Source organism: Rhinopithecus roxellana, chromosome 10 (assembly GCF_007565055.1).
Source record: "Rhinopithecus roxellana isolate Shanxi Qingling chromosome 10, ASM756505v1, whole genome shotgun sequence".
In the NCBI taxonomy this organism is placed as follows: Eukaryota; Metazoa; Chordata; class Mammalia; order Primates; family Cercopithecidae; genus Rhinopithecus; species Rhinopithecus roxellana.
This window is the reverse complement of record NC_044558.1, coordinates 56913744-57023034: the sequence shown is the minus strand read 5'-3', so window position 1 is coordinate 57023034 and position 109291 is coordinate 56913744. Positions and strand designations below refer to the sequence as shown.

At 49.9% G+C, this 109291-nt stretch overlaps 2 protein-coding genes and 1 long non-coding RNA gene across 5 annotated transcripts; 2 read left to right on the top strand and 1 right to left on the bottom strand.

Annotated features, from left to right (window-relative positions):
- Positions 1 to 35804: 35804 nt before the first annotated feature.
- On the bottom strand, positions 35805 to 108017 carry SMUG1 (single-strand-selective monofunctional uracil-DNA glycosylase 1). Of its 3 annotated transcripts, XM_030938730.1 has the most exons (11): positions 107940 to 107971; positions 105799 to 106051; positions 103397 to 103470; positions 102286 to 102589; positions 101131 to 101250; positions 78458 to 78546; positions 48121 to 48200; positions 44179 to 44232; positions 39723 to 39869; positions 38050 to 38170; positions 35805 to 35825 (listed from the first exon to the last, which is right to left on the bottom strand). In XM_030938730.1, exons 4-10 carry the CDS (start codon positions 102517 to 102519, stop codon positions 38103 to 38105), a joined length of 792 nt encoding a protein of 263 aa, XP_030794590.1. In that variant the 5' UTR covers positions 102520 to 102589; positions 103397 to 103470; positions 105799 to 106051; positions 107940 to 107971; the 3' UTR covers positions 35805 to 35825; positions 38050 to 38102. The 3 variants fall into 3 exon arrangements, with proteins under 3 accessions (XP_030794590.1, XP_030794591.1, XP_010372173.1); XM_030938731.1 differs by lacking the exons at positions 35805 to 35825; positions 38050 to 38170; positions 39723 to 39869; ... (2 more) ...; positions 78458 to 78546; positions 103397 to 103470 and having other exon boundaries at positions 100083 to 101250; XM_010373871.2 differs by lacking the exons at positions 35805 to 35825; positions 38050 to 38170; positions 39723 to 39869; ... (3 more) ...; positions 103397 to 103470; positions 105799 to 106051 and having other exon boundaries at positions 100083 to 101250; positions 107940 to 108017.
- Positions 39068 to 39642, top strand: LOC115899930 (cytochrome c oxidase subunit 7C, mitochondrial). The gene has a single exon (XM_030938732.1). The coding sequence runs from the start codon at positions 39122 to 39124 to the stop codon at positions 39311 to 39313; it is 192 nt and encodes a 63-aa protein (XP_030794592.1). The 5' UTR covers positions 39068 to 39121; the 3' UTR covers positions 39314 to 39642.
- LOC104670570 lies at positions 44454 to 51237 on the top strand. Its single transcript, XR_004059549.1, has 2 exons — positions 44454 to 45032; positions 50330 to 51237. It is a non-coding gene; the product is annotated as an uncharacterized LOC104670570 (long non-coding RNA).
- Positions 108018 to 109291: the final 1274 nt, after the last annotated feature.

Genomic DNA, 109291 nt, shown 5'->3' with positions numbered 1-109291 from the left:
GGGTCCAGTTCTGTTGCCCAGGCCGGAGTGTCGTGGCACTATCATAGTTCACTGAAGCCTCCAACTCCTGGGCTCAAGTAGTCCTCGCACCTTAACCTCCTAAGTATGTGAGACTGCAGGCATGTGCCACACCGCCAGGCTGGGTAACTGCTTTTCAATGTGCTCCTGCACCCACAGATTTGGATTAGGGTATTTTTAGGCCCCAGTCTTTCAACTCTTTTCATTCTGTAGGTTTAGCCTGCCATTTACATTTGATGCACATGAAGAGGCTAACGGGAAGGAAATCTGTAGAATTGGAAGTCCTTTCTAATCCCAAATCCCTTGGTCTAGGAGCCAGTCTCTCTTCTTTCTAGCATTTTGAAAAAGGTCATGCCACAGCAGACATGGTGGTCAAAGATCTCCTAAAGACCAGGATATAAGGCCCCTTTGTGGTCTAAGGCTCTGAATACTTGGAGAAACAAAACTCACTCCTTCTTTGTAGAGAGAGAGAGAGAGAGAGAGAGAGAGAGAGAGAGAGAGAGAGAGGAGATACCTTGAAGCTGAGGGTCTGCTTGGCTCTTTGAGTTTTTTTTTTTTTTAAGATACGTGTTTTAAACATTTTCTGGAGTGGGAATTTGGGATTGTGTGCACTGGGAAGGGGAACAGCAGAGAGCTGGGTCTGGAGTTGGGTGTGCCTCCCTTGCCCTAAATAGGCCCCATCTCCATTATCGATGCTAGGTAAATATTTTCCAAAGAGATAGAGCCAGCCCCTCAAATCCAGATCTGAGAACCAAAGGCATCCACGCTAGAAGGGGCACTCCATGCTTCTCTTTCCACATAGAGTTAGGGAGGTGTTTTCCCACAATGTGAGGACTTAGATAAGAGAGGGAGAAGAGCCAGAAAGATGTCCACATCTTGCTGGGACACCTAGCACCAGGCCCTCCTACAGGGGACCTCATATGTAAATAGCAGAATGGGGAGCAGAGAACAGAGAGACCCCAGAAATCCAGAGTCCAGGCTCTGAGGTCACTTTGGCAGGGATGGTCCTCTGGCCTTAGGAAGAACAGAGGGGCAATATGGCACAGTTTAGAAGCTCAGGGAGTGGTAACTGTTAGGAGGAATTAGCCAAGGAAGCTAATGAATCTCTTCCAGGTTCTGGTTGGGAAGCAGAGGAATGAACTTAACAGCCTCTGGAAGTAATGTCTGTACTGAAGTCACCTTCCTACCCTTTCTGTGTTCCTCCCTGGGAAATAATTTCAGTGGGCTTGTGCTTATCTGCAAGTCTGGAGTAATTATGAATTATTAATTCATCATTAAGACTTGATTGTGACCGTTGCTTTCCAGTGGACCCATTTATCTACTTTGTAAGGCAGAGGGCAGCCTCTGTTAGCCCTTGGCTTCTGTAACAGGCAAACTGAGGCCAGCCCCTCTTGAAGGCAGTCCTTGAACTCTGCCCTATGTGGGATGGTTGCCTCATTACCAGTCAAGTCATGTTGCACCTCAGAGTGTTTGTGCAATACAGCCACCTCCCACTAACTTCAGATTTAAAAGTGCTTTGTAGGCTCCTGGAGAGATAGAGTAGGGGATTAGGAGTGAGACTCCAGTAGGGGAAGAAACTTGGCTAAGCTGTGTGTGGAGACAGGAATTAAGGCCAGGTGGGAGGACTCCCAGGCACAGTAGCTAAGCAATCTGGGATCAGGAATGGGCATTTTACCTTTCTTACCCTAAGGAGATGCTAGCCTCCCTCAACTCTCTGGGGACCCTGGAACACTCATCTGGCCCCTTTTCCTGACCTCTCTTTCTCCCACCAGCCTCTCAATTGAGAGGCACAGGTTTCAAGACACATCATCCCCTCGGATGGTTAGGGGTGGGAAAGTGGGATCCACCAGTTGTTTCACATCTGTGAGAGGCCTGGAGAGGGAGAAAATTGCTCCTTTCCCATGAGGTAATTCCCATCTAAATCCCTGCTATAAGCTCACCTCCCCCAGCACTGAAACAATTCTCTTCATCCTTTTTTCCCTCTTATTCCCTCTGAAACTACAGGCAGGGAGTTTGAGGGCAGGAAAGGCAGCTCCCAACAGCTGTACCTAGAGAAAGAGACAGAAGTAGGAAATGAGGGGAGAGTGGCTTAAACCTGTTACTTCCCACAAGTTTTATCTCCATTCTTCAAACCCAGGTCAACACCTTGAAACCAGGGCCACAGGAAGCCCTCTCTCCTTGTTCCCCTAACTCTCTCTCACAGAAAAGGAGCCCTGCGCCCCTCCCTGAGGCCAGGGCTGTTTTAAAAACTGCTCTAAGAACACTACCACTTTCTACAGGTCACCTGAAGTCCCAACCCCCATGTATCTCTCAGTGCCTGTCTGGTCCAGAGGGAGCCAGTGACTCTGCCAGCACATCACCATTTTGTGCCCCACCAGGGGGTGGTCCATGGAGTCATCTCAGCTTTCAGCCCAGACCTCGCTCACTCTTTCCCCAAGCCACGCCAACATTCCTTGGTCTCTCCCAAGCCAGGAGGCAGGTAAGAAGTCCATCCAGGGGGTTCCCTGGAACTGGCTAATATAGTTTACTCTACTGTTTGATGGTAAATAAAGAGAACTTGGGAGAAAAGGGAAGGAGCAACTGCGCCTGGTGTCCTCCTCAGCCACCCCTCCCCTGGACATTGGCTTTCTCCATGAAACAGTGCACTGTTGTTCTTGGACAACCATTCCCCGCCATCTTCGTTGAAGGGTTTGAGTTTCACCCTCCGTTCACCCCCATTAATCACCCCAGCAGCTAAACATCAGCCAGCCCCCTCTGGCCCTTTCTCTTCTTCTTGCCCTTAGTATTCATGTGGGAGCATTCCTCACTGCTGCACGCTCACAAAGACCCCCTCCTCTGACACGAGGTCCCTCCCACTCCCCAACCACCCAGTCCATGATGGGTACTACTCACTGTTCTGGATGTTCCAACTGCTGGCACCCACTCCTGGACCCTGTTCCCCCACTCCCCAGCTGTCTCCATAGCCACTGCCCCCTTCCCATGCACGTGTCAGCTTACCACACCCTCTTTCAGGTAACTCCTTTTAGCCCCACAGACTCTCTTCAGTCTTTCACAGCCACCATTCTGCCCTCCATGGCCTATGCATGTGTAACCCCTGCCTGCTTCCCAATACTTCTCCTCGCTTCTCTCTTCTTTCCCTCCCCAAGACATTCAGTAGGCATTTCAGATGGTGGACCTGAAGCCCTTCCCTTCTGGCCTTGAGAAACTGAGAGGTGGTGTACCACAGTGGTCAAAAGCATGGGCTTGTGATTCAAGTCCCTGATCTGACACTTGCTAGTTGTACAAACTTGGGCAAATTACTTAACCTCTCTGAGCCATCCATAAAATAGACATACCCACTGACCTTATAGAGTTGTTCTGTAGATCAGATTAAATTTTATTTGCATAGATCCAAGCATTCAGCAGGGGCTTGATAAATGGTAGTTATTGTGTTACAAGCTTCTTGTGAAGAAAGAAAGAGATGTTCTTCAGATTCCAATATAAGTGAAGGAATTGCCTCCTCCAGCACCGGAGAGGGAGGGATAAAAATTACACGGTCTTGCAGATAAGCAGGGCCCATTTACCGGGCAGTGATACTCTTCTATTAGCTCTAGAGGGTACCAACTTTCGCTGCACATTGGAACCCCCTGGCGAGTTTTTTTGATTGTTTGATTTTGTTTTTGAGATGGCATCTTGCTCTGTTGCCCAGGCTGGAGTACAGTGGCACATCTTGGCTCACTGCAACCTCTGCCTCCTGGGTTCAAGCAATTATCCCTGCCTCAGCCTCCCAAGTAGCTGGGATTACAGGTGCCTGCTGCCATGCCTGGCTCATTTTTGTATTTTAAATAGAGACAGGGTTTCACCATGTTGGCCAGGCTGGTTTCGAACTCCTGACTTCAGGTGATCTGCCCCCCTCGGCCTCCCAACGTGCTGGGATTACAGGTGTGAGCCACCATGCCCAGCCACAAGTTTTTAAAAATACTGATGCCTGGGTCCCACCTCCAGAGATTCCAATTTGGTTGACCTGTAGTAGGGCCTGGGCATCTGGATTTTTTAAACTCCGCAGGTTGCTAATGTGTAGCCAGAGGTTGAGATGCAGACCCTAGGAAATGATACAAGAGATAAGGGGAGGGCTGACACTTCTGCCAGAGCAAGGGAGGGGAGGAATACTCAGCTGAGAGCTGCTTCTCAACCTGGGACATCCCCTCACCAGTTGCACTGCTTCAGTCAGGGAGGTTTTCACTTAGAATTAGCTTCTTTTGAGATCCCAGAATTTCAGAGACTCTCACTCTTTTCATTTCCTATAGCTATTAGAATTTAGAAAGGGGCCACCCCAAGAAGAGACAGAGGAATCGACAAATTGACCTCTAAGAGGCTCATCTCTTATCAGAAAAGCATATGGTCCCCAGACCACCAGTGATAGAAGCAGAGGCAGATACCTCCAGTAGTGGGAAAATTTGTAGTTACATAGTAAATGGAGTTTCTACCTGGTTGCTACAATAATAGGCCAAGCAATTAGGATACAAGTTTCCAGGATCTTTTCCTATATTTCCAAAAAGATAAATCACCCCTAGGAACAGAATCTGCATATTGTAATTAACTGATAAATATTTCATGCCTGGTTCAAACTTTCTCCTCTTCTATTTAATGGCCACAAACTTGAGCACAGAGGAAACAGGAGTGAGGAGAATGGGGGTTGGCTGTGTGTGTGTGTGGGGGGGGGGTCTACCTTGGCTTCAGGGAGGGAGAAACTGTTTTAGTTAATTATTTACTGTCTTCCTGTTCTTTTAAGAAAACATTGCTCACCTGGAGAAAATCAGGTCCCAGGTGGTAAAGGGTGTGACTCGGGCTTGTTGGCCTCAGCCCTGACCTCCCCCAGGAGAGGCCAGTTTTTGGTGACCCTGGGGGTGCTGGGAGCCACAGGCTTTGGAGTCAGGGACCCAGTGTTTGAACACAAGCTCTGTTCTGTCACTTATTAACTGGATGGCTTTAGGTAATTTACCTAATTTATGTGAAACTCAGTTTCTTCATCTGTAAAACAGACATATTTTTTACCTTGTAGGGTGGCCTATGCTCAGTTGGTTCTCAATGCATGATAACTATTATTATCAACAGTAACAATGAATAATTAATAGCCCATTGTATTGTACCCCTTCCCTTCCTCAACCCCTGTCCCAGTGTGTAGGGTGCCTAAACTAGTGAATGCTTACTGTGAGTATGGTGAATGCTTTAGCTTAATTAATCAACATAATTCTTTGAAGGGAATATCTTATTATCCCTACTTATCTGTGCTTTGTAAATGAGGGAACAGGGTGTGTAGAAGTTAAATACCTTGCCAGGAGTTGCACAACTAAGTGGTTAAGGGCACAGGCTCTGCAGTCTGACTGTGTAGTTTCAAATTTGGGCTCTGCCATTTAATAATAGACTCTCCTTGACTTACGATGAGGCTGTGTCCCGACAAAGCGGTAGTAAGTTGAAAATATTGTAAGGTGGATATGCATTTCATACACCTAACCCACCAAATATCATAGCTCAGCCTTGCCTACCTTAAAGTGCTCAGAACACTTTCATCAGCCTACAGTTGGGCAAGATCATCTAGCACAAAGCCTATTTTATAATAAAGTGTTGAATATCTTATGTATTCAACATGAGATATTTATTCATCTCACGTATTCAACATGAGATTCAACATGTTATAATATACTGTACTGAAAGTGAAAAACAGAATGGTTGTATGAGTATTAGAAGTACAGTATCTAATGAACGCATATCACTTTGGCACCATCATAAAGCTGAGAAATTGTAAGTCAAACTGTCATAAGTCGAAGACTGTCTGTAATCACTGCAAGATGGAACATAAACGACTTAACCTTGCTAAGCCTCAGTTTCTTCATCTGTAAATTGGGGATATGAATGGTACCTACCGGAAAGGTAGTTGTGAGAATTAAGTGAGAAATGCGTGCATAGCACCTGTCTCAGTCCCGGCATGTGGTAAGTGCCTAGTAAATGTGAGTTGTCAGTACCATCACCATACTCCCCAGCAACTCAGGGCCATGGCGTCTCCTGCCCTTTGGTGGTGTTTGGGAGGTTAGTGAGTGTGAGGGTTCTCCAAAGGTCACAGAGCTGCTCTTTTAACTCCCCCTGACAGACACACACACTTTAGTATCTAGGACTTGGGAAAAAGGACACTAAGCAGATTATGACTCCATTTCGGGAATTAAATCAAAACTCAAGACTAACTCAATTTGGCTTCTGACGAGAGAGAAAGGTTAGAAGGGAGTGAGAGGCGGCTGGGTGTGCGTTCGGAATTGCAATTGGTTCTGGATCCCACCTCCCAGCCCCTCCACAGGTCCAGGCCCAAGGAGTATCCCGTGGGGGTGGAGAAGTGAAGGAGCCTTAGAACCCTGTGTTATCTGAATGTGGGTGAGGTGGGGAGAACATAGGCAAGGAGTTTGGAAATTATCCAGAAACATTTCCCAAAGGGAGGTCTTCCTGCATACCACCTCAGCCTGGCCCTGGATTGCAGGGGAACCCCAGAACAGATGGGGTCTGGGGGCTTAGACAGGCGGGTGACCTCAGTAGAGGGGAGAAAAAGTCCTGCTGGAGACAGTCGCCTCCTTGGAGAAGTACCTGGGCTGGTGTTCTGTTTAAAGATGTCTAAGCAGTACTGGAATGCTAAAAACATTATGTATATGTGTATAAATATATATTCTGTGTGTGAGTAGCCACTCAGCTCTTACTCGGCTTCGCACATTTAGCCCAGATTATTCCAAGCATTGTAAACTAAAAGTGAAATTCGATTTCTACTTAAGAGAGAGCGTCATTTTCCTCAGTAGTATCTCCCATGCCCCCAACACTCCACCTGGCTTTAAAGGCCATTATACAGAAGGGAGAACTGAGCCTCCAGGAGATGGGTGGCTTGTTCAGAATCACAGAAGCAGCGTGGATCCAAGGAGGGTTCTGTTCCCAAACAGAAACCAGTGTCTTGGGAGAGAGAGAGCAGAGGAAGCCCCCATCTCTGCCCTAACCTGAGGCTTTGAGCCTCCCGCAAAGCCGAGTGAGTTGAGAGCGCCCGGCCCGGAAGGCAGATGCTGCGGAGGGAGGGACTCCCAGGCTCGCCAAACAGCGGGGCCTCCGGCGAGAGCGTCGCCAGCGCGTCCTCATTCTGTGATTACTGTCAGGGGACCATCCATCAGTGCCGCCCGGGACGCTGGGCCAGACTGCCCGCCGCCCGCCCGGGTCTCTCCAGATCGCATTAGCGTGGGGCTAGGGCGCAGTGCGGCACCGGCTGCTGAGGGAGAGGCGTGGCGGGGAGGGGGGCAGCGGTGGGGACGAGGACATCGCGGTGGGGCCACTCTAGGGGCAGGGGAGAGGCTGCTTTAGGACCGTCCTCCTTTTCTTCCAGTCTCCCGCATCTGGGATCTAAGGTGGATGAAAGGGGCACTAGAACGGACGGCTTTTGGGGGCCAGGGAGTGCAGAACACAGAAGGCATCAGGGAAGGGTAGTGATGTGGGGAGTTACCAGAAGCAGAGGAAGAAATACCTGTAAAAGGGAAAGCCAGAGAAATTGGGGAGGGGAGAGACTGAAAACAGGGGTGCAGAGATTGGGGGTTAGTGGAAGAAAAGGACTTAAAGGGAAAGGAAAAGAGAAGCTGTAAAGGGAAAGAGAATTGGAAAGGAATTGATGAGAGAGCAGGGAAATAGGAAACCGCAGATAGTCAGGGGCGACAAAACCTTAGAGACAATCTACTGCAGCCCCTCATTCTACAAATGAAGAAATGGAGGCCCAGAGAGGGGAATCCCTTATCCAAAGACCCACTCCAGCTGCTGGCTGGGCCGGCTCTTGACGCCAGGCTCATTCATTCAACCCATGTGTTTTGAGCATCTGCTGTGTCCTGGGCACTGGGCTGCCCAGATGACTCAGGATCAGCTCCTGCCCTCCGGAAGCTAATCTTTCCTCAGGGGGTTGGAGGGGCTGAGCCTCCAGGAAGCTCCCTCACCCCCAGCCAGAAGGAACTCCCTGAGCCCCACCTCTCCTGGCCACTGAACCCTCCTTGCCCTCTGCTGTTCCGCTTATCTCCTCATGCAGGGTGGCAGTTCCCTGGAAGATCGTCCCTCTCCACTTTCCAGGGGACTCCCCAGGCGTGGAGACAGGTATTTGACAGTTTGGCCAACTTACGCTATCTCCCACAGCCAACAGGGTAGGTCTAGAAGCAAAGCCCATATTCCTTGCTGGGTTTCTCCTCTGGGCATGGACAAATCCCACAGGTTGCACTGAGATCCAGTCGAGCTGTGGTAAGTAGGACTGAGGTTGGACATGAAGAAGTACTTCCAGGTCCCACAGTCTGGGACCATTTTCTTGCTGGGGCTTTAAAGTAACTGTCCTTCTTGGAGCACAGTGTTGGCACCATCTTCCAGGGAAGGACTTGTCCTTCTCAGTCTCCAGTTGGCCTTGCTGGGAATGTTCAGGTTCCAGATACCTGGCCTCTGTCCATGGGGTTTCTGCTCTAGACATGGGTGAACTGATATCTCCCTGGCGTCCTCCCAGTCATTGCCAGCTCTGCAACATCATGGAATCCCTGAGTCCTTCACAACTCCCAGATCACCTCATCCTTCCTCCCTGCTCTGGGAAGACCATGTCTGAGTAGTTCCAACTAACCTCTCACCTTAAACCCAGTCCCTGACAACCAGAAGTACCTCCTTAGTCTAGACTTGACCTTCCTTGCTGCCATGCTCCATCAGCAATGACCAGGGCTGAAGCAGCACATTTTTTCTACAAACACCCTTCTCTCCCAGTGGTGCTCACCCAATCCTCGGTGGTCAGGCAGGGAGTGGGGACAGCCTCCTGCCAAGAGCTCTGGAAGGCAGCTCTGCCTCCTCTGTCTGAAGTAAGCTCCTGTATACCCTGAGATGGTGGTGTTCATTTTAAAGAAGGGACCATCTTTCCTACACAACCCAGCTTACATTTGGAGGGAAACAAATGTGAGTTTCCAATCCCAGAATCTTAGCCACTGTACCAATCTCCATGGATGCATGGGATTCAGGAAAGGAGAGAAATGAGCAGAGTGAGGACATGAATAGATTCCATTTCCTACCCCTTGTTCCAGCCCAATTCCCAGGAAAAGGCCCACAGAGGGCAAGAGAGGTGGACACTCCTAAAATTCCAGACTAAAGACCAACAGACAGATTTCGGCATTATTCCTTCTTGTAGGCAAAGTGGTGCCTAAGGATCTAACCAAATGAAAAAGCCTGGGAAATAGGCTATTTCTGCACCCCCTGACCCTTCATGCAGAGCAAGATATCGGCTTCAGCCCAGGAGCAATGCTAGAAGTTGAGAGGTTTGGAGTAGACTGTGAAGCAGTTCCTCCAAGGGCATGCCAGATAAGGGGGTTGGAGCACCCAGCCCAGAACAGCATCCAAGGAAGGAGGCCTTGGCAGTAACTCTCTGTGTCTCTGTATTAACTTCACATGCATTGTCTTGTGTGATCCTCAGTGCCAAGTTCAGCACCAGGCACAGAATACATGCTTGCTGTACAAATGGATAAGTGAAGAGCCATGGGAGGAAGGTCAGGATCCTCAATTATAGATGAAGAAACAGACTCACAGGAAGGTTAAATGACTTGCTCAAGGTCACATATCTCATCAGAGACAGGGCCAAGTTTCATTGGAGAGCCACTTTAGTGGTAGAGCGTGGTAGGGAGGAGGGAGGCAGGAAGGAAGGGAATGAACCATCAGACACCACACCAGTGGGGAGGAGAGCTGTCATCTCTTTCCCTTTAAGAAAAGAGATTACTTCCCGGGAAAGATGGCATTTAAGACCATATGGTTTTAAAAATAACCCATTGGAGGTTGATTTGTAGCATATGCGCAGTTCTGCCAAAAACACGGAGAGGTCAATGAGTACATGGGGCCATTGAGGATCAGAAAAGAAAGACAACACTGAGAGTCTGGACACCTAAGCCCCAGAATTTTGCTAGTCTTAGATGCTGGGTGACATCTAAGACACAGCCACACCCCTCTCTGAGCCTCCAGAGAATGGAGATGCCAGATGAGGAGGAGGGTACACATGGGCAAGAAGAGGCAGGTCATTGCCTCCAGGGTAGCAATTGGAGGCATCAAGTTCCCGCTTCCCTAGACCTATTCTCTGTTGTTATTATTGTTGTTGCTTTCATCTGATTTTAATTGTTTTATGTTTTTTAAATAGGAAATACATGTACATGGTTCAAAACTCAAAAGGCACCAAAAGTTATACAGTGACAAGTGAGTCTCCCTGGAACCTCAGAACTCCCAGTACACCCATGTCCTCACTCAACTGCAGTAACCCCTGAATTGTATAACCTCCAAAGGTTTTTCTGCTTCTCCTGGCTTGTACCCTGAGGCCACCACAAAACCGAGTTGAGCACTAATATTCTGAGGAGAGGTGGTACACATGTTTTGGCCCCTGCCCCTGGACTGGTGGAGCCTTGGAATACTAAGTACTCTCAGTTTCCACTCTGAGCAGATGCAGAAACTTGAGGTCAGGAAAGGGGACATATCTGCATGCTTACAAGCTCAGAAGCCTTGCAGGTGAGAGGATGGAGTTGGGAGCCAGGCAGAGGCAGGAAACCTCTCCGGGACTCTGGTACCACACTCCCACCCCAGAGCCTCACAGTGCCCCCTGGGTTAGCCTGGCTCAGGTGTGCACCCAGTTAGGTCCTGCTCAAGTTTTCCAGAGAACAAGGCCTGGTGCCTCCCCTCCACCACCTGTCACATCGTTGAGAGGCCTTTCTTGATGTCTCACGCTAGTTCCTTCGACTTTAGGTGCAGCCCATGGCTTTTGATTCTGCCCTCAGTGGAGATGGAACCTGCTCTTGGAGATGACAGCTTCTGGTGACCCAGGCTCTTCCTCCTACTTGCACACACTATTGTCCTTCAGGCCCTCTAATTCCACATCAATCTTTTTTCCAGACTTAGAAGACACATGCCTGTTCTTTCAGCTACCCTCCTCCACCTGAATTCCCAGCCTGCCTCCAGTCCCAACCACCTCATTCTTGCCCTGCACATCCCTTTGGTATTATTATCCCCAAGTATACTTTGGTCGTGAAGATGGTACGATCCCAACCTAAAGCCAAGTCATCCACCATATTCTGGAGGTAAATCCAGCCTAGTCTCTTTGTTAACTGAATCTCTCCATTTTGGGTGATGCCCTAGCCTGACTCTTGAACTTGTGCCCAACACTCTGACTCTCAGATCCTCACACATGGCCTGCTGTGAGATAAGGCACAAGTTCACCCCAAGCCTGGGATGGCCTCCCCTCTGTTCTCTTCTCCAAACCCTCCCCTGGTGAACCTCATCCTTTGCATTTACTCACTAAGCAATTATTATTGAGCACTATTCCAAGTTCTTAGAATACATTGGTGATCAAAACAGAGAAAGACCCCCGCCTGTGTGGAGTTTACATTCTAGGAGAGAGAGACAGATAATGAACAATATTCTTACTAAATGAGTAAATTATATCATATATTAGAAAATGATAATTGTTACAGAAAAGGAATAGATCAAGTACAGAGGGATTAGCATGGAGGGGAAGTTTCAATATGGTAGTCAAGGAGATCTAACTGAGAATATGGTATTTGAACAAAGACTTAGAGGTGAGAGAGGAAGTAAGCCCCATAGACATCTTGGCAAGAGTATCCCAAGTAGAGGGAATGGCTGGTGCTAAGGCCCTGAGGCAGGAACATGCCTGGCAAGTCTGTGGGAGTGAGCAAGAGAGGGAGGAGATGGCATAAGAGAGGTGAGGAGGGAACATACAATGTTCGGCCTCATAAGTCAATTTAAGGACTTTGCTTTTTACTCTGAGTGAAGTAGAGAGGAAAGATATGATTGGACTTCAGGGTTTTTGTTTTGTTTTGTTTTGAGACAGAGTCTCACTCTGTCACCCAGGCTGGAATGCAGTGGCACAATTTCAACTCAATGCAACTTCTGCCACCCAAGTTCAAGTGATTCTTCTGCCTCAGCCTCCCAAGTAGCTGAGATTACAGGCACCTGCCACCATGCCCAGCTAATTTTTGTAGTTTTAGTAGAGAGATGGGGTTTTACCATCTTGGCCAGGCTGGTCTTGAACTCCTGACCTCGTGATTCACCCACCTTGGCCTCCCAAATTGCTGGGATTAGTCGTGAGCCACCACACCCGGCCTGGACTTCAGTTTTTAAATAGTCCTTCTGTTTTTTATTTTGAGAATAGATTACAGGGGGCCAAGGGAAGATGCAGGGAGACTTGTTGAAAGGTCATTGCACTAATCCAAGTGAGAAATGAGTGGCTTGGACCAGGATGGCAGCAGTGCATGTGGTGAGAAAGGCCCAAATTCTGGATTTGGTGACAGTTTTCCCTTCCTTGGCTCCATCCTTTTGCTCTCATTACTTCCTCTCTTCTTTTCTAGGTTGTATGTTTTCTCTTTTCTTGAAGGCTGAGAGCTCTCGGAAGGTGGGGCTCAATCTCTGTTCTTGGGATCTGAGGCAGGACCCCAGGCAAAGGGCAGACAGGCCCCGTGCTGCCTGGGAACAGGCTGACAAGCCACGCAGCTTCACAGCCCTCCCCAGTTACAGGGTCCCTGAGCCAAGGGGAAGAGGCTGCTATTTCTAAAGAGGATGTGATGGACAGTTATTGAAGGTGCTCAGCTGGGGGCTGCACTCTAGTCTTCATCTGAGTCGCCCTCAAGGAAATCATAACCAGCTCTTAAAAACATGTTAAGACCAAAGCGGGTGTGTGTGTTTGAGTGGAGCTTCAGACAGCTACTTAACACTGGGGGCCTCTGGGCTTTTGATTCCTCCACTCCTAGCCTGCCGTCTCCCCGCAGCTGGCTGGTGCTCATCGGCCAAGACGTTTAAATCACACGCGTTTCCTATAAACATTTCACTTGAAATGCCATCCTCTGCTCCAGAAATTCATCTATAATCAGCCTAGGGGTGTAGTTGAGGAGCCTTAGGGTGATCGCTCCCCATCTCTACCCCTGTCCCCAGTCACTCCTCCTCCCATGACGCTTCCTCAGGTTTCAGGCTGTAAGAACTACTTCCCCTCGGTGTAACAGGGCACTTAGTGCCAGAATTATTTATAACATTGAGATGGCAACGGGGCAATGGGGAGCAGCCCAGCCCATGGACACTTTCTCTTTGAAAGCTCGATCAATGGACCTAGATCACTGTTTACTACTTGGTGTCTCGGCCTCTGCCGTGTTTCCTGCTGGCTTTGGGGGATGGGGGAACAGGGATCTGGACCAGGTCAAGGCTGTCCTCAGAGTTTAAGATGCTTATAAACCAGGCCCCCAATAAAGTTATGCCTTCACTGTACCTCTATTCCTTGGCCAGGCACTTCCCTGCCTCAGGTGAGCTCTCTTCTTGGAAATGAACCATTCTTGGGGATTTTCTCAAACAGGAGCCCTCTGCCTCCCCCAGGAAACCTGGCATTATGCCCCTACCACAGTGGCAGAGCTAGGACTTGAGCTGAGGAAGTCATCTGATATGGATCAGAATGGGGATGTGGAATATTCTGGGAGTTCGTCTGAGGAAGGGCTCGAATTGGCCCCACCCAGTCTGGAGTGGAGGTAGAGGGATGGATGAATTTACTTCCTAAGGACCGAAAACCTTTTTACCATCCTCTTCCTCCCCAGCCACAGCCAGTTACTCATTGTCCTAATTTGAAGGCTCTGTAGTCCGGACTGGAGGATTTTTACCCATTTTCCAGCCCCTCTCCCGGTCTCATTTATTTGGGCGGTGTCACATTAAAGGCATTGCAGACTTCCTAGTCCTTCCCAAAGGCCTGACCCAATCCTTCCCAGATGATGAAGCACCTCTGCCTCCTTCCCTCTACACCTGTGGGCCCACCATACTGGGGAACTCCTAGGTGAGTTCCAGAGAAAGCCCAGGTGAGAGACTATGAGCCAGTCAGAAGGGATCAGTGTAGAACCCAAGTTGGGGCAGGCAGGGGAGGCAGCCCCAGTCTTTAGGGGGGTCAAGTAATTCCCCTTTACAAGCCAAATGAAGAAAAAAAGTTCTAAGGGGAGCATATGACTCCATAAAATAAAGGGACATAATTGGGAGCGATATCTAATTTATCTATTGAATGCCTCCTACGTACTCTTTTATCACTTAGATGGACAGAATATAATTGGTGTGCTGAACGCCATCAATCTCAGGGCCTGGGCTTCCTGTGCTGGCTACACCTATTACTGTCAGATTATGACACTGTAATACCAAGATCAATGACATTTTAAATGTGCTCCAGTTATGGGCAATTGCTGACAATAAAAACAGTGACAAATTGATGAAACTTGGGCAGCGATGATCTGGTGTCAAAAATAAACCATAAATAATCTGATTTCCAAACTGAGAGAGGTGCCTGGCACACCAGCTTAGAGGGGAAAGGCCCAGTGAGAATAGAACCTATCCTGCCCACATTATCTTGGCCACTCAGGAAGCCACCTGCTCTGGAAAACTCCCTCTAGGCTGACCTGCAAGTCCTCAGCAGGAAGATGGAGAGGTGGTCTTTGGTTAAGGCTTGGGTTCCCATTAGAGAAAATCGTCATCACTGAGACTCTGGGAAGTGCCTGTGTGTGGCTGCCAAGGTGGGGTCCACATAAGTTCACTGAGATCCTGGTGGGTGGTCTTTCATGTCCTGCCCACACCGAGGAATTAGAACAGACTGGTTGAGTCATAGAATCACACTTAGCCAATGTTAAAGCTAAAAGAGACCTTGAGAGTCTCTCTTCATGGAGGGTCAGGCTCTGTCCTTCAAACTGGCTCAGCAGAGGGACCTGCATCTTCCCAAACTCTGCTTCAACTTGCCCCAGGCATTATTTCCCCAGGCTAATCCCCTTCCCCACTCATTGCAGGGAACTCCAGGCCTTCAACCAGCAGAACTATTTTGGTGTACATTAAGGTGGGCCGTCTCCAGCTCCTTTTTTTTTTTTTTAGACTGAGTCTTGTCTGTTGCCCAGGCTGGAGTGCAGTGACACAATCTCGGAGCCTCCCAGGTTCGCGCCATTCTCTTGCCTCAGCCTCCCGAGTAGCTGGGACTACAGGCGCCTGCCACCACACCCAGCTAATTTTTTGTGTTTTTAGTAGAGATGGGGTTTCTCCATGTTGGTCAGGCTGGTCTCGAACTCCTGACCTTAGCTGATCCACCCACCTTAGCCTCCCAAAGTGCTGGGATTGCAGGCGTAGGCCACCGCGCCCAGCCTCTAGCTCCTTATTTTTAAGGGATTACCTTCATTTGTAGTATTTCTTTCATACATTTCTCTCACTTCAATAATCACAATTTTAAAATATGAATACTTTAGTAGCATTGCTAATACTACTTTATATAATAATACTTTAGTATTGCTAATACTGCTGTTACAAGGATAACTACTATTGGGAAGCATTTATTGAGCAACTACTACATGTAAACTCTGTTCCAGGTGTTTCATGTGTATTATTCTTCATCCACGGTAGCCCTGTGAGGTGGGTATTGTTCTTCACATTTTAGAAGTGAGGAAACAGACTTAGAATTGTAGTGATGTGCCTAAGATGACACAGGTGATAAGCAGTGGAGCAAGAAAGGAGCCTGGGATGTGGCCCAACATTCATCTTGTTTCCATTGTCCCCTTCACAGACCTTTTTAGTCCCATTTATAGATGGGGCTGAGGGCCTTCCTAGAGAACCTATAGCTAGTCTAGTCAAAGGCAGAGCTAGACCTAAGCCTAGGTTTTCTGACATTTCTCATATTAGACCTGCATTGTATGTATTTTTTTTTAAAGACTAGTCAAGTGCAGTAGTGAGAAGGGGCAAAGAGCAAAACAAGGAGTCTGATCTGTAACTGACTGTGAACTATCAATTGAGATAAGGCACTACCTTCAGACCGCCCCCCCCACGCTCTTTCCAGATGCACCACAGCAGTCCTTTCCCCAGGTCCTACCACTCACTCAGCCAGGGGCTTCAGCCTTGGCCTCTAAGAGTCAGCAGGGGGCCACAGTTGGCTTTGGAACCAAGCAGACAGGTGTTTCAATCCTCACTCTGCCACCTTACAACTGTGTGGCCTTAGGCAGGTGGTTGTGAGAATGTAAATGGTATATGCATATAAAAGCATTTGGCATAGAGTCTGGTACATAGTAGTACTCAGTAAATGGTAGTCATTAGAGATATAACCTGGGACAGTGGCAGCTAGTTTAACAAACCAGCACACTCTGTAGCACCTCTCACCTGGGTGCAAGTATCCCCAGCCACGCTGCAGTCACTGCACGCTGATGATGTCCCAGGATGTATAAAAAGCCTCTCCAAGGGTCACAGAGGTTTTTGATGGCAAATGATTTAAAACATCATTTTTATATTAAGATGTATAAAATATACTATATAAAATGCACTTTGCATCATTTTAGAGCTGAAACTTAAGGCCACAAAAGAATCGGCTTTTATTTTCTTATTAATAAAAAAATCCTATATTTATATAATGCAAATAATGAATATGAAGTAACCTATTCTTTAATTTAAAATGTCTTTTTTTGAAAAAAGAAATAATTGCCCTTCAGGGCAAGCCCCCAGACTGCTGGGGTTCAAGTTTACCTTCCTGCCTCTAATATCAAAGGGACTTGGGCAGAAAAGTTTGAGAAACCCTGTCAGGGACAGGGTTACAGGGACAGGGTTACAGGGACAGGGTTACAGGGACAGGGTTACACAAGGACCAGGATGTCTGACTTCTTCATTCTTTAAAAGAACAAAACAAATAGCAACACTGTTTTTTCTTCCTTCCTACTGTTTTACCTTCAAGGTTAGCATTAAGAACATGAAATATTTTGTTTAAATTTATGATTCTTATTTCTGATTCCTTTCTGTTTAATAATTACTAGCTGAATCATTAATCATCAACCAAGTGAATGATCAGACTTTATAGAAGGCTACGAGGCGGAACACCAGATTAGTTGGATTCTTAAGAAAGAACCTAAAGGCTGCTTGTGACTTAGATGTTCTTAAGTTTTATGACTGTGGTGGGAATTTGAGCATCCAGGCCTTGCTTCTGATGGTCCTCTCATTCCAGTGCCCCAGTTCTAATCCTCTGTGGGTGCCCTCGGTAGGCACAGCCTTGAGGCTGCCCAGGGCTCAAGGTGTCCATGTTTTAAAAGTGACCACCAATGGCCTTTGATTCATCAGAAACTCCACAGGACACCCACCTAACTGGGGCTCTGATACCTAATGCAGCAGCACCCACCACCAAGTCTTTCTAAGTTTTATTTTATTTTTATTTTTATTTATTTATTTATTTATTTATTTATTTATTTATTTATTTATTTTTGAGACGGAGTCTTGCTCTGTCGCCCAGGCTGGAGTGAAGTGGCCGGATCTCAGCTCACTGCAAGCTCCGCCTCCCGGGTTCACGCCATTCTCCTGCCCCAGCCTCCGGAGTAGCTGGGACTACAGGCGCCGCTACCTCGCCCGGCTAGTTTTTTTGTATTTTTAGTAGAGACGGGGTTTCACCGTGTTAGCCAGGATGGTCTCGATCTCCTGACCTCGTGATCCGCCTGTCTCGGCCTCCCAAAGTGCTGGGATTACAGCCTTGAGCCACCGCGCCCGGCCTATTTTCTTTTTAGCAGTACATGCAATATATGGGTTTTTTTTTTTTTTTTTTTTTTTTTGAGACGGAGTCTTGCTCTGTCGCCCAGGCTGGAGTGCAGTGGCCAGATCTCAGCTCACTGCAAGCTCCGCCTCCCGGGTTTATGCCATTCTCCTGCCTCAGCCTCCCAAGTAGCTGGGACTACAGGCGCCCGCCACCTCGCCCGGCTAGTTTTTTGTATTTTTTAGTAGAGACGGGGTTTCACCGTGTTAGCCAGGATGGTCTCGATCTCCTGACCTTGTGATCCGCCCGTCTCGGCCTCCCAAAGTGCTGGGATTACAGGCTTGAGCCACCGCTCCGGGTCTATATGTTAATTATAAATAAATGGAATAGTTCAGGTAGGTGAAAAGGAGAAGGAAAAAAGGCCCCAGTAGTTTCCCCACTGAGGAAGAATGCTGGTTAGCTGGGCAAGTCATGTGACTTTGGGAATGGTGTTGAATCTACAGTCATTTAAGGTGGAAGTCTATACAGCCTGATTCTTTGATGGTTTAGAGCTCTGCTCAGTGCAGAGTTCAGGGAGGTGGCATCTAAAGGGTGTATTGCTCTGATAAAAATTAGCAGCCTGCCCAAGTTCAAGGTTATGAGGGGACTGATCACAGATTGGTTTGAGAATCATTATGTTGGCCCTTTGGTGACTCTAGGGATTGGATCAAGAGGACAAGGGGCCCACACTTCCAAGGGATCCCACCACACCTTCAAATAGCAGGTTTATGGAAAAGGGATTCCAAGATTCTCCCCCTCCCGCTACGGCATTGCTTTACAATATTTAAAATTCCTTGACTAAAGAGCAAGTCTGAATTGCAAGTACTCCTAGGACAGGGACTGGCTTAGATCCATGACAGCTCCCTCTCTGAGAGAAGGGCATGCCTTACTCTACCAGATCAAACAAAACTAAAGTGACCTCTCTGCTCCCCCCAGAGACGGGCACTGGGGATGGTAAAAGTGTTTCTGCCCCTGAACCAGGGGATGAAGTAGAGAAATGCCACTTAACCATAGCCAGGACCCAAAGAATTGTGAGACCAAGCTACCAAAGGCTCAGGTGAGGGGCTGGAAAGAGTGACAAAGAGAAGGACAACTGTGAGCCACCAGACACCTTCATTTAGGAAGTCAGTGCTAGGGTGACAGGAAGGATCAGGTGGGTTTTCAAGGAAGTGGAACGTGTTAGAGAAAGAACAAAACTGAGTGGAGACGCAAGGCAGGAGACTGTTTATAGGTGAATTAGCAGCAGAGGGTGGCTGGTGGCTGTGCCTGGGGCAGGGGTGGTGGGGTGAGGAGTTGGGGGTGGCAGTGCCTTTGAGGGAGCTCTTACAGAGGGCAGCCTTTTGAGGTGAGGAGCCAGAGCGCTGGGTCTTAAGGGTTGGAAAGCAGTTTATATTTCACATCTTTCCCTGAATAGAGAAATTGAATTTGGTCAAGAATAAGTCCTAAGAAGCAATTGTGAGCACTCCACCTGTCCATCCTGTTGATGAATATGGAGTGGGAACAAAATTGAGTGTGGGCATCTGACAAGGTCTTTATGATGCTAGATGCACTTACTACGCCCTTTTCCTCCTCCTCTGCCATGGCTAATGGGCTGTGGGTACCCACCGCACAGAGGGCTACAAGACACTCATTGTGGCTGATGCAGAAACTGAGCCCTGCCCTCCTGGCCTTCCGAGGAAAGTGATTACTGTTTTTGGCTTGTTTTTCACCTATCCCTTTGCCCCCAGCAGGACTGAACCTTTCCCCTCTTACCATCTCTGGGTCCCTTTCAGATCTTTTATAGCCTTCAACACCTACCTGCAACAAGATTTTTTTCTGTCCTAAGAATGGAAGTCCCGTCTGCTTCCTAACATCTATCCCTTCCACACGGCACAGCCTCGTTTCCTCTAGATCGGAGAGATGACTTCTGGATTCATCTTTCCCCGCAATCCAACTTCTCCTCCTGGGTCCCTCATACTGGAGACTGGGACCATCATCCAGGCTGTTGCACTGGGCCAGGAATTTGGGAGCCATCCTGGATCTCTCTGCCCCTGTCAACCTTTCTCTGTCGACAGATATTTATTGGGCATCTTCAACAACCAGGCTCTGTTCATGGTGCTAAAGAACAGCATGTATGAACAACCCTGCCCTCACATGGCGGCCACCGGTGACCTGTGGTGTGGATTCTCCTGTTACCTCTGTCTCCTCCTTCCTGCTGTCATCATCCTTGGTCCTCCTCTGTCACCTGGAATCCTCCACTTGGTAACCAGCAGGATCTTATAACCCTAGTTCTACCCTTGTCAGCACTTTGCCAAAAACCTCAAATAAAGACTTTTTTTTAAATGTGGGATGGAAAATTAAAGTTATAAATGATATCATAACCATTGGACCTCTTTTTAAAGTGCACTGAAGCCTTATGTTATTCATGAATATATATCTATGGTAAAAATAGAAAAAATAAATGATGGTGGTGCCTCTGAAAGGGAGGGGAATGGTACTGGGGAAGGGACAAAGGGAACTTCAACTTTATCTGTAATGACCTGTTTATTTTGAAAACCCAAGAGCAAAATTGACAAAATTTTAACAGTAACTTAACAAAACCTCAAGTCTGGATAGTGAGTTCAAGAGTGTTACGTTATACGGACAGGCAGTGACTCATGCCTACAATCCCGGCACTTTGAGAAGCCAAGGCAGGAGGATCTCTTGAGCCCAGCCATCCTCCCGCCTTGGTCTCTTGAAGTTTGAGACTAACTTGGGCAACATAGTGAGACCTTGTCTCTACAAAACAGAAAAAAAATTAACAGCAACTCAGGAGGCTGAGGCAGGAGGATCACTTGAGTTCGGGAGGGCAAGGCTGCAGTGAGCTATGATTGAGCCACTTCACTCCAACCTGGATGATAAAGTGAGACTCTGTCTCAAAAAAGAAAAAATTTTTTTTTTAAAAAAGTGTCACCTGTAATCCCAGCACTTTGGGAGGCTAAGGCAGGCGGATCACTTGAGCTCAGGAGTTCGAGACCAGCCTGGCCAACATGGCGAAACTCTGTCTCTATCAAAAATACAAAAAGTTAGCAAGGTGTGGTGGGATCAGTCTGTAGTCCCAGCTACTTGGGAGGCTGAGGCAGGAGAATCGCTTGAACCCAGGAAGCGCAGGTTGCAGTGAGCCCAGATCTTTTTTTTTTTTTTTTTTTTTTTTTTTTTTGAGGCGGAGTCTCGCTCTGTCGCCCGGACTGGAGTGCAGTGGCCGGATCTCAGCTCACTGCAAGCTCTGCCTCCTGGGTTTACGCCATTCTCCTGCCTCAGCCTCCCGAGTAGCTGGGACTACAGGCGCCTGTCACCTCGCCCGGCTAGTTTTTATATTTTTAGTAGAGACGGGGTTTCACCGTGTTAGCCAGGATGGTCTCGATCTCCTGACCTCGTGATCCGCCCGTCTCGGCCTCCCAAAGTGCTGGGATTACAGGCTTGAGCCACCGCGCCCGGCGAGCCCAGATCTTACCACTGCACTCTAGCCTAGGTGACAGAGTGAGACTCCATCTCAAAAAAAAAAAAAAAGTCTATATTGTAGATACACTTGTCAAAATTTAAGCCATAAAACCCTCTGTGTCCCTCACTGTTCCCACCCCCTTAGCCTGGTGTACTGGGTCTTTCACAAGCTTGTGCCAGCCTCCTCTACAGACTCATCTCTACGCTGAGGGACTTGCAGTTTCCAAGTGCTCTGGCCTTGGGGCCTTTGCCCATGCTGTTCTCTTCTGAATGCCCTTTCCTGCTTTGCTACTTTGTTCTTGACTTTCTGGATTCAGCTCCTGGGAGGCCCTGTGGATGGAAGTCAGATGGCTCAAGAAGGCAACTGGTTAGGACCCAGGAGAGAGAAACATGTCTGGGGAGGACAATACTTTCTTGTCCTGGTTTCTATTCAGCTGCAACTAGAGAAACAGATCACCTGTTTCTTGTTCAAAACTAGTGAGAGGAGGGTGGAAAGAGTAAGACCCTCCACAGTGCCCTCCCACCTCCCAGCCTCCCCACATAGCCTAGCTCTGAGGCAGAAACTTCCTAGCAGAAAAAGGAAAACTGATAACCTCATTCCTTGGTCTGGCTCTGTTAGGATTATCATCTGATTTCCCCTGTTGGTGCTGGAAGAGCTGTGTTGGTGCAGGCCAGTGCTATCCTGTGACTAGAGGAAAGAGCTCTGCCTGGGCCTGATTTGGCCACAAGCTCTTAGTAAGATGCTGAAAAGGAACACAAACTCTAGGCCCAGAACACTCTCCCCAGGCCATCCCACACCTGACTTCTGTGCACCTTGTGAGCAGATCAGTTTCGGTGTTGCTTCTTCCACATCATCCTCGCATCCCCTTTCACAGACTCGGATAGATCCCCTCATGGGAACTTGTGGATCTATGACATATCTATGGATACGCCACCCCATGGCAACTGTCCTTTCCCCTTCATAGCATACATCACCCTGAATTATAGCTGCCTGTTTATGTATGTGTCTTCTGCACCAGGCAGTACTCTCTGATGGGGCAGGTATTGGGTCTGTCTTGTTCACAGTTGCATCTCCAGCACCTGCAAATCTGCCTGGCTCAGAGTAAGTGCTCAATACTTTTTGTTTTTGATTAAATGATAGAATGATGAGTGAACTCTATTTCCTACTGGACTGTGAGCACCATGTTGACAGGGACCATGCCCTGATCATCTCCGGATCCTTAGGGCCTGTAGAGTGCTTGCCACATAGGAGGTGCTCAGTAGACATTTATCGATTTGAGTGAATGGACCTGTTTCTCCACTTACAATCCGAGTAAGAGGAAGATATTCTTCGCCCTCTCTCCCCACTTCTGCAACCACATTGGGGCTTGGTGGTTGATGCTGTGAGGTCCTTCCTGCCTTATTCAACTTCATGTCCAAATCTTCTAATGGCAAAACACAACATGGTGGCCAAGTCTCAGAGTCCAGGCATCCCCCCATAGCCCATAGCCAAGTATGGGAGAAGGGTGCTTCAGGGTCTCTCACCATTCACTTTAGTCTCTAGCATTAGCCAAGATCTCACTGTCTACCCTGAATTCTTCCTACTATTGCACAAGTCTTCTTTCACCTTACTGTATTGTCAGGGAAAATATAGCCAAGATTGTCTGCTCCTCAACCTGAAGTAAAATATAGATTCTGCCTAATTTTAGAACCGGTGTTAGCCAGGGGTGGTGGCTCATGCCTATAATCCAAGCACTTTAGGAGGCCAAGGCTGCAGGGGGTTCACCCGAGTCCAGGAGTTCAAGACCAGCTGGAGCAACATGGCAAAACCCCATCTCTACAAGAAATGCAAAAAATTAGCTGGGCATGGTGGCTCACGTCTGTAGTCCCAGCTACTCAGGAGGCTGAGGCAGAGGATCATTTGAACCTGGGAAGTGGAGGTTGCAGTGAGCCAAGATCGTGCCACTGCACTCCAACCTGGGTGACAGAGTAAGATCCTGTCTCAAAACAAAAATAAAAAATAAAACTAGTGTTTCCACATCTGGAACTTTCTTTTCAAGTTTATATCACCTCTCCTTCCAAATCAGGTCTCCCCTCCTCCAGGAAGTACTCCTTGATTAAGCCAAAAATGTTTTAATTTTCACCATTTGTCCTATTACTCTGCATCCCCACAGCACTTGTAGTTTGTACTTATTACCTATCCTGTTTAAGTGTGTGTTCATCATCCTCACCATACTGCATAAGCAGGCACTATTTTAAGTAGGCTTGATAGATTATCAGAAATTGACAAGAAAAAATACACACCAAGAAGAAAGTAGAAGAGGATTTTTTTCTTTTCTTTTCTTTTTGCTTTATCATAGAATTTCTTGTCTTGGTGCTTACAAGCTGTGTAGCACAATGAGAAGAGAATTTGATTTCTGCAAAACGTTTCAGGAAGCACAAAGTATCTGTAAATACCCAGGAATAATGACCATGTATTTTATTTGTATTATTTTTCTAATTCCTCCACTCTATAGGGTTTGCCCAAAGTCCTGGATTTAAGCCCTTCAGTGTTGGTAGGCTGACTTAGTTTTGGATTGTGGTCCACTGAGATCGCCGGATCTTTTTATGCTTTAGCGTTATGCCCTGCCATGTGGATACAGGTGGAGGAAGGACTTCTCAGTGTGACCCATGAGAGGAGTGACTCTCCTGGGCCCCAGGCCCCAGGCTGCATATGTATGGGAGGGAGGAGGAGAAGCAAGGAAAAGAGGAGAGACAGAAGTATATACTGAGCTGGTAGTTGGGGGAAGGGTTGGCGGGTGGGAAGAAGGGAAGAGAGCAGTCTGGGCCAAGGCCAGAGGTGTCTCCCTGGGGAGTCCTCAGAACGGGCAGCCGGACGTCGCTCCATCCTTCCCGCCTGACGGATGGGTCTGCTGCGCAGGCACAAGCTGTCGGGCCAGGCCCTGCCAAGGCAGAACAGTGGCGCTTCTGTGCGCGCTGCTCCGCTCGGCTCCAGAGGATGGGGCCCGCCTGGGAAGCCAGGGAGTGATGGAGAAAGCAGACATCCCAGAACAGGAGCCGCGGGGTCACAGAAGCACGCCTGCCTCCCGAAACAAGGGGCCACAGGATGAGGTGGGAGGGACCGGGAATCAACGCGGGGGAGCTTCTGGGGTCGAAAAGAAGAGAGGCAGAAGGACGGGCGCTGAAGGACCCTGGGGATGAAGAGATCGGTGATTTGACCACAAGCCCCCTCACCCTTAAGAACAAAGCTGTCTACATTCAGTTGCACGAGTTTTGTTTCCTTGTCAGATGCTCAGAGACCTTCCAACCTGTCACCCACCCCTTAGCCTCACCCATCTCCACAGGCATCTTCCGCGCCCTCGCCCGGGACTCGGAGCTCACCACCCTCCGCCTCCGCCTGGCCCGGCCCGCGAGATCCCTGCCGCTCCAACTCGGAATCTGCGACCGCAGGCTCCTAGATCCGCCCCTGGCCCAGCTCCGACCAGCCCGTCAGCCGCCTCCCCCTCAGCGTTAATTAAAACTTGCGAGATGGAGAGGCTGGCGCGGGCGGCTCCGTTTTATTTGCAGCATCTTTCATGCTGCTGACGATCATAAAGGGCTTTAATATTGAAATATGGGCCATTTTCCCAGCTCCAGCCCTCGCCGCGCGCTCCCCACACCCCCACACCCAGCCACCCCGCGCTTGATGAAAAAGCCCCTGCAAATCCATTAAGGTGAGATAATTGAAAACTCCGGGGTAATATTTAAGACCGCGTGCCGGCGCGGGGGCGGAGGGCTCGACTGCGCCCGCTTTGCCCGTCAGTGCCGGTGCGTGCCAGTCCCTAGCGCTCTAGGCCCACCAAGGCCCCGCCGACGCCCAGCCAAGGCCCGCCGTCTTAGTGGTGCCTCCTCGCTCCCTGCACTCAAAGGGCTGGCTCTGCGCTAACCTGGCTCTGCCAAAGACTTGCCTGGAGACCCGAGCTCCAAAAGGAGCCACAGGGCACGCTGTGTGACAGATGGATTAGGGCCAGCCTGCACAGGGGCCGAAGCATCTTGTCCCACTCCTTCAGCTTCAGTTTGGTGCACCAGCATCAGGCACTGCTCAAGCTTCTGAGCATGGCATCCCCTCTGCCTGCAAGCTTTTCCCTCCAGCACTTTCTACTTGGGGAATTGCTGTTCCTCCCTCAAAACCAACCCAGTTCCACCCCAAGTAATGGTGCAGTGGGGTATGGAGCGTGGGTGGGAGTATAGACACACACAAACTGACCCTGGTGTGACCATTGCTGCAGCTGCATTATAAGGACACTATACTGCTCTGTTTTCGTATGTTTTTAATGTTCCACAACAAACATGTTTAGAAAGCAGCTGAAGCATCTTTTATGCCTCCCTCTCCCATCAATACAGACTACCTGTTATCTTGTACATTGATGTTCCTTAGCACATCGTGTTGCCATTATCTGTTTAAAGTCTTTCTGCCTACTCAGCTGTGACATCTTCAGGATAGGGATCAGGTCTAATTTCACTCCTTAGCCCTTGCTCCAGGCCCAGTGCCAGGCACATAACATGCGCTTAGCAAACGTCACTGAATAGACTGCTCTCTGAGTACCTAGAGGTCTCTAGGGCTTAAGGTTAGGATACAAGCACAGGGAAGGAGGGTAGGGCAAAGCGTGGAAGAGGGGTGGGGTCTGTGAGGCTGGGTTGGGGGCCATGTCCGTCTCTCCCAGTGATTGGCTTCAGGATGTTCCCAGAATGGGAAAAGGGTGGAGGACCCTGTTCTGCACTGTGATTTAGGAATCCTTAGGTCTCTACCTGGGTCTTTTGGGGATGTTTCTCCACTCCACTCCATTTGGCTTACTCTCCCAATCAGGTCAGACACACACACACACCACCACCACCACCACTACTACCACACACCTTAAACAGGGAAAGAGTGGGAAAGAGGGAAGCAGAAAAGATTATTTGAAGACCTACTTGTGCAAAAGGCATGAGTAGTTCAGGCGTTTCCATGGATACCCAGCTAACTCCCTACCACAGGGCCTTTCCTACTTGCCCCTGTTGCCCCAGTCTTCCCCAACACTGTGTCCAACACCCATACAGGGGTTGTATTCACAGGATGGCACTATCAAGGAAGAGGGGCTGTTCTGACTCAGCCCTGCTAACCACACATCAGCCCTGAAGCCACAGTTGCAATGATGCCCTGTCTATGGCCAAAATGAGATACAAACCATTCCAAAGTTCCATTTCCAAACAAGGACTCCTCGTTAGAACCACAAAACATCAGAGCTGGAGGCAACCAAAAAAGCATTGTGTCCCCTCTTGGTAGCTACGGGGCAACTGAGACCCAGAAAGGGTCTCTGATGTGCCCCAGGTCACAATGCCATTAGTAACTGGCCGGGCGGGGTGGCTTATGCTTGAAATCCCAGCACTTTGGGAGGCCAAGGTGAGTGGATCATTTGAGGTCGGGAGTTCAAGACCAGCCTGGCCAACATGGCGAAACCCTGTCTCTACTAAAAATACAAAAATTAGTAGGCAGTAGTGGAGCGTGCCTGTAACCCCAGCTACTCAGAAGGCTGAGGCAGGGGAATTGCTTGAGCCTGGGAGGCAGAGGTTGCAGCCAGCCAAGATCATGCCACTGCACTCCAGTCTGGGCGACAGAGTGCGACCCTGTCTCAGGAAAAAAAAAACAAAAAAAAGCCACTGGTAACAAAACCAGTGCTAGAATCCCAGCAAGTTAGTGGTGGAGCTGGAATTAGAATCCCAATCTCTTGACCCACTTAAATATATACAATTGATATTCTAAGTGCTTTTCACAAATATTATCTCATTTAATTCTCTCTCCCTCTCGATAGGATCTCACTCTGTCACCCAGGCTGGAGTGCAGTGACGTGATCATGGCTCACTGCAGTCTCAAGCTCCTGGGCTCAAGCAATGCTCCCACATCAGCCTCTTGAATAGCTGGGACTGCAGGTACATGCCACCATACCTGGCTAATTTTTGTGGTTTTTTGTAGAGACAGGGTTTCACCATGTTGCTCAGGCTGGTCTTGAACTCCTGGGCTCAAGAAATCCTCCTACCTTGGCCTCTCAGAGTGCTGGGATTACGTGCATGAGCCACTGCCTCATTTAATTCTCACAAACCTATGAGATAGTGTCACGATTCCCATCTACAGATGAGAAAAATGAGGCTCAGGGAGAGCCATGATTTGTCCAGTGTCATACATACGTAGAAAACAGATCCAGGATTTGAACCCCAGTTTGACCGGCTCCAATTCCAACGCCCTTTCCACTCACTTATCCAGTATCTCTCCCTACACCACACCCAGCCAAGTCAGGCCAGTTCCCCAGACACTCACCCTTCATCCCTGGACATCTCCAGCCAGAGGTCTTTTTTCTCCTCAGCCCACCTTCCCCCACCCGAGGCAATGTTCTTTGCCCCAGATTTGGAGGTGGGGGTGTGGTAGTCTCCCCCGTGGTTCTGGGTACAGGCCTCCATGAACTGAAGCCACGCATAGCCTGGCCTCCTGTGCACAGCCCTACTCCTGTCCTCAGTCATAAATCCCCAGGTCTCAGCTCATAACCATTAGCAAGCGATTGGGCTCATCAGGACGCCTTTATGAGACTCAGGTCAAATAAATGGATTGCCGGAGGTCAGGAACAAGGGATCTCCTTGCCTTGCCTTGCTTCCGAGATGCTGCCACCACCCAGAGGTTGGCAGATTCTGTTTGACTCACAGCTGTAGGTGGAAGTGGGGGCATTGTCACAGTGGGATAAAGATGTACAGTATCCACACCCATAGAAGGAAAAGCGCTTGGAGATGCACATCCTCAGAGAGCCCACAGTCATTAGGGCTGGAGGAACACATACACAGAGGCACATATACACACTCAGACCCCCATCTCTGATTCAAATCCACTCTTCAGCAACCAACCCCCCAACCCCACCCACCTCATATCCTCTGATGTCCTCACACTCCATTCCCCCTTTGAGGTGTTTCCTGAAACACTGCTTCTCAAACACCACTGTGCATACAAATGACCTGGGACCTGGTTAAAATACAGTTTCTGACTCAGCAGATCTGGGGTGGAACCTGAGCTCTGTTTTCTAACCAGCTCCCAGGTAAGGCCAGGGCTGCTTCCCCAAAGATTTTAAGCAATGGTCCTCCCACATTGGAAGGGGAGGGGTTTTCAGTGTAAAAGAGATGGGAGCGTGCAGTTTGGGAAAGCTCCTCTCCCAACACCATACCCCAAATACTGCAGTGCAAACCCAGGTAACTGAACTGTTTCTAGAATGCTGTTACCTCACTCTTTACACGGCTCCCTCTCAATCTTCAAACCTCAGCCCAGTGTCACTTCCTCAGAGAAACTTTCTCTGACCACCCAATTTATTTTATTTTATTGAGACAGAGTTTCTCTCTTGTTGCCCAGGCTGGAGTGCAATGGCACGATCTCGGCTCACAACAACCTCTGCCTCCTGGGTTCAAGCGATTCTCCTGCCTCAGCCTCCCAAGTAGCTGGGATTATAGACATGCGTCACCATGTCTGGCTAATTTTTCATTTTTAGTAGAAACAGAGTTTCTCCATGTTGGTCAGGCTGGTCTTGAACTCCTGACCTCAGGTGATCCGCCCTCCCCAGCCTCCCAAAGTGCTGGGATTACAGGCATGAGCCACCATGCCTAGCTGACCACCCAATTTAAAGGGTCCCTGCTCCACCCTGTCTGTGATTACCTTCTTCACAACAGGTCTCCCAATGGCATGTATGTATTTGCTAACTTGCTTACTCATTTTTTTGTCTGTTTCACTCTCTGAAATGTATGGGCCTTGAGTTCAGGGATTATGCCTGTCCTGTTTATTCATGAATTCTTAGCAACCAGTGCCTAGCACATAGTAGATACGCAGTAAATATTGCTGGATAGGCCAGTCACAGTGGCTCATGCCTGTAATCCCAGCACTTTGGGAGGCTGAGGCGGTCAGATCATTTGAGGTCAGGAGTTCGAGACCAGCCTGGCCAACGTGGTGAAACATCTCTACTAAAAATACAAAAATTAGCTGAGCTGGGCATGGTGGCACACGCCTGTAATCCCAGCTACTCTGAGGCTGAGGCAGGAGAATCACTTGAACCTGGGAGACAGAGGTTGCAGTGAGCCAAGACTGTGCCACTGCACCCCTACCTGGGTGACAGAGGGAGCCTTTGTCTCAAGAAAAACAAAAACAAAAAAAGATTATCTGAAAGAGTATCTGAATCAGGGACAGAGGCAGTAGGTAATCTGAGAAAGTATCTTGAAGGAAGGAAAATGAGAGGAAAAGAACATTGTGTGAAGGGCTTAAGAGAGGCGACTCAAGGAAAGTGGGGAGGCAAGGGTATCCAGATAAGATTGGCCCCACTTGTCCTGGGTTGGTATGACAGGGGTGAGGAAGGGTCCTGGAGGGAGAGATCCTGGGGGTAGCAGCAGATGCTGTGGGGTCTTGGAAACCATGGCAGGCACTAAGAAGACACATGGGCTTCCCTCCACCTCATGGACAAGGACCTTCATTTATTCATTCTTTCCTACACTTGACAAATTCTTACTGAGATCTTATTAGGTGCCAGGCACTGTGGTGGGTGCTGAGTATTCAGGAATGAGCACAATGGATCTGATTCTTGCCCTCCTAGAGATTACAGTCCAGTGGGAGAGACTGACAGTAAACATATTAATATGTCACAGTTGGGCCAAGTCTACAAAGGATAGTGTATAACAGGCATGACGGGTGGTTCCCTAGGGAGAAGTTTCCTTAGGGAGTGGCAGTCACCCAGAGTGCTGATGGGTGGAGGTCAGCCTTGTCAACACCCTGCCAAGCTTTCATCCTGGACATTCCTGCATTTCTCTGCACTGTCCCTTTAAGAGGAGCATCTCTTCCCTGAGCAAAGGCGGATCGGGCACACAGCCTGAGCCTGCCAAGGTTGTGGGCTATAAATCAACGCTGGCACTCCCTTGGCAGTGGGCTCTCCTCTGAGTTGCCCAGATGGCGGGCAAGCCTGGGGCTCCAGGGACAGCCAGGCACTCAGGAGTGGGGAGGCAGGCAAGGTGGGGACACAGCTGGGCCCCAGGCCCCTGATGGCAGCTCCCCACCTCTGTCTAAGGGCCCTAGGCCAGGGAAAATGCCAAAGTCCTTCTATTCTAGTCCCAGGGACCTTCTGACTCCCAAGTCAGTCTGGCCTGGGCTGTTGGGATTATTGTCCCCACCCCAGCCAGGGACCAGGGCCTCATAGGCATCCTCTGAAACCAAGGGTCTTGGATGACTTCTTGGGATCACAGTCTGGTCTAACACCCAACCTGAAAGTTCTGCCTGTGGTTTGACCTTCTTTCCTCTTGCTGTAGCCAAGGTGTCTTCTTTTACCCTGCAGGGAAGATGAAAGACAACAGCTCCCCATTTAGTGGGGGCTTTGGGGATGTGGTGATATCTCCCTCCGCCTTCGCTTTAAGCCTCCCAGAAAAGCAGGATAAAAGGATTCTTCAAGGTCAGCTGGAGAGAGGGAACTCTGCCCTCTTGGGGGGTGCCATCCCTCTGCCACCCTCACAGGTGCTGTGACAGAGGGAACATATGTTGCTCCTACCCCAGAGGACAGAGACAACATCTTAGCAGCCACAGCCCCACAGAGCTGGGCTCAGCAGGCCTTAGCAGAACTGGAAAGGCAGCCTCTCTCCTGGGCCTGGGCCTGGGCCTGGGCCTGGGCCTGGCCTGCGCCTGGGTTGTGGGTGGAGGGCTGGAAGCAAAGCCTGTAGACCCCTCCCCAGAAAGGAATCGACAGGCTTGACTGCTCTCCCCACCCTCACTCCCAAACAGTACAACAGTGGAAAATTCATGGGTTCCAGAACAAAAGAGATTTCCTGGGATGTACTTGTCCCCAGATTTTCTGTGGGAAGTCAAAGCTTACAAGTCCTTAGAGAGTCTTATCTCACACACTCATCATACAGATGAGGAAACTGAGATGCAGAGAAGTTCACCCAGGTCATTTTCAGGTTGTTTTTACTACACCACGTTTGCCACCTGAACAGAAACACCCAGAGCTACCACTAAGCAGGACGTATTAGACTCTAAACGTAGTAGCATAGATGGAGGTTAGATAACAAGTAGAACTCTCAGAATAGTAGATCACAGAAGAAGATGAGAAGCAAAGTAAAGAAAGTGCATTCTCTAAAACAGTGGGGTGGGAGTGGGGAGGGATGGAGCCAAAGAATCAGGTTAGAATTTTGCAAAAAGATAGAAATAGAGAGAACACAGTAGAAGGAGGTGGCATAGAGCCCAGAGCAAGGGCAACTGGGGTGTAGAGCTTCTGGGGTTCTTCATTCAGGACCCCTACATTTCATCTGTCCCAGGCTTCTGGGTATCACCAGCAGTTTAAATTCAGGCCTTATCTGGGCTGATTCTCTTGGCTTTCTCCTTGTTCTCCCGGGATGGCTTATCTGGCTGCCAGAGTCATTTGCCGTCTCTAATTTGTGTTTAAATTAAAGTTCCCACAAACAGAGGTTTAATGTGCTGTTACCAAGAACTCCCGGGCCCCCTGCAGCTCTGGGAAGTTGAGGGGGCTGGGGAGAAGAGGCTAGTCTGCACGCATCCCATTGAAGCTGATCCCACTGGAGTGGATAGCCCAACTAAGCGTCTCTGTCCTGCCTGCTCTGTCCAGAATGGTGATGACAGGGGGCAGGGCAAAGCATGCTCACAAAGGGCCTGGGACAAACATGCCTGTTCAGGGGCTCCTGTGTGGCTGTTCACCCTTTTTCAGGATGGTGAGGAGAAGGCAGGGGAGGTGGGCAATGAGAAGAGGGCAGGGGGTGGAAAATAAGGAGAGAGTAGGAGGCTCCATTCTTTAACACTTGTGTATGGCTCTCACTGTGTGCCAGCACTGTTCCTGGGCACCTCATAACTACAAATTCAACCTTCTCCACAACCTATAAGGCAGGTGCTATTATCATTAGCCCCATTTTTATAGATGGGGAAACAGAGACACACCCAGTATCACACAACTACTAAAGAGGCAGATCCAAGGAGTCAAGCCAGTGCTGTCTAACTCCAGATTCCCAGTGCTATGCTGACACTTAAGCCAAGATTTATCTGTCACCCTCCCAATCCCTTGATCACAAGGTTTCTCTTTGCCAGAGGCTTCTCTTTGCCAGAGAAACTGAGACAGAGTGAAGCTTCCATCCTCCTCCCTAGATCTTTACCTCTCTGGGCCACAGACTTCTCATCTGTAAAATGAGGATTAGATACTAGGAGGGGTTGAGGGTCTGGGAAGGTTTGACGAGACAGCTTGTCAGTGACCAGCACAGGGTAGGTCTCCAGCAGTGGCTGCTTCCTTCCCTGTGGTCTAACCATGAGCCTTGCTGCTGTGCCTTCCTGCACAGGCTCTTAACTCTGCTTTCAAAGGAGCTAGCGGCAGTGATCCTCGCCCCTTAATGAAAACCCTCAGGAGAGCGTTGTCCCTTATTCATTTGTCCAAATTCTCTCTCTTGCTCTGGGAAACCCTGAAAAAGAGGGATAATAAAGCTGAACTGGAGCCCTGACCTGCTCTGTCCCCACCTCCTCTGCACCCAGGTAAGCCAGTCAGGGCGGCAACAGAAAATAAATGACACATTCGAAAGGGTTTCACTGAAGGGTTTAGTGATGTGACAATTTCTTTCTTTTTTTTTTTTTTTTTTTTTTGAGACGGAGTCTTGCTCTGCCGCCCAGGCTGGAGTGCAGTGGCCGGATCTCAGCTCACTGCAAGCTCCACCTCCCGGGTTCACGCCATTCTCCCGTCTCAGCCTCCCGAGTAGCTGGGACTACAGGCGCCCGCCTCATCGCCCGGCTGGTTTTTTGTATTTTTTTTTATTAGAGACGGGGTGAAATACGGTGAAAGTATTAGCCAGGATGGTCTCGATCTCCTGACCTCGTGATCCGCCCGTATCGGCCTCCCAAAGTGCTGGGATTACAGGCTTGAGCCACCGCGCCCGGCCGATGTGACAATTTCTAAAGGCACAGACTGGATGAAGAAAACTAACAAGGGCTAGTGTGGCACCAGGATAGAACTAGCTCTACCAAAGCCCGATGCCAACTGGTGTCACGGGACACAGGAGAGAGGCCACTCAGCAAAGCTGTGACCATGGAGGAACCACAACCACCACCAGAGCTTCAGACAGGCAAAAAGGGAGGCTGGCAGGGAATGGGGAAAACAAATACCCTAACTCCTCTCTCCCTCTTCCCAGCCAGGACCTCTACTGGTGGAGAGATCAGGGGGCCCAGGTGACACAGTCTGCAGAGGTCAGCCTCCCCGGGCAGAGCAGCACAGAGAACACAGTGGGGCAAACAGAAAACCATCCCTATCCCATCCCACCCATGAGTCCCTGCTCCGATACCAAAGCCTTCTCTCTGCTGCTTTATTGCCACTTCTGTCACCGCCTGCAGCCAGTGACTGACAGGGAAGGAGAGTCAAGACTCCTTCTTCAACACAAATACTCCAGCTCACAAGGAAGGTGGGATCCAGGCAGAGGGCAGCTTGAGGGAAGAGGGTTGTGTCTGAAGAGCAGCTGGGCAGGGGCTGCTCACTCCCAGCATGGAGAGACAAAGAGAAGAACTGCACTGGGGTGAGGATGTCAAACGGTGATAGCAAATGACTCTCTTGCCTCAGCATATGATACAAATCACTGTGGATCTTCCTTCCTCCTCCCCTCTCTAGATCGGGAGCCCCTGTGGGGCAGGGATTTTGTCTTGTTCATCCTCGACATCTAGCATAGTGCCTCTTAGGGGCATAATCAGAATTTATTGAATAAATAAGCAAATAGATATGTAAACGAATGAACAAACCCATTTGCAGCTCATACGCACAGCCCTGGGCCCTGGTCAGGGAGCATCGTTGAATGAATGACACGCAGCACTCCTACAGAAGTTTTATTTCAATCAATTCAATCATCTACCACCTCAGATTTCCCTTCAGCCCCTCAGTCATGGGCCACACACCCCACGTTTGTCTCCAGGCTGGCCAGAGGCTGTGCTTTGATGGCACCCACTCAAATGTGCAGTGACCTCATCTGGCTCCTCCTGATGGAGGAATAAGGGGAGTAGCAAGTGACTTCCTTTCTCACAGCAGCCTTCCTGTGAGCTCTTTCTTGGGAGAAATCTTGATCCATGGCAAACCGCCTGTGGTATTCCCGGCTGTAGCCCTTGGCAGGAGATGGGAGGAGAGAATGACAGTGCCAAGGAGGCAGCTGAAGGATCGTCACCCTGGGAGCCACAGCTCTGGCTTGCTTTTTCCAATGGGCCATAAAGACTGAGGGAGGCAGGCAGAAGGGGGCACCAGACTAACAAACTAGAGTTTCAAGTGTAGTCCCCATGCGAAGCCTACCTGGCAAAGCGGTTAGACAGAGACGCTGGGGCTGGGTTCAAGATCCCTGTTCTACCACCTGCTGGCTGTACAACCTTGGGCAAGATACTTGATTACCATGCCTCAGTTTCCTCATCTTAAAAAAAAATGTGAATAACAGTAACGCCTACTTCGTATGGTGGGAAAAAAGAGTAGATGAGTTAACAGTTATGAGATACAGCCAGGCCTGGTGGCATGGGTCCATAGTCCTAGCTACTCAGAAGGCTGAGGTGGAAGGATTGCTTGAACCCAAAAGTTCAAGACCAGCCTGGGTAACATAGCAAGACCGTCCCCTCTTTTTTTTTTGAAACAGAGTTTCAATCTTGTTGCCCAGGCTGGAGTGCAATGGCATGACCTCAGCTCACTGCAACCTCCGCCTCCTGGGTTCAAGTGATTCTCTTGCCTCAGCCTCCAGATTCCAGGGATACACCACCACACCTGGCTAATTTTTGTATTTTGTATTTTTAGTAGAGACGGGATTTCACCATGTTGGTCAGGCTGGTCTTGAACTCCTGACCTCAGGTGATCTGTCCGCCTCGGCCTCCCAAAGTGCTGGGATTACAGGTGTGAGCCACCGCACCTGGCTGCAAGACCCCCATCTCTCTAAAAATGAAAGTTTTGAACTATTTAGGAGAGTACATGATCCACGGTAAGCTCTACATAAATTTTGTTACATAAAATTAAGGTTCTAGTCCCAAAAACTTTTTTTCTGTAATAACCTCAGCCTTGGATACCTCTCATATTTGCTGTAAGAAGCGAACAAATGCATGTGAAAATTGTCATGTGTTTATAATTTTTATTATTTGTCATCAAGATCATGTAAGAGACCTGATTTAGCAGAGGGTGAAGGGATGCCAAAGGGGCTGTCAGTCATCAACTTTGATTATCTGCCTTATTAAGGTCCCCTTCTTGTCAATATCATCAGCTCTTCGGCTTGTTCAAGTCTTTTGTTGACAATATCCAGGCCTCTCATGGTCTCTCCCACACACAAAGGGCCACACAGCAAGGACTGGAAGGAAAAAACCTTTGAAAACAAAACAGGTCCTTCCCTTCCTTAGCCTTGAAGCAGAAATAACCACTAGACAGCAGGCTGTGAGGGAGGACCCCGGCACCTCCACTGTGGCTGCTTTGCCTTTGGGCAGGAGGGGAAACTGATGAGCTTCCTCTGTGGTAGGGCCGCAGGAAGAGATGTTGGCATTTGTTATGAAGTGCTAGGAATAAAAACACACACATGGCCAGGCGCGGTGGCTCACGCCTGTGGTCCCAGTACTTTGGGAGGCCGGGGCGGGTGGGTCACAAGGTCAAGAGTTTGGGACCAGCCTGGCCAACATGGCGAAACCCCGTCTCTACTAAAAATACAAAAATTACCTGGGCATGCTGGCAGGCGCCTGTAATTCCAGCTACTCAGGAGGCTGAGGCAGGAGAATCACATGAACCTGAGAGGCGAACGTTGCAGTGAGCTGAGATCATGCCATTGCACTCCAGCCTGGGCAACAAGAGCAAAACTCCATCCCGAAAACAAACAAACAAACAAAAAACACACACACACACAGACTTATCCCAGTGTCCAGAGCAAATGTTCTGCCACTTACTGCTATGGATGTGATTTCAGATAGCTACTCAAACCCTGAGTCTCGGTTTTTCTCACCTTCAAAATGGAAATATTGATGCCTAATTCAAAGGGTGAAAATCAATGAGCTATAAAAACCCCTTGGTGTATGTCTGGTCCAATAAATGGTAGCTCTTATTAGCTAACATTTTGTAATATTTGCCCACTATCTCCCCCAAGGGATGGAGAAGTAATGCTAACTTCCAGACTAGGAAAGGTAGTGGTAGCAGAAAGTGATTTACAGCTTTGACTTTTTTCACGTTTTCTTTCCAGAGCACATAGTAAGTACTTGTTTGTTCATTCATTCATTGAACAGTGTTTACAAGCTTGAACAACTTGCCATCATTTTGTTCACTTGTATTCACCTTACTCTCACCACTAGAACTGCACAATCCGTGAGGGCAGAGGCAATGTCTGTTGCTAGGTGAGTAACTGGATTGAGCTCAAAGCATGTCTGCAGACTGAAATGGGTCAGGCAAGGAGATGGAAACTGGAGGCCTGGATTCTGGGTTCAGTCATACCTTCAAGAACATAACTTTCCCTTGACCCTGGAGTCTTCACAGACCTTCCTTCCACTGTGAGGCACCAGAGAATCACTTGAGACCAGACTCAGGGAACTCTTCCCTGATGGGAAGACATTCATTCATCCACTCCATGTCTCTGAAGCCCCAAGAGAAGGGTCTGAATCCCCTAGTCTGAAGAATCAGCAAGTGTCCAACATAGCAATCATAATAAAAAGTGAGAATTGATAAAGAAGGGAGCAGCCCCACCTCAGTAACAATAGAAGAAGGAAAATTCCAGCTAGTACATGTACTTAATATTAAAGAAGACATGTGCCAAGACCCTGCTTTCATGGATATTAGGTGTTCCCAAATATAAGAAACACCTATTCTTGCCCACAGGCCTCACTGGATACTATCCAAGATGTCTAGAGAGTAAGAGGAAAGGGAGAATCATAATATCCAAAAGGTGGAAACAACCCAAATGTTCATCAATAGATGAATGGATAAACAAAATGTGGTATATCCATACAATGGAGTATTACTCAGCCATGAAAAGGAATGAAGTACTGATAAATGCTACAACGTGGATGAACCTTGAAAACACTATGCTCAATCAAAGATGCTAGTCACAGAAGGCCTCTTATTATGTGATGCCATTTATATGGAAGTCCAGAATAGGGAAATCTACAGAGACAGAAAGTACATTAGTGTTGTTAAGGGCAAGAAGGAATATGGGTGGATAGGGAGGTGATAGCTAAAGGTTACAAGATTTCTTTCTGAGGTGATGAAAATGTTCTAAAATTAACTATGGTGATGGTTTGACATACCTGTGAATATACTAAAATCATTGAATTGTACATTTTAAATGGTGAATTGTATGATACATGAATTATACCTCAAGAAAGTTGTTTTTTAAAAAGACACAGTAAGGGGTAGGGGGAGGTTGAGATGAAGCAGGAAAACTGTGATCAGAAACAAAGCTCACGGGCTGTCTGTCCTGGCTGCCCTCAAGTCAAAGCCTACATTTCATAGAGGCAATGTTAGGGTGACCCCCCAAGCCACGACTCGGAAAGATAAATTGACCCCAGAAGGTATAGGGCTGGGTCCTTTCTCCCCTGACAGATCCCTTTCTGTGTTTTTTCTGGCACAAGAAACTCTGTCTTCTTATATAAATAGGAGAAATTTATGGCAGTTTTCCCTCTTCTTCTCCCTGGTGGGCTACTAGGAAAGGTCTAGGGGAGGAGGGAGCCTGAAATTCCAAAAATAAAAATGTGGGAAGCCTGGAGGGGGTCGAGAAGCCTCTTTGCCTGCCTTGGCTCTGGCCCCAGCTCTCCTTTCCGTTTGCATGTTTGACCATCTGGGTGATGAGGACGGTAGAGAACTGGTGCAGCCCATTCTCTCTTCAAGCCCAAAAGAGATGGGTCCCAAGGCAGATATCCGACAGGAGGGGCACAAGGGAAATCAAGGAAATGGGCTCAGCTGTCCCATGGAATCATTAGAAGAGACACAGACCACTGCCCTCCTTCCCAGATTTAGTTATTTTTGTACCTCCCTGTTTGTTGAGGCAGCCTGATACAGTGGGAAGAGAACTCGTCCTGGATTTAGAAAGACTGACAGAGAAACCAAGTGTGTGACCTTAAGCAAGTCATATCTTCTCTCTGGGCCTCACCTGTAAAAAGAGGGAGGGGACTGAATTTAATCAGGGGTTTTCAAATCGATTTTGACTCTGGGGTCCTTCCTTCAAATAAAACCGTATGTAGTGACCCAACATAAACACGAGTAGCCTGCTGAGCTTCTTGAAGGTAGGAATGGGAGTCTCGGGACCCTGTGGTGACTGGCGAGAGGCTTGTCCAAGCACAAGATGATCTCCATGGCTTTTCCAGCCCTGTCCTCCGTAGGGATTTGCCCCCATGGTGAAGAGGCTCAGCTCTGCACACCCAGTGCGCTTTAAATCCAGCTCCAGCCCCTCCTGCATGTCCCTCAGCACATAACTTACCTTCCTTAAACCCCAGTTTCCTCATGTGTAAATTGGAATAATAGTAACACATATCTCAGAGGATTGTCATGTAGATTATATTAAATAATGTGCATAGGGTCCTTCGCATACTATCTGGCTCAATCAATATTATTACAGTTATTCCGTGATCTGATGTAATCCTTTTCTTTTCTTTCTTTCTTTTTTTTTCTTTCTTTTTTTTCTTTTTTTTTTTTTTGGAGACAGAATCTCATTTTGTAGCCTAGACTGGTGTACAGTGGCATGATCTCGGCTCACTGCAACCTCTGCCTCCTGGGTTCAAGTAATTCTCCTGTCTCGGTCTCCCAAGTAGCTGGGATTACAGGAGTGTGCCACCGTGTCCAGCTATTTTTTGTATTTTTTAGTAGAGATGGGGTTTCACCATGTTAGCCAGACTGGTCTCGAACTCCTGGCCTCAAGGGATCCGCCTGCCTCAGCACCCCCACAGTGCTGGGATTACAGGTGCGAGCCATTGCATCTGACCTGATATAATCTTTTTAATTTGAAATGTCTGGTGTGAGAAGGTGAATTAGAAAGGATGACGGCGAGGTCTTGGTGAGGTGCCGCCATATCATCCGTACTCGGTGCGGAGCTTCCAGCAGCGCTATGTTGGGCCACAGCATCCGGAGGTTCACAACCTCTGTGGTCCGTAGGAGCCACTATGAGGAGGGCCCTGGGAAGAATTTGCCATTTTCAGTGGAAAACAAGTGGGCATTACTAGTTAAGATGTGTTTGTACTTTGGATCTGCATTTGCTGCACCCTTCCTTATAGTAAGACACCAACTGCTTAAATCATAAGGATGTTTCAGTTCGTCCATTTAACAGATATGAAGAGCATTTTAAGAGATACAGCCTCTGGAAATGGATCAAACTCTAACTCATGGCATACTAGATATGTTTGTCAATAAACTTATGACATGAATTCTTAATGCCTCTTTTTTGAAATAGGGAATGTAATACTTGGCCATTTGCCTACTTTATTAATTTGGGTAACATTCCAGTATTACTCTGTGATTTAGCTTATTTAATAGTGTTAAACTAAGGTTATATTAAATTTTTGATTCCCAGGTCAGGATTTTGTTGGTAATTTATGCAATAAAAGGGAAATACAAATCAAAAAAAAAAAAGAAAGGATGACAGCAAAACTGCTATAACATAAAGGCCCCAAAACACAGTAGCATATAGAACACAGAAGTTTATTTCTCACTTAGTCTGGGAGGAAGCAGTTCCAGACAGCAGGCAGCTGGACAGTTCCACCTGGTCAGTCGGGGACGTGTGTTCCTTTCACACCTTTGCTGTGTCTTCACGTAGGGATGTCTTTTCAGTTGCCTGGTCAAACCTGTCTCAGGCACATCTGCCCAGCTCATGAAAGAGAGAATACAAAGGAGAATTGACCCAATGTCGTCAGGCTTTGAGGACATGCTCACCTCACATTCCCCTATGTCTACACCTGGCAACAAGAGCAGCTGGGAAATGTGGTGTCCAGCTGGGTGTCTCTCTACCCTCGTGCAGCAAGAAAAGAAGAGATTTTAGTGGACATGGGCAGTCTTAATCCAGGGCTCAAACCCACATCTGAGCTGTCCTCTTCCTCTTTTCTTCCCAAAGGAAGGGAAATAAAGTCTACAGCCCAGAAAACAATGTGACCACCCATCCCCTATCCAATCAGGTCCCTGCCGTTCATACCAAGATCAGCAGTCTCGGGAAAGTGGCTTGGAAGCCCCCCTCCAGAAAGACCACCCTTCTGTCCATCTTCTTCACATGGATGGATGTGAGAAAAGTTTCTGTCCCCACTGCCTGCCTGCCACTCCCTCTCTCAGTTTCAGCTCATGCTCTAACCCTTTGTTCCCAGTCACCAAGAGTGACTACAAATGCGGGGAAACAGGAGGACCTGAACCAGTCATGGAAGTTGAGACTGGGACACAGAAGCCATGCTCAGGGCAGCCTAGGCATGGGTTCTGATGCCAGGAAACCCAGCTACTACTGTGTAACCTAAAGCAGGGATTAAGCTCTCAGAACTTCAATGAACTCTTTTGGAAATAGGGATAAGAAACCCACTTGTCAGGGCTGTTGTGAGCATCAAATGTGATCACGTATGTACCTAGTACCTAGTATGCCCTCAATAAACGGTACCAGCAAGGCAAACCCAAGGCAAATTGAATTCATATCCATTACTCTGACCCAACCTTTGCATAAACCCTTTTTTTCTCCTTCCTTGCCAATGCATGGCTCCCTCCCTCTTCTTTACTTCCTATTCTCATTCCCCTACCATCTGAACCCTGGTCTGGAATCTCTTTTCTCAGGAAGTCTTCCATGACTGAAAAATTCCTGCTCGGCCACTTCCCATTCCAACACTCTGTCTTCGCCCATCTTCCATCTACCCCATGGTCCTGGCCCAAGTTTACATGTGTCCCATCCCTCCCTTCAGAAAGCATGCAGCAATGGAAGGGCTTTAAGTTTGACATCAGGCAGATCAGAGTTCAGATGCCAACTCTGCCAAGTTCTAGCTTTAGGACTTTGTCAGATCACTTCCTCTCTTCAAATCTCTGTCTTCCCAAACCTCTGGTGAGGTCAAGTGTGTGTGGGCTGGTACATAGAGGATATTTAGTCTCCTTTGCTCTACCCAACCTCCCCCAACTCACATTCCCAGGACTAACTCTCTACCAATAGGAGTTATTACACCAAGAAAGTAATTCTACCATTACCAGCCCCACCCCAACCCCACCCAGGGAAAAAGAAGTGACTTCGAGTCTATGGGTCTTGGAGGGACCACCAACCCAAGAGCTAGAGCAGAGGAAGAATTTGGATATCCCAGCTTCCAGGGTTATAGGATCTCTCCCCAAGCCCTCATATGCAGCCCCAGTTGTAGAACTAGCTTCAGGAATAGGAGTGAAAGAGTTCAACTGATTCCAATATTAGCCTGTAAGTAGTAACTCACCTGTGCATCTATTTCTGACCTTTCTAGATCAGAAGAGCAACAATACCAATGGCAACTAATGCTTACATAGTGTTTCCTATGGGAAGGCATTGTTCCAGGCTCTTCGTACATATAACTCATTTAATCCTGACAGCAGCCTTTGAGCTAGGTACTATTAACCCCATTTTACAGACAAGGAAACTAAAGCACAAGGGGTTAAGTAACTTGCCTAGGTCATACAACTCACATAAGGCATGACCGAGATTCAAAACCAGGCCATCTAGCTCCAGAATCCATCCTGTTAACCACTCTGCCATAAAAAGAGTTAACATTTACTGGCAGTTTCTATGTGCCAAGCACTGTGGAAAACACATGACATGTATTTCTTCTAATTCAGAATAACCCCCTGAGATAAGTTCTATTATTATTATCCCTGTTTTACAGGTCAAGAAACTAAGGCAGAGAGAAAAGTTAAGCAATTTGCCCTGAGTCACACAGCTAGATATTAATAGTTTCAGAACTCCTAGCTGTTTTGCCTCAAATCCCACCTCCCCACCCCTGCCCGAAGCCCCTCCCCTTCTAGGTGGGTTGTTTAGTTCCTAGCACCAGTTCTTCACAAATCTACTTTATCCCCACAGCCTACAACTCTTGTTCTCCAAAACTCCTGTTGACCTCCATTCCTTTCCCTTCCCACTTTCTCCCTAGTCCCTCCGCTCCCCACAAAGTCCCCCAAACCATTCTGTCCCTCTCCCTCTGCTCCCCTCCCACCCTCCCCCACGACTCCTGCTGAAACAGATGAATTTCACCAAAAAAGACCATCAGACTTTCCCCAATCAAGCCCCCACTGAGCCTGATCGCACACCCCTAGGGAAGGCACCACAGTTGCTAAGCTGGAGAGCCAGAAATAAAATCCTCATTCTACTTCCCTGCCCCCTCTTCCCATCACTCATCTGGGAATCCAGGGCGAAGAAGGAAGCTAAAGTGCAGAGCATTCATTTAATATTAACAAATTGAAATGAATTCTTTTAATGCCAATTAACTTGGAGCGGCCCCTTATTAATAGTAATTTAGATTCATACTTGGGAGAAGCAGGGACGGGGGTTGGGCCAAATGTGCCCAGAATGTCAATGTGACTGGGGAACTGAGAGGGAGGGGCGGCAGTTTTACTTCTGCCCAGTTGGGTTCTGTTTCCCTGAGAGAAATGGACAGTCACTGGAGGTGGATCTTTGGGAAACACAATACTCTTGTAATTTTATTTTTGTTACTTCAAGAAATCTGAATAGTTTGAAACCATGTCACACCATTTTAATAGTTTATTTTCATGGTAATGCTAAAAAGAAGAATTTCCTCAGAGTTGGGATTTACTCCAAACTCTCTCCTAAGCCAAACCTTACTAACCAAAGGGACAAGTCCCCAAGTCAGCTCTCTATCCTTCTTTGTTCAGAGCTAGAGCCAGAGATGAATATTGGCTTCCCCAATCCCTACCCCTTCTACCTTAACCAAAACTAAAAGGAAGAATCAACACTGTGTGGTCTCTCTGAGAAGTCTCCCCCAGGAGGTAAAAGACCCAAAGGGCTGACCCCTAAGCTAACAGCTTACATTTAAGGAAGAAAAACAATCTGCTTGCACTTTTCTTAGAATTTAGGGAAAAAATGAGAAGTTAAAATTCGATTTCATGTATCAGAGAGTTCTCCAGAACACAGCCAACTGGAAAGAACTTAGTCCCAAATGAAAAAGTTGAACAGAAATTCTGCTCTCACTCGTTTTGCTGGCTTGGAGGTCAGACTGGAGGTGTACTGAACTAGAACCAGAGCATAGGCTCTGAGCCAAGAAGGACACTGTCTACTTCTCAGGCATCCCTCCTTGGCTGGGAGGAGAGGGGAGGATGAGGCCGTTAGAAGCTGAGAATTGTGGAAGCTGGGGATGGAAGTTCTGAGATGGAGGAGGCAGGCGTACGAAGGAGGTCAGGGAAAGGCAAGTAAATCTACTAACCATTGAAGTTTATAACATAAAAACCTTAAAAATGGTTTAACATGCAAAATATTAATTTTTAAAAAGAGGTCAAGTTTTAAAGAAGGGAAAATACCTCAAATTTAAACATAATAAAAAGGAGGAAAATACACAAAACATTTCAAGCAAATTGTTCTTCAGAAGAGGAGAGGTTGGAATTAATCAAAAGACTTTTTTACACACATGCACACTCCCAGAGTTTCCCAAACAATAAATTCATTTACAAAACAAAAAGAGGAATCAACACAAAACCTCATCCACACACAGAGAAAAATAAATTGTGGTGATTCTGTAACAGCCGAAAAACTAGTGAGGGAGGAGAAAAATGAATAAACTCTAAATCTATTAGGTGATATTTATAAATAGTAAAATTGGAGGATGGAATGGAGAAAAGAGTTGAACTTATCATTAAAGAAATAACACATGTGAAAACATAAGGTATAACTCATCCCCAAAGAAAAGTAAACTCTCCATAAAGTAGCAAGTATACAAATTTATTGAAAAAGAGGAAAGTACTACTCACCCCCGCCAATAAAAGTGTATTAATTTGAATTAAAATTTTCTCCAAATCCGAGATAGGTTACACAAAAGAATACAAAAATGTTTTTCTTTCAACTAAGAGGAAAAATAAAATCCGATTTAAGTTGACTAATAGGACAGGAAGGGAGGCTGTGGTTTGCAGGTGCCAGTAAACGGGATGGGGGTAGTGAAGAGTTTGAGGGGTAGAGGACAAGCTTACCTCGTTTTGGAGCCGCAGCGGCCAACAGGAGTGGGCAAAGAACCCTGCCAGTGCCTGCGTGATAGGGGAAATAAGGAGTGGGGTATTCGGGTGCCCCTAGAAGAATGAGGAGGATGGAAAGACTGGGGGTGCCCATCTCCCCTCCTCTGCCCGCCTCCCTCCCTCCGGTACTCAGGCCTAGAGAGCTACTGAAAGTTACAAATTGCTTCCATTATTAGCTCATCCCGGGCGGCCTGGTCATTGGCCAGCCCCCGGCCACGTGGTCCCTCGTACCAATCGATCGAATTTCTAGTGGCAATTCTCTGTCTGTCCCTCGGCTCTGGGGAGAAAGGGGGGGCTGTGGCGTGGGGGCTGAGGAGGGGCTAAGGCGGGAGGGGCTCCTCATCACTTCACCCTCCCTTTTCGCCATGTGGGGGCCCTCAGCGCCGCCCCAGAAGAGGTCGAGGGAATGTTGTGGGCTGGGGCACACCGGCAGGGCAGAAACTGGAGGAAGCGAGAGACGTCGCCAGGGACCCAGGGACCTCTCCCTCCAGTTCCCCGGGCCCGCCCGGCCCTGCTCGCCACTCCTGCTATAGCGCCCACTCTGTCCCGGGCCGTCCCGCGCCAGCAGTGTAGCCCCCAGCCCGGGCGCCTGAACGCTCTCCCTCCGGATCACTGCTCGGGTCCCCACTTTGGCGACCGTGCCCCCGAGTCCCGCTTCCCCGAGGCCTGCTCTGGATCAGGCGCCTGCGCCTTCAAGGGTACCCGGCCCGCCTGCCCTCCCCAAGGGCCGAGTTTGCGCTCCTCCTGGAATCGTTTGAGAGAAGGACAAACTTTTGAGAGGATGGAAATCTAGAGGAGCCGGTCTGCAGTAGGTAAGCTGGGCCCGGGAAGTAGGTAAGCTGGGCCCGGGACGGGTGCGATTCGGCCCGAGAACAATCTGTCTCTCCCCGTCCCGGTCTCTCCCTCCCCTTACCCCTGTTTCCCCCGCAGGCTGACACTAATCTGCCTTCCCCCGGAGAAATTCGGGCTGGGGTTGGGCTTCTGTCAGATGCATGGGATCAGACCAGCTTTCCTCCCCGAGCTTAGGGACTAAGGTGGCAGCTGGCAGAGGAGGGGGAGGGTTGCTTCCGAAACTGGGGATTGAGGGGAGGGTTAGGGGCTGAGAAACCCAGAGTCTGAGGGAGACGACTTCTTTCCTCAAATGCAACTTGGGGGAACTTCGGAAAAGTTTTTTGAGGGGAGATGGAGAAGGGAGCGGAGTTGGGGTTTCCAGGGCTAAAGTGGGAGAGAGGGTGCTCCGCTTCCCGTACTGAAGGATGTGCGTGCTTGTTCCCCAGTCGGCATCCATTACCAGCCTAGAAAAACCCAGCCGCGTCCCAAACCCGCTCACCCCAGCAGGCCCTTAGAGACTCTTGGAGATCCCCAGACACGCCCCGCGGAAAGGGAAGGAAGCGCCAGCCGGAGTTTTCGACTCTGCCGGGACAGGGCGGGGGATCCGCCCAGCGCCTTAGTCCAGGACTGCCCAGGTCTCTGCTGTCCTGGGACCTTACGTTGATTCTAAGTTAGGAGTGATCCGAGAGAAGGAACAACTCCCCAAAGTCTTCTTTTTTTTTTTTTTTTCTGAAGCCAGTTTGAGTCAGAGACCCATCTCCCTAAGATGGAGCCAAGCGCGTGCCCCCTCCCGCCTCCAGCACAACCTCCCGCTCTTCCAGTTCCCAAAGCAGGGCAAGGAAAAGGCCCCTACTCCCCTCCCAGGACTGAGATTTCCTCCTCCACCCAAGAGATGCCCCAGGAGGAACGGCTGGGGAGGCTCTTCCAAGGGCAGTTTAAGGCCGAGAGTGGGTTCAGAGGGCACAGCTGAACTTGGGGCCCAGGACAAGGGGGGAGGGCAGACCCAGGCGGGTGTAGAAGCTGCCGGGTGGCCTGGGGAAGTGGACTAGGACAGAGGCCGCTGCAGGTGTTGGGGGATACCCTGGAGCCCCGGGGTGTTCCCGGGCGGGGAGGTCTGGCCAGGCGGCAAGGGTCTATGTTGTGCCTTTAATGTTTAAGTTGGGCCCCTCCTGGGGAGCCCCCGGCTGGAGGAGCCAGGCAGGTGGCAGAGGCCACTTTCAGACTCCTTGGAAAAGGCCAGGAAGGGATGTGGATCCCAGGAGAGAAAATTCCCACGTGGAACACGTGGTGCTCTGGCCCTTCCTGGGTAGACACCTCCAGAGGCCACTTGGCCCTGCTGGGTCAGAAGCGGCAAATCTGCCCAGGCCTTTGTTTTCGCTATTCCTGAAGTTTTTCTGCTGTGGCCCAGCAGCTGCCCTGGCACCTGCTGGGCATCTGCTCATTGGCAAGCCCCGGACAGAGTTGGACTGGCCTAGCTGAGAGGTTTAGGAAGGCTTCCGCTGGCACTGCCTACAGGGAGTTTGGCTTGGTCCCCTAAGGAAGGGGCCTTTGAGAGGGATGTGTCCAGGGACAGACACAAAACCCACTGATATTCAAAATGAATGTAAACCCTTTTCTTTCCTTATATACCGGGGCCCTTCACATCTCTGCAGTCCAGAGGATTTGGATGGAAGGCCTCATCCATCCCCAGTCCCAAAGCAAAGGCGGGAGGGGGCACGCGCTTGACTTGGGCGTCTTCTTGCAGGCTGCTGGGGCTTTGTGCGCTCTGAGAGAAGGTGTCTGGTCCTCTGCCTACCCCACTCCCCCTTTGATGAATGTGGTCCTTTTTGCTCCTGCCTCTCCAATACTACCCCCCGCCCCAACCCCCAACACAATCCCACAGATCTATGGGACTCTCTCTCTTTTTCTCTTTCCTTGCTCCTCTTCCCTTTTCTTCTTAGGATTGATGGAGTGACAGCAGTTTGGCAAGGCTTCCCTAAGCCTGTAATGGGGAGCTGTGGACCCAACCCTGACTTCTCAAGTTGGGCTAAACAGCTCTATTCCTGGGCCCTTGAGATTGAGTCTCAAGTTGAGAGGAGTTGAGAAAGAAATGCATGAAGGATGGCTGGGCTGACACAGGACAAAAACCTCGACTGGGGAGGGGCCAGTTTTATGCCTTGTGCCTACTGCGAATGAGAGGGAATTTAGAAACAAAGGAAGATAAGAGGGCGGCCTAGGGAAACAGCATAAAGGACTGGAAAAATTCAGAACAACAAAGAGAAAAGACTGGGAGAGAGGAAAAGATATGAAAAAGCCCTAATGCTGGAGACAGAAAGGTATTCTGGAAGGGTGGCTGGGATAGAGATAATATGAAAGGAATATTGATAAAAGGCAGAAGGAAGAAGCAAGACTAGGTTTGTTTGGGTTTTTAAGATTAGAGATAGTCTGGGGCCTGTTAAAATAGAAAAAAGAAGAAAAAAGATTAGAGATAAAGGCAGAAAGGAAGAGAAAAGAGAAAAATAGGGAAAGAAACAGAAAGCAAAAGAAAGGAGAGAGCTAGAGTATAAGAAAAAGGAAGGGAAAGAAAGGGAGGTAAAAGTGAGAAAAAAGAAAGGGAAGGGAGACAGAAAGGTAGAAAAGGAGGAAATACAGGGACAAGGAAAAGAAGCAAGGATGGGAAGGAATGGAAGAAAAAGAGAAAGTGAAGGTAGGGCAGAAATGAAGCAAAAGAAGGAAGGAAAAAATGAGAAATGAAGATGCAGTGAGATAAAGAAGGAAGAAGGGGAGTGAGGGGAAGGGGGGTAGAGAGAGAGAAAGAGAAACATGAACTCAGCTAGGGTTAACAGTTAACAGAAAGGGGATCCCGGTTCCTGAGGAGCACAGGGAGGGAAGAGGAGATGGAGGGTGAGCAGAAAGCCCAGTTGGAGCCCCTCCCTGCTTCACCTTGGGCTGCGGAGGCCCTGACCACCACCACTCTGCCTCTCCAGGACCCAGCCCTATGAACCGGGGGACGTACAGGCAGGGGCCAGCTGCCTGCATACGGGCTTCTCCAAGAAGCTGAGCGAGCTGGAGTTCTTCCTGCAGCCCTACCTGCCCCCGGCACAGCCTGCCAAGCTGGATGTGTGGCCTTGAGGCTGTATGACATGCAGGTCCAGATCTGGTTCCAAAAGCTGCACATGAAGTAGAAGAGGCCAGTGAGGCAGGGACTGGTCATGGATTCCCACCCTGGCGGCCCCTTCTCCTGGGCTCAATTCTCACCCGCAGCCCCAAGCGCCTCCATTCCCACCCTGCTGCAAGAGGCTGTCTGAAGACTGGGCAGCTTTGTTCTGGGCTTGGAGGTACTCTGGTTCTGTGACCTTGGGCCTGTTTGATCATTTGTTGTTGTTTTGTTTTTTGTTTTTTTAGACGGAGTCTCACTCTGTTGCCCAGGCTGGAATGCAGTGGCACAATCTCAGCTCACTGCAACCTTCGCCTCGCGGTTCAAGTGATTCTCCTGCCTCAGCCTCCTGAGTAGCTGGGATTATAGGCATGCGCCACCACGCCCAGCTAATTTTTGTATTTTAAGTAGAGATGGGGTTTTGCCATACTGGCCAGGCTGGTCTCGAACTCCTGACCTCAAGTGATCCGCCCACCTCAGCCTCCCAAAGTGCTGGGATTACAGGTTAAGCCACTGTGCCCAGTGATAATTTGTTAAATGAGCCCTTTGCACTGGAGGGTTTTTCTGTAGTTTTGGTTAGCCTGCCTGAGTATGTGCAAATGAGACAGGGATGAAGATAAGACCTAGTTCACTTTTCGAGGGTGGAAGGCGGGTGTGGGGGTGTAGGGGGTGGGAGGATGGGGGGCTGGGAGTGAGATCTTCATTTTCTTCCATTGGTGAGAAGAAAAATCTTCCTCCTTTGCTATCCTTATCTCCACCCCTGCCCCAGAAAACCACCTTTCAGGTCAAGGAGTTTCTCCATGCCAGGAGGGGTTGGATTCATCTGCAAAGAGCTTGGGGGACGTTTGCAAATCCTGGAAGAGCCAGAGAAAGGATCTCATACATGAAAGGGAAGGAAGACATTCCCTACCAGGGCAAGTGGACCTTAGGTCTGCAGTAGATTTCACTGAATTCACACACACAAAGAGATGAATTGGTAAGGTGACTTTCGATTCAGCTATAGAGAGAATCAGCTTGAGGTTTCTGGGTATCTTCAGCCTGTTGGGCTGCACTCCCCATGCCCTGCTCACGTGCTCTGGTTGATTCACAAGGTTTCTTAGAGCCAATTCCTTTGTCTCCCAAAAGTGGGATGGGGCAGGTCACTGAGGTCAGCCAGTTCCTCCAAGGGCAGTGTATGCCTTGAGGATGGGCTGGGGCACCCCCAAACCACTGGCTGGCTAGAAAGGCATGTTCACAGTAAACCTTGCCGTGCTCTCAGGGAGGCCTCTGACCAGCACTGTCTAGCATTGCTCTTTAAGCTTTTCCTCCCCTCTTTTGTCTAGCTTCTCCCTTCCTTTATTTCTCTTTCTCTCTCTCTTCCTTCCAACCTTTCTGATTTCTCTTTTTTTCCCTTTTCATCCAGTCCAAGTTGGGGATCTTGTACTATCTTTATACTCCAGATCGCTCAGCTCTAAGCCCTTTAGGCTGGTTAACATGCACCCTGCCCTCAAGAGTTCATTATGTGGATGCAAATAGCAGGATTAGAAGATGGGGAGGGAGCAGCTGGGCTCGGTGGCTCACTCCTGTAATCCCAGCACTTTGGGAGGCCAGGGGAGAAGGAATGCTTGAGCCCGGGAGTTCAAGACCAGCCTGGGCAACATGGCAAAACCGTCTCTATGAAAAATACAAAAATTAGCCAGGCATGGTAGTGTGCACCTGTAGTACCAGCTACTCGGGAGGCTGAGGCGGGAGGATGGCTTGAGCCCAGGAGACGTAGGTTGTAATGAGCTGAGATCATGCCGTTGCACTCCAGCCTGGGTGACAGAGCAAAACCCTGTTTCAAAAAAAGAAAAAAAAAAAAAAGATGAGGCGGGAAATGGGGAGTAAGCTTTGCTAACCAGATGTGGGATGAATAAATTAGTTTTATGTATTAATCATGATTATGACCTTCACATCCCCTTGGCTCACCCCTAGACAATTCTTCCCCACTCCCAGCCATCTGCAAGCCACAGTCAGCCTGTCCCTGTTCCCGAAAATGGAATTGCTGATGCCCCCAAGGCTGTTACTCTCCCAGGGTGAGTGAGAGTGAGGTCAATGACGCCAGGTCGGAGCCTCAAACTCTTAAATAAGCAAAGCATATTTCCCTATTCCTGATGCATTTAGGGGTCATCTATCCCTTGGAATGGAGAGGCTGGCGATTCTGGCTGGTGGCTATCTTTCCACAGAACACCGCTGATTAGCCAGGCCCACCGCCATCCACATCTGCTCGGCAAAGAAGGAAGGTAGCTTGTTCCAGACCTTGGTGAGCGGCTGCAGACTGCCTGCCTAGAACAGCCTCCTTACTCCAGCCTGGCAGGGAAGGAAGGAACCTGACTTGCTTTGCAGGATCTGGAATCTCAGCGCGCAGAGCTGAGAGCCGCAGTTGCATCCTGGAGCCTGATGTTAGAAGCAGCTTCTGTCTCTGGGTTCTTGCTGCCATGGCCTCTGCTCTGTTCAGTTTGCTGTTTTTTCTCCCCCATGTTGGGGTGGGGGGGTACAGGGAAATAAAATGTTTTCTCCCAGGCCCTTAATCCTTCCCCATGCCTCCATCAGCCTCAGAGCTGCTGACAGTCATGAACTGCAGCTTCCAGCTCTGCCCATAAGCTACCCAAGCAAATTCAAATTCTCTTCTGACCAGGAGGAAGGGCAGATGCTCCCTCCTTCCTCAAGCCTCCCTGGCTCGTTGATCCATTTTGAGGGCATTTGGGGGTCAAAATTGAGACCAGATTGCTTCGGTTTGTATAAAATTAGCATTTCTTATCACACCAAAGGCCACACCTGTTCTCTGCCCTCACAAACCAGTGAGGATGTAAAGGTTTGTTGAGGTGGAGGAACAGAAGTGAAATGAACAATCTGCTCCATTTAGAAGTCAGTCGCTTCAGCTGTTCATTCCACTAATATTATATAGTACCTACTCTGTGCCAAGCATTGCCTCTACCTCAGTTTGCCACAAATATGAAAAAAAAAGTTTTGCACCTGTGAGACTTCAGTGTGTTGTGGACCAATATACAAATAAAACAATGGAAAAGAAAGTGTGGTTCGGAGTCAGCTGATTCTTATTGCAGCTTTCCATGTGCTGGGTCTCAGAGCTCCTGACTTCCCAGCTCCAGCTACCCAGCCCCAGCTGGTTGACAAGCAGGACTTCCCTGGGGCCCATGTGTTTTCCCCACTGGAAAAATGTTAGAATGGGAGCAAGAGGCCTGTGCTGGGATCAGCCACCACGGAAGTCCCAAAATAAAGGGTTTGGGATGGGCGGCGGTGGGGCCCTCCAAAACATTGCTTCGTCAGAGGTGAGAAGGGTAGGGGTGATGTGATATGTTTCTCCAGGTTGCAGAGCAGGTCTGTGAGTTTGCCTTGGTGTAATCACGTGCCTCAAGGTGATAACAAGGGTGTGCATGTGTGAACGAGCTGAATGGGGGCAGATAAGTGTGCCTGTGCCAGGCCCAGACGCCTGCACAGTTGCCGGTGTGTGTGTGTGTGTGAAGGGGGATAGAGGTGCCTGCAAATCTGAACATATCTCTCCATACATGACCCTCGGTGTATGTGAGAGTGTGTGTACCCGCTGAATTATTATAAAATTACACCGACCCTTACAGAAAATCCATACCAGCCTCGGCCTTTCTCCCCTGACCTCTCGACCTCTGGGGTGCCTGAGGAAAGAGTTGACCCGGTCACTGCCTCCCCCTAGTCAATGAGTCCCCCTCTATTAGCATAAAACATGAATCTGCTGGCAGCTTGACAAATTATAACTAGCAGCCAGAGTTTTGCCAACTGGCTGGCTTGGGCGCTGTCTATTTATCATTGAAAATGGTAAATCATAAGAATCCAGATGACTTAATTATTCAAATCCACCCAGGACCCAGAGAAGCTGCAGGCCTGTCAATCTCAGCCCTGGGCTCACAGAGAAGAGCGGGGGAATTGCTGTGAGCTTGTGAGCTGGAAGAAGCAGGTTCAATTGCCGCCTCTCCCCTGCCCAGAGAGCAGGGTTTTGCTCTGCAGTCCCTTCCCCTCCCTGCCATCCTGCCCACCTTTCCAGCCATAAGCCTGGCCAATTGTTTTGGTTGCTGGCCTCCGGAGGCTGTCCCTCGCCTGCCTCCCGCTGCCCACTACCCGCTCCTCAAGCTCAGCCGGTGTTTCCCGGCCTCTCTTTGTGTGGATGTTAGCTCTTTCTGTTTCGGTGCCCTCATTTTTATTTCTTCTCTTTCTCCGATTCCTTTCATCATTTCTCTTCATCTCTCCTCTGCCTGTCACAGGTAGACACTGAGCCCCACACATGGCCTTTCTGGTGGAGTTTTGCCTGCTCTCCTGGCCCCTTTGTCCTCACTGTCCCAGAGGTGCCAGCTCAGGATCCCCATCCATACACACCCCACCCTTAGCCCAGCACTCCGAGTGCTAGGAGGCCTGAATTCACGTCTCTCCGCTGTGGGGCCATATGGAAACACACATGTCAGTCGATAATACTGGGCCTGCCCCCACACCCCACACACACAACCTTTCTGTCCCTTTCTTTTTTTTTTTTTTTTTTTTTTTTGAGACAGACTTTTGCTCTTGCTGCCCAGGCTGGAGTGCAATGGCACGATCTCAGCTCACCACAATCTCCGCCTCCCAGGTTCAAGCAATTCTCCTGCCTCAGCCTCCTGAGTAGCTGGGATTACAGGCATGCGCCACCATGCCTGGCTAATTTTTGTATTTTTAGTAGAGAAGGGGTTTCTCCATGTTGGTCAGGCTGGTCTCAAACTCCTGACCTCAGGTGATCTGCCCACCTCGGCCTCCCAAAGTACTGGGATTACAAGCGTGAGCCACTGCGCCCGGCCTTTCTGTCCCTTTCTTCCGTGGATTTCTAAATACCATTATGCACAACTTGGGAGGCAGTGGCCAGGCTGTCAGAGATGTGCCCCGACCACTGAGGCAGGGCTTCGTCTCAAGAAGGCCCATCCCTCACTCCCAGCATGGAACCACCTGAAGCCCCAGCAGAGGGATCGAGCTTTCCCAGAAGGAGAAGAAACCCTGTTTACAGAACAAGTCCTAGATCCAGAGGTCTGCATACTGAGCTTCTGGGGGGCCCTTTGATGTTTGGGTCCTTTTACCTTTGTGTCCCTCACAGTCCAGTATAAATACGTCCTACTTTTTCTTGCAGTCCTGGACCCCATGAGAAATGTATGCCCTTGCAGACTCACAATGGCCGGTGGGAGGCACATATTCACCAATGCTGATACTGCTTTCACCCCAGAGGGGAATGTGAGGAACAAGGAGGTTGCCAGAGCCCCTCTGCTTGAATGGCATCCCGGCCTATTCTTTTGGATGGCTTGCTTTACCTGCAAGCGCCCTGGAGGCTCCTCAGAGCTACTTCTGTGTCTGCAGATGCTTGTCAGCTTGGTTCTGGGATTGAGTCTGGCTTTGTCGGGGTGTGTGTGTGTGAGCACGTGCACACCTTTCTGCGGATAACCTGGAGTCCTGGCATGCTGACGGGTTGTGCCTGGTGGTGTGCATGCCTGCACAGGTGTGCCAGTGCCCCTGAGGTGTATGTGGGTGTGTGTATGTGTGCATGATACACTTCCAGAAAAAGCCCTTGTGCTTAAACGATGACTGACAATGTCCCCACCAACAGGACACCTGAGGAAACAGCCCTCTCGATTCCATTTTAAGGCCTCTGCGCAATGTTGCTCTCGGTGAAATATTGGACTTGGCATATCATAAAACTTTAAAGAAGGAGCTACCTGTTTCTGCTACTGAAAGTAAGTTCTTCCTAGAGTCTAGCCATCTCCTCTTCTTTCAGGCTGGAATATGAGCATAGTCAGAAATTTTGAGGGGGGCTCCCTACTCCTCCAAGAGAACACACGTGACATATAGGGGGCCCTTCCACAGCCAGGCTCGTGCCCGCTGCTTAAACACTGCATCCCCTCCCTCTTCCCTTCCTCCCCACCTTTCCAAGCCAGGGTGATATTTGACAAGGGCAGTGGTGAGGGGTGAAACTTGGGGCGGGTGGGGGGGGGAAGGATCAAGATTCAAAAGGAGGCCAAGCTGCTGGAAGGCAGATCAATAAGGGGAGACAGATTGGAGACAGGTTTCTCTCACTACTTCCCCACCCCTCGCTGGCTCACCGCCCCCACCCCAGCGCCTGAAAGCAGGTGGAGCACAGAGCCAAGCACTGGCCTCTCCCTGCCCTTCTAACTCAAACAGGTTCCTAATCCCTGGGTAGAGGGTAAACAGCCTCTAAGCATGGCCAGGATTAACCACAGAAATGCCACTAATGTATTTCGGGGCACTGCTCCCTGCCCCTACCCCCACCCTGTGTTACTAATTAGCCCAGCAGCAGGGAGAAGCTTGGGAGGAGCAGCTCAGAATGCCTTTGTGCAGGCTCTGAAAGCCCAGGTCTGGGCTCTGGACAGTGTCTCTGGTGCTAGACAAGCTGGGGTGGCAGAGGATTCCCGCCCCCTCCCCGCCACTCCTAAATCAGCTCAAAGGCAGACAGGGTTTTTTTTCTCTGCGCCCTCCCTGAATCCCCCTGTCTCTCCTTTCCTGTTCACAGCTGGGAGGCAGGTGGGGGACAAGAGGGAGAGTGGAACCGGCTCTGGAAATCAAACGATGCAATAAAAAATTAATTGTCTAATTAAAACCATGAGGAAGCCCCTTGCCAGAGTTTGGCTCTGAGTCATCAGGGCTATAAAGGGTGGGAAAATGAGTCTCAGCTCCTAATAAATTCCTGATTTGCAGCTTGGTCTATCAGCAAAGGAGCACTGAGTGTTCTACTGGCTAGGCCTCCTGGAGGTCATTCCACCCTCTCTCTGCCCCAACCCGGCCATCACACCCAAAATCCCACACGAGCCCATAGTGGGAAAACCCTTTTGAGTTTCCCCAAAAGGAGAGAAAGGGGGGACCCTCAGTCTCCCTGATCTGATGCTTACCCATTCCTTCCTGGTCTTTCCTCAGGAAAGGAAAGTTCTGGAAACTTCCTCAACCAAAGAGTTCTTCATTTAGGTTAACTAATAACTGTGTGAACAAGTTTGCTGTGTAGGTTCATTTTGACCTCACCTCTTCCACTTTTGTGAAAAGTATAATTTATGGAACTGATTTATGATTCCCTCTCTTAGATCTTAGTGCTGATTTTTGCAGGTGAATGACAGAGAACCAAGCTAAGAAATTAATCTCCCCTCTAAAAGAGGGCTGTGCACCCTGCCCAGTTGACCAAATCCTCTGGAAGAATGAACACAGAGCTAGTCCAGAAAGGAGTGCATAGTTAGGCAACTCTTACGGGCAGAAGGATGCCCCAACCTTCTCCCTGAATCACTGAACCATTTCTTCACTTGGGTCTGCCTGTGTAGACACAGCCTCCATGCCTCTATTCCCTCCCTTTCTTGGCAAAAGCAAATGCATTATACATTCATCAGAGGTATTAATTCATAATAGCAGCAGGAAGAGGTAGTTAGCATACTGCCTTCAACATCATATTACATTATTTTATTATACAGAATACAATACGAACTCTACATCTGTGATTAGCTTCTTTAAACAAACATGGCAGAACAAACAAGGGCTGCCCTTCAAAACAGTCACCTGCAGAGAACATACACTCATTCCTTATGTGCCTCTATTGATTCAAACATATGTGCAGTCTCCTTTCAAAACTGACTTCAGAGTCAGTTTACAAAGAATTCAAGGCAACCATTATTAACTGATTTTTTTTAGCGGGGGGCGGGGGGTGGCAGAGGCTGACTGATTCCAAAAAAGCAAAGCATAAAGATTTACCACCAATAAGGACGATCAAAAAACTGAGTCACACACCCTGAAGACAATTCCAAAAGAAGGCTGCAAAAAATTGTGTCACCGCAACCTTGTCGAAATAAGGGGGTCTCCCCACAAGGTGACTACTCGCAGGCAGCGGTGCCCATCAGAACCAGTTCTCCATAGCCACATCTGGAGCGCATTACTCATCACTCCTGATGATCCTTCTTTCGTTCATCTGGTTGTTATTTTTCATCCTAAACAATGGACTAAGCTTTCCCTAAGAAGGAGAAAAAAGAAGAAAACAAATTCCTGACCTCTATCTAGGTCAGGTTCCCATTTCTGATTTCAGTGAGTTCCCATGCACAAGTGTAGCCATCGTGGCTAGGCCATTCTGCCTCTAAGATCCGCAAACCTAGAGACTGGAATGTAGACTCTGATTCTGATTCACCTCATTTTTGTTATCGTTGTTTGTTTGTTTGTTTGTTTGGGGGAGTTTTCTTTGAGGCAGGGTCTTGCTCTGCCACCCAGGCTGGAGTGCAGTGGCATGATCATGGCTCACTTCAGATTTGACCTCCAGGTTTCAAGTAATCCTCCACCTCAGCCTCCCAAGTAGCTGGGACTACGGGCACACACCACCATGCCTGGCTAATTTATTTTTTATTTTTTGTAGAGATGAGGTCTCCCTATATTGTCCAGGCTGGTCTCAAACTCCTGGCCTCCAGCAATCCTCCCACCTCAGCCTCCCAAAGTATTGGGATTACAGGCATGAGTTACTGCCTTACCTCGTATTAACTGCCTACCTATTAAATGCCAGGCCCCACTAGGTGCTTCCACATGGGTTATCCTTTCCAATTCAGGGATTTTGAGACTGTTTTCCTTCCCTGATGATGGACTTTTGTCATTTCTAATCTAGCCCAAGACCACGCACTGCTCCACAGTCCTGTTGTTCCGGGAGACAGCTCCCATTCCTGTGCCACTTTCGTGAGGACTTAACTTCGGAAATCATTCTGTCCATCTCTCTCTGTCTCTGGGCAAAGTCTTACTTGAATATTGCTAGTTCTCATGTTGACCAGCTTGGGCTTCTAAACAGAACTCTGACCCAAAAAGGGCATCATGATGACCCATAGTGGCACAACTCCCCGGGGGAGAAGGGGACATCTTACACATTGAATTCTATGTGAATGGCACCACCTAGAGTTGTGCTCCAGGAATGCAGTGAATGGCGCTCTCTGGAGCTCAGCAATGCTGCCACACCCTACTACCTAGAGATGCCTGGTGATCAAGTCAGCCTCACGCAGCATTCAAGGATGAAAAACCTAGGTTTTGACAACTAAGGTGTCAATATCTCAGCCCCTCAAAAAAGGGAGTGGAGATCCTCTCCACCTCATTGACGGCTGAGAGATCCCTGCTTAGCACACAGCTCACCAATCTTCTCTCCATCAACTTCAAAGTCCCCTCCAGCCTCAAGGAGGCCCCCAAGGGTATGAAGCAAAGCTGGTTTGACCTGAGCTTGGTGTTGGGTGGTGTCACCCCAGCACAGTTCAGGCTAGGCCTAGAAATCACAGTGAGACCAAAGACCCCATCTTGGGAAGGGATGGGAGTGGGGACTGGAGGGGTGGGTACAATCTTCAGAGCACAGTATATTGTTTACAATCACCCAGATCCCTCCTAGACACAAGGCCTGCTAGGCTCACACTTGGGTCTTCCCTAGCAAGCAAAGATGTTTTGCCTGCTCACCCTCTGTCAAGTTCATCCCATATGGACATCCTCCTTCATCCTCTGCCTAACCTTTCCTTCCCCTTCTCTCAGCTCCTTTCCTATTTTCCTCTCCCACAGACTCTGAATGAAACCCTCTGACTGCTGTAATCTCCACAACATTCCCCTTGAGCACAGATTCTCTCAGCTGACAGAGTCCTTCAGACCCTGTGTCACCAGGACAGGAGCTTCTAATGTGTCCTATTCACCCCCTTATGTCAGAACATCCCTGACTCAACAGCTCATGGAAGCTCAGCCCTCAGAGCCCCAGACAAAGCTACCACATGGAAGACTGAGGGCACCAGCACTCACAGAGAGGGTCAGCTGGTCCACAGCCAACCTATCTTGACTGAAGTCTTCCTTCATGCTAGGCATTGTGGGCCATAGAAACAGTAGGGGTAGTCTGGCCCCAAAGAGTATTTGGTCTCATATGACAAAAAAGAGACACGTCCATCCCAGATTTAAAAATAAGAATAGGGGCCATGCCTGGTGGCTCATACCTGCAATCCCAGTACGCTGGGAGGCCAAAGTAGGAGGATCTCTTGAGGCCAGAAGTTTGAGACTAACCTTGGCAACACAGTTTATACAAAATAATTTTAAAAATTAGTGGGTGCGGTAGCTCATGCCTGTAATCCCAGCATTTAGGGAGGGCGAGGTGGGTGGATCACTTGAGGTCAGGAATTTGAGGCCAGCCTGACCAACATGGTGAAACTCCATCTCTACTAAAAATACAAAAATTAGCCGGGCATGGTGGTGGGCACCTGTAATCCTAGTCCCAGCTACTCGGGAGACTGAGGCAGGAGAATCGCTTGAACCTGGGAGGCAGAGGTTGCAGTGAGCCGAGACCATGCCACTGCACCCCAGCCTGAGCGAAGAGCAAGAGTCAGTCTCAACAAAAAGAAAAAAAAAATTAGCTGGGTGTGATGGTGAGTGCTTGTAGTCCTAGCTATGGGAGGCTGAGGCAGGAGGATCACTTGAGCCCACTAGAGGCTGCAGTGAGCTGTGATTGTACCACTGCACTCCAGCCTGAGTGACAGAGCAAGACCTTGTCTCTAATAAATAAATATCTGACCATGAAGGTAAGCCTTATGGACAATAAGTTTCAGGGGTAGAAGAAAGTGCTGTCACTGAGGGTCCTCCCAGGAGACTCCCAGGGGCGGTCAGATAGGAGCTATCCTTGCAGGTTTAGAAAGATTGAGAGCCCATCAGAGGCCTCCAGGCTGCTAAAGAACCATCCTGTGGGTTGTCCTTTGTTTCCCCCAGAACACTGGTCATGGGAGGAATGGGCTCCAGCAGCAGCAGGGTAGCATCACCGAGCACCTGCTCTCTGCCAGGCACTGTGCTGGCCACTAGGAACACAGAGAAGAGCAAGGAGGTCCATGCCATCAAGGCACCGACAGTCCAGATGGGGAAAGAAACCAGGGATCTTTACAAAGCAAGGTGAAAAGAACTAAGACTATAGGTATGCCCAGGGCACCAGGGGAGCACCATGCACACACCTAAACCTCCCTGGGAAGGGAAAGGAAAGGGTCATGAAAGTCTCCCTGAAGGGGAGGAGGATGGAAACTAGAAGCAAAATTATATGCAAATGGTGCCCCTTTTTTCTCCCCACACTCTTCCCAACTGAAGGTGACCTTCCACCCCAAAAATAAATCCTTAGCTTCTTCAACTAAGGTTTAAGGGGTGTCCACACCCCAACCAACTCTCACTCATCCTCAAATGATCCAAATCTGAACTGGGATTCCAGCCAGATATGGGGTGCCTCCCTAACCCATGTGCCCCACAGTCGATCCCACCCTGCCAGCATCATGACCAGACACTCTCTGATTCCTGAGACAGGACAGAGCCTGGGGAACAGGGAGGGGGGCGCCTACTGTCTCCTGGAATTCACATACCCTACAGCCTTCCTATTTCACGCCCCTGTGTGTGTAAGATGCCCCTGTTCCCCACCGTTCTCCATCTGTGATCCGACTGCTGCCCTCCCCCTGCTACAGCTTCTCCTTCACCCCCCTTGGAAGAATGCACCCTCCCCTCAGCTTTCTCTCCACAGAGGCCAGAGCAGGAGGGATGTTGCATATGGCCCCATTTTCCTTGGCCTGGGTAGCCTATTTTGGAAGCGAGAACCACCCTTGCCCTTCCGTCCCCTCTGGGAAGCACCGTCCCTCCCCTCTCCACATTCCCCAGAAGTTCTCAGACTGAGATCTGCCCTACGTGCAGTTATGTGGTGAAATCACTGCTTTCCTCCCCCCCAGAGGCGCCAAAGCTGGGAAGGGAGGGTACTCAAACCTTTGATGTAGGCACGTTTCAGAAGGCCCACCTGTCCCCTCTCTCCCCAGCCCCCAGCCTGAAAGGCTGGAGCCCATCATCACAGCTTTCCTGCCTGGATCAGCTGGGGGCAAGATCAGGTCATACACACTCTCTCCCGCTGGGGGCAATCAGGCCCAACCACACTCAGGGACATCTGTCTCCAGCAAATAGGGGGTAATCCCAAATTTGAGGGGTTCTGTGACACTTAAAAGCTTCAAGTAGGAAGGTCTGCAATTTCTCTTGGAGGGGGCCCTGTGGGGAGGGTCGCTCAGAAACCCTCGTTTGATGTTGCGCTTTCATGGCTATGGTTTGATCCAGATGTTCCCCAATTGTGGGATTTTCTCTTTGGGAGGGAGAGGCCCTTGGCTGTGAACACATTTCCATCATGTGCACATTTGGATCTCGGCCTGCTGGGTGGGGGTGCTCTTCCAGCTCTCACTAACCCCACCCTTCCCCCTAGGATCACATCTTTTCCCTTCACATCCAGAGAAGAGAAGAGGATCCATAAGGGGGCATTCCCAGCTCCTTGATGATTTGCTATGTGACTGTCCAAAAATGTCTCTACATCTCTGTTCTTCTGGCACCACGAGCTGAAGTTGGTTTCCAAAAAAGGTACCCAGGTCAAGGGAAGAATAGGAGAGGGAATTCTGGAACCAAATTTCTGTCTAAGAAAGAAACAATTATCTAAGAAATTGTGAGTGGAACTGGACTGAAAGCGGATGAGTCAGGGCTCTTGAAAAAAAAAGTGGCCATCCCTCTTTTGAGTCAGTTCTGCAAGAGTGGACAGAAACTTTTCCAGACTCCCAGGCCTCTCTGCTCCCTCAGAACTTGAAAAGATTAAAGTCATTCCTCCTCAAGGTCTTCACTGAAACCCTGGAAATCTTTCCTTCAGTTTTAAGAGATTCCAGTTCTTCCCATTGTCCAGCCTCAGTCACTACTTGCTGTGTAGCATAAAGTGGCTTCCCTGGGGGAAAGTGTACCAGTCCCGCTCATGGGTCCTCTAAGACCCCCCGGCATTCCTCAAGACACTTCTGCCTCATGTTGTCACAAGAAGGGCTGTCAAACAGATTTTAAAAACCCCAGGCTCGGCCAGGCATGGTGGCTCACACCTGTAATCCCAGCACTTTGCGGGGCTGAGGCGGGTGGATCACGAGGGCAAGAGATCGAGACCATCCTGGCTAACACGATGAAACTCCGTCTCTAATAAAAATACAAAAAATTAACTCGTCGTGGTGGCAGATGCCTGTAGTCCCAGCTTCTTGGGAGGCTGAGGCAGGAGAACGGCGTGAACCTGGGAGGCGGAGCTTGCGGGGAGCAGAGATAGCGCCACTGCACTCCAGCCTGGGCAACAGAGCGAGACTCCATCAAAAAAAAAAAAAAAAAGACTTGGCTCCTCACCTGTATTGTGGGAATCCCAGCCTAAATTGGACATGTGGACGTTAAGCAATAGAGGACAGACAAACAAAGGAATCTCCAAACCTTGCAGGACCCAAGGCAGCAGCCCACGAGTGGATCCTAAAGGATTTTCATCAGCCGCAAGTCTGGGTAAGTGGGCTTTTTTTAGGGGGAGGGGAGAAGCAGCCTGGGATGCTTCTTGCAGGAAGAAGAGTTTCAGAGGAGACAAGAGAGGTTAGGAGCCACTGAGTGGGTGAGGAGGGCCCAGCCCAAGAGGCTGTGGACAACCACAAGAGGCGGGCCAATGGGAGAAGAGGGCACTGTTCCTCAGTGGACTAGGTAGAAGGAGGGGTTGTAGAGAGGTGGGCGCAAGGAAGGAAGGAGGAGGATGGGGAGCTCCCCGTGGCTATCCCACCTGAAGAATCTGAGCAGCTGTTCCCAGCTCCCCCTTGCTCTGTGTAACATCAAGCAAATGCACGTTGTGGGATCAGCTTTTCCTCTGAAGACCTCAGGGCCAGTTCTCAGGCCTCCCCCTCCCTGTGGACTTTAATCCAGTCCAGCACAGATGGGTCAGGTCACGATGGTGGTGGGGTAGTAGCATTGGGTCTCCCTGGCTTGAGTTTTTTCTTATTCCCCCATGTCCTCTCCTTCTTAGGCAATAATTTATCCTTCTGCATGGTCTTACATACCCCACATGTCTATAGCTCAGAGAACTAAGAAGCACTCCATCATTCTTAAGTTAGGCCTTGCCACCTGCAGGCCCCTCCCCTCCCACACTTACCTTCACACGACTGGGGCAAGTGGTTAGTTTCCCCATGGCCCCTCCAGCCCCTCTCCACTACATGACACCCTTCTTATCTTTCTGACTACAATTAGAGCCTCCTCTCCCTGTAGGGAAGTGAGAGGGACAAGGTCAAGGATCCTCACAACTCAATAACAACTGTAGAGAGCCTCACCTATCCTGTGCACTCACAGTGACTCCATGCAGGGGACCAGCAATGAGGGGAAAGGGAGTGGGAATCAGTTTGGGGACGGGGAGAATCCTGCAATGGGATTCCCTGCCTGGTCTAGTCTGGTCTGGGAGCAGGGCAGATGCTCAACAAGGCATCCCAGGTCTTGGGCGAGCCACTGGCAGTGGTGAGGCACCAGCTCTGTCAGGGCATGTGAAAGTTCATGTTTTCTCTCCCTCCCACTCTCCATGACTGTGGATCCTGAGAAGGACACACCTGACACAGGTACTGCCCTCATCTTTCCCTGTAACTCCACCTCCACCCCCATACCCACTTTATCCCTCTGCAGGGTTACTAGAGCCTGACCCAAATTCTCTATTCCAGAGACAGACAGACCTGTTCCCCAACTCCCAGTGGTGCTACGCATTGAGACACTGAGGTGGGACCCAAAGATCTGCTCCCGTCTTCTCCCCTGAGGGGCTTGCAGAAGCCCCTTTCTCAGAGTCACCCCTCCCAGGCTGAGGTGAAGAAGCTGAGAAGGGAAGGGCCATAATGATAAGGCTGGGGCAGGGGACAGCAGCACCCTCCGTGCCCTCTCCCGATTAATGCAGGTAAACATATAAGGGTTTCTCCCAAATGTGAGGGTTCTGCTTCGGGGCCAAGGAAGGCCCCACCAGTACCTGCTGCCCCTCCTGTTCGTCCTCCCTCTTTTCAGCCCCACAATTACCAAGAGCGAGTTGTTGAGGCAAGCTCTACCCCAGGCCTGCATTAAGAAATTTGGGTGGGAGAATAGATGTAAGAGACATCTCCTTAGTGTTTACTGCAAACCCTGCCAAGCTAGAGGTGCCATAATCTGCCCTGTATCAGATCCACAGAGTTATACCACCAACCCCCCCCCCCCCAGGATGTATGTGAGACCACTGGGCTCATTGGCACTGGCAAATAAGATGGCCAGGAAGCAATCAACACTGAGTGCCCACTGTGTGCTTGGCACTGGGCCAGACTCTGCTGGGGGAGACTAGGGGAGAGGCTCATTTCACTGGTCTTGTGCTCCACATACCATGTTAAGCCAGAGAGGTACATATTACAAATACTGGAGACTCTCATGCTTGAATATAATCCTATAATCTTATACCCACTCCCATTCAGACGTGTGGTCATATGTGAATGTCAAACACACAAGCTAGACAGAAGAAGGAACCTCCCCAGGTTGTCAGTGCTGTAGAGTAAAATCATCAGACTCAAAGGCCTCATTCTTGGAAGGTGATGAACCAGGAGAGCCACCGTCTTGCTGGGCCAGGGGTAAAGTAAGGCTCCTGTCTGAAGGCAGGGGGATGGTTGAGATGACCCGTCAAGATGCTACCCAGGACAAGACACAGAGGTAAAGGTTCCAGTAGAGGGGCATGAGGAGGAGGGACAGATGGATGGAGGGATGGAGGAGTGCAGGGAGTAGTGCTGGAGAGATGAATGGTCTTGGTTGGACTGATGGGCGAGGCCGGGATAGATGGATGGCCACTGAGGTTTGTTTACTGGCAGCCCCCAGCCCGCCATCGCCCCGGGGAGAGGAATGGTGGCTGGCACATCAGAGGGCTCTTAGGGAAGCTCATGGAGATGATTTAGATGGGAATGAATCAGCTCCATATGGATTAAGTGTCCCCGCAAATCCCAGGATCTTACAGATGAGGGGACGGGGCAAGGGCACTGAGGGGAGGGGAGAGAGTGAGGAAGCAGCGTGGAGCTGGTGCAGAGAAACACGGTCCTGGAGCCAGGGAAAGGGTACCTTAGAGGGCACGGGGCAGGTCAGCCTGGCACAGATGCAGCCTCTGCCTTGGTCTATTGAGACCACTGTTCCTCTTGCTTGGTACCAAGCTTTGGGAAAAGGCCTCCTTCTCCACACCAAACCAGCTGTTGGAGTGTCCTTTCTGAGTCAGTTTTGGTCTGTCTCCTCTTGCCTCTGTCTCTTGTTCTCTCTGCATCTTCATGTGTCTTTCATCTTCATTTTTCTGTCCTTCTCACTCTCGACCTTCTCTGTGTTTCTGTCTCTCTCCTTCCACACTCCCTCACCACATCTCTCCGTCTCTTTCTCTAGAGGCATAAATGGTACAGGGATGCTGCCAGTTTCTCTGAACTTCAGCCTTAGCTCTGCCCTCCTCTCCAGGGGTCAGGTCTAATGCCTCCCTCCCTCTGTGCTGTTCTCTCACGCAGATCTCAAGTTTGGAGGTAGTCAACATAACAGGGAAGGTGGTGAGAAAAGTGACTTTTTGGCTACAGAAAGTTATTTATGTTCCTCTTTGCCACCCTGCCCTTGTGCCTTCAGCTGTCCCTTCTCCCAGTGCCAGAGGAGACTTGGATTGAGCACCCATGCTCCATGGACAACAGCGAGTTGAGCAGACCTTAACATCATTCCCGGGGAGGCAATGGGTCATCTGCTGGCTGGGGTTATCAAAGGCCCCGTCTCCCACTCCTCTCCCATGCCCCAAAGTGAAGAGCCCCAGAACGAAGCTCCAGAATGAAGCCCCAGTTATGAAGCCGGCTGCCATGTGGGCGACCTGGAGTCAGAGCACAGGGCAGTCACATATGACAATTGGTTGAAATATCACAGCCACTCTCCCCCTACCCCCACTAGTGATCTATGGGCTGCGTGCCCTGTAAAAATTATTTATCGGGGCCTCAGAGTGTCCTGATTTAGTGCCGCTGCCTCTGGGGCCTTGGGGCCTGCCTGTCCGCCAGAGTCTAAGCGTTAAACGACGCTAAAAAGTTAAACAGCCAACGCTGGGGGCTCACTCGAGGAGGCGCCATAAAGCTGTCGGAGCTGCTTAAATCAGGAGCGAGGATTCCCTGGGACATCTTCTCTCCATATGCCGCAAGCCAAGAAGGCTCTCCTTACCCCTCTGCCACTCACCCATACCCAGGAGCCCACAGAGGGCAGAGGACACGTGGGCCGGGGGCCTGGGACAGAGCCTGAAAGGAGGCCACGGATGACCTCCTCTGCAGGGCTTTCTCCAGCAGAACAGGGGCCACGGCTCAAGAGTGTAGGGGTCATGTTGTCCAGCTTACCAGCTCTGGGCAGGGGTCTCCTTGTTCAGATCCAGTTTTTAAAGACTTCCAGCAAAAGTCAATGCCAAAGTCTCTCCCAGGGGCCCCTGGGGAGAAGCTGGTTCCCAAGTCTGTCTTACTTCAATCCATGCTTCTGGGTTTTGAATCCACTGGAACTCAGTGTCTTCCCACCCAGGTTTGGAGAGGGTGTTCTGTCCACACCAGCCTGTGACTTCTGGCCTCCTTTCACCCCTCCACACCGACTTGCATGGCTGTCTGAGGAACACAGCCCCACCCTTCATCACCACCCTCCGCCAACGCACCCCGGGTGCTGGCATAACACACAAGCTTCACAGATGGCTTTTCTCAGCTGAAGCCCAGTCCCTGCTGCCACCACCCGGCCGCCGAGCAAGAGGGAAAGTGGGTCTCCGCATGCTGCCTATCACACCTTCTTTCAGCAGCAATAAAATTCACTCTTAAAACCTCCGTTTGGGTCCCTAATATTTGCCTGGCTATATATCTCCGATGATATATGGACAGAAATTGCTCATAAATGGCTATAAAATCTCTTAGTCAAGCTGGGGAGGAGGCGCATGAAGGTGGGCATGGCCCGGGCTCCAGGAGGATTGGAAGCTGAGCCACTCCGCTGAGCACCCCAAACTCAACTCTAGATTCCAGGGACCAGTGGCTGGGTGTGGGGCCTTGGCAAGGGTGGAGGAAGAAGACCCAGAGGAAGATCTTCAAGCCTCTCATGTGGTATTATGGGCCTGTGTCACCCGGCTGCTCCAGGCATGCGCTGTGTGGCCTTGGGCAAGTCACTCAGCCACTCTGTACCATGGTTTCCATCACTAACATGAGGATAATGACACCTACCCAGGCTCCCTCATTAAGTTGTCATGACAATCAAATGAGAAAACATACAAATAATTCATCAATGCTTTGTAAAGCAGAGAGGTTGCATATATCAGGTGCTACCGCCAGATGGGCACAGTGCATCTTGAAGGCGTACTATGTGCTGGATACTTTACTTAATTATCTCTAATCCTGACAACACCTGCCAGGTAGGTATTACCGTCATCATGGTGCAGACAAAAACCCTGAGGTTCAGAGAGGTGTTCTCCGGTAGCCAGTGCCAGAGATAGAATTCAAACCCAGGCCTGACTCCAAAGCATCGGAATGAAATCCTAGCCACAGGAGGGATAACAGGTAAGACACTGGGGGGACTTCCAAACAGGGCAGGAAGATGGCTGAAGGAGGCCTTCTGTCCCTGGTCTCCCCTCCCGAGAGTGCAGACTTGTCTCTGTAACACAGTCAAGTGGTTCCCCTCAGCCTTTTCCCAGTCACTACACCTGATCACTGGAGGAAACAGCTCCCAAGGTGGAAGGCAAAAACCTGGGCTTTCTGGGAGGCGAGAGCCCTGCAATCAGGACACCAGGAGACACAGGTGGGCCAGATGAGGCGAGGCCTTTGTGGGAGCAGGCCATATAGATCAAGATAGTCCCAGAGTTCCTGGTCCAACCCCCCACCAGCCCCAGTCCCTGACTCTCCCATCTGGTTACCCTCCCTCTCCCTCTGCCAGCCCCTGATGCCTCTTCACTCCACGAGGCCCTACCCTCTTCTTCCCCCATTCTGCATCCCCTCTGCTTACCCCCCATTCTCCCTCCGCAACAGTATCCCCTGAGAGCCTGGCTGCCCCTCTGGCTGTTCCACAACCCTTTGCCCACCCATAGTCCCTCTAGCACCTGGCTGCTCCGTCCCTCCACCTTGGCTGCTGGTTCTCTTCTCTCCCCAGGTCCCTTCAACCCCCAGCTGTCCCCTCTGCCTGCCCACCCTTTCTCTCCCTCCGAGCATCCCCCAGCTCCTGGGTGCCCCTTCCTTTCATGACCCTGCAGCCCCCAACCTCCCCCTAGCATTCCTCTGGTCTCTTCTCACCTGCCCTCCAGGACCCCAGCCCCTGCTCTGCCCTTTGTCCCCTTCTTGTGACAAATCAAACAGTAGGAAGGCCATCCTTGTGCCCCACACTTCCCCTTCCCCAGTGGCTCCCACTCCCAACTAGACTTTTCTTTAAGTTTCCAAATCAACCTTCCTCCAATAATAATGATAAAGCAGGAAGCCGGGCCGGAGGACAGTGCAGATTTTTCTTCTTGACATGGAGTTTCCGATTAAAGGCAAAGGGACATAAATCCTCCCGCGTAATTGCTGTGCTCCAGCTCGGAGCCACTTGGAAGGGAGGCTCCCACCCTCTCTGCCCCTGCCCCTGGGAGCCCCACCCCCAATTTGAGCAGGGCTTGGTCCCCAGAGCCTGGGAGTTGACTGGGAATGGGGAGCAGAATGTGGCTGGTGTGGGCACAGTTCTGGGAAGCAGGTGGGATAAACTTGAGCAGGGCTCCCTGCATTTTCCTTCCGGAGGTCCAAGCCTAAGATAGACTGTGGGCCATGGCCCAGCTCAAAGCACCTTTCTCCGCACCCGGGGAGCCCTTCAGTCCCTCACATCGAAAGCACACTTTACACTTGAACAAAGCTAGTTGGCATTTATTATCTCCTTTGTAAGAACCTTGAAAATTATTAAACAGATACCAGATGGGGGAGGGGCCCCAAGAAATGAACAAGTGCAACTCCCCTTGTTTTACAGATGGGGAAACTGAGGCCTGAAAAAAGGACTGTCTGGTAGCAGAGCTGGGAACTTAGAACTTGACATCTCATGCACCACAGAGGGGCTGGCACCGTTTACATCTACTAAATTGTGGGCCAAACAGCCTTCTCATCTGCTAGCGAAGCTTTCTAAAAAATCAAGAATGCTGGATGTTGTTATTCCCTCTCTACAGACTGGAGAAAGATGACACTAGAAGTGTGTGGGAATTACCCAAGGTCAAGGGGCAAGGGTGGAGCCTGCGGTCCCTAGGCCTCCTGACTCCACATTCATCCTCTTCCCTTCTCCGAGTTTTACACCCAGAGATGTCAATGTCTGGTGACTCCACAGGTTGAACTCAGCCTGGCCTGGAACCAGCTCTCAACCCTTCGAAAGCTACAGCGACCCCCTCCCCGCCAGGGACCTTCCCAGCTCTGTTCCTCTCTTCTTTTTTTAAAATTATTATTAATAGTATTATTATTGTTGAGATGGAGTTGCACTCTTGTTGTCCAGGCTGGAGTGCAATGGCACGATCTCGGCTAACTGCAACCTCTGCCTCCAGGGTTCAAGCGATTCTCCTGCCTCAGTCTCCCAAGTAGCGGGGATTACAGGTGTGCACCACCACGCCCCGCCAATTTTGTATTTTTAGTAGATGTAACCTACCTTCCCAACCCATCCCCAGGCTCTGGGGACCAAGCCCTGCTGAAATTGGGGGTAGGGCTGCCAGGGGCAGGGGCAGAGAGAGTGGGAGCCTCCCTTCCAAGTATTTTAGGAGACCATGTTGGTCAGGCTGGTCTCGAGCTCCCGACCTCAGGGTATCCACCCACCTCAGCCTCCCAAAGTGCTGGGATTACAGGCATGAGCCACTACACCCGGCCCCTTCTTTTCCAACCTCCTGCCCATTCTTCTCCTCCCTGAAGCCCTCCTGATTTGAAACTCTTGGCTCCCCTTTTCTTGGTTTCTCCCTGCACTCAACAAGCCCCTCAAGCAATTCCTAAATCAGGTCCCAGTGTGACTCTCTTCTCTCTCATGGACTAGGGGAATGGGCCTGTGTCTCCTCCCTCTGAACTGCCAATTACTAACCCCCACCATACCCATTGTCTCCACACCACCTCCCATGCCCCTGAGACTTAGACCCAAAACAGATCTGTAAAGCATGTGCGTGTGACCATGGGAACCCGGGAGTCCTGTCTCCTCTTCATCCACAGAAATTTCCACAGAAGCCCCATGGATTCCCATTTCAGGTATTAAACTACCATGGCCTCTGGGTTTCCCTGGCCCTCCAGGGGCAATCTGGCTTGTCCTCCAAGACCTCTTCCCTCAGCACCTCAGGTGAGGGGAAACTTTCACGTCCATGCCCTGGGCACCCACCCGTCCCTCTACCACAGCAAAGCTTAGTGGGGAGCAAGGTCCAATGGGGGCTTTGGACAGGAAGACCCCCTGTTCGGGTCAGCTAGAAGATCAGCTTAGGCTTAGCTGCTCCTGAAGGGCCTGTGTTGAGCTTCCTGTGCCATGTTTGGGGTGGCTCTATGGCACTGCCTGGGCTGGGTAGTTCTGGATGTTACTATAGGGATTTGGGGTGTTACTGTAGATTGTGGATGCTGTTGTAGAGTTTAGAGTACAACTGTGGAGTTGCCCTGGAGATTATGGTGGGGTTTTCTGGGCTTCACACTAGGTTTGCTCAGGGGTTTTTACAGGGTGACTCCAAAAGGTCACAGGCCTGTGCTACTACCTGGCCCAGAGGAAGGGAGGGAGCTAAGGCTGAAAAAGAAAGCTAGGGAGTTTGGAGGGGGAAGGACAGAGGTGAACCAGCTTCCTAGAGGAGGGGATAATTTGAAGTTGTAGGGCAGCAAGGCTCTGCTCTACCCCATCTTGGTATTCAAGTCCCGAAGCCTGGCCAACAGCCTCCTTTGTTGGCAGTGAGGGGCTGGGAATGAAGAAGGCTACTTGCTCCCCGGGAGGGACGGCAGGCCAGATGCTGTGCATGCTCCCAGCTTTCTGTAGGGAGGAAGGACCAGGCCTGGTCCTGGGCAGCAGTATGGTCCTCCTGGGTGTATGTCCCCAGCAATAACTGAGCCCAGAGCTCTCACCTCAGTCTTGGAGCCCTGCCCTGGGTGTTGCTGAGGCAGGGCAGAATCGGGAGGAAAATGACATAGACCCTAGGGACCCTGAACTTACAGGGATGACAGACCCTAATCTTGGACCCGAGTGAATAGAGAACTCTTCTTGCAGTTTAATCATGAAAAACTCTCCAAGAGACAGAAGTGTACAGCCAGGATTGGGCACAGTCTGAGAAGGGAGAGGGTTCCAAGTAGTAACAGCTGAGGGAAGGTGTAGAGGTGAGCAAGGATGAGGGTAGTTTAGCCCCAGAGACTTGGCGTAGGGAAAGAAGAGTCATTCACTCTTGTATCCATCATTCACTTAGCAAACAGTCGCAAGAGCAGCTCTACATCGGCATGGTATCAGGAAACACAGAGATGAATTACACAGGCAGGGACAGCAACTGGAGAGGCTCCCAGAAACTCAGTCCTCCTCCAGAATACTAGCACCAGCTTCAGAGTTCTCTGGGTCCATGCTAGCTGAGCTTCTACCTCCCTGCCTCTCCAGTCTAAAAGAAATTCATTCTCCAGCATTTTACTTATTCCTCAGAGTCCCACCCCTGCCTCAGTCCTTGCCCCAGACCCACCACTCAAATATGCCATGCTCCTTCCCTCTGGGCAGAACCTGGAGCACCTTCTGGACCACAGCTACAGCAGGAGGGATTGGGGCTAGACATTCTGGGCACCTTCCCAGTGGCAGAGAGGAGTGGTGCTGAGGAGCTGAGCAGGGGGCCAAGGAAGGGATGCGAGCTTGAGTCCAGGCCCGAGATCCTCAGCCTGACTTTGCATCTTGCTGGGAGAGGCATCATTCATCCACCCAGGGGTGGAGATGGGGCAGGAGGAGGGGAATGAAAAACACCCACAGCCCATTAACCTACTTTTGCAACTTCATTAAAACAGAGTCTTCGACATGTTGCCATAAATTGTCTTCTGAGGAGGAAGCCAGATCCAACATCAAGTTCTAGCAGTGAAGCTTCAGAGAAGAGGCTGGGATAGCCAGGTTAGAAGGGACACTGCATGCGTGTGTGTGTGTGTGTGTGTGTGTGTGTGTGTGAGGGGGTTGTCACTGAAAGATTGCAGACTGGGCCAGTCTGGCTGCCTGTTGCAGGGTTTCCTAGGTGGGCAGGCCATTGAGTGAGGGGCAGGGAGGAAATTTTTTACACTATTGTATCATTGCTGCCCTGATCAAGAACTTTCACAGCTTCCTGGAGTCCCACAGAAGCTCTTCTCAGCCTTTGAGGCCTCCTTCAAGAAGCCCTGTTCTTTGAAGCTCAGGAAACTCACTGAAAAAAAAAAAGAAATCCTCTTCTGCCCCAAAGCCCCTTCTGCAAGGTGTGCACTGAGCATTACGCTTCCCAGCACTGAGTACAGCAGACCCCAGCAGCCTCCAGAGAGCCTGAGGCCAGCACTGCCCTAGCTAGGCAGGTGGCCTGGTACAGTGGAAGGAGCACTGGCCCACAGGTCAGCAGAACTGAGTCCCAGTCCCCTTACATGAGTAGTGACTGAGGGCCCAAGCCCTGGAGTGGGACTGCCAGGGTTCAAATTCTGCCTTTGCCATTTAAAGACCTCAGCCAAGTTATTTAACCTCTCTCTGTGCCTTAGTTTCCTCATGGGAATAATGATATTTCATAAAGTTACTGAGCCTTAAAAGGGATGGCCCATGGAAATGCATAGCGGCCAGGCACAGTGGCTCATGCCTGTAATCCCAACACTTTGGGAGGACAAGGCGGGTGGATCACTTGAGGCCAGGAGTTCAAGACCAGTCTGGTCAACATGATGAAATCCTGTCTCTACCAAAAATACAAAAATTAGCCCGGCATGGTGGGACATGCCTGTAATCCCTGCTACTCGGGAGGCTGAGGCATGAGAATCACTTGAATCCAGGAGGCGGAGGTTGCAGTGAGCTGAGATCACACCACTGCATTCCAGTCTGGGAGACAGAGTGAGACTCCATCTCAAAAAAAAAAAAAAAGAAAATGCATAGCACTTAGGACCTGGCACATCCCTGCGGTCAAAAAACATGGGCTATTGTTGTCATTATTACATACTTATTTACTTAGGGTTCACAGACCTGAAAAGGACCTTTGAAGTTCAGGAAATCTGTTTTACTCATGAGGAAACTGAGGCCCAGAGAAGGGAAGTGACTTGGGTCAGAATCAGAGCTGCTTTTCCCAGACTTCCTTTCATCCAACCAAGGGTCCTCCCCCAAGAGGTCCTCTCTGGGCCTTAATTTCTTCAGTTGTGCAGTGAAGGGATTAGAGTAGATCAGGAGTTTCCTTTTGTCATCATCATCATTTTTATTATTATGATTATTGTTGTATTATTATTGTTGCCTTAGAACCTCTTTTCAAACAATCCTCACTTAGAATCCCACCATGCAAAAGTGGACTAGATCTGGGGAAAACCACAAGAGCAAGGGGTGGAGTGGTCTAGAGCCCCTCTACCCCAGCAACAACCTCAGAGGCCTGTCAGAGAAACCCTGGGAGGTCACAGACCCCAGGTCAAGACCTTGACCGGGGTGATGTCACGGCTTCCACCAGTGGCACTCTAGGACGTTGGTGCCCCCAGAAGACCAAGAACTTTCCAAAGCCACACTGGGAGAAGAGGAGAGGCCTTAAGAAGGGCTTCCTGGGGACAGGATTATCTTGACACCCTCTCTACATAGAAAAGGGGTGGAAGAGGCAGGAATGCAGAAGAACGGTCTGGAGGGCCTCTGTGGAGCAGCTTGTTCTACCTGTCCAGGGATCCCACACCTGACATGCCTCCACCTTCTCTCTGCTTCCCATTTCTGAACTGCCTGCACTCTCCCCATAGTTGCAGCCCAAGAAAACATGGCCATAAAACAGACATTTGCTTTCATTTTCACTTGAAGGGGCAATTTAGCACAGGCGATTTGCAAGCTGTTGGAGTTCTTTATGAGGCTTTATCATGTTTTCCCAAAGTGCTCCCCTCAAAGCGAATTCCCAGGTCAAAGTTCACACATAACTATTTAGGGGGAAGAGGGAGCATGGGAGATTGTACAGACTGGAGAATACATGTATTTTTTAGGTCAAGAGTGGCTGAGAAAATAAGAGCAAGAGAAAGCCAGGCTGGCCTCTGATTGAGGCAAGTGCTGTGTGACCTCGCCCAAATATTTTCCCTCTCTGGGCCCCTGCAAGCAAAGGCCAGTCCCTATGGTAAAAATGAAACATGTGACTCAGCCCCAGCCTCTAGGGCCCTTACCCTTGCAATGACCCAGATGCTGTGTAATTTGCAGCCAAATCACATGCAGTAAGTCTTGACTTGTACTCTCTGGTTTGGATCTCTCCAGCTCTTCCCTCCCACCAACTACAGCTCCCAGCAAACTGCTGATCCTTCCCTGCCCTCAATTTCCCCCACTTGGTTTCTTCACTTGTTTTCTAGGGTCCTTCTTCCCTAGGATAAAGGGCTAAATTTTGCTAGACCTCCCAGTTGCTCCAAGGAGGGGAAAAGTCACCAACTCCACCTCCTTCCAAAGTTCACGTGGTTTCTCCCCTCAATTTTCCCACAGTCCTTCCCCTCTTCCCTCCAGAGCTCTAGACTGAGCAGCATCAGTGGGAACAAACCTCCCACACTGTAAACAGAGCGGCTTTCCTGAGGTTGGATGTACCCAAGGTCCTTGGAGATCACAGAGTGGGCAGGGCTGGGAAGCTGGGACCCCGGGGCACCTTGAACACACACCAGTTCCCCTTCGGCTCCCTGCAAAGAAAGTTTCCTGCCTCTAAGGCCTTATGGAGACAGGGACATGGGTTTGGGGGCACACTCTGGGGCCTCCATCCAATGCTATCCCAAGGGTGACTTGGGAAGTGGGGGTGAGCCAGAGGTCATAATGTAGAATAGGGGTCTCCCCTCACTCAAGACCCCACCCCCTTCCTCAAATTTCTGAGGAACTTTCCTGGCCTCCACAGACAATTCCAGCCTCAGTATTCCCAGGGAAGGGTAACGAGGCAAGGGGGACATTTCTCAGGCTGGGAGAGACCCCCAAGGTCAGGGTCAGATAGAAGGCAGGATGTGTGGGAGGCAGAGGAGTCGGAATATGGGAATCTGGGGTGGTGGGAAATTCTGTGGTTCCTGCAGCAGCAACAGCATTTGCAAAGGAGACTCCACCAGAGGAGCTGCCTGGAGGCTCACTGAAGCATTCTTCAGCCCAGACCCCACGGTAGGCTGCCAGTCAGGGACTGCACTCAGGCCTGATACCAAGCCACTGGGGCTGATGTGAAGGGAGGTGAGTACAGGTTCTCCCAGGCAATTATCAAGAGGAAAAGAAACAGAACAGAGACCATGAGGGAAGACATGAAAAGGGAGAGGGGCCCCAGATACAATTCTCCAAGTAAGTCCTTCTGTGTACTGTGTGTGAACTAAGCTTCTGCCTACCTAAAGTCCAAAGGAATCCTGTAACGTCAATCCCATTTTTCATATAAATAAATAGAGGGTGCAAGAAGCAAAGGAAGTAGCCCAGATCACATGGATCTGCCTAGCCACTTATCTAGTTACTACCCCCCAGCCTCCTCACCTGCTGTGTTGTAACCAGCTACCTATGCATCTATTTATATCTGGCTGTTTGTCTCCATTCTCACCACCACAGAAACAGAATCTTAGAGTAAGGAGGTCCAACCTCCCCACAGTGCAACTAGGGAGCTGATGCTCAGAGAAGGGAAGCTGCTTGCTTAGGGTCACAGAGCCAGAAGAACCAGGGCAGGGACTTAATCCAGTTCAGAAGGCTGCTCTTTCCTGGGGCCAGGTTCTCAGCTATTTACATACACAGATGCCAGACACCATATTAGGCACCAGGGAAATAATGATGAATGAGTACAGGCCCTGCCTTGAGAGGCTCAGAAGTGAGGAGACAAGGCTCCTCCAACCCAACCTGTAGAAAGACATCCTCCAAATGCCAAGGACCACATACACGCTAAGAAAGAAGTTGCTCTAAGCTGGGGAAGTCAAAAAGGCCACCTGGAGGGGGTGGGCCTAAAAAATGATTAGAGGTGTGAGTGGGAGGAGGGCACTCACTCTGGTGATCCAGGAGGGAGGAAATGTAAGTGCACAGGAATAGTCCTCTTGGGGAAGACACTCCTGTTGGAGGATTATGGGAGACAAAGCTGGAAAGGCAGATTGGGAATAGACCAGAGAACCTGGGTGCTGGCTAGAGGGTCTGAGCTTCGCTCCATGGGCACTGGGGAGTTATGGAAGGTTTCTGTCTGGGGTGACATGGGAGATCCATGCAAAGGGACTTATTAGGAAATTTACTCTAATAAATTAGGGTAATCAATTAGAGAGCAGCTTACAGGGCAGACTTCCCAGGAAAAAACCTGAGGCATCAAGCATGTCGGTGAGTCTGTGTGTTGTCCCTTGGGGTGACTGTGGTGTGAGTGTGTGTGTGTGCACGCACACTCATAAGTGTCATACTAAGACCAGGAAAGCCTGGTTTCACAAAACTGCGCCAGTCTGCCCTGGTGGGGAGATGATGGATCACCAGATACCCACCCCTTCTGTCTCTCTTTCATTCTCCCTGAATGGGCAAGAGCAGAGCCGCCTCCCCAGACATTCTGTGTACCCTGCACCGCAGCACACACATGAAGAAACTGTACTAGAAGTAGAGACACGCGAACACACACTGGGGAGCACAGTAAGCAACCTCCTACCTAACCTTTTCCCTCAAGACTCATGCCAGTAGAGGAGGGCACCCAAGGCACTATAAAGGACAAGGGCGAGGGAGGGTCCACCCCACAGCCTGATGAGCTTAGGACAGTGAGGAGTCAGGTGGCGGGGAATGAGGGGGGCACGTTGCTGAGGACAGCCCAAACATTTGCAACCCACGTAAACCCAGAGGTGGGGTTGATTGGGAAAAATGCCCTGGGGAGACAAATAAAGATTGGCAGGGGACTACTCAGAAAAGGACTCACTGGGGCTGGGTGCAGTGGTTCATGCCTGTAATCCCAGTACTTTGGGAGGCCGAGGTGAATGGATCACCTGAGGTCAGGAGTTTGAGACCATCCTGCCCAACATGGTGAAATCCTGTCTCTACTAAAAATACGAAAATTAGCCGGGTGTGGTGGCGGGCACCTGTAACCTCAACTACTCAGGAAGCTGAGGCAGGAGAATTACTTGAACCCAGGAGGCAGAAGGTGCAGTGAGCCGAGATTGGGTCACTGCACTCCAGCCTGGGCAACAGAGTAAGAGTCCATCTCAAAAAAAAAAAAAAAGAGGACTCACTGGAACATGAGGAGCCTACCTGCTGCCTTCGCCCCAACTCCCTTCCTCGCTATCCACACTGACCTCAAGGTCTGCTTACCTGGACAACTGGTTTATTTTGTCCTCCTTTTGGGACCAGGGGTACAAAGGGACTCAAGGTCTCCTTCTGTGTCTTCCTCAGCCAAGAGATCCCCCAAAATGGGAGGACTATGAGCAATGAATCCTGGTGGAATTGTCATTACTGTGAGTTGCAGTATCATTTAATAAGGATAGCAATTATCACAGGCATATCACCATAGCCATTGCTACCAGGAGAAGGGGACTGGCAGCCAAGATGCCTGGTACTACTCACCAGCTCTGTGCCCAACCCTTCCCCACTTTCCCTTCTTGAAACCTAAAGAATTGTAATTTTGGGATTCCTAGGATCTCAGAATCAGAAGAAATCTTGTAGTGGTCCCATTCCCAACCACTTGTTTGCCTGCCTCTAGCCAGGGGCACTCACACCCACCAGGCATCCCATTGCACTGGGGTATTGTTGAATACATGCCTCTGCCCCCTAAGACCTTGGTGCCCCTGGGGAGAAGTCTCGAGGAGTTCCACCATCTTTACAATCCTGGGGTCTCCCTCATCCCTCTCCAAGCCAGGCCAGACCTAGAGCCTCCCACACTGATGTGTCACAACCTCCTCAAGTGTCCAGTTCAGTGTCACCCAACCCACTGGTCCAACAAATCATTCCGAGTTCTACCTGCAGCCCTCCTACTCTAACTCCAGCCTACTTCTGCAGCTATTCGTACATGCTCACACGTGTACACAGGTGGCTAGGCCTGTCCATGCACACTGACACAATGGGCTTTCACTTTGACTATTTCTGACCCAGCCACCCATCAGACAGGAAAACGATGATCTGATTCGTCTTCTAAAAATCTTTCCAAACCTCTGTCTCCACCTTTCTGTCTTTTGCTCAGGCACATTTATCCCTGATTGCCAGGAAGTTTGCCTTGATATTTAACTGAATCTTGCCCTCGGTGGGATGGCCTTGGAGAAAGGTCATTCATTTAGTATCCTATCCCAGCTTCCCAAGCCACTTATGATGCACTTTCTCCCCTCTGACAACCTTCCAGAAGCACTCTCCACACTCCACACCCCAGGTTAGTGCTCCCACACCCCCTCACCCTAGCACAGTTCAGGGAATGCCTGCCTGCCTCCAGGCCTGGCTCTAGTTCAGGTTGTCAGCCCCAGCCCCAGTGGAGGAGAGGGGGTCTCATACAGCCCGGCGTCGAGCCCCCAGCCCTCAGCCCTCACTGAAGAAGGAGGTAATTAGGAGCTGTGCAGTCCCTGTCCCCCAGCAGGTAGAGCTGAGCAGCTGCATCCATCATCCAGACAGATGCCACAGAGCGGGAGGGTCATGTGGCTCGGCAGGACCAACAGGAGAGTGGGGGGAGGCCTCGGGCCGGGGATTGGCTGGTCTGCAGCAGGAAAGTCAGGGCTGTCGGGGATAACCTGAGAATGACCTTGTGGGGACTTCAGCACCCCTGGCGCTGCTCCTCCCCAGAAATCTTTCCACCTCCCTGCAGTTCCCAACCTGAGGTCCTACCTGCCACCTTGGCCCTGGCATTGTCTCTTCCCCTTCAACGTCATTTATCTAGGTGTAAGGGCCTCTCATATTCTTTTTTTAAAAAGGAAAATGGTCTCTTGCGTACTTCATAGGTCTAAATGGGATGGGGAGGTAGTTTTCTGGCCTGAATAAGAGCTGATGACTCCATGAGGCAGAAAGGAGAGGGAGGGAGGAGGCCCTGTGTGGATGGAGGAAGTGTCGGTGCAGGTGCATTTTTCTCTAATTGTCTGCACTAGTGCCAGGATGTGAGTGTGAAGGAGCATGTGCTGGCAGCTGTGTGCACTGTGCATCGTAGCATCAGCCAGGGTGCAGCCTGGGACGTGTTTTGCATACCTGCACTGACCAGGGTACATTACCACGCTGCAGTGCACTTGGGCACAGATGGGCGTGTTGACCTTGTGCCTTCTTTGTTTGTGCACAGGCTCATGTTCACACGTGTACACAAGTTGCTGGGCCTGTCCATGCACAATGACACAATGGGCTTTCACCTTGACTGTGTCTGACCCAGAGAGGGGAGTCCCTGAAACTCACCTGTGCCTGGAGTCCTTCAGCACAGCACATCTCCCAGCTGAATGGGCAGGGACTCCCACAACCCAAGAGCCACAGGTCAAAGATGGCAGCTGGCAGGAAAGAAGAAAGGGAAAAGAGGAGTGGTGGCTCTGCCAACACCTGTGAAGGTTCTTCATTATATATGCAAATGCCCTCATTAGAGATGCACAGCACTTCCCAGAGCTAATCGCTGCTGCTGCAGCGGGTTCTGTGTGGTGGGCTAAGGGAGAGAACAGAGGCAGGACCACAGCCCTGTTGCTGGGCCATGCCAGGGTTTCCATTCCTCAAGACCTGCCTACCCTGGGCAGTCCTGAGGAGGGGTAGGGAAGAGCCCTGGCCAGGGGGAAGGCCTGCTATAGGCAGGCATGGTGCAATCTGCCGGCCACAGCACAAGGCCCTTGGCTCTGCCTAGGCAGGCTGGCCTGCACGGAGCCCCTACTCCCACTCTGGGTCAGGACTTGCCAGGAGGGTCCTAGGAGGAGTGCTGGCTGCGGCCAACCACACACCCCACCCCTCTCTCCATCCACCACCTCTCCTTCCATGAAGCCCAAAAGTGAAAATCTCTCTGGATCCTGGAGCAGGTGGCCCTGGCCCCTGCCCCCTCAGGCCTCATTTCTTCCTTTTATCACCTCTGCCATCGAACACCCAGAAAAGCAGTCTCACTGTGACCTTTTCTGTTACCCCAACCTTAGAGAAAGAATCCCGACTCTAGTCAAGTCCCACCCCCAACCCTTGTCTCTCAGCCCTGCTGGACATCCGTTTCGAGACCAGCCATTGCTGAAGGCTACCTTGTGCTTTTTCAGCCTCACCGCCACCAATGTGGCACCGGAGACAAACACAAACAGTAACACATAGTCAACTCATGCATGCCCTCAGAAACATGCAAACACTCCCTCTCCCCTCACAGGGCACACACTGTCCTGTTATATTAATGTGTCCTTAGACACACACCCATGCTGAAAGAGTCTGGCCAGCCTCCACTGTCCTTGTGCACATCATCACCCCATTTTGGGGACACAGTCCACAGAGTCCTCCCCTGCCCTACCCCCAACCTCTCCTTTCTTCACTTCTCCCTCCCCCTCCCGCCCTCCTCCCTGGGCACCCGTTTGCCAGGGTTATTTATAGAAGCAAGCGATAAATTCAGTGTGTTTCTCGGCGCGCAAAGCTATAAATAATGGCACAGATCATTAAACCCCGAGAGCAGGCCCAGCCGCCCCGCAAACAAGATGAAGTACAAACCACCACGTGAGGAGGAGAAAGGGAGGTGCAAGGCAGAGTCCCAGACCCAGGGCCAGCGGGCCCCAGCCTGCACCCCTCAGCTGGGTCCCAGTGAACTTGGGCCTCCAAGGGGCCTTCCCCAGGCACCAGGGGAGGGGAGAGGGCAGGGCTGGGCCTGGACTGCCTGGGCCTGGGCAGGCTGCCGAACAGAGCTTGCCCCACCTAGTTCCCATACCCCTCCTCTTGTATTCTTTCCCATCTCCCCAGCCTCTGCTTCTCTCTCCACTTCTCCCACTGTTCTTCCATCTTTGTCTATATTTTCTTCTAATTCTGTTCATCTCTCCCTTTCTGTCTCCGTATTCCTGCCTCTCTCCTTTACCTTTTGCCTTCATCTGTCCCTCTGCATCCACCTGTTCTTCTTTCCAGCCCTTCTTTTCCCTTACCCCAAATCCCTGGGCCTCAGGAGGGACCCTGATCCCACCAAGGAACCCTCGGAGGCAGAAAGTCCCCTGTCAGCAGAACTCTGGAGCTGGCTGCTGATTCAGTGACTGTAATCTCCCAGGCAGAGGCAGCAGTGGTGGGGGAGGGGACAGGAAAGATAAATGAGCATAAGAACAAAATGGCACAGACACTGGGGATAGACTCCAGACTGAGCAAGGTTCTGGGGAGCAGAACCAGAGCCCTGAGCTTCTTTCAGCCCAATCGTACCACGGCAGGCTGGTCAGTTGAGTGCAGGAAGAGTTTTCTGGCTACCAGCAAGCGAGAGCACCACAGGGGAGAACATGGCAAAGAGAAGGGAGCAGCGAACAGGCAGGGAGTGGTGGGGAGAAGCCACTGAAGGAGTCAGAGAAAGAGGGGAGGAAGTCAGAGAAGCAAGGAGCACTGATAGAACAATGACCCCTCCAGTCCCACTGCACCCCCAGATCCAGTGTGGACCCCTGCAGTCATATCATGTTCCTGAGCCAGGGCCACACATGGAAGGTTTGAGGGTTCCAACCACAGCTTCCACACGTCTCACTTTTAGGGAGTACCTTTATCCTTCCGGGTTCTTCCACCCTGACTTTGGCCTACTTTTTGGAGGTTTCTCTCAGCCTCCACTCTAGGTCACTTACATTCTAGGTCTTTCATTCCTTCCCACTGAGAAGTTCTTAATTCCTGCTTCAGTCTGAGCCTCTCAGGAGGATAGAACCTACCTATATCCCACATGTGTGGGATGGGTTCCCAGAAAACCACCCAATGCTCAGCTCTTGGAAGGGTGATACAATCCAGTATGGTAGTCAGTTCTCTCCTCTAGTGATGTCAGACAAACAGACTTCAAACGGAGTAGCAGGTATAAGACTCAACATCAACCAGAACCTGCCGGCGCTCAGTGTAGGGAGATGCCAGGATGGGGCCATCAAATCCTCTGAAAGTTGAGGGGGAACCCCATGGGCATGAACAAGGTGCAGCCTGGCTCTGTGGACAGGGGTGGACAAGAAAGCCCTGGAGCCACTGCCCGTCCTCCGCACCCCACAGCCAAAGCGACCATCTGCTCCTGTTGGCAACTCCCCTGTTGGCAGCTTTGATGCAGAGCTCAGTTATTTGCCCAGGGATTTATAGGAGCCAGGCTAGCAGCTAAATCCCCCAGCCATAGAGGTAAATCAGCTGCTGCGATGGGCCGGAACGAGGGAGCTGTCGGGCTAGGAGGCTGCACAGCAGAGCTGGAGAGGAAAACACTTGTCCCTGCTCCCTGGGGGCAGCCACCAATAAATCCCCTCAGGCACCGATGAGGGCAAGTGGCCTGACCAGATCTTGAGGGCTGTCAGTGCTGGTGGCAGACTTTACACCACAGCAGGCAGTGCCCACAGAAATGGGCTTGAGGATGGACCACAAGAACTGCTCAAAGCACCTGGACTAGTAGCAAGAGGTGAGGGACCAAAACCTGTTTTCCCAGGAACTGTGTGAAGCGGTGTGGCTGTTAGGCCAGGTTCCCTGAAGCCAAAGTGCCTGGGCTCAATCCTAGCTCTGCCACTTATTAACTTATTAACTCTGTGACCACTGACAAGTTATTTGACTTCCCTGTGCCTCAGTTTCTTCATCTGTAAAATGGGGATGAGAATAGTAGCTACTTTCCATAGTTACTAAGATGATGAAATAAAATAATATGCATAAAGTGCTTAGATCAGTGCCAGGCAATGTATGGTTAGTAGCACTGTCATATAAAATAAGGTCTTGAGGCTAGGTTGAATCTGGACTTGTGCAGAGAAAAGAGAAGGAACCAAATGACCTTTGGAGGAAGCTGGGGGCGCCAAGATGATGTTTAAAGAAAGGAGGAGGGCTATGTTAGTCTCACTGGGAGAGAAAGTGAGACGAGCTTCTTCCAGGGCTGGAATCAACCCCTGTGGTTAGGAGCACAGGCTCCTTAGGCAAGCAGGCCTGCATTCAAGCCCCAATTCTGATTAACTGTGAGACCTTCGGCAAGTTATTTAATCTCTCAACTTTCCTCATCTGTAAAATGAGGATAATAATATTCATCTCATAGCATTATTGAGAGAATTACATGAGATCATACACAGATAAGGCGTTTAGTAAGTGCTCATTAAATTTTAGTCTTGTTACTGCAATTATTTCATCAAGTGAACAAAGCAGGGCTTCACAGTGGGCCCTGAATCTAGGTGCTAAGTGCCCTGAATCCAAGCAGTATAATTGACAGGAAAGCGCTATTGCCAGAGAGGGAAGGCAAGAGAAGGGGAGGAAGGCAGGAGGTGAAGCCTGACCCGGGAGGCAGAGGGGGTCAGTAAGAAGAAGGAGACCCAGGAATACAAGAGCAAGACAGAAGCAGGCAGGAAAAGATGGGGGACTTCCAGCCAGAAAGAGAGTAAAGGGGATGGCACAGAGATGGAGAAGGGAGAACTAGGGAGAGACAGAGGGGAACTCACTGGGGCAGAAATAGATGGCAGAGAAGGCGGGCACACGAGGGAGATGGGGATCGGGAAAACAAGGGTATAAATGAGCAGAGCCTCAGAGCAGAAGCCAGGGAAATGGAAGGGGAAGACTGGAGTCCAGGTGGCTGCAGGGAGTACTAAGGGGCAAAGGAAATGAGGGGCAGTGGCCGGGAGACAAAAAAGAAGGAAAGAGACTGGAGCACCGGCTGAGAGACAAAGGAGGGAAAGCCCCGTCTGGAAAAACAGCAAGCCAGAGCCAGCACAGCTCGTTATGCAAACATGATTCCAGGCGCTCCACTGCCCCCTCCCCAGCTTTCATTTTCAGCTTGGCTTCCCCTGGCCTCCCTCCTGCGCCCCTCCTGCCAGCCTCTACTTTCTCTCCACTGAGCCTGAGGGCATACAAGCCAGCGGGGAGGGTGAGGGGCTTGGACTCTATTCACCAGGGGGTGAAGAGGGGAGGAAGGAAACAGTCCCCAAAGCAGAACAGAACCCAGGGGTCCACACCTCCTTCTGGCAGCTCCCTCTTCATCCGCATGAAGACAAGACAGTGGCTGAAAGAAGTGCAAGAGTGGAATAATAATAGTAGCAGAGAAAACATGAGCATTTTGCAGCCTGCCAAGTGCTTTACATGACCCGGTCTCATAACAACCCTTGTGACGGAGGCAGTATTACCCTATTTATTATCATCAAACAATTATATAATGCTTACTACCTGCTAAGAATGTCACATGTATTAACTGTCTTACTCCTGACAACAACCCCATTAATCCCATTTTACAGATGACAAGCTGAGGCCTAGAATGGTAAGTACCTTCCATCCTACGCCCCTCCCTCTTTGCTCCTCTGATCTCTCCTCCTGTCTTCCCTTGTCAAGCTCTTTCTATTCTCTCATCTTCTCATGTCCTCCCTTAATTCCCCTTCCAATCATGCTGCCTCACTAAACTTCAGGTTGGCTTTCTGTTCACTCTCAAGGCAACCCTCCAACCACCAGCAGGACCTGGTGTGACTGTACATGATCAGCAGCCCCTTTGTTTTGGGGTCAGTTGTCAGGTAGCAACCCCCGAAAAAATCATACCGCAGCTGAAGTGAAATACCACAATGTCTTCAGAGCTGCTTTTACCCACATTCCTTCCAAAAAGGTCTGAGATGACCTACCATATAAGACACAGATCGCCAGGTGTAGTGGCCCATGCCTGTAATTCCAGCATTTTGGGAGGCCAAGGCAAGAGGATAGCTTCAGCCCAGGAGTTCCAGACCAGCCTAGGGAATATAGTGAGACATCATCGTTACAAAAAATTTAAAAATTAGCCAGGCATGCTGGCGCGTGACTGTAGTCACAGCAACCAGGGAAACTAAAGTGGGAAGACCCCTTGAGCCCAGGAGTTTGAGGCTGCAGTGAGTTATGATCATGCCACTACTCACTCTGGGCAACAGAGTGAGACACTGTCTGTAAATAAATAAATAAATAAAATTAAAAAGACAGATATAACAGAACCATTGAAACACCCATAAAAGAACAAGAGCAGATAAAGAAGTGAGGATTTTAAAATGTCCTAGGAAAAGAAACCTAAGAATGGACAGTTACTGCAGAGGAACCCAAAACTTCTCCCTCGACTTCCTAGATGAAGCCAGGTAGTAATTTAAAAGCCTCCTCAACCACACCAGAAATAAACTGAGCACCTACTAGGTGTCATGCATCAAAGATGTGATCAACACTGAGGACCTGGAATTTTCTGTTCACTCTACAAGTGTGAGAAGATTTTGCCTGAAATGTCTTGGTCACATTTGCCACAGAACACTTGAAAGGACTCTGGACTAAAAGAGCTTAAGAGCAGTGAGGAATATAAAAGTTGGAGCTTGGTGGAGCGCAGTGGCTCACGCCTGTAATCCCAGCCCTTTGGGAGGCTGAGGTGGGCAGATCATGAGGTCAGGAGTTCGAGACCAGCTTGGCCAACATGGTGAAACCTCATCTCTACTAAAAATACAAAAATTAGCTGGACGTGGTGGTGGGAGCCTGTGATCCCAGCTACTTAGGAGGCTAAGGCAGGAAAATTGCTTGAACCTGGGAGGCAGAGGTCGCAGTGAGCCTAGATCGCACCATTGCACCCCAGCCTGTGCAACAGGCGAGACTGTCTCATAAATAAATAAATAAATAAATGTCAGAGGCCATAGGACCCAGGAAGAAGAACGGCCCACACAAAGTTGTCCCAATGCCAGTTCCCCTCCCAGAACTGAGAAACTGAGTCTGAGGTGTCAGTGATAGCCCTGCCCCCAAGCCCCCTTCCCACTCCTAAATTGCTATTTGGGACTAAGTCCCTGCCAGCCAGTCGGCCTAGCCCTCCATGTGATGCTGTGAGGGCTGCTACTGGCTTCTCCTGCTCGTTAGCACATCAGCATGAGGATCATCAGGCACTGCAATAAATCAAATGAAAACAATCTCCCACACTCTCGCACAGAAACAAAATCTGCCTTCTCCGTTGGCATAATTTTTGGCCTGCTAGAGGAATGAGTACAAGAGAGTGACCTCAGGCACAGGGGACAGGAGACACACAGGGAGGAAAGAGATGGATGCTTGTCAGGGAAAACAGCAGACTTGCAAGCCAGGCTCCTCCCACAAATAATCACAAAATGCTGCCCCTTCCCAGCAGCCAGCAAAGAAACAGTCTCCACCCTCACATGCCTGCGTGTGAAATGCATAGGTATTAAACTTAAGTTAGTTCTTAGGAAGGCTGACACCCAGCCTGGCAAGCGCTGGAGATATCTAAGCAGGAAAAGCCTCTGAGCATCTGGCATTGGCAATATGTCCGAGGGCCCCCCCACTCCAAGGTCAGGAGACACTTGAATTGGCTGGAGGGTGGGGGATTGAGTGGTTGGTAGAAATCAGACTGAAGGGCATTCCGGGGCAGATGGGTCCCAGTGTTCACCAGCACGGACCAGTGATGATGTTACCAGCTCACCTACCATGAAAAATGACCTCCTTATTTTCCCCTTCCTCTCCCTTGCCTGAGGCATAGTTTGTTATCAGGGGCTTCTAGGCTAAAACAAAACAAAAGAAAACCCTGGAGTTAGGGCAGAAGCTCATAAAATTTTCCACTAAACAAAATTACTCTAGCTCTTTCCCAGAGGGAAAACAAAAAACAAGCAAACAGAAAAACCTCACTCTAGCTCCCCCACAACCGAGGGACCATCTTTCACTTTCAAAGCCTGACCAAGCCTCCAGGGAGTACAGACAGACTGACAAGAAGGGTCCCACCCGATAAGCAGGTAGATGGCAAAGCCTTCCCCAGAAACACCTCTCCCAGATACATGTCTCTCCTCATGGAACTCCCGTCCACAGCACCCTAATGCATTCAGAACAAACTGCATTCACACCAAACTACTGATTCCTCAAATTGGCATGCAAAGCCCTCCTTAATGCAGAACCACACTGAGCTTCCACAGTTTTTCCCTCCTACATCCTTCCTCCTCACCCCAGCTACTGGTCCCTTTATCATCCCTGAACCATCCTGCTTCCAGCCCATTTTGCGTGGAATGACCTCTCCACCACTTTCCAAGGCCCCCTCATGCTCATCAAAGCTCTCTCCATCTTCCTCCAAAGCCAGATTTAAATCCCAACTTCTTTTATTCATGCAAGATGTCTGCCTCCTCTAAACAGGCCTCCTGTTCACCTGTGTGCTGACAGGTAGTCTGGATAATGTTCACGGAAATGAATGAAAACTCCAAACCTGTTCTCTGCCAAGTTTTCTTTTCTGTGACCCATGGGGTTCATCAGGAGTAAGGAGACCAATCAGGGACATGGAGATGGCAGACATCTCCAGAGCCCCACCTCCCCAAGTCAGGGGTGAGGTCTTTGAGAGAGACGCTGTTGTGAGAGATGCTGCAGGTGCTTCTAGGCTTCCGGAGACCGCTGACCTGGGTATCTCTCAGGGGCTTTAAAGGCCTTTAAACTAGTGACCTTGGACCTCCTCTTTCTTTGGTTCCTCTCTCCCTACCTCTCAGTCTCCCTCAATCTTCATCATTCTCTTTTACAGATTTAGGCTGAGGATACCATCTGCCTGAGAGCCCCCTCCTCTTGGAGTCTTGCTCCTCAAGATGTGACTTAAGAACCAGCAGCATCAGCATCCCTGGAAGCGTGCTACCAACACATTCTTGGGCCTCAACTCAGACCTATTCAATCCAACTCTCCAGTTTAGCAAGGTCCCAAGGTGATTTTTATGCACATTAAAGTTTGAAAGCAATAGTCTAAAGAACCAGAAATGCCAGACCAGGGGTCCAACAGGGAAACTGAATGCCTAAGACATTCATTCATTCATTTACCCATTCAATAAATACTTAATAAGCATCTACTGGGTGCAAAAAGTTGTGCTAGGCATTGGGGATAAAATGGTGAATGACTCAGATTAGGTGTACAGATGCAGAGGATGAGATGAATGTTCCCCACCTGCCCTGTTTCAGCCCACCTCCCAGAGTTGGGGGAGGCCTGAGTTGGGAACAGGGGTACATTTGACTGAAGAATCTCTCAAGACCCTGAAGCTGATGAGGGATCCTTTCCCCTCTCCAATCAAAAGACAGAGAATCAGTCAGTGAGAGACAGAAGGGGAGGAACAGTGAGAGCAAGGAAGAATGCTGAACAGAAGGAACCAGGGAAGATGGAAATGAGAAACAGTGAGTCTAAGACAGTCCCTGCAAATACTCCCCGCCATTTCAGAAGCATACTCAATCATGCTCAGCTCACTGACTTCCTCTAGGCTACCACAACGGCCTCCACCCCACTCCCTGTCAGATTGCCTCCCATGAGAGGGGAGCACCCTCCACTCCAGGGTCTGAGAAGGGAGAAGACAGGTCACATCTGGGGGGAAATGACCAAAAGGCAGGGAGATTGGTTTGAAGGACACAGGAATAGCAAAAAAAATACAGGCCCAAGAGACGGTGCTGAGGGCTTCAGGGGACCATGACTGCTGTGTGGAGAATGGACTGTAGGGGGACACGCAGGGGAGACCAGTTAGGGGGCTGTCATGGTCAGCAGCAGAGGCAAGATAAACAGTGCATGGCTAGGACTGTACCAGTGGAGACTGTGAGATGATGTGGTCAGAGTTGGAATATATTTGGATGATAAGGCCTACAGAACTTGCATATGAATCGGGGATGGGGAGGAGAGGAAAAGAGGATTCTCACTCTTGGGTTTGGGGCCTGAGCCACTTGGTAGGTTAGGGCAATAAAAGGTGATCTGTCTGTCAGCAGTGAGTCAGGCTTTAAAAAAAAAAAAAGTGATCTGGGGAGGGGTTGTGGAAGAATGAGTCAGGTTAAGGAAAAACCTAGGGCAGAGAATGGAAAAGAGGAGAGTCCATGTTGGGAAGTCGTAAGAAAGGAAAGCAGAGATAGAGGAAAATGATGAGAAAATCATTCAAGAATCCTTAGTTCAAGTTTTTTTGAGGGCAAAAGTTGCATCTTCTGTTTCCACTGGGCACCTTGGAGTCCTCCACTGCTATTCTGCATGCAGTGAGTAAAATCAGGTACTAGTACATCTGTGGCTTGTTGAGAAGTGATTCAATAGGCAGGGTGGGCTGGTATAAACAGCACTCAGCTATGTTTAGGAGTCCTGGCCACCTAATGGCAGGGGGACGTTAGAGAAGCTCACTGTTGGGCTGGGCGCAGTGACTCATGCCTGTAATCCCAGCACTTTGGGAGGCCAAGGTGGGCAGATAACCTGAGGTCCGGAGTTCAAGACCAGCCTGACCAACATGGAGAAACCTCATCTCTACTAAAAATACAAAATTAGCCGGGCGTGGTGGTGTACACCTGTAATCCCAGCTACTTGGGAGGCTGGGGCAGGAGAATCACTTGAACCCAGGAGGCGGAGGTTACAGTCTGCCGATATCGCGCCATTGCACTTCCGTCTGGGCAACAAGAGTGAAACTCTGTCTAAAAAAAACCAAAAAACAAAAAAAAAGCTCACTGTTTCTCAGTTTCCCTAGTGGCAAAGCAGTAAAGATGAACTAAGAGTTTCAGGTCCCATCTAGCCCCAGCTCTCTTTCCCTGGCTCTAGGACCATAATGCTGAGCTTCAGGAGTCCCTGCAGGTTCTTGAGCAAGCGTGGCATGAGGTGGTCAGTGTGGCTGTTGTGTGGTGTTTGGAAGGGAATGAAGCAGTGGCCCAGAGAGTGGACTGGGACCATCTAGATATGGGCCAATGAGGGCCTGGCCACAAGGGCAGCTGGGAATGAAAAAGAATGATCAAGCCAAGAGCCCCCACACCTCTTCCCTAAATCCTCCTCCCTGAGATGTCTCAGCATTTTTTTTTTGTACCTCCACAACCTTTTTTTTTTTTTTTTTTTTTTTTTTTGTGAGACAGGGTCTCATTCTGTCACTCAGGCTGGTGTGCAGTGACACAATCATGGTTCACTGCAGCCTCAACCTCCCAGGCACAAGCAATCCTCCCACCTCAGCCTCCTGAGTAGCTGGGACTACAGGTGCATGCCACCACACTTGGCTAACTTTTTATTTTTTGTAGAGACAGGGGTCTCACTATGTTCCACAGGCTGGTCTCTAAGTCCTGGGCTCAAGTGATCCTCCCACTTCAGCCTCCCAAAGTGCTGGGATTACAGGTGTGAGCCACTGTACCTGGCCCCTTTTGTTTCTTAATCCCATGACAGATAAATGCACCTCTACTACTTCTAAATATTGTAGCGCCTAGACTCTGTCACTAGATTCCCTTCACTTTTTTTTTTTTTTTTTTTGAGACGAAGTGTCATTCTGTCGCCCATGCTGGAGTGTAGTGTCGTGATCTTGGCTCACTGCTGCAACCTTCGCCTCCCAGGTTCAAATATTTCTCCCTGCCTCAACCTCCCAAGTAGCTGGGATCACAGGCGCCTGCCACATCTGGCTAATTTTTGTATTTTTTAGTAGAGATGGGGTTTCTCATGTTGGCCAGGATGGTTTTGAACTCCTGACCTCAGGTGATCGACCCACCTCGGCCTCCCAAAGTGCTGGGATTACAGGTGTGAGCCCCCGCGCCCGGCCACCTTCACTTCCTATCAGCATTCACTCCTTAGGGGATCTCATCCAGTGTCACTGATTACTCCCAAATTTCTATCTCCAGCCTGGACTTCACCATCAAACAACAGACTTGTGGTTGGGCGTGGTGGCTCACACCCGTAATCCCAGCACTTTGGGAGGCCAAGGTGGGCAGATCACGAGGTCAGGAGATTGAGACTATCCTGGCCAACATGGTGAAACCCCGTCTCCTCTAAAAATACAAAAATTAGCTGGACGTGGCAGCACGTGCCTGTAATCCCAGGTACTCGGGAGGCTAAGGCAGAATTGCTTGAACCTGGGAAGTGGAGGTTGCAGTGAGCCGAGATCGTGCCACTGCACTCCAGCCTGGCAACAGAGCTAGATGCGGTCTCAAAAAAACAAACAAACAAACAAACAAAACTATAGACTTGTGTATTTATTTACCTGCTAGCCTCCTCTAATTGGATGCTTAACAGGCATCTCAAAGCTAACATGCCCACAACTGATACTACTCCCAAAACCAGCTCCTTCTGTGGTATTACCCCATATCAGTTAACAGCAAATCCATTGCTCTGGTCACTCGGGCCAAAAAATCTTGGTCTTATCCTCTACTCCTCTTTCTTTCATACCCTCTGTCGAATCCCTTGGCTCTCCCTGCAAAATGTATCAAAAATTTGACCACTTCTCATCACCTCTGCTCCCATCTCCCTGGTCCTGGCCCTCATTCCCTCTTACCTGATACTGCAATCAGCTCCTGACTGGTCTCCCTGCTTCTGCCCTTGTTTTCTCAATCTATTCTCAATACAGCAGCAAGAATTTTCTGTAAAGACAAGGCAGATCATGTCACTCCCTTGCTTGAAACCCTGCAGTGACTTCCCATGTTACTCGGAGTGTGAGTTTTACTGTAACTTTATTAGTCTCTACGTGATGTGGCTCCCCATCACCTCTCAGATCTCATCACTTATTCTCTTCCCTGATTTTCTCTGCTCCAGCCATATCAGCCTCATTGCTGTTCTTCCAACACACCAGACATGCTCACATGAGGGCTTTTGCCCTTGCTGTTCTCTTAGCCAGGAAACTCTTCCTCGAAATCTGCATGCCATGTACCATCTGCTAAACAGGAGCTCCATATGTTGGGGCGCCTGAGCAGGGATAAGAAAGGGAGTGAACTGAAGAGGAAACAATGGAGTCAGGTCCAGCACAAGAAACAAAATCCCCGCTTTGCTTCCTCTGTCTTCCTCAGGTACCTGGCTTCAGGAGCTGGGGTGGGGGGGGGGGGGCGGTTTCCTGTGGGGCGGGGGGGACTTGCCCCACTGAAGTTCTTCAGAAAATACCCATCTCCATGCTAACCTCAGAAGAGCCTGAAGCTCTGAAGGAATCACATCTCTCTGGTGCTCCTGCAGACCTCCCAAAAAGGAACCACTCCCCTGACCCTGAATGTGGTGGTCCTCCCTACTCTGCTCCTAAAGGATGTAGGGAAGACTGGGTCTCTCCCAGTCGTCCACTCACCACATATGTATTCCTCCCATCTCCCGCTGGGCCTAGGCCCAGGCAGGGTAAGCCCACCACCCGCTCCCACTCTTCTTAACCTAGCTTCCCTTCCTTTCCTCCCCGGCCCTTTCTAGCTGTTCCCAATCTGCAGGCCTTCCCCACAGGCACAAAGGTGGAGAAAGGCTGAGGACTCTGCGGAGAGCCTGGTGTGGTGGGGTCTCTGAGTCATGGTGAGAAGGCAAGGCAGCTTGAAGGAAAGGGTTTGAGGGTGGAAGGATGCAGAAGGCCAGAGACAAGAAGACCGGAGGAAAGACAGCCAGAAGCTGTGATGATATGGTGATCCAGAGAGAAGTGGAGGTGGCATCCGCCAGAACAGGGGGTCAAAGTCAGAGGCAGAAACAGCGGCGAGAAAAGCAAAGGCTGGCAGATGGCAGGAGCCACAGACAGGCAGCGTAAGAGAGGCAGACACCCACAGACCAAACGGGAGAGGCATCGGGAGACGCGGGAGCAGCCGGAGAGGGAGGTTAGGGCGACGTGCATGCACCCCAAGAGATGGAGACAGAGACCAGAGCGAGAGACACGCACGCGGACAGACCAGAAGGCTGCAGAGAGGGCGAGGGAGAAAAAAGCGTCGAGGCGGGGAGTGGCGGGAAGCGGCCGGGAGCGGGGTGGTGCAGCAGAGCGGGCGCGGCGCCGGGAGCGGGCTCGTAAAAGCCGCGTCGAGCGGGGAAATTGCCGCCAGAATCGCTGAGCTCCACAAAACGCCGCCCGCGCGGCCCGCCGCCGAGCCCGCTCCAATCTCCAGCCTCATCGCCGCGCGGGCTGGTTATGCATTTAAATGTTATTTAATTGGATTGCGGAGGAGCTGGGGGCCAGAGCGGCCCCCCGCCCCCGCCCCGCACGCTCCGCACGCCCGGGCTGCTCGCCTCCTCTGCAAATCTGTTTTCCAAGTCACAGATTGCAGCACGCCCCCTCCCAACACGCTCCCCCCACCCAGACAGCTCCCCTTCGAGTCTGGGCTCCTTCTTCTGTTCCCCCGCCCAAACAGAGCCAGAGGACACTCAGAAAGACTCCATAAGCCCCCCGAAGATGCCCCAAACACAGAGGTTACACAAAAATACCAGACACACAAAGACACAACAGCAGCAAAAATGGGTCACACTCAATTACACTAGTGTCCATCTGGAAGACTGAAAACTGCAGACAAAAAAGATCCCATGATCACAGGAGGACACAAATGCATGTAACACAGTGGACTCCCACTCTAAGGGAACACACTACCCTACCCCTTAAAACGGTACTTGCGCCCGGGCGCGGTGGCTCAAGCCTGTAATCCCAGCACTTTGGGAGGCCGAGACGGGCAGATCACGAGGTCAGGAGATCGACACCATCCTAGCTAACACGGTGAAACCCCATCTCTACTAAAAAATACAAAAAAAAATAACTAGCCGGGCGAGATGGCGGGCGCCTGTAGTCCCAGCTACTCGGGAGGCTGAGGCAGGAGAATGGCGTAAACCCGGGAGGCGGAGTTTGCAGTGAGCTGAGATCCGGCCACTGCACTCCAGCCTGGGCGACAGAGCGAGACTCCGTCTCAAAAAAAAAACAAAACGGTACTTGCAAAGCGGCACTACCAAACACAGGAACAAAATGATGCTTACTCAGTGATTCACAGGGGACACACAGACCTCCCTTACAGCCAGGCAATGAGCAAAACACATCCACACTCACGCTCAGAGCAAAGCCATCACACCCCAATCACTCAGCTGTGTGGCCTTCCAGGGTTGAAGGCAAACCCCTTCCTTCAAAGACATTTTGTTCTTCTCCCAGGCCACAGAAGAAAGTATCACATGAGGTTCTGAGAGGGAGCTATCAGTTAGCAGATTTCTAAAAACTGAACAACAACAACAACAACAACAACAAAAACAACCAAAATTACAGCAGGTGGGCTGGAGGGTAGACACCAGAAAGACCTTCTAAAGAAGACAAAGTGTGAGATCCCAAGAGGAGAGGCTGGGCATTTGTGTGAGGTTGGGCTTCTCCCAGTTAACTGTGACAGGAGACCATTTTTTGCTGCCTGAATGAGGTGTTAGCTCCATCCAGGTAGATGCAAGGACAGAATGACCTGCAAAGACATGTCCTCCACACACTCCTAACCAGCAGACAGGAAATTGCTGGCCTGAAATGATCAGGGTCAAGCTGCTTCAATTAATGAAAATGGAAATGGCAACCTGGCTTGGCACAGGCCACCATGGAGGACTGTTCTGGGCTCTCAGCCATCCCTCCTACAAGCCAGGACTAGAGACAGACATCAGGCTGAGGGTCCTTGAATGAGATGTAGGGGCAGAAGAATGGACAAGAAGATGTACAGGAAAATTCTTTTGCAGGTGTTTTGTTTGTTCTCTTTTGTACTTGAGAGAGTGAGGGCCAAAATAAGGAGGGAGAGAAAGAAAGTTTCCCCAAATACATTATAATTCAACCTTGACTGGTAAGCATTGGCTCGAGCCAGGCTGGCATTAAGGTCTCTGAAGAAGAAGCAATTCATCATCCTCCAAAGTAATTTATTTCTATATCACCTGATGGTCATAGCTGGGAAGTTTATCCATGTGTCTAACCTCAATGTCTCAAGCTCCAGTTGAAGTTCTTTACTCCTTTGGAGCACTAGGGAAGAAGAGGAAACAGCTGCCCTATATCCTCCTGAACAAGAATATTCAGAGTCAAGACTTAGTCTGGGATAGGCCGCAATCTCTATTCCCTTCTTCCATTCCATCACTAGCTTCTCTACCCCAGCTGCGGCCAGGCTGCATTTCCAATCTTTTTTGATCTGCTACCTTGACACCGCCTGCCACCATCTGCTAGTTTTCCATCCCCAAAGTTAACAGATGTGTTCTGAAAGGAACCTTCACTTCTCATCTTCCACAGGGCCACGCCCAACTCTTGGCTCTTGCCTAATTCCTGGCATCTGAGCCCCTCCCCTCATCCTGTTTCCTAGCCCCTTGCAGTTGGGGCTGAGAAATTCTTGGACATATCTGACACAGTGGTCCCCTTTTGCAAATATCCACTCCGTGGAGGTGGTAAGATTTAGCAAGTGATGAGATAAGAAATCTCCAGTCACTGCCCTTTCTCACAGGCACACACACCTCCTCCCCAGACTCTGAGGGCTAATCACTTCCTCATTCAGTGTGCCCAGAGCGCTGTGTTTATAACTTGTTCACAACATGCTTTCAGCTTGATTTATACTATAATTATATGCCTGTATCTCCCAGCACTAGACAGTGAACAACGTGAGGGCAAAGAATCATCTAATTCACCTCTGTCACTCCCTACAGTGCCTAGCACAAGGAATGACACACACACAGCAGACATCAATAAATGTTTATTGAATTGAAAAAGGAAAGTGAGACCACACAGTGGCCAAATTCAAGACCCAATTTTCCTTTAAGCTATCCTGTATCAGGAACGGAGAAAAAAAAAAAGAGAGAGAGAGAGATAAAAGGCTGGGGCCAGGCACAGTGGCTCATGCCTGTAATCCCAGCACTTTGGGAGGCCAAGGCAGGCAGATCACCTGAGGTCGGGAGTTCGAGACCAGCATGACCAACATGGAAAAACCCCATCTCTACTAAAAATACAAAATTAGGCAGGCATGTTGGCACATGCCTGTAATCCCAGCTACTCAGGATGCTGAGGCAGGAGAATCGCTTGAACCCGGGAGGCAGAAGTTGTGGTGAGCCAAGATCACATCATTACACTCCAACCTGGGCAACAAGAGCAAAACTCCGTCTCAAAAGAAAAAAAAAAAAAAAAGCTGGGCATGGTGCCTCATGCTTGTAGAAAGTTTTTTCTACAAAAACTTAGCCGGGTGTGGTGGTGCATGCCTATAGTCCCAGCTACTTGGGAGGCTGAGGTGGGAGGACACCTGAGCCCAGGAAGTCAAGGCTACAGTGAGCCATGATCAGTGCCACTGCACTCCAGCCTGGGAAACAGAAGGACACCCTGTCTCAAAAAGAAAAAAAAAAAAAACCAGAGGTAAGAAAATTCTGTTTATTCACCAACACAATCCACCCCTCAGAATCTCAGAAGCATCCCAACCCAAGCACAGCCTTGGTCTCTAACAAGTTGAGTTTGTTTGTTTTGGGGTGGGACCTCCATCATTCCTCTGAATCAGAACTTGAATCACCATCACCAGGCAAAAACAACAAACTCTAGAGAAACTAGTGTTTCTGGACGGCACACAGCCAGCTCTCCCAGACCAGATTCATGCATTACTTCCATGTCTGCTCTGAATACCTACTTTGTGCCAGGTGTGGGATTACATACTGCGGAAAGAAAAAGGAGACCCTGGCCTTTGCCTTCAAGACACTCAGGACACTCCTGCCTGAACCTTGGCTGCATGTTGGTAGCATGGAGAGATTCTGTTGTAGACAGATAGCAGGATGCCCCTCGCACCTCACAAATCAAAATATCTTGAAGTGCAGCTGAGACCCTTGTGTTTTTTTAAACCTCCATAGGTTAATTCTGATTCATAGGCAAGGTTGTAAGACACTGATCTCCAGATCAGTGCTGTCCAACAGAACTTTCTGTGATAATGGAAATGTTCAATTTCTGTGTCATCCAATCAGCAGTCACTAGCCATGTGTGGCTATTGAGCACTTGAAATATGAACTGAAGAATTGCATTTTTTTCCTTAATTTTAATCACTTTGAACTAAAACAGCCACACATGGCTAGTGGCTACTGTATTGGTCTACAAAAGTCTAGATGACACCAAATTATTTCAGGTTGGCTTTAGAATAACTCTCACAATGCTGTTTTGTAGCAGCCAAAGGCTCCATTCTCTTCCACTCAGAAAAAAACAATGAACCTGTTTTCCCTGAGAACACTCTCATTTGCACTGAAGAAACTGCTCTAGAATGAATTGAAGGGTAAAAGCCAGTCTGGTGAGAGTAAGTCTGATCAGCTACCTAAGCCCCTAGACCAACTTCCAATCCCCAGACTGGAAAAAAGGCACTCCTAAGTACCCTATTTGTTTACTGTTGACATTGATTGGGGACCAAAAAAGCAGTGACATCACTTTGTGTGCCTGTTATAGACAGAATTATGCCCCTCGCCCGGCCTGATCTGTATGGTGAAGCCCCAATACGACTATATTTGGATATAGGGCCTTTAAAGAGGCACCTAAGGTTAAATTGGGTAATAAGGAGGGGGCTAATCCAGTATGACTGGTGTCCTTCTAAGAAGAGAAACACCAGGGAGGTGCATGCTCAGAAAAGGCTATGGGAGGACACAGCAAGAAGGCAGCGATCTGCAAGCTAAGGAGAGGCCTCAGGAAAGATCAAACCATCTTGATCCTGGGCTTACAAGCTCCAGAACTGTGAGAAAAGAAATTTCTGTTGTTTTAAGCCACCCAGTCTGTGGTAGTTTTGTTATGGCAGCCCTAGCAGCATACTATAGTGCCCTCAGGAAAAGGCAGGCTCAGGACCTTCATCAACCTCTCCCACAAGATGCACCCCAAGAATTGACAGCAACAGCCCCACAAGGACCCAGACCCAGCAGTGACTCTGCCATACCCAGGCCTTCAAGTCATTCTGGTCACTACTGTTCAAGTGCCTCTGTGTACTACCCAATCCTATCCCACTATCTCATCACCTAGAGACCCCAACTCTAGGCTTTCAACCAGACCTGCTATGCCCCTAGATGTCCTCCCTATGGACTCATCCCCTCCCTTCCCATCCGTTTCCCCACTGCACTCGCACTGCCTCCTACATGGTTTGCGCCTTCATCTCCTTCTATGGGTTTCCACCTATCATTGGGTATTTTCAGTGTGTGTGTTCTGTGTATCTCACTTCCCCCACTACACTTTAAATTCTCAAAGATTATTCTAGCACCCAAGGCCCTTCACAAGCTAGCTTCAATCTACCTCTTCATCTTTTTCTCCCAACTGGACCAAGCCAATAGGAATCTACTTGTATGTTGGTTAATATTAAGTGTCAACTTGATTAAAGGATGCAAAGTATTGTTTCTGGGTGTTTCTGGGTGTTGCCAGAAGAGATTAACATTTGAGTTAGTAGACTGGGAGAGGAAGACCCACCCACAGAAAAACCCCCCCAGAATGTGGGTGGACACCATCCAATTGGCTGCTAAGGCGGCTAGAAAAAGCGGGCAGAAAAAAGGTGAAAGAAGCTGACTTGCTGAGTCCTCCAGCCCTCATCTTTCTCCCATGCTGGATGCTTCCTGCCCTCACACATTAGATCTAAGTTCTTCAGCTTTTGGACTCTTGGACTTACACCAGTAGTTTGCCAGGGGCTCTTGGGCCTTAGGCCACAGACAGAAGGCTGCACTGTTGGCTTCTCTCCTTTTGAGGATTTGGGACTTGGACTGAGCCATTACTGACTTCCTTGCTCCTCAACTTGCAGACGGCCTACTGTGGGACTTCACCCTGGGTGAGTCAATCATTAATAAACTCCTTTTCATATATACATGTATCATTAGTTCTGTCTCTCTAGACCCTAATACAACTTGCCACCCCTTGAACATAACAATGCTGTTCTCTAAGTTATCCAAAACTTTCCCAGTCTTAAGGCTACCTGAAATGCCACCTCCTCCAGAGAGCTTTCCTTGATTATCTCAGCTAAATATATAACGAAATGATGGCTTCTATCTCTGTGCAGTTATTCCACAGTACCTAATCCAGTGCTCTGCAACATGGGGCACTCACTACATAGCACTGACAGCAAAAAGAGAAGGAAAGGAGTCTACAGCATGTGGAGGTTCAATACTGTAATGCAACTCTGATGCTAACTACAGGGAGTTAATGCATACCCTATGGGTTTAAGGGCATAGTCCCCAACAAGACTGCTCTCACTTCAGATGTCAGCTAAAAGCTCAAGGATCCCCAGATCACCTGCACTTCTGACCAACTGGCTATAAATTCAGGAGTTTCCACAACCCGTCCCCCACCACCCTGAGGTTGCAGAATTTCCTAGAATGACTCACAGAACTCAGGAAAACGCTATACTTATGATTATAATTCTATTATAAAAGATACAAATCAGAACCAGCCAAATGAAGACAAATATATGGTAGAGTCCAGGAGTGTCCAGGCACAGATGTGTGCCCTCTGCTCACAGAAACAGGACACCCCTGCACATCCCTCAGCACATCCATGTGTTCACCAGCCAGGAAGCTGACCAAAACCTCAGTGTCAGAAGTTTTTATATTTAGAGTTTTACCATCAGTATAATGTGGTTTAAATCATGGGCATGTGGCTGAACTCAATCACTAGCCCCTCTCCCCTCCCTGGGGATCAAGCTGATATCATCCAGCTCAAAGTCCCGGCCCTGTAACTATATGGTTGGTCATTCTGGCATGGTCAGCCTCTATCCTCAGTCAGATCTTACCATAAACTCAGGTGTGGTCTGAGATCAAATTTCAATATAAAATTAGGTGTGGCCTAAGGTCAAATCTCAACATAAATTCAGGTGTAGTTTCAGGGACCCGCCACAAAAAACAAAGATACTCCTATCACTTGGGAAATTTTAAGAATTTAGAGTCTTCGTCTCAGGAACTGAAGACAAAGGCCAAATTATTTATTATACAATGAAGAGGGGGGGATTTATATGAAAAATCTTATTAATTTTGGAAGCTGGAAATTACCTGTGTCCCAGGAGATGGGAAGTAGACCATGTGTTCCTCATTAAGGTGGTCTCAAGACCTGCTCTGCTTCCAACTTGGTTCACTTTCCCAGCCCTTACCAAAGGGGCACCCAATCATCCATTCAGCAGACATAAAAAATGAGCTGGATCCCAGGTTCCCATCTGCCCCATCAACTGTTTCTTGCAGTGTCCACGGTATCATATAAGACCCCAACAGACACTTAACAGAGACCCTGCAGGTTTGGTAAGGCAATTAGAGATCTACCAAATCTAGCCAGGCACCAGGAGCCCTTTGGGAGGCCAAGGCAGGTGGATCACTTGAAGTCAGGAGTTTGAGACCAGCCTAGCCAACATGGTGAAACCCTGTCTTTACTAAAAATACAAAAATTAGCCAGGCATGGTGGCGCATGCCTGTAATTCCAGCTACTCAGGAGGCTGAGGCAAGAGAATCACTTGAACCCGGAAGGCAGATGTTGCAGTGAGCTGACATCACACCACTGCACTCCAGCCTGGACAACAGAATGAGATTCCATCTCAAAAAAAAAAAAAAGAGAGAGATCTACTACATCCTCCCAGCTACCCAAGACAACCCCTTGCCAACAATGAAGAGGTAAGAGGGGGGAAATCTAAATGACTATCTTCCCCCTCTAGCATGCAAGAGGGGGAAGAAAGTAATAAGACAAAAGGCTTTAGGAGCTTTTAATGCTTAGTGTGAAAAAAAAAAAATCACAGGCTAGGTTCTTCATAGTCATTGATCCGTCTCTGACAAGGCAAGAATTCTCCCCTCACCCTGGCCACAGGTGGAAGCCCAGACTCTCCCCTAGCAAGGTATCCAGAATGGAGAGGTGCTACCCTTGTAGTTCAGTGCTGTGAATCCCCAACCCAGAGGCAAGAAAGCAAGACTATGTAATGAGCACTCACATGCCAGGCCCATGCAAGGCACTTTCAAGTGTTATCTCAGTTAATCCTCATACCAACCCCATAAGGTAGGCATCCCCATTTTACAGATGAGGAGCCTGAGGCTTAAAAAGGTTTATCAATTTGTCCATCAAAAAGTTCCAAGTCTCTGGCCGGGCGCGGTGGCTCAAGCCTGTAATCCCAGCACTTTGGGAGGCCGAGACGGGCGGATCACGAGGTCAGGAGATCGAGACCGTCCTGGCTAACACGGTGAAACCCCGTCTCTACTAAAAATACAAAAACTAGCCGGGCGAGGTGGCAGGCGCCTGTAGTCCCAGCTACTAGGGAGGCTGAGGCAGGAGAATGGCGTAAACCCAGGAGGCAGAGCTTGCAGTGAGCTGAGATCCGGCCACTGCACTCCAGTCCGGGCGACAGAGCCAGACTCCGCCTCAAAAAAAAAAAAAAAAAAAAGTTCCAAGTCTCAAAGCTGGGATGAAAAGCTAGGTCTTCTGACTTTCACTCTGCCACACTGCATTTTTCCTCTAATTCAGCTGCAGCCTCCCATAAGAAGTTCACTCTTAATTTCATGTCCCATGCTTTGTCTTGGTCCCTGTGAGGAAAGGGGTCAGCTGAAGGTGGCTGTTCTATAAGGATGGGTAGGTATCCTGGCAAGGTGCTTCCATGGAAATAGTAAATGTGACCTTGGAAGTTACTGTCTAGGGCACTCTCAGCTGAATGGTGTCCCGAGGAAACACTGAGGTAGAGCAGTCTGCAAGTGCAAAAGCACACCTTCTGCGGATTCCCTACAAAGTGGGGTCCCCTGAAAGGGGCAATGTTCAAAGGTAAAGAAAGCAGGAATCAGGAGGGCAAACAGGAGTAGTGTCAAAACTGCCACAGCAGGTTGGAAGACAGTTCAACAGATCAAAGAATACATTTCCCAGCGACCAGGGAGCACAGAAGGACCTTTTGCTCCAGTCCAGGAGATGTGTTGTCATCTGTGCGGCCAAGAGTGACTTCGAGGTCTTGAATGTGTCCCATACAAGGCCCCAGGGGCACTCATTTCAACAGCAGTGGCATCAGCCCCAGCTCATTCAATCTTTCCTTGGCCACTGCCTCCCAGCCCTTGTTGGCCTGTGGGTTACGGGGAGAGGGATGCAGGAGCCCTTCCACCTGGACCTCTGGCATCAAGCCTGCCAGAGCCCGTCGTGCCCGCTGCTCTGCCAGTCGCCCAACGCCCACCACCAGCCGCACCCCCAGCAGCTGCACCTGCCGGCAGAGGGCTGCATCACAGATCCGAAGAAGCTGTTCTCGCTGCTTGGCAGGCAGCTCAGCAGGGGTGAGGTTGCGCCCGCTGGGAGCCAGGAAAAGCAGAGGGCATAGATTGTGGACAAAACAGTGATGGAAGAAGACCTCAGGCTGTCCACAGAGGTTCCGGAAAAAGCCCCAGAATCGGGCACCACTCACTTCTGACTGTGGACACTCCAGTCCCAGCACTGGTCGTTTAGGATGCTCTTGGGAAGGGGTCAGCACAGGCCCCCCAATGCCCAACCAGTCCCGGACCATGCTTACTTCCCCAAAGGGCACCTGTGAGGAAGGAGAGAGACATGAAAGGCTTCAAACTGGAGACCTGAGGCCCGGGCTCTGGACCAACTGACTTCTTTATACCTTCCATGAGAATCCAGCCTGCACCCCCCACCCCCACCTTCACCCAAAGGCCTGAGACAAAGATTCTTGGCCCTATGGTTTGAACCTGTCCATCTTTTTCCATTTCTTCATTGTGAACTGTGGCCCAGAAGAATCTGTTTGCGTCTAGCCCAAGTAGCCTTTGGGACCAAGTACAGGGACTACACTGAGATATCTAGCCCTACACAGGATTTGATGGTTAGTACTGGGGACAGACAGATGGTCTGAGACAGAAAGGCAGCCAGGGTTAAAGGAGGCACAAGGACAGGCTGACCACTGTTCTCTGGGTGCCCTCCCAGCCCCAGGCCTCAGGCTGTCATTTCCATCAATCATCATTGATCACCTTTCATCACCCAGTTGGGGTCAATAAAAGCGATTGAGCCTTCTGCCCTGAAGCCTCTTGCCCTCCCCCAACTGCCAAGCACCCCCACTGAGGGGCAGTCACTCATCCTGAGCTCTGAAAGAAAAGCGGGCAGGCACTGGAGCCAGGCTCCGTTTTGAACCTCGCCTTAGCTAGGAAACAGAACCCAGGTCCCCAGAACGCCCTGCATCTCTTACATACCCACCCCTGTCAACCAGTCTCTTCTGAGGACCCAGCAGTCCTAGTCCCTCTTCTGACCCCAACCACACTCCAGGGACAGGGGAGATCCAGTAAAGGAAGGATGGGGCTGGTGGAAGGAAGGGCTCTCAGAGATAATGAGTGGCCACCTCACAGGGAAAACGAAACTACCATTAATGTGCTTGGTTAATTATGGGAAGAGATGCTGGGAGAGGGCCTCAGACCACAGGAGCCAGTATGTGTGTTGAGAGAGAATGGGGCAAGGGGACCTACACATGTCTACAGCCATGCACATGCTCCTTTCTCTCACAGCACACCCAGCCAAGCATCCACCTAGAGCCCCCCACCCCACCCACTGAGGAAGCCAAACCCTTTACCCCAGTCTGGGCCATGCCGAAAGGTCCAGGGTTCATGCCCAGGAAGAGCACTTCCTTGGGGCCCTGGCAGTAGCGAGTCACGTAGTTGCGATGTGGCTCCCATGCATACTCCAAGGGATTGTAGATGACACCCACAGACTCCGAAAACTGCAGCTGGCTCAGCTCAGCACTGAGCCGAAGCTCCTCCTCCAGGAAGCTCTCAGCCAAGCTTCCAGGGCAGGGCTGGGGCTCCATCAGGGCACCTGCAGGCTCATGGATGGACCCCAGCAGGAAAGCCTGGGGCCTATGGCCATGCCGCTGTCACCTGGGAAAACAGATGGACAGAGGCCCCATCATCCCTCAGCCACAGAGTAGGAGGGATCCATGGTTGCCAGGGCCCCCATTACCATTTCCTGGGCTCAGAAGAGACCCCTAAGAGACCACGTCAGTCATCTACCAACCACCAAGTAGGACTGAACTCATCTCAATTCACGGTAATGAAGGGCCCATTCCCTCCCCACTTCCAATATCTGTCCTCTTCACATGGCACCTGGTGAGGATAAGCCATAGCCACCAAACATCTCCCACTCCAAATCTCCTTTCCATCAGGCATAGGTCTGAGTCACTAGCTCCTGGGCTACGCCGAGCACATAGTAGGTTTTCAATAAACATTTACTGGTGGCATCCTTTCAACACCTTTAATGTCATCCTAAAAAAGAAAAGCCCAGCCAGAATGAACTGTGTTCTGGAAAGCACGGTAGTGAAGAATGAAATGCAAGTGCACAGCCATAGCCCAGAGACCCGGGAAGGCTAATTACAATAGCTTCCAGGTGGTGAGTGACTACTCTGAGCCAGGTACACCTCATTGATCCTCACAACAATCCCATGAGGTGGGCATTACTGCTCCCCTGTTATAAGTGAGGACACTGAAGCTTAGCAAGATTAAGCAACTTGCCCAAGGTCTTGCAGTTAGTAAGAAATAAAGCTGGGATTTGAATGAGCCCAATCTCTCTGGCTCAAGGCTATGCTTTAACCACCCACACCATCTTGCCTTAGATGGTTTGATCAGCCACCCTGCCAATTCTACAACCCCCTAACCCCAGCCTGGCTTCTTTCCCACACTCAGGAATACCTAGTAGGATGAATACAGACTCCTCATAGAATCTTACAAGCTACGCAGCCATGGCCAGAGCTTCAGGTTTCCACCTTCAAATACAAAGAATAATAATATCCACTTAATAATGTTGACATAAGGAAGGCCAGGCACAGTGGCTCATGCCTGTAATCCCAGCACTTTGGGAGGCCAAGGCGGGTGGATCACCTTAGGTCAAGAGTTCAAAGGGCCGGGCGCGGTGGCTCAAGCCTGTAATCCCAGCACTTTGGGAGGCCGAGACGGGTGGATCACGAGGTCAGGAGATCGAGACCATCCTGGCTGACACGGTGAAACCCCGTCTCTACTAAAAATACAAAAAAAAAAAAAAAAACTAGCCGGGCGAGGTGGCGGGCGCCTGTAGTCCCAGCTACTCCGGAGGCTGAGGCAGGAGAATGGCGTAAACCTGGGAGGTGGAGCTTGCAGTGAGCTGAGATCCGGCCACTGCACTCTAGCCCGGGCAACAGAGCAAGACTCCGTCTCAAAAAAAAAAAAAAAAAGAGTTCAAAACTGGCCTGTCCAACATGGAGAAACCCCGTCTCTACTAAAAAATACAAAAATTAGCTGGGCGTGCTGGGCAAGGTGGTTCACACCTGTAATCCCAGCACTTTGGAAGGCCGAGGTGGGTGGATCACCTGAGGTCGGGAGTTGGAGACCAGCCTGACCAAAATGGAGAAACCCCACCTCTACTAAAAATACAAATTAGTCGGGCTTGGTCATGCACGCTTGTAATCCCAGCTGCTCGGGAGGCTGAGGCAGAATCATTTGAACGCGAAAGGTGGAGGCTGCAGTGAGCCGAGATGGCGCCACTGCACTCGAGCCTGGGCAAAAGAGTAAGACTCTGTCTCAAAAAAAAAAAAAAAAAAAAAAAAAAAAAAAAAAATTGCCAGGTGCAGCAGCTCACGCCTGTAATCCTAGCACTTTGGGAGGGTGAGGCAGGCGGATCATGAGGTCAGGAGTTCAAGATCAACCTGGCCAACATGGTGAAACCGCGTCTCTACTAAAAATACAAAAATTAGCTGGGCATGGTGGCACACGCCTGTAATTCCAGCTACTCAGGAGGCTGAGGCAGGAGAATTGCTTGAACCAAAACCTGGGAGGCAGAGGTTGCAGTGAGCCGAGATCATGCCACTGCACTCCAGCCTGGGCTACAGAGGGAGACTCTGTCTCAAAACAAACAGACATAAGGATGGAATGAGATGTTATGTTTAGGTGAAGGGAGAAAAGGAAGAAATGGGAGAGGAAGAAGAAAGGGAAGAGAGAAGGGAGGCGGGAGGAAGGAGAAGGGAGGGGCAGGAGTGGAAGGAGAAGAGACAGCAAGCTTTGTAAACTGCAAAGGCCATTCCTTTGCTCCACTCCCATTCAAACCCAGTGTTCCAACCTGACCATTCTACTTACATTTTCAAAATGCCTTTCCTACCTCAACTCCCAAAACTTTGCACATACCATTTCTACAATCCAACCAAATACACTCCTGAAGTCAACCAGGACATCATCCAACAGTCATCCAGTCAACTAGGACTGTGATTCCCCAACCTGCCCACATATCCAAATCACTCCCATCCTTCAAAATGCAGCTCAAACCATCGCTTTGATAAAGTCTTCCCTCCTCAGAACAGTGCAGTATTTGCCATAGTGTCTCACCCCGACCCCCAACACAAGTAGGTCCCCTGTGAGGCCTGGGAATCTGTGTTTTGTTTTGTTTTGAGACAGAGTCTCACTCTGTCGCCCAGGCTGGAGTGCAGTGGCGTGACCTCAGCTCACTGCAGCCTCTGCCTCCCAGGTTCAAGTGATTCTCCCACCTCAGCCCCCTGGGTACTGGGATTACAGGCACGCGCCACCACGCCCAGCTAATTTTCATATTTTAAGTAGAGACTGGGTTTCACCATGTTGGTCAGGTTGGTCTCGAACTCCTGACCTCGTGATCTGCCCACCTCGGCCTCCCAAAGTGCTGGGATTGCAAACGTGAGTTACCGTGCCCAGCCTGGGAATCTGTATTTTAGACAAGCTTCCCAGGGTGATTCTGATGGTTGGTGAAGGCTGAGAACCACTGTGTATCACCATGGTTACCATCGTCTTAATGAATTCCTTTTGCCTCCCCAGCTAAACTTGGGCAGATCAAGAGCCAGGCCCTGTTCAATCTCCCTCCATAAGCCCAAGGTCCTGGCCCTTATTAGGCACTCAACAAACACCTGCTCAGCAATGTCCATCTTCTTTTTCACTTTTGTTTAAAACCACCTTCTGTGCCAGGCACAGTGGCTCATGCCTGTAATCCCAGCACCTTGGGAGGCCAAGGCAGAACTGAGTGAGGCCGGGAGTTCAAGACCAGCCTGGCTGACATAGTGAGACCCCATCTCTAAAAAATAAAAATCAACACTTTTTACCAAGGAGGCACTCCTGATGGATCCCTCTCCACTTCTATATCCTGAGTTCACTCAAGGCTCAGCTGCCCACTCTGCACTCTGCTTGTTTTCCAGGCTCTGGGTCTGTGGCCATCATATCTGCATCTCCCATGCGACAAGAACCATTGTCATTCCTTCCTCTCAACTTTCTGCCTGGGTCATCTGTGACCTCTTCTCCAAGATGAGAACTCAAGGTTGACACAACAGCTTGATAAACCTATTTTCTCACCCTAGCCTAGAGGAAGTGGGAAAGAAAAAAAAAAATCAGAGGCCCAACTTAAGAAGTCCTTCCCTGACTGATCTCAGTAGTTTTTAACTGATCGGTTGTCCAGGTGGCTACCCAGGACAAACTGGGCTCATACAAAAGCCGAGAAGGGTGCTGTGGAGAACGCCAGTGTTTCAGAGGACCTTGCTTTGCATCTCCCCATGCAACACCAACATTAGCAGATCAGCTGCTCTAGCTCTAGAATCTCAAGAGAAGTCTTGAGCCTACCTTTGACATTTAGACACTTGTGTTGGAAACAGCAAGGCTGGGGAAAAGAGTGACAAGACACTACTTTCATTGTTCCATAACTTCAAAGCCTGATCTCATAGCAAGAGCCACAGGCTGGAAGGCAATTGATTTGAATTCTACTCCTGTTTCATCTCTAAGAAGGTTCTCTTGAGCAACTCATTTAATTATCTTCCCTATGAAAATTACATATTTCATCCAACCTACCACCTGTTAACTCATTTATTTTTTTTCAATACTTATGAGTCTCTTACATGACAGGCACTACAGCAGTCTCTTGGTGAGGAAGAAATCCAAAATAAGTAAAATGTAGCCAGCCTTTCCGTAAGCTCATAAACTGCTGAAAGGGCAGATAAACAACTAACTGTAATACAGTGTGATGTGAGCTTTAATACCCAGAACAAAACACTAGAAGAATTCAAAGAGGCCGGGCGCGGTGGCTCAAGCCTGTAATCCCAGCACTTTGGGAGGCCGAGACGGGCGGATCACGAGGTCAGGAGATCGAGGCCATCCTGGCTAACACTGTGAAACCCCGTCTCTACTAAAAAATACAAAAAACTAGCCGGGCAAGGTGGCGGGCGCCTGTAGTCCCAGCTACTCCGGAGGCTGAGGCAGGAGAATGGTGTAAACCCGGGAGGCGGAGCTTGCAGTGAGCTGAGATCCGGCCACTGCACTCCAGCCGGGACGAGAGAGCAAGACTCCGGCTCAAAAAAAAAAAAAGAAGAAGAAGAATTCAAAGGAGGAACTTTTAAGTTCTACCCAAAGTCGCCCCAAGAGCCAGAGGCTTAAGAAATGTAGATATTTTATAAAATACAGTGTCATATTACATTAAGCACAAAGGCAGTGGAGTTGGACCCCGCGATAAGGCTGACCACCAAGGCCAGACTTCAGACTGATGTCAGACTTCTCTGACATCAAATCCGGGAAGTGAGAAAGGAATCAAAGACACATATGCACTCCCCTGTCCCTTGGAGTGGAGTCCAAGGGACAATAAGAAATACCCTTAAACTAAATAATAATAATAAAGCATAGGCTGGGCGTGGTGGCTCACGCCTGTAATCCCAGCACTTTAGGAGGCGCAGGCGGGCGGATCACGAGGTCAAGAGTTCGAGACCAGCCTGACCAACATGGTGAAACCCCGTCTCTACTAAAAATACAAAAATTAGCTGGGCATGGTGGCGCGCGCCTGTAATTCCAGCTACTCAGTAGGCTGAGGCAGAAGAATCGCTTGAACCCGGGAGCCGGAGGTTGCAGTGTGAGCCGAGATCGCGCCATTGCAGTCCAGTCTGGAAGACAGAGCAAGACTCCGTCTCGGAAAAATAAATAAATAATAATAAAGCATAAATTCAAAAAGACCATTTCATCTGGTTCCGAAGGGGCCGACTACTAAGGCACCATACAAAACCTCCGGGGGCGCCCCTGGAAAGCCTTGATCCTGCAGACCTCCCAGGCGGTTTCATAGGCTGGGCTCTCCCTGCACTGAGTCTAACCCCATACGGAGAGACGGACCCCAAAACATAGAAATCCTGACTACCCTCTCGGCTCAGCCCCGACGACCCTCGGAGCCCTCAACTTCCCACAACCCGACGTTCCCACCCTCCTACTTCCTCACCTGGTCCAGCTCCCCATCCCGTTTCCGGTTCCTTTCCCCCGCAAACCCAACCCCCGGCGCTAAGGACAGTGGGAGTCGTAGTCTACATTGTTTAGGGAACGAGATTGGCGTGCCCGCGGCCACTTCCGCCGGAAATGCTCAATCCCGGAAGGCGCGCTAAATTAGCTCTAAACATCGCTGGGAATTGTAGTTTAATCTTTCCATCAGCGTTAAATCAGGAAGTCTTGAGAAGCGAAAGGCCAGAGGCTGTAAGTACCTAGGAAATCCTGAGTTCTATCCCTAAAGGGCATCGCCCTTCCAAAAGTTCATTCACATTTTTCCCAAAGGGATTACAAATCAGGAAGCTTCAATCATCCCCAATCCCTCATCCACCTGAGGTATTAACAATACCTAAAGACCATTTCTAGGCCCCCTGCCACCCTGGGTATAAGAGACCTCTCCTTTGCAGCCTGCCATTACTGTATATAGAACATCCACGAAGACATTTCTGGTAACTCCTAACAACTCTTTAGCAAGGAGCATCCCCCATTACTGTCCAAACCCATCTCCAGAGTGTCACCATTTTGACTTCTTTCTCTGCCTTGCTATCTGCCCAACCCTATAACCTCAGTATTAGTCAAGAGTTTTCCAGAGAAACAGAACTAACAGGATATCTATCTATATGAGGAGATTTATTCCAAGAATCGGCTCACAGGATTGTGGAAGCCAAGAAGTCCCACAGTCTCCTGCTCTGCTGTCTATAAACTGAAGAACCAGAAAAACAGGTGGTATAATTCAGGAAAGTCCAAAGCAGGGGAGGGGGCTCACTGCTAAGTCGCAGAGCCTGAAGGATGAAGAACCAGGAACTCCAATGATGTCCAAAGGCAGGTAAAATAGATGTCCCAGCTCACCAAGAAAGAGAATTTGCCTTCCTCCACCCTTTTGTTCTACTGGGCCTCCAAGGGATTGAATGGTTCCCACCCACATTAATGAGGGTGATCTTCTTAACTCAGTCTACCAATTCAAATGCGAATCTCTTCCAGAAACACTCCGCAGACATATCCAGAAATAATATTTTTTCTGGCTATCTGGGTGTCCCTTAGCCCACTCAAGTAGACACATAAAGTTAGCTACCACTCTTCCTTCCAAATCTTCTCCCTCAAATACGTTGTCCAGGAAAGTCCAAAGTATTTGGACTTTCTAGGAAGAGTGATCAATCCTAATCCCATGGCTGCACCCAGCAGTCCATTCCCCCCACCCCCATTCCCCTCCCATTCCCCCATCCCAATATCTGTATCCAAATCTGTCCTATTCCTAGTTTTGTTCTTATGCTCTATCTGGGTCTGGTTCTGTGTCCTGACTCTAAAACTTTC

Excerpts from the sequence above, each read along its gene's own strand:
- LOC115899930 (XM_030938732.1), top strand. The coding sequence starts at position 39,122 with ATGTTGGGCCACAGCATCCGGAGGTTCACAACCTCTGTGGTCCGTAGG.
- SMUG1 (XM_030938730.1), bottom strand. The coding sequence starts at position 102,519 with ATGGAGCCCCAGCCCTGCCCTGGAAGCTTGGCTGAGAGCTTCCTGGAG. Across the intron at positions 101,251-102,285 it reads TCGGCATGGCCCAGACTGGG|GTGCCCTTTGGGGAAGTAAG; the intron begins GTAAAGGGTTTG and ends CCTTCCTCACAG. Across the intron at positions 44,233-48,120 it reads GCAGGCTGTGCCGGGGGCAG|GCACTGGCAGGGTTCTTTGC; the intron begins GTAGGGCTGCAG and ends CCTATCACGCAG.